Source organism: Lutjanus erythropterus, chromosome 5 (assembly GCF_056507025.1).
Source record: "Lutjanus erythropterus isolate fLutEry1 chromosome 5, fLutEry1.hap2, whole genome shotgun sequence".
Lineage (NCBI taxonomy): Eukaryota > Metazoa > Chordata > Actinopteri > Lutjaniformes > Lutjanidae > Lutjanus > Lutjanus erythropterus.
In genome coordinates this window covers 7834637-7978815 of record NC_139321.1, presented here as the reverse complement: position 1 = coordinate 7978815, position 144179 = coordinate 7834637, and the positions used below count along the sequence as shown (strand labels likewise).

The window sequence follows — 144179 nt, the reverse complement described above, 5'->3', positions numbered from 1 at the left end:
GTTGGCCACGGACATCTAGGTGCTTGTCTCTGCAATGCTATATACACCCAGACATAAAAAACTACATTGGGTACTCCACTAGAAGTGATGGCTCTACATCTGCAACCAGGTGTAAATAGCCACACTGGATATTTCAATGTGCAAATAGCATTGTTGGCTTGTGACACCTGGAGCTGATAGTATCTGTCTTATAAAACTGACCTTAACTAATGATTTGTGCTAACCCCAGGTAAATGTCACCAGGGGAATGGACCTCCTTCAGTGACAGCTGGATCTATGTGTGTGTCAAATGTCAGGAAAGGTACAAACGTGGGTATATGTGTATGCGTGTGCGTGTGTGCGTGTGTGTGTGTGTGTGCTCTGTCAGACAGTGACCTCCTGCAGCCCTGAGCTGAAAGTGCATCCTCAGCAGAACGGCAGGAATGGCGTGAGAAGCCGAGTCTGCAGAATGCTCATAGTTTACACACACATACGGGCTCAAGATTTAGAGCATTAAATAACACACACACACACACACACACACACACACACACACACACACACACACACACACACACACAAACACACACACTCTGAGGCAGACACATGCCTGCCTGCGTACACACACCCAATACATATAGACACTGTTTTACACTTTCTCAGCAACATTTATCTCTGCTTTATTTCAGGTGATAAAGCCCCCTGATATAACTCAAAGGGGCAGACAGTGAGACAGCATGTAAATGCAGCTATGAAAATGAAAACTGGGCTTCTGCAGAATTTCAACTGCCCCCAAAAGAATCGAGGTGCTCTGCCGCAAGGAGATATATAACTGCTGCTCCTCTTAGTCAGCCGCTGCCAGCTTGGTTATGCAAAATGCATGCAAATGGGCCTAGTTATTGGAGGCTCTTAAAAAAAAGAGTGCTAATTGAGTATTAACACTTTCGAAAACTGTTGTTGACTCATCGTTTTGACTTTGATTATGGCAAAATGTAATGATGCATATGGCAAATGCAGACACATCAGTGAGAATTGGCCCCGTGGTTCAACATGACTGTTTTAATGCATATTAAGTTATATTGTCTAAGCAGGACAATTAAGGTCAACGCATTTTTGGGTTGGACTTGACAACATGACTGACTTTAGATTGTCGCCATCTGCATGCGGCGCGTGAGGTTTGGGTGCAGGTGTCTCGAGGACTCAGTGTTTGTTTCCTGCAGCATATGTCACTTTGCCAACTGGAAAATGTAAAATCATGCAGCCGATGAGCTCATAAAATCCTGCTCCCACAGGTGTTCTATAAAGTTGTTGTTGCAGAGGCTGAGTGTTTTATACTGGAAGGTAACCTTCCATCAAGACACTAACAGTCCCGCTGAGATTCACAAGGACGAGGAGGTCACGAGAGGAGCCAATAAACGTTGTCTTATCTTCAGGTGAATGCTCAAATAAACTCTGCTCGGCTGCATAGATTTTGTGATTTCATGTGGCCGTGACCTGTCTGTTTACACCTTTAAAAACCGGTTCACCTGTCTGATTGGTTATAGGGTCTTATTTTAAACTACCCAATTATCTGAGCAGATTATGAGGGGTTTCGTAATATATCTGTCTTTCACTGTAACCTCTGGCAGCAGGATTTACTGAATCAACTACTCAGTCACATGATGACACAGAGCAATAAAGCTCATCAAGCCCATTTAACGCGCAGACCAGCAGGAGGTGCAACCAACCGAATCTGTCTTTTCCGTCTAACACCTTCTAACCTCGTGGCTGACCTGCTGTCTACATAATGAGAGAGGGATGAGGTAAGAGGACAGTTTAACAGCGGGAGACGGCCCTGTCATGTTTATGGTGACCGCATGACATCACCAGCCTTATTTAGATTAATTCAACACCATCGGTCACAATTATAGAGGAAGGAATTAAATGTGACACTCACCTTAAATCCTGATTTTAATTAAAGGTTGGAGAGTAAACTGAGTGGACCAGAGGGAAAGGAGGCTCCAGACAAGATGAAGGTTTAAACATTTGAAAATTTAGAGATGCAAATTGAAGCATGTCTGGGAATTGGAAATAACTAGACAGTAAGAATTTATATAAAAATATGAGATATCTTCAAACCCAGTAAAAAGACCAAAAACGAACCACACATACATACCTTACAGTAAATAACTCCTATCTTGACTTGTCTGTCTGTGGCACAACAACTGATTACAACATACAGTTTCATCTTCATTTTTCCCCAAACAGCTACAGGCATTGTAGTTTTTAGCAAATGATGCTTAAAGCCGAACCAATCAATATTTTTGAGTAACAAACCCACAGAGAATTATGACCCGACTCTGCAGTTCCCTCAGCTTTACGAGCGTTTCAGTGTCTTTAATCTCTGTTTTGGTTTAATGGGCCACAACTTTACTGTTTTGGTTCAGTCTGGCTGCTCTCATCAACCTTGTTTCCAGCTTCAGTCGACAGCTCAACAAATGAGCTAAAAAAAAAAATACACGACCGAGCGATATACGTGCCGTTGTGCCCTACATTTGAACACCTCCGACTATTCCATTATCAGAGATACTGTAATAGGATCTTATGTCACATTTGTGCAGTGGTCCCCCATGAAAAATAATTTCCCCCTCGTGTTGCAGGTAGTAAATTGTTTGCAAATTGTTTGCCAATATCAACTTTATAAGATGATAATGTGACGATGTTGTCTTTGCACTTGTTGCACTGGTATTAAGTGTCCAAAAAAATCAATAAAAGCAGGTATCAACAGGGGTAAATAGTGTTGTGTATACATTTTGTGCTCTAATTCTAACTCACTTAAAATTAACCTCAGTGCAGAGAATAAATAAGCTTTGGCTTCACAGGCAATACATGTTAATAGAATAAATTCATCATTGGTTTCAGTCTTTTAATGGGATTTGTTGACAGTAAGAAAAACAGTGCTGGCCTAATCCTTTAAATTGACTTTTTGTCCAGTGACATTGCATTCAAAGTTTGCATTCAAAGTTCAAATTCACAAACAAAGATGTCCTTGGTTCACTTTGAGAGTGCTGCCATTAAACCATTCAATTACCAAACACTAAAGTTTTAATGTTTCTCCTTCCTATGATAGGAAAATAGGCCCCCCCATAAATGGATATATGCTGCAGGAGGGATCCATCTCCTGCAGAAAATGGCCTCATATTCTTTAATTCATCTGTCACACTAATTGTCTACCAAGACAGCCAGGAGCATAATGCATCAAACAATGCTGTCCCGGCACAACATTAGTTTGGCAAATCCAACAGAGAAGGCAAAATAAAAGTCACAATTTACATTGATAGCAATATCAATTGTGTCCTTCACAAATTTTAAAGCTCATTTGCTAGAGATTACAGTTGCTGCACATGTTGTTTTATCACTGGGTTGTTAAGATGAAAAGTCTGAGGGAAAAAAAAGGAATGTGTTAGTGCCTCAATCATCAGTTTTAAAGTTTGAGAGCTCATTTAATATTGTCTGAAGACAAATGTGTTTGTGACCAAACTAGTTAAGCTTTTGCACAAGATGAAAACCCCACTTTTATTTTGAAGGTGGCCATTATATCACAAAACCTTGCATCAATTTTTTTGTCTCCCAAAAAGATCTAAGTGCCAAAATGATATGTTTTGTTTCTCTCGGCTGATGAGTCCTCCATCCGAGTGCTACTTTAGCATCTGCATTGTCCCGCATTACGCGGCGCGCAGACAGTGGCAGGCGTGCACGCAAACATTCACACACACAAATTGCATCCAGAAAATTACATCACTTCCCCGCCGTTGTCTGAAAATTACATCCGTCCCTCACCATTCCACCAATCACTCCCCAGGTCTCCCCCCCCCCCCCCCCCTCCTCTTTCCCTCTCTTTCGCCTTGCCTCACTATTTTAGGCTTTTCCCTCCACTTTAACTCGGCCCTAAATTGCCAGGCCTGAATTGCCCTATGAACAGCGTGGGGTGGACAGGCCGGCAGGAGGTGTGTGTGAATGCGTGAGTCTCTGTGTTATCACCATCTCTTTTCATTTTCCTCTCCAAGTGGTGCTGTCAGGAGCCAAACAAGATATCACTCTCCGCCCGCCCCCCGACAGGGAGTCACAACACAACATCGAGGAAATGGAATAAAAGAATAAAGACAAAGGTAAACAAAATGGTCGCCTTCCAGACTCCTGCACCTCTGCTGTACCCAACTAATCCCATGATTCTCTTTGTTCCTTAATCCCATCAGCCAGTGGGGCCCTGCGTGGCTCTCTGGGTGCAGATAATGGCACCATGCCGCGTGTCTTGATGAAGTTCAGGACCCTAATAAAGAGAATTCGTACGCATGTGTAAATGCAGGCGCGCTCGCACAAGAAAAACTGCCTCATGATCTCAGTATGATAGTGTGGAGCTTTAACCTTTCTCCGCATGACTCTGTAATCGTACATTTCCAATTTTGCCGGTATCGACATAAGAAACTCTCCCTCTCAGCTTGGTTTCACGCCGCGTCCCTTGAAATTGTGCCCAGCTCGGATAACTTGCCTGTTCTTTGTTTCAAGGTAACTTTGTAAATATGACAACCTCTGACTTTTAACGGTTGTGGTGTGTTTTTATGGCTTAAATAAACCAGCGGTCAAGGAGAGATGTGACCATCCCAGTGCCGACGCTGTGAATCAGTGTGTTTAGTCTTTCGTGTCATGTTGCAGCCTCACCCACGTGAATTAAAGGCACCACTGACTTGTGTTTTAATAACTCCATCAAACGTAAATCTAAAGTCACCTACCACACTACAGTGAGAAGTGAACCAGAGGCGGCGTTTCTACCCTTATAAAGCATGTCATTTTATTCAGTCTACACCCTTAGAAACAAGGGTTCCACAAGACTTCTCGAAGAGCTGTGGTTCTACCCAGAGCTGTTTGCTTCTGAAGAACCCGTCTTTGAAGAAAGGGTTTGCCAAGGGTTCTTTGTAAGACCCAAAAAACCTCTTTTGGAAGGAGTTCTTCAAGGATTTCAACAATCCTCAAAGTCAAAGTTTCATCAAATGTTCTTGTACCATAATGTAAAAGGGTTCTTTGTAGAACCCCCTGAGTATGTTTTACCTTTGGAATATAAAAAGGTTCTCAGTAGAACCCCCTGAGCATGTTCTAGATAAAGCCATTGGAATATACAAAAGTTCTCAGTAGAACCTTTGTAGTGGGTTCAAAATAAAACCACTGGAATACAAAGATGTTCTCAGAGGAACTCCCTGCATGTGTTCTAGATAAGCAAATATGAAAAGGCTCTCGGTAGAACTCCATGACTGTATAGTAGATAAAAACCTTTGGAATATAAAAAGGTTCTAAGTAGAAACTCACGAATGTGTTCTAGTTAAAACATTCGGAATACAAAAAGTTTCTCAGTAGAACACCCTGAGCATGTTCTAGATAAAACCACTGGAATATACAAAAGTACTCAGTAGAACCTTTGTAGTGGGTTCCAATTAAAACCACTGGAATCTAAAAATCTTCTCAGGGGAACCCCCTGAACATGTTCTAGATAATCCCATTGAAGTATGCAAAAGTTCTCAGTAGAACCTTTGTAGTGGGTTCCAATTAAAACCACTGGAATATAAAAACGTTCTAAGGGGAACCCCCTGATTGTGTTCTAGATGAAACCCTTGTAATATAAAAAGATTCTCAGCAGAATCACCTGGGTGGGTTCTTGTTGGCACCCTTACAAAGGGGAATGGGTCTAAAAAGAACACCCAGAGAGGATTTAGGGTGGAACCATTATCCCTTAGAAGGGTTCTCTGTAGAACCTCTCATAGGGGGTTATTGCTGAAACCTTTCACAAATGGTTCTAGGTATGACCCCTTTTTATGCTGGGTTCTGTGAAAAACTCTCTGAAAGGGTTCCAAGTGGTTCTACCAGAAAGCCTCTTTATCTGTGAGCGTGTGGCGTGTCAGGGTGAAGGAAGCAGGGTGATAAAAGTGTGTGATTCAGGCTCATCGCTGCGGCAGTCAAAGTTGTGAGAATCTGGGCTTGTAACAGCCTCCATTCAGCAACAGGGAAGGAGGCTAAACGAGGGCACAGTGATGCACAAGCTGATTCACAGAGCAAGTCTCGTCTCACTCGGGAGCCGACACAGAAAGAGAGAGAGTGCATTTTGAGTGAACAGGCATTGTCCAATACAAAAGGATATGCCTGCATTCATTGTTTTGATAAAGAATCGCATAAACTGGCAAGCTGGTGCATTTAATGAACGCACAGCCTCAGACAGACGCCGCTGTATTCTCCTCTGCCCTGTTCCGCGGAGCCGTAAAAGCCATTGCAAGTAAAGCATGATAGGTCTGTCACAGTGGCAGCAGTGTTGGCATGTGTATTTTAGGAACAATGGTTTTGGAGACCTGCAAGTGCTACCAGGAGGTTACAAAATCAGACGCTTTCTAGTGCCGCAAACAGCTTGAGTGGTGTAATTTCATGCTCAGAGTAAATAAAAACGTGTCTGAAATCAGCAACACCATCTACTAATGTTTCTGACTTGGCATCTCGCACACCATTTGCAGATGAGCAAACGGTCTCTATACAGCATCCCTAGAATAGTAAAAGCCATTGAACGAGCTCTTCTGCTCCACTCCGTGTTTATAGGCACACAAATAGTCTGGCGCTGGAGTGATCACATAAAAGTCGGGGGACATTTGCGATGACCTCGAGAGGCTTCTGGTCATGCATTGGAATATAAAGTCCTTTCATCCTCCTGGCTCTCTTGCAAACTTAACAAATATGCGCATACGCACACACACACACGCACCCAGACGTACGAGCGCGTGCCGTCCGAGGCAGCATCCATCTCTGTAGCTCAGCGTGCAGAGGTTACTTTAGGGGCAACCTGCTCATTACTCCAAGTGTTGTTAGCCAAAGTACACACGCACCAATTCATCAGCGCACACCAATTTGTCAGAGCCACTCACTTGTGCTTGTTAGCAGAGTACTTCAAATCTGAGAGTTTGTTAACTCTGCCAACGTGCTTTACATGCGTGTGCAAGCGTGTGAGTGTGCATGCATCCCTAGCCTGCCTGACTATGTGTAATTTATTGAATGTGAGGGGTAAAAAATCACCAAATCTGTCTGCCTGTGAGGGTGCACTTTACATCCACAGCCCGGTGCTTGTACCTTTGTCCATCTGTAATTCTGTCTGTCTCTGCCTGGCCATTTCCAGCAGCCCACCATCTCCCCGCAGCAGACGATGTGTGTGCGTACGTGCAGACTGCCTAATCTGTTGCTGCAGAGCTATGGCTGGGGGACTGCAGAGGATATCCTTTATCAGACTGATTAGAGAGGAGGAGAGGAGCGATGGACGGTGGGAGGGAGAAAAGAAGGATAGGAGGAGGGGAGGGGGGGCAGGGTGAGTAGAGCTTTCTCAGGTAAACACACCCCAGGCACTGTTCGATCCAAACATTTAAACACACGCGTGCTCAAAGCCGCAATCCAATTATTCACCGCGAAATGCTCCTTTCAACAAGCTCTAACCCCATTTAAGAGGTCTCCTCACCCAAAGGATCCTTTTTAATAAACAGAAGCAAACAAGTGTTGACCAAAAGGCAGCAAACCATTGCTCTGTGCTTTCTCTTTTAACTACTTAATTAATCAAGTACTTTGGCTATAATGACCCGAAGTTCATTCTTCAAAGTAACTATTTAGAAGTGAACGTGTAAAACAGAGGAGTAGCTTGGGAAGCTTAAAGAGAGACCTCGGGATATTGTAGCAAATAAACACTGCAGCTCGCTAGTCTTTTGTATAATGATGATACGGAGTATGAGGAAAATGTGCTTAAGCTGCCCAGGTACTCACCTACAATCTTAGAAACGGTTCCTTAAGGGTTCTTCTCAAAGCGGATTAAAAATCCTTTCCATCCAAAGTAGCACTTTGAAAGAAAGAGTTCTTCAAGGGTTGTTTAAATCCTGGAAGAACGCTTTTGTCAATGGGTTCTTGTACTGGGTGGGCTCTAGTTAAAACCCTTAAGGGCTCTCAGTAGAATCCCCTAGCTGGGTTCTAGATAAACCCCTAAGAATATCAAAAGGTTCTCAAGAGAACCCCTTGAGTGCATTCCACATAAAACCCTTGGAATACAAAGCAATTCTGTAGAGAACCCTTTGTATATAAAAAGATTCTCAGTCGAGCTCCTTTGGTGGGTTCTAAGGGATAAAACCTTTAGAATCTAAAAAGGTTCTTGGCAGAGTTCCCTGACCGGGTTCTAGATAAAACTCTTGGAATACAAAGTAGTTCTGGTAGAAAACCCTGGGCGGAAAAATAAAAGTGAAATATAGAGGGTTCTTGGTAGAACACTCTGGGTGAGTTCTAAGAAAAACTGAATGGGTTCTTGTTAAAATGCTTCAATTTTAAAAAGGTTCTTGGTAAAACCACCTGGGTGGGTTCTTGTTAGCACCTCTAGAAGGTGGAAAGGTTCTGGATAGAACCCCCAGACAGGGTTCTGAGTGGAACCATTACACCATAGAAGAGTTCTCTGTAGAACTTCTCATAGGCGCTTCTGAGCGAAACCTTTCATAAATGCTAAGATAGAGGCTAACTCTTTGTGTTGGTTCCTAGGTTGAACTCTGAAATGGTTCCAAGTGGAATTCTACAAGGAACCAAAAACGGTTCTCCTATCAGGACAATCCAAAGAACCCTTTATGGTACTGGTTAGCACCTTAATTATCTAAGATTTGACCAAACATATTAACACTGTATCTTCAGAAGTCACATTTCATGTGAGCATGTAGAACAATCCCCTTTTAAACGGCCTCTTTTTCATGTGAATAAACAGCGTCCGTTGAGATCACTGGAGGGAGAGTTTCCATCCAGTCTCTCATTTACATAAACACTTACTGTTCAATACACAGAGAGCAGGGGAAAGGCTAAATTAGATTGACTCTCATGTACCCATCCTATTAAACATTTATTAAACATAGTTAAAGCAGAGATGGGGTCATTGTAAGAAAACACGGTTAAAAAACCCATACACAGAAACTGGAATAGACGTTAAAAAAAAATAAAGAAATAAAGATTGCAAGTCTATTTTCGAAAAGTGGAGGGAATTTAATTCCACCGACCTCTGCTTGCATCACACTTGCTGATATGTTGACAAGCAGTAAATAGCAGTAGTGCTTAGACCTCTCCATTTTCCTCTCTGTGTTTTTTTTGTTCCTTTTATGCCCTTTGCTTGCCAACAGCTCTCCTGTAAACCATGAAGCCGGGGCCAGAGGCCAGTCATCATCTTGTCATTATCTGATGGGAGCACCGATAACTTCCCTACTGCTTCCTTGTTGAGGTGGGAAGGGTCAAGAAGTCGGCCTGTGTCAGGAATGGAGAGGAAACTGTAGAGCTCGAGCTGTGGTATATTGATGGCATTGACATATGTAGCAGACTGTGATTTGAATTCGCAAATCCTCATTATAGCCAGAGCCTGTCTGAAGACAGCATTATTAACATAGTGAGAGGCACGCATGCCCCCATGAATACTAAAGTCCTGTTTGCCTTCAGTGGAGGATTTGCTCCCAAATCGATTAGGAAAATATGTACTCTGCATCACTATGAGTTTGAGAACTTGGCATTATTGAAGTTAAGTCAGTGTTTTTCACCTACTCAGCACATTAGCAAAAATGTTAAACTCAAGGTTAACATATTCATATTGGCCATCCTTTTTGTTAGTCAATGATTTATCACCTTAATTTTTTTGATCAGTCTATTTTGATCTCGGACCTGTCAAAGATCACGATTTTACAGAGAATGATGATCTGGAAGTGACTTCCAGAATTTGAGTCAGCAAAGTTTTACTCATCACTGTCTAATTTACAAAAAAATATCATTATGCATGCACACGCACCCGTTCACACACACACACACACACACACACACACACACACACACACACGCCCCTGTGATCTCCTGCTTTGGCTTGCCCTTGCTCTTCTCACTGTTTGCAAACAGAGCTGCCCTGGAAGCCTCTGGCTGGCTTCTCCACCGCTAATCAGAGCTCCCACACACTGGCCTTTATAATGCTGCTGCCACGAACACAAGTGCAGTATCCAATATTAAAATAGACAATAACCTTTCTGAAAAGGTTTTATGCAGTCATGGTCAATATGTTAGGCCTGTGTGCCATCATTTTATATTGTATAGTTAAGTCTTTTATCCAGCTTCAATATGTGTGTTGAAGCACATACCTAGGTGATATATTTTGTGGAGGAAAAGGGAAAATAAAACCTCCACCGCTACACCAGTAATGCGACATTTAGGGAAATGTGTTTATTTGCCTTTTATAAGAAGTTTGTCATACCTGTCTAGTAAATATGAAGCTGCAGCCAGGAGACTATTAGCTTAGCCTAGCATAAAGACTGGAAATAGAGAGAAACAGCTAGCCTGGCTCTGTCCAAACTTAACAAAATCTACCTAACACATCTTAAAGCTATAATATGTCGCATTTCTGCATTAAAATGTATAAAAATGCAAGAAATATGTTATGTTAATATTTTGTTGAGTTGTGTACTTCACGTTATCCCAAATGTTTGCTACAATGTTCAAATGCAGAGCAATCTGTAATTTATTCAAGGTAATGGCCCATTTCTTGCTAGTCGTTGTTAGCTTGTTGCTATAACTTCCAGTAAAACACAGGATACATCTCGGTAGGTCTAACTGTGGGGACACAGTACTACAGGACACACCCACTACAAGACAGACAAGACATTACATGGGTAGGATTAGGCACAAAACTGACTTTGGGAGGTTTTGAACAAAAATATTTTTAGGAAAAGGTCATGGTTTCGGTTCAAATAAGTCCATTAATCCAAGTTATCTGCATTCAAGTTGTCTCATGGGGGTGTGTCATGTCATAAAGTGGGCGTGTCTTGTACAAGATGCAGATAGATCCTTCTTGATATGTCAGAGAGTGAAGAAGGAAGTAAAACTTTAACATTACCTCAAAAACATGATTTCTGCCTGAGACATGTCAGATGGATTTTCATCAACTATGGTGGTTGTTTAAAAGTGAAACAACTCCCATGATCCTGTGCCACTTCATGACATCATCAAACTAGCATCTTTTGTTATCATTATATATATATATATATATATATATATATATATATATATATTTTGATCCATGCAAAAACTTTCCATCACCATGAGCTCGCCAGGCAGTCAGACTTCATGAAATCACTACTCCTAGCAAAGAGATAGTCTCACACAAAACCCCTTCAAAGCTACAACTTGTTGTCTTTACACTTCAGGTTTTGGTGCAAATTCAACAAACAAGAGACAATGTGTTAGTGAGCTTTAGAGATGCTGCTAGGCAGATATTACACCTTGGGAAAGAGCCAAGCTAGCTGTTTCCCCTGTCTCCAGTGCTAAGCTAAGCTAACGTCTGCTCGCTCTAGCCTTATATTTTTAGCTCAGGCATGAGTGTGGTATTGATCTCCTCGTCTAAGTCTCAGCAAGAAAGCAGAGATGCATATTTTCCAAAATGCTGAACTGTCCTTTAAAGCGATGCCGTTATTGTAAACTATATTTCTATTGCTTGTATTTTTCTCAGTAGCTGATGTGCTGAGATTGTTCCAGGCAGCCATGACAAGAGTTAACCTAATACAAGAAAAAAACGTAACAATGTCAAGTATCAGTGTCAGTTCTTCAAAACTGATAAGAAATGTTTCTCTCTGGACTATTTTGCCCAATGAAAATCACACTGAAGGATACAGACATTGATTTCTGAATTGGCTGCTGTCTATAAAGCAACTGTGGCTCTCATGCTTTCTCGAGCACAAACTTCTGCTGTCTTGCTGTTGCCCACACATAAAACAGCTGGATGCAACAAGTCCAGGCAAGTGCTCTGGAGATTGTCAAAAGTCATTATGTGGAAATAGGACATTTCTAACTAGGGCAGCGGGCTGCGGGAAAGTGGCAGAATATAAGGTTAAGTAACACTTCATCAGCTAACTCTTGGAAAGCATTCGGCATCACAGACTGATGTGTGTACAGCAGTGTGAGACAATCCAAGGATACTATTTTCCTTTTTGTGTGCGTGTGTGTCTGTGAGTCAGTGTTTTCATGTGTGCAAGCTTGTAGGTCTCTGTATGATCTCTTGCCCTCTGGGCTGTAATTAATTAGAGTTGCAACAAGGCCTGATTAGGATTCCTCTGTGATTCACAACCTCTGCGACCTTTCCATCCAGCCTGCAGAACTGATCCCGACCTAATGCAATTGCTTCTATTGCAACATACTGAATGTCTGCGCTGCTTATTTAGCTACTTGTCAAACATGTACTGTACAACCTATGGGGATGTATGTACATGAGCCAGTCTGGGAATGAGGCCTGTTATTTAAAGGAGAAATGTGCAGTATATTTACCGTTTTAAATCATAAAATCACTATGATACGTCATAAGAGATGAAGGAAAATACCAGCTTCTCTGACGACAACGCTACAGCCAGCACATTCTCCTCTGAAATTTCTATTCCAGGCCAGAATAACAGCTTTTTTCAAATTAATTAGAGTTCAAATTAATGCCAAATGTTTGCCCAAGGAATAAGTGTCTGTTTATGAGTCAGAAAATATCATTAATGATCTTTTAGAAGAAATTCATGTTTATAACGGTTAAATTTAGCAATGCTGGCAGAGAGTAAGACAGGCAGTCAGTGAACTCCAACTCCAGAGTGTGTATTTTTGGCGCAGTGGGCTTTTATTTTTAGGACAGCGGGCTTGAAAGTATATTGACAGACAACTTACAGTTCTAAACACCTGATCAACTTACGATGTCGGACTCATCTTGTGCTCCTGTTCAGTGTTTCTGCAGAACAGCAGGCAACCTGCCTGAGCTTCGAGTGTGGAGAAGTGAAGGTAAACAACTCGCCTCAGCCATTGATTGTGTATCAAATAGGGATTTAACCTATTTAATACAGCGGTTATGGCTCCAATTCACTATTTTGACTGCAGTACTCATTTCTGAACCCTAGGGTCTTACATATTTCTCCTTTATTTAAAGAGCCAGGCAATGCCAATGATAAAAAAAAAGAAAAAATAAGCATGACTCATTCCTCCAGTGTTGCTATGGTTTAATAAGTACATGGTTTATTAATGTGATTCGGCAAAAAAACAGTAAATCCCTCTTTGCATTCTGCTGTGAAGCTGCCACTGGGGATATCTTGAACACCACAGCCTCTTGTCCTTGGCCACTAAGGATTACTTCCACTAGCCAGCTATTGAAATTGTTTCTTTTGATCTCACATTTCCAAATTAGGATTCTAATTCACACTATGAAAAATTAATTACCATTTTCTAGGTTTTCAAAGAGAATGGGTGTGATTAGATCCACACACGGTTGGCATTAAATATGTTAAACAGAGACTTTCTTTTCTTTCTCGGGGACATTTTTGTTGCTTGGTCAGGGTGCAGAGTGTTGAATTAGTGATGACCTTCATGGCGTGACTCCCTCAAAGAGGCTGTCTAGGAGTCAGAGGCCTCGGTTTAAGAGGGCACTCTGTCCTGCTAATACAAACGGCGCTTCAGCAATTATTCAACAATCCGGCTGAAGGAGTAGATTTGAACAGATTTGTAGAATCTCCAGTCGTGCTGTTACACTTCAGGTCTTATGTATAAAAATGCATACAGTGTTGTCAGGGAGGAAGGAGAACACAGCCATAGTATCTGTCATAATATTTTTTTTGCTCCTTAGAGAAGGAAGGATAAACTCAGCAGTCCATGTTACCCGCAGAATCCTAACATCTTCATATCATCCCGTTCTGACAGGGAGGGAAAGATACACATTTATAAAACAGAAGCAGACTTTGGTATACATCAGGGCTGCTAACATCCAGTGAAATGGTGGAGAAATTGTACAGCCTTTACGAGTAAACGTGATTCAAATAAGTTGGTTTAAAGGCTAATTGAACACCTGCTACCTTATGAACACAGTGCCACTGTCTTCATGGCCAGTGTCTTCCAAGGCTGCATGTGAATGGGAATAATTTCACAGTCCCACGCATGTTATTTGTAATTTGAGAGTTAAATAATTTATTCTCATCATTTTGACTTTATTCTCAAAATGCAAAATGCATAAAATATTCCCTCTCTCATTTTTTACCCCTATTTTTAATTCTTTTCTGTAGTTTTAGCATCTTCCAGCTCATTCTTTTGCTTTTATGCCCCCCAGCTTCTTTTAATTCCATCCGGTTGTAGTAGGTAGGTTTTGTGTTTTCAACAAAAAAGCTCTGACCAGCCCACTAACCATTACCTGCCCACCACAAAACGGGAAACAACACCAGCGACTCGCTGATGTTTGTTCAGCATTTAGCAGCTAAAGAGCTGGGTAATAACATCAGGAGTTGGAGGAGACCAAAATTCCAATGTTAATTAATTTCTGCAGGATTTAAAAAATTGTTCACCTCCACTGGTTGCACCAACTGTTGATTAATTCTAAAGTTTACTTCACCCACAGAATCCTAACACCTTTATATGATCCCTTTCTGACAGGGAGGGCATCAGAGCTGCTAACATCCAGTGACATAATGAAGAAAATGTGCAGCCTTTACAAGAAAACAAGATTCAGACAACTTGGTTTAAAGGCTTTAGAGGCATGGCCACTGTCTTCCATGGCTGCATTTTAAGGGCAATAATTTTAATGTTATTGAATGAGCTGTTGATTTAAGTCAAAATGTAAATAATAAAGTCAAATGTTCACTATTAGCCTTAGGCATAAAAAAAGTTTATCAATGTTGTCTCACTGGTATAATCAAGCTCGTTTCGAATCGTAGAAGGCAGTCTGGGTGTTTTCAACGAAAAATCCACCCCAAAATGGAAGATAAAGTGAGTGACTAGCTGAGCATCGTACAGCATGGAGCAACTAAAGAGATAAGTATTTCCCTCAGGAGTTGGAGGAGATCAAAACAGAGCTAAAAGGAGAGAGAATATTGATCTTCCATTCACCAGGAACTCTGAATTCTAATGTTACTCCATTTCTGCAGAATGTAAAATAGGCAGCTGCCACTGGTTGCACCCATTGTTCATTATTTCTAAATTTTACCCACAGTTTCAACTTTTTTTCAACTATACAAAAAATACAAAAAAACAAACTTTGCTTTTATAGCTCCACACTAGGTGGTTTCAACCCCTGCAACCACTACCTATCAACCACAAAACCCTTAAGGAGCCGAAGGAGGAGACCAAAACAGCCAAAAGAAGAGCGGTGTTAGACTTCCATCCACCAGGTGGACACACTCCAAATGAATTCTAATGTTATTTTTGCAGGATGTAAAAATAGGCAACTGCTACCTGTTGCAACAGTTATTAATTAATTCTAAACTTTACTTTACCCAGAAAATCCTAACATCTTCACATCATCTGAATCTGGCAGGGAGGAACAGACTTCTATAGATCAGAGCTGCTAACATCCAGCGAAAAACGAAGCCTTTACAAGTAAACATGATTCAAACAACTGAAAAACACTAATTGAACATCTTCTTCCTTATAAACACACAATTATGAAGACAGTGCACCTGTCTGCGTGCCCATGTCTTCCACGTTTGCATGTGAATGGGAATAATTTCACTGTTATTAATGGAGCTGTTAATTTAAGTGTTTTCTTTGATCTGAAAGTTTCATTCAGCTCAAGAGCTTTGATCAAGAGCATATGCCGTTACCCTTCACTGTATCCTTCAAACAACTACTCTTATTGTTCTTGCTAATTAATGATGTTTCATTCAGCATTTCATTTATATGACAAATTAAGTGCCTTTTCTATCTCAACTGATTGCCAAGTGTTTAACTTCTTTGTCTTTTTCAATAAGCGATATTAAGGTATGTAATTAATTTCTTTTGCTGGAAACACAATTGATTCATTAAAAAGAGAGGATTCTCCTTATCATTTTCCCAGAAGGTTTGCACCCACAATTTCCTGGTCTATAATTCAAGCATATAAACTGTTCAGTCGAGGCCAATCCCAATCAGGACACATTTAATGATAATGGTGGACTCTCATTATGCTATTCAAAGTTAGTTGACCTTACAAAATTGAAATGAAAGAAAATTAATTTTCATTGAAATTAACAATATGCTTAACAACCAATGGCAATTTAGCAAAGCTTGAAAGGTTTTCCGTCACCTCATGTGTGAATATTTAGAAGGCACAATAGATTTTCGTACACTGAAGTATTCGTTGGTTATTGTGGACGGTGAAGAAGCCTTGATTTGTCTGTGGAACAGCTTCGGTGAATAATGACACATTATTTTAGACATTCAAGTGAAATGAAATCTTTTTCCATGAAACTGCTCATTCTCCTGTGTGTTAAAGTACAACAGCTTGGAGCTTGGGGGTGGAGGTTTGGGAAAAGGAGAAAGAGGGAGATTATTTTATGTTTTCTGAAGCCATTACTGGACAATAGATATTGATTCCACCAAACATTGGAATACTCTGTGGTGACCCATTTATCTGTTAATCTGTCTGCGACCAGAGGTGGAGAGCCAAAGCGGACCAGAGCCAATACACCAAAGTCTACACAACATTTTATAAACTAATTAATCAATGCTGGGCCTTGGAAGAGGCCATGAAACCTGCAGGAGAACTGCAGAAGAGCAACACTGCCACCTACTGGCACTCTGCTCCAATTCATCAAAAAGTAAAGAGAGGCTTTGGCACCAACAGTGGCATTAAGATGAGGAAGCGGGCCTTGCCAAATGCTGTCATATTGTGTTTTCTGGTTAAAAGAGACGACCACTGATTCAGCTGTTGTGAAGCTGAGGGAGATGAGCATATGGCCACAGTAACTAATACTGGACTCGCCAGCAATGTTAATTATAATTCACAGATTTAATAGAGATGGAAAGTTTGGCTTGAGCGCTGTTCAAGGTTAGTGTATGATTTATGCAGGATACATGGATTAAACCCTGTTGTTGGTGCTGCTGGAATCAATTGCCGGCAACCTTTACAGCAATCTGTTTGTGGAATTAACAATTGGGCTGTTTCCCATGAAAATATATATATAAAACTGGTCTTATTCTGAACATACGGATATGTTTCAGACTTAAAGTTGAACAGTCTTCATTAGGCTGTTTCTAGATGCACTGCAACGCGTGCTCTCCTGGGCTATTCATGGCGTCATATGTGAAAAAAATAAAATAAAATCTACAAAATAATTGCAAAATCCATTTTACCCCTCAGAATATGTTTTACTTTGCCTCTGACCTTTTCAAGCCCAGTATATAAGAATGTATTGAAGCCACAAACTGAACTCACACCATTGATATAAATGTATCAGTGGTTTGCACAGTTGGAAAAAGATGAGAAAACATGAAAATGACCATGAAGCAAAGATATTACCTCAAATGAAGAAATAATTCATGTTTTACACGTATAATATATTGCTTTTGCTTGCCAAAAAGCCATTCACAGAGAAAGAAATGTACATATACAGAGAGGTCTAACTCCTTATTAGACCTATTATTAATTAACTGGTATAAAACTCTAATAGGATCAGCTCAAATAAACTTACTTGTGATTTGGAAAGTGTAGAACTAGACTGTAAAAAAGGTTGAGACAACTCAAAATTTCCATTCAGCTTACTGCAATAAATTTTGAATTTTGAGCTGCAGTAAGCTGTGAACTTTATTTGACATTAAAATTAAATTAAAAATATATAAGATGATTATTAACTTTCACTTTGAGTGAGTTTAGTCAATTTTTGAAACAATTTCCTGGGGTTCTAAAATCCAACATTATGTTAAGAGGAAAGGTAAATTATCTCAACAAGTTCCACTCAGCAAGCATTTTCTCAACTTTTTCATCTTAACAGTGTACTGTCAGCACCAATCAGATGTAGAAAATTACAAAAATCCTTTGTATTTAACATTTTTTTGCAGCTGGAGTCTCCAAAAGGAAGAAAATGTGTCACTGTTTTTGTTCTGAAACATGTCATTTGATGAAAATCATAAGCAGTACGCACTGAATTAAGGAAGGTCATGCACTATCAAACTGATTATAATGTTTTTTTTGAGCTGTTAGACAGGACCGCGATTCTCCGGGAGCCCAAACAGAACGTTTAGAGTCAGTCCACTCAGTATTCCTCAACATATTTCGAAGGACTATATAGCTTGAACTCCAAATAATGGAATGATTCAAAGAGGTCCACTTTCAAAGGTAAATACGTCAGACATTAAAAGCCTCTTTTGAAGTGAAATGAAACGGAATTTTAATGCAGCACCATCATCCACCACCTATTTCTGCAGCTTATTGCAGGATAAATTGATTAAAGATCAGTGGCAACTTTATGTGTACTTTGTGAGCCTCTCGAGGCTTGAGGGAACTTCAGCAAATGTCATGCATCTTTATCAACAATAATGATATGATTACCTCCAAATCCTCAAAGCATTTGTTGATGTTTACAGCGGTGTGTCATCATAACACTAACAAACCACAGAAATATTTTTAGTTTATCCTCAGTCCTGGCATAGGTTCATCTATCACTATCATAACACCCAGGCCTTTGGAAGGAGTTTATGTCCTGCAGCATCTGTAGCGATGATTAAATGGAAAGTCACTCTGTTAATTATATTAATCAAGGACACTTGTCTTATCAGCTCATATACATATACATGGCTTAAAATGTATACTCACTCAATATTGTTTATTCCACAGTCACAGCACTGTCATTTTTCCTGCAGGACTTTGCATTTTCTCCTTCTTTGTCATCCATCCAGGACATCAGTAGTTTTATATTAACAATGGTTTAAATGAATAGATGTGAAAGAGGCTGTTAATAGTGACGAACACACAAAGAATTATCAACCTTGGCTTTAAAAATTGGTTTATACAGAGGCGTATTGGCATGAGGGGAAAAAACAGTTTTTGGATTTTGAGAATGAAATAAAAAATCCAAGAATATAGTCAAACTTTCAGTGTTAGTCCCAGACATGAGAAATAAATTAGACAAGGGCATTTATTTTTTTCTACATTGGAGAAAAAGCAGAAATGTCAGGAATTAAGTTGAAACACCAATTTGAGAATAAAGTCAAAACTGTTTTTCAACTTTATTCTCAACCTTTCAATTTTAAATTGCAAATTTAAAAAACAATTTTTTTTTTGACCTCCCAACTTGTTTTATTTCCGTCTGACTGCTCGAGGTGGTTTCCAGCCAAAGCAGGAACCTGTTTTCAATGAAAAAGCTGCGACCAACTGACCAACCTGCTGTCTGCTGGAGACAAAGTGAGTGACTAACTGACCATCGTGCAGCAGGTAGCAGATAAAGAGCTGGGTATTTCTCTCAAGGTTTGGAGGAAACCAAAACAGAGCTAAAAGAAGAGTGAATGTTGGTCTTTCATTCACCAGGTGGATGCAAACACGACTCCAAACTGATGCTAATGTCACTCCATTTCTGCTGGATGTATAAAATACCACTGGTTGCACTGGCTGTCCATTAATTCTAAACTTTAGTAATATTACTATTTCTTAAAGGTCCAGTGTGTATGACTTATGGGGATTTATTGGCAGAATATGGCCAAAATGGAATATAGTATTCATAAGTGTGTTTTCACTAGTGTATAATCATCTGAAAATAAGAATTGTTACTTTTTTTTTTTGTTCCCATAGAATAAACTGTTTAGATGTACAGAGGATTTGGTGGGTCCTCTTCCACAGACAAACCAAACACTGGCTCTAAATATGGCCTTTCACATTTTGTGCAGGTTTTATGGCCGCCATAGTTTCTCCTACATGCTTGGAAGGGGAGGGTGAGACAATGTGTTTGCAATCTGCAAGCTCACTGCTGGATGCCACTAAATCCTACACACTGGTCCTTTAAACACAAACATTTTTCTATATAGGAAACTGAAACTTAGCTGTGATGCTACAGTCACTTCCTGTTTTATAGCGGATCGCCTAAGTTTAAGGTATACCTAACTAAGATATATCTAAACTTTTAATGGTGCAATCTGATTTAGTGAATCACTTTTAGCTAGTAAGAACTTAGAGGGGATTTTACACACAAACTCCATGATGGATTTACAAATAGCTGGCGCAAACCAGTTTAGAACTGAACAGACTTCACTGAGAGCTGAGCACTGCCTGCTGTGACAACAACTTTCCAACGTCTTCTGGCACATTCTTCTTGTAGTATAGCAATGGCAGTGCTTTATAGTAATCATCGCTTGCCTGTGGGTGAGACAGAAACCCCCAAGAATGATTCTAGCCAGATCTCCCGTGGCCAGTCCACCCCCTCCATTTCCTCTGGCTCGGGGCACTGGTGTGTAAGTGGTGTATAAATTTTTGTCTCATATCTTTGCCCAGCAGTGAGCTGAAGCTACTCTGACCAAAATACTTCATGGTCTCCCTCTGCTTTCCCACCGGCTGTGGACACTAAAAGTCTGGAAAGTGGCTTTGCAAATAGTTGCCTGACAATATTTCGCTGGAAAGCAGACCAGCAGCCAGTCACATGGTGGGTGTGCTGTATTTGTGTCTGCATGTAGTATGTGTGAACAAAGGTTAATTAGTGTTTTGCCAGCTTTGTTTAAGAGTGATTAGCACAAGTGAGTTTTTCTCATTGCCCCCTATATAATATTTGTCAAGAACAGTACATTGTGAGTGACATTGTGGGTAGGGAAGCAGGAAATTAACCACAGTTTTGCAGATAATTATCATTGCGCCCATTTGAACGTACACAAGGTTGAAAAAGCTAAGGATTCAGTTTCCAAACAGAATCTGACGCCACTGCCTGACACTTGCTCATGAGAATGAATTGAGACCTTGAGTGAAATTCCTCTCCTCCACACACCTGCACACAATGCTTCGACTTTAACTGCACACATATATATATGGAGGCACTGGTGCACTCAGGTTTTTATCAGTACATTGTTGGACTAAGTCAAAAAGTCAGGGCTGGCTGGGAATGAAATGAAGAAACACTGTAACCCAGGCCTCCCCTCCCCCCACAAAAAATAAACAAAATCAATTATATATGAGCGAACCTGTAGACTGCACAAATAGAACTACCAAACACAAAAAAGAAAATTCACTGCAACCAAACAACCAAAACAAACGACTTGCATTTAGGCCTGCAAGTTGTTGACACTTTTATAGGATATAGTGGAGTTTTAGTTGAGGTGGCTGAGTGCCTTGATAAACTCTGATTGAGGAGGGTGTCACTCCTGATCACATTCTTTCTTCTTTTCTAGCTGCTGAGTGCCACTCAGCTCAGGATGGTGTGCCTGAGCACTTGCCTACCTGCTGCAGGAGTGCATGTGGGGATATTAAGGTGTTAGGTAGAGCTGAACTTGTTTTTTTTTTTCTGCACCATTCTGGTATTTATTGTAATATATTATTGTTTTACACATATCTTCTTCTCCTGTGAATTGTGCAGCTGCTCAGTAGAAGATGGTAAAATAGTAGTAGGGGAGATTTGGGAGTGTTGTAACACTGGGTTAGTTGTAACCCTATCAGATCAGGAAAGTTCTGTGTGGATGTAATCGTAATTGTTCGATCCCATTTCCTTTTTGTGCTCATAGCATGTCGCAGGTAAGAAAGTAAAAGCAGTTTCTCTAGTTTAATTTGATGCGTTGCAATCATGCTACCGTCAAGCCCACATGCTAAAACAGCTATATAATTGCTGCTTAAGTTCATCTTAAATTAGCATGTTACCTCTCACTATTGCATCTATCCCCAGCTAGTGTTACAACTCACCCCAGTAGCAGGGTAAGTTGTAACAAGAAAAGTCTTTGTACATCCAAGTGAGTTTTATTTGTGTTATTTGCAGGGACCACATATAAAAGTTTGAGAGATCTTGCATTAACAGCCACTGAGCTACTGATGCTCAGCCCAGGGTGTCATGGTTTGGGCTTTTCTTCATCACTTCCTGTTTTATTTTGCCTTATTTTGTCCTCCTGTCTTTGTCTGTTTTTGCTGATTATTGTCACCTGTTCTTGATTGCTCTCACCTCAGTCTTGTCACCTGTGACGCTGCTTTGTTCTGTGGATGTTGGATTTATTGTTTGGTTTTACCTTGCTTTGCTCGAGGACTCTCCCTGCCTTACATTCAAGTGAGCTTTTCGTCTGGTTTTGTTTTTGTCCATTAAATATCACCAAACTGCTTCCATCTGCCTCCATCTTCTGCATTTGCGTTCAAACCTGTTAACTCTTGAATTGTGATATAGGGTTGGGTCGATGGACAAGACCATTGTGACAGTCATCAACCACTGAGCCGTCTACCATCGTAACACTGTCTGTATTTAAGGTCATGTGTCCCCTCAGAGTTACCATAGAGATGTTACCTAAGATCCATTTGTGACGTGGGAGGGAAAATAAAAAGATGTTGCTGCTGGTCACTGCACTACATCTCCATGTCCTTTTCTTCTTTTCTTTTTAGACTCAGCAACAATATCATTGTCCATCATCATGTTTCACTGTGGACATCGTCATATGTCAGTTTGGTAAACATCATCCAACCTTTGCTTAAATAAAAACTGTTACTATCATCCCTGTTCTCCACTAGTTTGCTTGTTTCCTGACGGCAAGGCTGCTTATATCAGTTCTCCTTCATGGCTGCTGATCGACTGTTCCCCAGACTTTTTGTACACAAAGTACTGTATGTGGAACTTTCTTCTCGTGACCCAGTTCAAAGAATGACCCACGTCTAAGGATAGAAGGTCTCGAATATTGTACAGATTGAAAATCCCTCGAAGGCAAACGTGTGATTTGTGATTTTGGGTGATATATATAAAACTGACCTTGCCTCTCACCCAATTTGAGCTGGGATAGACTCCAGCCACCTGGGATACTGAAAAAGGATAAGTGGGTATAGATGATGGATGGATTGATGGATGGATAAAAAATGTACTTGACTTGACTGGAGTGTGCACTGAACACAGCAACTGACACCATAAGTCAGGCACACAAAGTTAGTAAGTACGTTTTTTTGGGATATTATTGAATTTGAAGTTGTCAGGTGGCCAAAAACAGGATTCCAGAAGGATGTTTCTGTCCGTGTCTGTTTGCTGGATTTAAATTAGAAATAAAAACTCTATATGGCAAAAATATTGTATGTCAGCAAGACCAAAAAATAACTAATTCATCTAATGTAATAGTTCCATCATTAAACGTATGTAAGAACAAGAACATTGAAACAATAACAAAAGACGTAGACTTAAATTATGAAGTAGCATTAGATCATTACCTTCGCTTTTAATTAAACAGCAACCATAACTGATGAAATTATCTGACACGTCTCAGGCAGAAATCATGTTCACAGACAAGGTAAGTTATGTTTAGTCACTTCCTTCCTCACTCTTCTTATGTATCCCAGAAGTTTTAGCAACTAGCAGCTAGCTAGCAATGGCTAGCAGGAAATGTAACCTGCAACCTTTTCTATCAAAAGAGACAAAAATCTGAGATTTCTTCTTTTGGATATGTGCATCCATAGGTGACCTAGGGAGACATAAGCAGCAAAATTCAGAGGAAAAGGTGCTGAGCCATCGACGTGAGCAATGATGCATTTTAGTTAAAATGCATGTATAGTCTCTAATGTCAGTGAATGTTGCAGACAGCACCTTTAAATTCTGTCTTATCAGTGGGGAGAGGTTTCTACACTGATGCTTCATTTCATGAGTGTGTTTTCTTGTGTATCTTTACAATAATGTATCAAGAGGTAATTAAAGAATGTAAATACATTTAATGGATGTTGCTGAAGAAAATGCAGGCTATAAATGATTTTATGACAATCTTAAGGATTATCATTTAAAACATTGGCTCCATCACTCGCCTTGAGGCTATGTTTTTATCTGAGCGTGAACCAGAGGATGGATTTCTTGGGCTTTGCCTAAGAAAAATAGAGCTCCAAATACCGTGCACAGCCTGCATGATATAGAACAAAGAATAGTTTATGGTTATAAAAATTATAATCATTGACAGACAAATAAGTCACCCCTCTGGTCACTGAAGACAGTGGACAGTAGCTCCTGGCATTTTACAATAACGCTCATTCTTTTTACTGAGCATTTTCACAGATTAGTATCCCTAAAACATCATTTGTTTCAGACTTGATAGTTTCTGACAGTTCTACAAAATCAATATGATCGATACTTTCCTGAAAAACCTGTTACATGCAATCTGAGACAACTCAGACAAATTCTGAAAAAGATATGATAAGAATAACAGTTATATTATTTAAAGTATTTCAGTATTTTTCCTACTGCACTCACAAAAACACTGTTAAATAAACTTATTAAAGATTGGAAAGTCATCTTAAGATACATTTTGAGTAGAAACTGACATATTTAAATGTTTTTTTTAATATATATATATGCAACCTGCTGCAGTTATAATCACTTGGATGCCACAAACAATTATTAGCAAGTGAAGACTTAGTAATAATTGTCTTTTTAATGAATATTTTCTAAATCACTTCCTCAGCTATCATAATATGTATATTGCATTGACCAGTTCAGATTATATCGAACAACCAGTTTTTGCTGAACACAAGGCAAAATGAAAAGGTTCCTGTCTGAAGGAAATGTGCCAAATTCTCCAAAAAGCAGTGTCACAGGGGTATGCAGTTTGCAAAGTAGATCCCATATAGTCGACTCTACTTGTGACAAACAAGGATTTGATCTGCAACCACTGCTTCTGATTAAAGCTCATACATTTAGAGCGGTATTTTTTCACCACACAGCATAATGTTTAAGGCCTGGGCGACAGCAGCAAAACAAAATATTGGAAAGATTGGGGCGGATGTGAGATAAATTAAGCTTTAGATTTGGCACTGTACCAGAAACTGCTGCTTGTGCGTGTGTGTGGGCGAAGGTGGTTGTATTCTCTCGTCTTTGTGTGTAGTGGGGTGTAATGAATCGGATGCCATTTTGAGAGATGCTGTTTATGAGCATCTTGATTGACGTTGGAGGCGACAAGGGAATGTGGGGAATTAAGGAAAGAGTGTGAGCTACACTTAACAGAATGTGACAGGCGCAAAATGACGGGGTTTGGCCCGGGAATGAGGATGCCATGTTGTGCGCACCCGCACGCACACACACATAATCCTCACACGCAGACACTGAGAACACACACATACACACTCTGTCATGGAAAAGTGGGTACAAGCATGAGGGGACAATTTGATCTGTTCCACCAAACACAAATCAATGTCTATGTGGCTCTATTTTTGTGACACACACACACACACACACACACACACACACAGTCCCAATCAGTTGGGCTTTCTCAGACAGGGACAAAACAAAGTCATCTGAGCCTTCGAGTGGCTGTCCCAGCCTGGTTGTGACAGCCAGGATAGTTGCTATTAGACAGATTAACCTGAGGGATTTCTGTCCAACCCCTACTGCCGTGCAAGGACGCTGCATCCTCTGTCCCTTTACATATATTACTGTGATTGAAGGACACATGGCTCTGATAACTCAGTCACAAGCTCTTTGAACTTTATGCTTTTTTTTTCACACAGTTGCAATAGGAAGTAAAGAAGAAGAAGAAGAAAGAAAATACAGATGTTTTGTCAGATGTTATGTCAAATCTTTGATTTTTGATATCTTCAAAAGAGCACTACACCTGCACACTAGCTCAAGAAGAAATACCTGAAATCCTCAGTTCTTTATCAACTCTGTCACATAGTATGAGATCACTGCTTCAAAGAACGGTGAAGTGTGTCGGGATAAGGCTGCTTTACGCTCAAGCATTCATCTCTAATATGCTACATATACACAGGAACACTCAGCCAGTCACGATTAATCTACTAATGCTCGAGGTTAGGGGGCAAGGGATAATAGTTTATGTGCAGGACATCCCCACCTGGATATGCTAACTCCACTTAATCCCCCTCAACTCTGCATGTATTAACCTATACAACCAGCAGTGCACTAAGACCCTAAAATCATAACTCATCATCTCTGTAGCTTATTGTCAATATAGGCTTTGTACTGGAAGTTTATGTTGTTCTCTCTGTCAGCACGAGTGTAACTACTCGTATTAACAGGAGATAAAACATCAAATAACATATCTGCGCTCCAACGCGAGTTCTTTCACATTCTTTCACACACAAACAACTATTGTTTGGCGCATAGCAACCGCTGTGGTCGTCCAAGACGGAAGAAGAATTTCAGTGAAAAGCCTCCATCACTGCCTGAGTCTGTGGAAATAATGGCTACAGTTGTGAGGCATTCGATGTAAAAGAGGGTGTCTAAATAACAGCAGGAAAGCAAAAATGATTACAGGAGGATGTGAAGATACAAATATATTGACATATAGAGCTTATATGCAAGTAACACTGACTCATACAGACACACTGAGCAGGTGAAAGCAACACACAGGGCTTTCAAGCGACTTCAATGTAAACCCATCAGTGACATGTGACTCTTGTTTTGCAAGTCGCTGCAGCAGCAGGTGAGTTATGTAGGCTGATGTACTTATTGTACCCCCAAACTTCATTTGAGGTTTTCTGGCAGCGTAAAAGTGTACCTCGTGCTTCAGTATGACATGCCGAGGGGCGCTGACAAAATGTTAGGATGCAATGAGAATGAGTTGGAATATAATGTTATTCGTGTGGTGAATAAGCTGATCACATTTCAATCAGGAGAGATTTCATCCTACGGTGAACAAAATATGTTTAATTGAGCATGTGCACAATCAGGGTGAGAAAAATGGAAAGTTTTTGGCAGACCCCATCGTGACGTTATGATGTATAAGGGGGTAGTGAAGCTGCAAGGTAGTCTAGCTGGAGTCTAGACACTGGTGGCGGTGAAGAGATGACTGAGGATCAGGATGTTCTGAAGAGAGGACTTATGATGGGCTCAACCTGAGACCTGGATGTGAAGAACAGGGGGAGGACGGGGTGGAGGAGGGTCGCAGCGATTCCGCACTGAAATGACAGCTAACGGCAGCGGAGAGGAGAATGGATTTTAAAGTTTGTCGGCAATGGCATGATGAAGACAGGGGCAAAATCTGGTTGGTTAACTGAAAACGTAATCACCCATAATCAGCTGATTGAGAATAATCAAGAGAGAGAGTATATGAGCGAGAGAGTTATGAATAAATGAGGCATAAAGATAGTCTTCCTAATTGAACCTATGCCACGGTTCATTTGTTCAGCTACACAGATGAGCCAATTAGCCAGCTAGTTAGCCAAACTAATGAGCAAGTCGAGTCAAATTTTACTTATATATATAAAGCCCAAAATCACAAATCACAATTTGCCTCAGGGGTGGCTTTAAAACCTGTAACAGTGTACAACACCCTCCGTCCTTCACATTAAATCCTGTTAGCATGACAGAGCATCCTAGCGTGACAAAAAAAAAGAATTTGAAGTTACCTCAAAGTGCTTCTTCAAATTAGATGTAGAGTCTTTTGATGCAGAAAGCAGCTTGGTTGATGGCAATGAGAACTGACACGGCACCTTCTTGACCATGTGTGTAGGTAAAATGTTCGACGACAGGAATGCAGTCCTGACAGCATCCTGGCTGTGCATCTCCCCTCGCGCCGTGCATGGCAGGTGCACCACCGGCACAAATTGACCCTTCCAACTCCCTTTTGCTCTGTGCTCCAATTACAGATGAGCAAGCCTGGTACTTCTTTCAACTGTCTCCTCTTCCTGTAAAAATGAGATATAGTCAAATCTTTAGTTAGCTAATATTAGTGAAAGGCTAGCTCCCTAGATGGCTAATATTTGATGAAGATTAGCTAGCTAATTAGCCAGTGTAATGCTAACATTAATTAAATTAATTAGTATATGTCACTTTTACAGGTCCCCAGCAACATCTTTTAACCAGGTTCAAAATTTGGTTTTCTTTTCAACATACATGCATATCTAAGTACAGGAAACAGGAAAGGAGAAAGTTGACTGAGGTACCAAGTTTGCTCAACTGTTATTGGAACACAGAGCGAAAAGAGGTGGGACTTAAGGAAGGTCAATTGGTGCACATAAAAAAAAAATCTGTGCATGAGAAATGCATGCCTCATTCATTTCAGGGCAAATAAAACAACAACAAATAAAGTAATCCCATCAAGTAATCTAGTTTTAAGGACAGTAACTGACAGAATACAACTGCTCCCATAACTTGTATTGCGTTACTCCCCAGCCCTGCATACAGGTGGGCAAAAAAAAAAAGATGATGCAGAGAAGGTGAAGGAAGAGAAATAAGAAGAGCAGGAGGAGGAGGGAGGAGGAGAAAAGGGTGAAATGTAGCAGGGTGACAATGACAGATGAGAGCCAGAGCTGACAGAGCGCTCAGTGATGGCAGTTTATCAGCATCTGGTCTGCAGGGTCACTTCAGCTCCTGGACTCCCCCCCTCCACCTCTCATCTGTCTCCATCTCTCTCTCTCTCCCCCAGATCTCCTGACCCGACTTTCTCTCCCTCCCTCTCACTCACCGACTGACAGCTCTGACAGTACCGCCACAACCGCACACTTTGGTTCTTTCATTTCTCCCCACATAAACACACGGCGAGAACAGAGACACGTCCGCGCACCAATTAAGACGGAGAAATACCGCTAACAATGTAACAGAGGTTGTCAATAACCTCGGAGATAGATTAACCAACGACTTTATTGCTTTGGCATGAGCATATTTAAAATGGCAGCCTCCTTGTGTAGGAGCAGGGGATTTATGCTGACATCTGCCGTCTGATTGAATGTGATGGTTCGGGATGAAATAAAGCCTCGGTGAAAGGAAGAGGAGAAAGTCAGGGTAGGCCAGGCTCACACTGCATGTGTACGACACCTTAATTGCATCAATGATTATCCCTCCACATTACGCTTTCCCTGCTCATATTTATAGTTGTGTCCAATTTTCATTATGCTCTTCATTATGGGGCATAAATAACCTGCGTAAATGTGCCGGCACACCACGACACACCCCATAACATTGCCAAGTGATATCCATCTTGTCCCCCAGTGATCCGACATTACCTGGCTGAATTATGTCTATTAGCTGCACGTGGCCCCTCCCACTCCATCAGGACAGCAGTCCGCAGATGACAGCATTAACTTTTAAGACTTTATAGCATCTTCTTTACCCAACACATACCATTAATCCTCTTAATGGCCATCATGACCCCTTTCATCGTGTTTCATAAAATAAAAATATGAATAAAGCCCATTACAGTCTCTATTGTGGAGAGTCTCGGCAATAAATCAGAGCGGTTCTATTAGAAGGATTGCTTCTGTGACAAGTCAGGTTGGCCGCACTAAATCATCCGCGCTGTTTGCTTTATTAAAGCTCTTTTTTTGCCTGTTTTAATGCTTAAAGCAGTAATCTTTAACTTTTTCACACAGTTTGAGTCATATTTCAATCCCTTTTTGTCCTTTAGCCAGTTGTTAGCAACAGTGCTGCAGGCTTCTGAACTAATATTTACCCTCTGTCTCTCTCACTTTCTTAGATATTTTTTCTTGTTTACATCTGCTGCTACAGAATGTGTTGAATTCTGCAGGTGCTGAAAATGTTGAAATATATGGAGGCCGCCAAAGCGTATTATTTTCTAGTTGCTTTATGCTGTTGATTTCTGTGTGTGAGGCGGGGGCATAAATATGGACAGTGCAGGCGGTGCAGCTGCATTGGGGCCCATGGGGTGGAAGACTACAGTAATGTGTTGGACACCAACCCTGTATCCTTAAAATTATTTTTAAATTATATTGAATTATTTCATATTTATGTTGTTGTGAGAAAATATTTCCTACTTGGATTATGTTCACTGTAACAAGGGCACTTTGTTACTAGTGAGTGACAGCTTTTGCCTTGTAAATATTGCACAACTGGCTTTGTTAACAAACAGCTTAAAGGGATAGTTCACCCAAAAACGAAAATTCAGTCATTATCTATTCACCCTCGTGCTGATTAAAGGTCCAAAAGTACATAAATGGTAAATGTACCAGTCTTATTATGTCACACCATCATGATGATGACAAGTATGTTAAGCTGCTCTAATTAATGTTTTTTTTTTTTTTTATCAGGAGTGGATCTAATTACTGTGTGTAATGTTAAAGCTGTTGCTCATAGTGTAAAACCCACAAAGATTTTCCCCCTTAGCTGAACAAAATCTGTACAATTCTGTAATATCTTTAAACTCACTTGTCTGGTTCACTCTTGCTGCTATTGTTAATTGTTCAGCCGAAGTGGCCAACTTTTTTTGCTTTATTGAGAGAAAAAAACTTTCCTAAAAGAGTCATAACTGTAAGTTTTTTACTCATACATATTCATGTTATTTTTTTAAATAACAATGCTTTATGTTTGCCATCTGTCATGACTATAATGTTTACTGTTCACATGATTGACTTGTGTGGACTGTTAGGTTTAATATGTTTTCATTTTTCAATTGTATTTCTTAAATGCATGTATGTTTTTAAATGATAAATAAACAGATAAACAAAACACTGTATGGGAATTGACCAACACTAAAGTGCAGACAGATATAGTTAGAGACTAGCTGGTGAACATAGTGGATCATTTAACAGCTAATGAGACAGATAGTTTTGGTTGAGACTGAGACAGAGCCCAAAAAGAGAGTGAATACTGGACTTAAATTCCTCAGGTGAACACAAACACAACTGCAAATGAATTTTAATGTTGCTCATGTCTTCTCCATGTGTAAATAAGCCACCGTTTGCTAACACGTTCCACATACCAATTTTTCAAAGAGATGATATGTCAGTGTTGTGTTTACAACTTGTTGTGCTGCCCCCGCATGACCAAAATGAATAAATAAATAAACTGATGCAGGTGTAAAGCTTCAATGAAATGACCAACTACACATTTATTGCTTAAGTTTTTTTTAAGGCAGCTAGGGATGGACTTGTCGTAGATACTGACTGATGTTTATAACAGCGAATAATGCTGTGTGTCACGCCCACGGATGTATTTTAAGGAACTAAACAGTGTATGCAAAGAGTGCGCCCATTCAGTCTAATGAGAGTTGCTTGCCTGGTGCATTAGGTGAAAAAGTTATCTGGTTTCTGGGTTCTTGGTTATATGCGCAGTAGTGTTGTTTTTAAATAGCTTTTCTGGCTCATGTTTTACAAATATAAAAACTCCATGGATCAACAAGAGTCATGGCTGACCTTGTTTGCAGTTCGAGGAGTCCTGTCAACAGTTTTACAGACATGTCCTTAAAGGGACAAAATGCTTTTTGGACTGGTGGGGAAATTTTCAATACTGCAAGTGGGCACTGGGAAAAATTGTTGGCAAGGCGGAGCAGCAATGTGCTGTGTAGTTCTATAATAAGTCTACGGTCACGCCTTCCGCCATGCAGCTATGGCGTTTCATGGTTGTAATGCAAGGAAGGAGAGCAGCCCTATTAGCTGACTCTTCCCAGGCAGGGAGCCTCCAGTAGACGTGGCTGGACCAGAATCCAAACAGCCTCTGAAACCGACGGAGGCCAGTTTGTCGACAGGGAATATACAGCATGCCAGAGCAGGGCGGACGTGCCTTCGGCATCATAGGAAAAAATAATCACTGTTCAGCAAGAGAGACACTTTGTGGTGCGCTGCTTTTATGACTGTTTTCTGATGTTTTCACATCACTAGGCTGATAGTAACCAGCAGGTAGTCTCTAAGAAAACTAAACTATCAGTGGCTTCACAAGTGAGCAGCTGCACACCACGCAGCATCAACCACACGCCCACTCGCTCACTCCAAACACTGAGCCGCTCTATCCTCACGAGGATCACCCAGACTTAGGACTGAGGAGCTGGCAGGGTTTAAATGCAGACATTCGTGCTCACACATATAGCTCCTCCATGTAGTTTCTAGATAATTGCAGAATTGCAATGCATGTCTGAAAGGGCTAGCTAACCGCTACATACCATTACCTCAGTTTGCCCCAGGGTGCTGGGAGCAAGAACACCTCATTGGTAATATATTCCCTGCTAGTCTCAAAGGCTGTGCTCGTCCCAGTTACCGGTCATTTTCGTCGGGAGGCTGCTGAGCCCTGTTCTGTTGCCCGCCAACCACAGCTAACAGCAACAGTTAGTTACTTTAACAACAAGTAGGCTAAAGCTGTCTGCTCGTCAGGAAAACTCTAAGTAAATCATAGAAAAATGAAGCTGAGCAGCTGGAGAACTCCGGAGGGGAAACCAGGAAATATTTTCTCCCATAAAATATGACCCAGTTTCACCGAAATCAGTGAAAAGAGTTCTAAAGTTGTGCTTTTGTACAGTGAGTCTGCTCCAGCGAAGGGATGTATTTTGCTTCCATGCTTCGGCAACATCAGAAGCAAGAAAATGTTTCATTCGATGCAAATTTAGAAACAGCCCCGAGTGCAGGATGAATCGACAGTTTTTAATTGTTTTCCAGTAAAAGAGAAACTCTGAAATACTATTAAGAATACCCCAAAATGTGTACAAAAATACTTTTTTTCATTGTTGGGCCAGATACTGGCATATAGGTGATGTATAGGTCAGTACATATGTGATAAAAAACACTTTGATTTCGGTTTTGCAGGACTTGTAACTGAAGAGTTTTTGTTTGGAAAGGATACAAAAGGAAAGACTTTATCACTGTCTTTTCTGTTTTGTTGAAAACTTTTATTTCTGCAAACCAATGAGCTATTGGCTTAATCACCAGAGACTCATTTTAACTTCATCCAAAGGCATAACTGCCAAACTCCATTAGCCACGTCTCCGTTCTCTTATGTTTGCAGATGAAATAAAGACCGCGATGCAGAATCTGCATTCAGGAGGACTCGCATCCCGAGACAGCCATCTACTGGGCCAGGGCAAAGGCCAATCACACAGGGCGAACGTGTGTGTGTGTGTGTATAGCGGAAATATGGTGTGGATGGTCCAGATACTGTTGAATTATGGAGCAAGCCCTACCTGGAAAGAATGAAGTATTCTTGCGTGGTATCCAAAAAAAAACCCTCCAGACTCCTCTGTTTTCACCTTTTATCCATTTCCACCCAGCCTTCTGTTCCTTGAAATTCTTCTTTGTGGGGGCTCAGAGGGGAGTTCTCTGCTTTCACTTCAAAGAATTATCTTCTCCTCTCTTTTCTCTCTAACACTGGACGAAAATCTACTTCCATTAATGGGTAACAACCCTTCTGATTGAGCGTCACATATAGTTTGTTGCTCGGGCAATACAAACCAGTTTGCGCTAGGACACAGTAATGATAAATGGAATTATGCTTAACAAAAAAGCTATCACTGGCTGTGGTACAAAGGCCTTTCAGTAAATTCTCAATTTGAGGATCTAACACTGCCCTTGAATTGTTTAGGCACAACTGGGACGGGTGGAGGAATTAATTTCAGATATTACCAAACAGCGGGGTACACAGCTCCTCAGGCGCCACAGACAAAATCTTTCATCCCTGTTAAAAAAAATTGAATGGGGATTTAAGGAGAACACAGATAATTCAATCTTTATCTGCGGCAAGCCACAATGAAATGTTAAGTTTCCATGGGATCCTCTTACCTCAAAGGAGGACTTTGGAATGAAAGGACAACACATCTGAAGCATCTCCCTCCTGCTCTCGAGCAAAAAGACTAAAACACATGCGCCGACACACATACCGACACACAATTTTTCTCACACACACACACGACATAAAAGGTTCTCATCAACATATCAAAGCTGTTGTGGCTTCTGTTCAACATGCTATATGCGAACTCAGTCGTAACCAACAAGGCAACATGCAGCCCTTCCCGGCAACTACACACTTCTTCTATATATCGCTCTGACAGCTCCTGCAGATAGCAGACAGGTACAGATCGAGATAACTCTCGGATGTCAGGTATACATGCACGTACGCCCAAACTTGGACATGCTTGGCATTCCGCTCCATAACCAGCAGCACCTCTCTCGCGCTCGCATTTACACCGGCACGGAAAATTTTCAAGGAAGAGATAGCGCAGGAAGGAGTGAGATGAACAGCTCGAGCTGTGTAACGTCAACTCAAACTCCCCGAGATACCCAATGACGGCACATAGATACCTCTCCAGAAAAGCTCCACACTGTAGCATTAAAGTTGTCAACATGCATCCAATCCACCGGTTTGGAGACCCCTTACACTGAGTCAATATGCAATTTGAAGCAGGTTGGCAGAGAACATTGGATTGATTGATTCTGACCTTTTCACTGACAGTACCTGCTGTACACATTCTCCACGAAATAATGAAAAGTGTTGAAATCCCTCTATCTTTAGCTTTGGCCTCTTTTCTTCTCCCAAATAAGCGCCTGTTGTTAATCCCACTCATATGTCTGGCTGTAGGTCTGCTTTCTCGACTTTATCTCTAAGAGCAGGGGGAGACAGACTCAGGGGGTGATACCAGCCGTATCGATTTGTACAAACATGCACACACACACACATGCACACACACACACACACACATAAAGCTGTGCACAGCTTTGGTATAATCCTTAAAATTTAACTCCATCTATCCAACACCGTAACTACGAGGTGATTCGTGATAAAAGTGAAAACAATTTCTTATTATCAACATATATACACTCTGACATGATATAAACTAGCAATATTCGGCCATATAATGCTCTTATTTGGGAAGATACTGCTATTTTAGCCTTGCTAGCAGCGTGGCAGATGGGTGACAATGTCAGTCACTCTGTCGGCGCACCACTTAGGTTCAGATTAGGCCTGAGCGATAAAACGATACTACTACTTTGATAAAATGCTTAGATAGTTTTGGAGTTACACTTGAGACAACAGAGACAGCAGCAAAATGAGAGCAGATAAAAAAAGGACAAGTAAGCTTACGGTGTGGCAGTCTTTTGTGTTTTTTTTAAAGTAGAAGTATCAGAGGTCGAGGGGCTCAGACATCTGAAGGGAGCTTTGAATAGAGCTCCTTCGTGCCGGAAGGAGCCAGCCGAGGTGGAGGAGCTGGAAAGCGTTGTAGAGGAGAGGGATGTCGTGCTAAGCCTATGGCCACCGTGACCCAACGGCTGATAAGTGGAAGAACATGGACGGATGCATGGATCAATAACTATCTGAACAACATTGTGTGCAAACTGCAGAAAAAGCTTCCCGAACAAGTGCTGTAATACAACAAACTTATTTTATCACCTCTGCAGCTTCCACTTTTCAGAGTGCACAACATGTCATCAGCAACAAGCTACATGATCAATAATTAATATCTACTGATATGAAACTTCACTATCATGATCGACTTTTCAGTTATATCATCCAGGCCTTGTTTAGACTGAAATATTTCAACAACTATTTTATGGATTTCAATTGTATTTGGTACAGACATTAATGTCTTCAGTGGCCCTGAGAGCTCAGTGTACTGCAGCTTAAGAAAATACATGCAAATAGACAAAATACAAGCAAATTAAGAAGAAAAGCAAATTAATCTTCACCAATTTGTCAACACATGCACACTAGCATTCAGAAAAAAAGGGCTACAAAGTGAGAAAACACAACCAAATACAGAGACACTGTGATGAGCTGCAGACAACTACAGAAGCTGTTTCCACGGGACGCTACAAAGTGATGAACACGCTTGGACATGGCTGGGACACGCTTGTTGTCAAACCAAAAAAAAAAAAAATTTAGATTTTTGCTCATTTTCCAACACCGCTTACAGATAGCTGGCATCAATAACTTCATAAGTCACAAACCACGGCAACAACAAACATGTCCCAGCTTGGTTCATCACTTTGTAGTGTCACCTGGAAACATCTGTGCTACTTGCAAAGTTTCTGTTTTTGGTTGTGTTTTCACACTTTGCAGCATATCTTGTGCTGTCAAATTAGTGAGGATGTTTTCTCAGCGTGTTTGTCTTTTGTCTATTTGCATCGTTTTTTTTCTTTAGATGCAGTTGAGCTCACAAGGCCACCATACGTGTCCCCGTAAAGATGGATTATAATCATTTTGGTGATCCTTTCATTTTTCCTCTTGCTCCATAACCAGGTCACATGTCAACGCCTCTTCAGAGCACAAGCACCGGCACCAAATTGGGTCACCATGCCTAAAAGCTGCTGTGTCACATTTTGCTTGTCAAAACAAGAAACAAACAAACAAAAAAAAACCCTATGATTTTCTTTATTTCTGCAAAAAAGAGCAAACACTTCATCACAGATTAGTAATGACTGCACTAAGTAAATGACGTGTGCCGATTGTGCCTGTAGATCAAAGAGAATCAGTAACTTAAGTTTTTACTGTGAAAAGCTATGGTCCTAACATAAAATACCTGCTTTTAAAATGGAGATGGGTTTAACAATCTGTCCACTCAAAAGACCGCTGGCTGCAGAAGGTATTTGAGCTTTATTAATTCACATAAATTAAGCTGTACTGCCTTCTAATAATGAACCTTGTAAACAGCAAAAAGTAAGGTACAAAGTGAGGCTAAAACAGACCTGTTTTCTACTTCTCTCAGCTTGTAATAAAAGGTTGTGTAATAAGGACAAACAGCTATTATAATAGAGTATGTGGCTCCACTTCTGCACAATGACAGTAATATCACAGACAGACAACCAAAACAACAAAATACAGTCTTATTTCTTATATTTGTCACTTAAAAACTGTCAGATAGCAGAAATATATACCTCAAGATTCTTTGAGGTAGTTATTTGTCAGGTTTGTCCTTTCTATATAATCATTGATCAGCAACAACATAATTGTTTGCCTCACTGGCCACAGGATTCGGGCTCTGAGTAGCTCAAAAGCTATATGGTATTATTATTTTATGTAATTAAATTGGCAAAGACCTTGTTGCATTTTCCACCGGTCAAATTTGAGGGGCTGCTTTCACCCAGAAAAGGGACAGGGACATGACCCATTCCTAAAGACCCCAGGAGGGTTACAGGGGGTCTAAAATGTTTATATTCCAATGAGATGCTGAGAGTTAACTCATTTATGAAGTAGACTAAAATGTCCTATAGTATTTTGAGATAAGAGGAAATAAAAACAAGGATCAAACACATAAATTATTTATTAATAATGTATTTTATTTTTCCTTCTTCCTCTTTATTTTACTGTAAACCACGTCACGATGGTTTGTTATTTTTAAAAAGTGCGTCACACAGATCTGTTGTGAGCATGTTAGCATGCTGATATTAGCATTTAGCTCAAGACGCTGCAGTGAAGCCGCACTGATCCACTAGCATGGCTGTAATCCCTCAGCCTGAAGATGGATGTAACCATAAAACTGATTTCGCATGCTGTCAGCATCAACAAGACAAAGACTGTATCGCGTCAATCCCAAGCTGAAGTGAGTCAACGCCTCCTTCCAATGAGAAATGTAAGAGATCAAGCACATTTCAAGCCGATGCTGCTTCTCATTTGGGCATTGAAGGGTTATAATACCCAGGTGGGAGGGTCACACTACAAAGAGACACAACATTCTCCTCCCTTCAGATGTGTTGTGGGAAAAAAAATCTCCTCAGAGAGGAAGTGAGGCGCTCCAATATCAATCCATCAAACTAAAGGACGCCTCACGCAAACTAGAAAAATGCCAATTCCAAATTGAATTCTCTTGTCTCTCCCTCTCTCTCGCGCGCGCACGCACACACACGCGCCGAACTCAACTTGAAAAGGCCGGTCGCACGAGGGGTTTAAATAGAAATCTATTTTCTGGCCTGAAAATCAAACTGGCCATCATTCTGTCCTGCCTCACCTCACTCTTGGGGACTTGTCACATTTATAACATGTAGTCATTTTCTCAGCTGTCAAACCATGCTCTTACCAGCCTCTGTTCCCCAACTCAACCTGTCAACTTATAATTCTAATCTGCTCAAATGTCCACGCGTGAGTGTGCGTGCACGCGTGTGTGTGTGTACTATCAAGTACGGTCTTTTAAATAAAAGCTGTCTTTGGCATTACAAAGAGATTCCGATTATTCATTATTAATGTGCGTGCGTGTGTGTGATCTGTAAGGGTCCGGACAGAGGTGGCATAGCAAAGTAGGTCATGACAGAGGTTAGTACTGCATTAGCGGCTGTCATTGGCAGGACAGGAGAGTGCAGACACCAGGGCAGCCCTCTCTTTCTCACTCACAGTCACACTCGCACACACACACACACACACACACACACACGCTGACGCTCTTCTGAAAGCGTGGCGTTCTGTCATGGATCTGAGCCAGCAGGCCGTGGCACACATGGAGGGCAGTGTCTGGAACAGGCGGACGTGTCCAGTCTGTCTTTTGTGTGTATGCGCACACATGCATGAGACAACGTTTGCATATGACAGGGCTGCTTGACCTGCCAGAATCCAAACTGTTTGCCCTTGCCAAAAAAAGAAGAAGTTCTCGACTTTTTTTTTTTTTGACACTTTTTTGACGCTTTTTCTCTTTTTAGGCACGCACTTGATTTTTAATGGAAGTTGTTCAATATTCAAAGATTTGCTCAGTCTAAGCACAGATGAATCTTCGCGGAGCCTTTGTATCAGTATCCAGTTCTCAAAGTTGACTTATGGAAATCTGTCTCATTACTTCTGCCTTCCTGCGGTTCAAACCCTCACATAAAAACATAATGATCCAAGCTGTTTCTGTTGTCTGCTGTGTAAGTCAACGATTCTTTTTTTTTTTTTTTTGATGTTCTAAGTCTCTTCAGTTTCCTCAGAAAGTCGGGGATAATTATGGGAGTAAAAAGGCTCACTATCAGAGCAGATTAACAACATCTCACTAGGCTGAACTCCTCGCTCCCTTTTATCTCCTCAAACGCAGCAGAAGAGAAGACGAGTTACGCAACTCCCACCTTAGGGACCCAGCCGACTTTCCATCCAACTTCTGTCTGTCTCTGCATGTCTAGGGCGTCTGCTAGTCTTCTGCTATTTGATGTGTGTGTTTGAAGCAGCCATGTGACCGGGGAGAGAAGGATGTGCCTGTTGTTTGCAGCTCTCGACGCTTTGCGCCGTTCCCTCGAGGAACGAGTTTCAAAGCGTGGCAAAGTTGGACCTTTCCTGGTTCTGCATTTAACACCTCCTCAAATCGCAGTGCCAAAGTGCTGGATAGCTTTCTTCCCACCTCTCTCTTTTATCATTTCCTCCAAAGACCCTCCTTTCATTAGCGAGGTTTTGAAAGACCTGCCCTCCCTCTACTGTCATTTAGCTAAAACCTGTCATTTAAAGGAAACGAGCATCTGCTTCTGTTAATTTCTACAGTGCCCCAAAAGCCACTTTAATACACATGGACCCTTATGTGATGTTCTTTGTCTTGCTTATTAAACGGATATTTGATCATGCCAGCTTGATAATGTTATTATACATCAAAAATGCTAAAAAGTTACAAGACTTTTACTGTCAACTCATTAGAAACGGCTTTTATTCCCTATGTGGAGAATGAATGAAAAACAAGTTGAACTTTGGGTTAATTAGCTCTGGTGTCTTTGCATAAAATTACCACATACAGGATACAGTAAGAGGCCAGTCATTGAATCAGTCAGGAGCAGACAAAAACCGAACTCTCAGTTCTCAGTTCATCACAATGCAAATTTTATTTACTTATTTACTTGTGTCGAGTTGTTTTCGTCTCAAGGCCAGTCTCAAAACCACTTTTTAATGGTCTCAGAATTGACCGCATATTTACTCAGGTTTGTCTTATTCTCAGACTAAGAGGACTCAGGTAACGGTTTATTTGAAGGGGCGTATGACATTACACTGTCACTGAGTCTGTATGAATGTTAAATTGATTAAGGCTATTTAAAAAAAAAAACAACAGACTATCCAGGAGATGTCAAACCTTGTTTTCAAAAGTCGTAGCTTAGCTAATAATATTATGAATTAAACGCAGAATTTTTGGAGTTGATGATTTAAGTTTAAGGAGCGGATGATCTCACTTCCTTTGCTTTTCTGTTGAAAGTTGGACATGCGCAGTACCAATCTGCACTTCCCCCTATGCTAGCATAATAAGCGTCTAGCTGAGTGATGATGGTGATCATGATGACCATAGTCAATACCAACCACATATGACAATACATATAAGGTAATGTAATGTTAAAACATAAAGCTGAACAGTTTGATAATGTCAAGTTGTCATGTCAAAGACATCGCCAAGCTACGCTGTCTTGATTAATGACAAGATGTCATAATAAAGACAGCTCAATCAATGTCAACTTTGCATTTTAAATGACATAATTGAACAAATGACACTGAAGACTTGTTCATGTTCATAACAAGTTTGCGGTTATAACAGTCTTGTGCACATCCCTTCAAATAAAGTGTTACTGAGGATTCAAGACCACAACTGTGGGCATATCAGGAAATTGCCTGTGCATTGTCTGATTTATTATTTGTTAACACCATTAACCTGATTGGATGTAAAACTTCCTGATTCGAATGCAACCAATAGCTAGACTCATTTCTAAATTGAAAGTTTTGCTCCTGGCTGTCACCACTCTCCGCCCCTAATTCACCACACGCCAAAAAAGAGGAAGCTGTGTTTGTCTGGGAAAAGATGTCAAGCAAATTACAATTTACATTTAGAGTTTACTTACTTAAATCACAAAGAGTTCGTCTGTTAAACAGCATCCAAGAAAAAGTATGCAAATTATGCAATGCAACAGTTACTGAGACAGCTGGGACCGCGTCAAACTTTACCCAGCATTTTGAAGAGAAATGTAAAGAAATGTAAGCTAAGTATAAGTGATGCTAGCAAAGTTATGTTTTTGCTTGTGATAAACAAAGATGAGATGGGCCACATAAAACTATTTAGCTACTGTATATAGTTACGTTACATCAATGTTAGATAATGTCAGTGCAGACATAAAGGCTACACAGTGTGGTAGTGCCCCTTCACTTGGGTGAACAGAGCTGGAGACATGATGGGACTTGGATTTAACTCGGTCTCACCTTGTCTCGGTCTCAGTCTTGGTCTTGACAAGGGCTGGATATCGCCACTGATTTCCTGATACGATTTGATTCACGATTCAATTCAATTTGATTCATTATCGAGTCTTTCTGGGACATTTCAGTTATGATATCAGTTTTGCTTGACTTTGAGATACATTCTCAGAGAACTAATGCTGTATTTATAATATAATTTGTCTCATAAAACCTCTGTGATACATGTAAGTTAGCATTATATGATGCAGAATTTCAGCGTAACACATCTGGCCCTTTTCCACACACAGAGCTGGCCTTCTTCACAATAAAAGTCCTGTGTTGTTTCATTATTTTAACACTTATAAACACTTTAAACACTTATTATGAAGCAGCAGGGTTCATCAGCAGTAACTTAACGCAACTCCAACACAGATGAAAGTAAATATGAAATGGCCAAATAATGCAGATACCTGAAAGAAAAGAGAAACTACATTTCAAACCATAGAGATTCTGTTAGAAGCTACAGAAGTACTGAGAGCTGAACATAAAAACATCTTCCTCTCTGCTCTCCTGAACACACATGAGCTGAGTTCGAGGAGAAAGGAGGGTCATCATGGGATGGCCGCGGCCGGCGAGACGTCACCAGTTTGGCTTGGTACGACCAAAAGCACCGGTGGAAAAGACCCAATAAATATAGTGTTGTTATTTATCAACATTATGCCTCCTCTGTGATCTTCCTTTGTCTTACTCTGTGTGTATCTATGTACTGTTTTTAGCTTGGAGAAAAAGTCTATCAAGCTAGTAGCACAACACGCCAAAGCAGTCAAATTTGTGAAGTATGAGAATATTGCAACCTCAGTAACATATGCTTTCTGATCCACGGAGCCCAAATCACTGCAGCCGCAGTTGCTGCTCGCTGCAGGAACAAAAATAGGTGGCCCTCGGGGAAAACAGGCTACATTCCACCCTCATACATGGTAAAAATACAAGTAAACACCACTCTCTGAACTGGGTGGGGTTTTTTTTTCTTCTCTTTCTTGCTAGCTAGCTAATGTCAATCTGCTTGCAACAGAAACAAATCCCACACACAGGCCTCTTTTGGTGCTAGAGCTGCCAGAGGACAAGCACTGTAAGGACAAAAAACACAACAGCTTCACAGGCATATATTAAAAGATTGATCACAGATTGTATGAATTGTATCCGATTATTCAAATGAAGATTGATTTGAATCGGAAAATCTTTTATTTTTCAACCCAGCCCTAGTCTTGATTTAGTCTCAACCTCTTCAAAGTCTTGTTCTCAATTCAGGTGGCCTCGACTACAACGCTGCTTTTATTTTAAAAAGGCGTTTTCAGTCAAAATAATTATATCAGGATACACCATGTGAGATGCTTCATGTGTATTATTATATTTCTACTGTATGTAGAGTCTGCAACCCCGGCTGAATGTGTTGCCTCACCAGCTCATATCAGATGACAAATTAGAATTTATGACATCATTAAGGGTGTTGTAATCTCCATAAAATCATGTGGCTCAGCTCCCTGTGTCATCCATCAGAGGAAAGAAGTGTGGCGGCCCTTTGGACCAAGAACAACCAAACCGAAAACCGAAGCACTGATCAAACTTCTGCATCAAAACTCAAAAGCAACATGAAATCTTTATAAATAAGTCACATTATCCAGAAGTATATCGACTGGAGCCTTATTCACTTGAGCGTAACATTTAAACTGCTTTGGTGAGGCCCTGTGTCATATTTTGGAGCTGTTCATTTTATATCTGTAGTGTTTAGACTAGATTACAAATTCAGCTCAGTAGGAGGTCAGAATGCAAGTTTATTACATTTTCTTCTTTCAGAGGGTATGTACGCACCACTGTGAAATCAGAAAAATGATTTTCAAATATTTCTCCCAGAAAAACCCCTGCTGGCGTTGCTGCTAAAGATTATTTGTAAAAGATTTTGGTCATTATTGGACAGATTTCAATGAAAAATATGTAGAAAAGATACAAGGAGCGGCAAACATTACAGACAGATTGAGATATCACAGTGTGTGGTCGAGACATTGCATCCTTTAAATAAAGTTTCATGCACCAAAAGGTGAACAGTCCATGTGATCCTTGCCAGGAAGACCGGAAAAACACATCAGCATGCAAATATAGAATACCACAAATAATAATGTAACATGATCCAAGAGTTTGAGTTGATGTTAAGGCTATTAGAAGTGACAGCTCCATCAATATGAAGACTTTTTAGTTCTAAAAGTTCTTCGTGTTACAGAAAATTGCAGAAATATGTCTCATTTATTAAACTGCATTTGTATTTATTGACCACTGGATCTTTTTCAAGGTGAGCTGGTGAATGCATTTAAATTCAATGCCGCAACGACAGCTAAAAGGGGAACGTGACACATTTTTAGAAGCCACATTAGTTCTGCTCTGAGGACAGCTCAGCTGATACTCATGAACATGCACCTCTGTTTCCCGAAGCTAAAAGCCGGAGAAGTGACCCCAGAGAGTCTCGGAGAGATGTAATGTCTGCCGCAGCTGCATACCCAATGATCAGCAACTGAGTTTGTTCATTTTTGATGATGTTTGAGTTTTTACCCTCAAAGCAGCAAATTATGGTTTGTACGTGTTATAGAATATTATCGCAGTTCAGCTTCGTATTAGAGGGATAGTTAGGATATTTTGAAGTGTGGTTGCATGAGATGCTTATCAATAGTCAGTGGATGACCTCGATGGTTTTTGGCTCACCCTGAGTTTGGAGAAATAGAGAGGGGCACCAGCACAGAAGCTAAGCAAAGGCCCACTTAAGAGTTACACTACATTTAGAATATTTTCACTACTTAAGTTTGCAGGCAGGCAGCCTTTTCCTGCAGGAAATAACGATCTGTCCAAACCAGCCAAACTTCATGGGCCATTTTACCTCATGGAACACATTGTGTGTCTTTGGTGAATCCAAACACTCCAGTTAAGTCACACAATAACACAAACAAACAAACACATTGAGGCAGCAGCAGACCAGCACCTTCTGAGTTCTGTCAGGTAAAATTATCGATTTCATCTATGGAGTTTGGTTGGTTTAGAGAGAGTGATATTTGGCTTATATAACAGCGGCGTCCTGTAAGGGCCGTAACGGTGAAAATATTCTAAATATAGCGTACACTTAAACTGATACTGATTTTTTTTTTTTTTTTTAGGTGGACATTTTTTAAGTGGCTGACTCTGTCCACAGTAGTACATTGTTTTAATTCTGTCCTGGTGTCCCTTTCTGCTACTCAAAAATGGGAGTGTGCCGACTGTCACCTACTGTAGATGACAACGTTTTTCTTGGGGACCCAGTTTTTAAAAATGACAAATCATCATGACACAACTCACAACAGGCCATAGCAATAAATTCTGGGAGTTAATTCATGCATAAGTGAAAGATCCTGACTGTTTTTACTGCCATTTCTGCATCATCTTCTGTTATCTGGACACATTATTCAAAACAAGTTAAAACTTTATAAATGAGAAATAAATTCATTTAGTCTGAGTTAGCAGGTCATCTCATTACTTTTATTTCCTCTCATCAGGAAAACAATACAGGACATTTTATTTTAGGTTTTAGCTCTTATCAGTAGAAATAATACACACATTTTAAATGCTTTATAAAAGGTGTACTGCAGGTATAAATCTTAAATTTGCAGGATTACTTCCACTGTCTTTTATTTATTAGGGGACCCAAATAAAATCTTGTGTGACCCTCCTTTGGATCCCGACCCAGTCTTCGCTGTAGATAATACACTGACAGTCGAAAAGTGCACAACTCCACATGAAATAATCCAAAATATCCCTTTAAATGGGTCTACAAAACCAGAGTTTTCTTGTCTGGGGTTGAGTCCCAGATTTCACAAAGAGCAAATAAAATATGACATAATATTTCATATATCAGGGATCTGTAAATCAGTAGAAAAACATCAAGCTACCCCGAAACCACTGATTGCAGTTTATTTATATAAATATGTCCAGTAATACTGTCCTACCTTTCTAGTCTCCTGTATATGCAATATTTTATACTGTGGGTGTTCTGTTACATGGCATTTCATTACAGCAGCACTCCTGTCCATGGAGTAGTACCTATCAATTATAAATATTAAAAGTGAAATTAAACCACAGAGACAAAGAGGTGATAGTACAGAGCTGTGCCACGTCCTCAGGGCCTGACAATTGAGTCATCATTTGATATAAAATTATACAGTGTGTCACCTCTCATCTAAATTTGGCCCACCCTCAGATAATGTAGGCACACTGAAATTAAAAAGAACAGCTGCTGCACATGACAAAAGATGAGTCAAAACCTGTGCAATAAAACAAGGCTTGAACAGAAGACAGAAGTTGCCAAATCACTTTTTATCCCAATAATTGGGACACATTTATTTTACATTTTGTGTCGCAATAGCTTTTTATGAGTCAGATTTTTCTTTTTTTTAAATACTTCCTTTCTTATTCATTCAACAAAACATATAATATTAAAATTCGAACAATAGGACGTCAGTTCTGGATATTGTATGTCTTGTGTGTAGAATTGTGTAGCTTTACATCAGGTTGTCAAACTTAATTTCATTTCATCAGCATTATGGTTGCCCTCAAAGAGAAGTTTATAAATGTTAGCCTATATAAAACTTGTTACCATATGACATAATTATTGCCCCTTCATTTGCTTACCCATCTTTCAACATTGCCTTTCCTTTGTGCCAGTTTTTCTTTTCTTGGACATTTTTCTAGGCTGCTACTATTAACGTTACAAGCTACTCACCTAGTGTCATTGCTGGAAACAGCTAACATTGAGACTCTTTAGCGTCTGTATTGTGCAAATTAAAGTCTTTGCAAACACTCGCAAGCCACATGAAATCAGGTGCTGAGCTGAATTTGGCCTGCGAGCCTTGAGTTTGACACATACTTAATGTCTATCTGCTTAAATTTTTGTTATCTGTGTTGTTTCTTCAGGATCTGTAAATTGTCCATATTTCTTGTATTCTTAAAATATGTGTTAGTTACTCCACTGGATATATTTCTTCTACTATATCCAGACACTTTATTTGTCTTTTCTATACCATTTACTAGTAATTGCTTTCTTAATGTGCACCTAAAAGTCCGTACCAAAGTCTTAACCAAGGTTAATTTTTTTTATTTTTTTGAGACACTGTTTACATTTGGTTTAGTTGGCTTTGGTTTCAAATCGTAAAGATCCAACTGGACTTAAAACTTTACATGTCATCATCGCCTACATCTCCTGCTGCATCTCCCTGTAGTTGACATTGATTGGTTTTTAGATAGGGGTGTGTCTGATGTCAGCATGTATACTTTTCAGCAGGTAACCTGACTTCAGTGGACATTTATGAAGAGAGATGAATAAAGAGATTAACATCAGTGTCACCAGAATATTATTATTATGGCACTACTATCAGCAGTACCAAAGTGAAACAACAACTGAAAAGAGTTTTTAACACTTGACTCTCTATAAAGTCATCAGACCAGATGTCAGTTAAACATCTGGTCTCCACCCATCCCCGTGTGCTCCAGAGGCTCATTTTGTTTTGTTATGTTTCTGTCTTCTGGGTCTCATGATATCCCGTCATAATTTCCTGTAATTGCTCTGACAGTCCGAACCGTCCAAAAAATGATTTCTCACTAGAAACAAACCGAACCATGGTTCAGTTCGACCCAGACCGAGACCACATCTTTTTGCCGGAGTGTGAACTGTGGGAGGTTTCGCATCTATAGTTCTGTGTTGGATCAAACAGAAAAATCCGAAAGTCCGGATCAAACGAGGTAGCTGTGAAAATGCCCTGACAAGCAGCCAGTAAAACCTTGGCCAAATGCTTATCTTCTTAAAGTACAGATGTACGTCTGCTGGCTCCTACGTCCTCTGCTGTACCTGATTACCAAGGTACAGCAGAGGAGAGCAGAGACAAAAGAAGAACTTTATTTGTGTTTCCCTCTTTGCACAAAGCTGCATTTATTTGGAGTAACCATATTTAATTGTGACAAAACATACTCATATATCCCCTATCAATATTATGGCCATACAACACTTAGTACTGCTTTAGATAGTCCTACAAGTGGACAATTACACTGTCAAATCAATTTACCATGTTAAATGTTGCATTTGTTGAAGCTGGTTCAGTGTGTCAGACTCACCTGTCACTCGCCCCTCAGATGAAACAGCCTGACTGCTCTTGCACACATACCTCGACTGACGAGATCTCTTTTGGTCTTCCTAGCCCAGGGTTCTCCAACCTGAGGCTCCAGAGCCACATGCGGCTCTTCAGCTCCTCTCCAGTGGCTCCCAGTGACTATGGAAAAAAATGATATGGAAATGAATAAGATATCTTTGAAATATTTTTCATATTTCATTGTTGTAGGTCTATGAAAAAGTTAAGACAGCTCAAAATTTCAAGCCAGCATACATAATGCATAATACATCAGTTATGAGCCCAAGTCAAATTCTTCAGTTGTGAAAAAAAGTTTTACCAACTACTGATCTTTTGTTGAAATGATTTACTTTTCTTCTTTAGATAAATTTGAATTTTAGAAACCCCAAAATGTTGTATTTCAAAAATTATTACGTACACAATTTAATTTTAAGGCAACACAGTAGTAAAAAATCAAGTTCACAGTTAACTGTGATTAAATTTTGAAAAACAATTTTTTTTTAGTTTCTCTAACTTGAACTTTTACTATAAATTTATCTAAGGAAGAACAGTAAATTATGTCAACTAAAGGTCAGCCAAAGGTTTGTAAAAGTTTCAGTTGGGCACAAAACTCAAAAAATCTAGTGCAGTATGTTGTGCACCAAATTTCAAAAAAGTGTTAATATTTCATCAAGTAAAATATCAAAGACTGTGTCTATGGCTCGGTGTCTTTTCCTCTAAATTGTGATGGTGGGTCGTCTTCTTGAGTCTCCATAAGATATGGCTGCCAAAAAAAACTTTCAGGGAAAAGAGACCATTTAGTAGTTGTGGCTCCAGACAGACTGACCGCCCCCCCACCCCCCTTTCTTTTTGGCCAAAAAGGGCTTTTTCGATCATAAAGGTTACAGACCCCTGTCCTAGCCCTAACATTGCTGGATATTTCATACCCAAGAGTCTCTTTCATAACATCATAAACCATATCCGGTTCTAACTTGATTTTTAGGCAGCTTCAAAATACACGTTTCTGGTCACCAGCTAAATGACACATCACATATTATCTGTATGTACTGATATAAAACTACATTTAAAAAGTACAGAAATGACATGACACACTAATGCCCAATGAACCCAGGAAAGTGCAAACCTAATATGAGCTTGAACATTTATTTTTTGTGGTTTCTTTAGACACTCCATTAATCTTAATAATTTCAATTTCTACTTAATGATATTTCAAGTTTTAAGTCAGAATTGTTTTTTTCTGATTTGTAAGGGAGGCTGAAAACAAATAAATCTGTTCTCACGAGTCATTATACGTGCACACAGCTCCACCTTAAACACTCCACTAGTGGTCACCGTCAACCCTGGAAGTCCTTTAATCTACACTCTGTGATCAGAACATGGCATATGGTGTTTGTCCGTCAGCATGTGAACTGTGCCAGTCAGGCCAGCGCACAGCAGGGGCTGCGTTGGGTATCTCTCTGGGTGACTGCCCTTCTCAACTTTATCTCACCTCTGCCGTTGGTCCACACTCCAGTTAAATGACTTAGTGCCACTCAAGAACAGATCAACATGCTTACAGGTCAGGGTGTTAATGAGAGGACCTTAGCGTTTTCCGCTGAGCCTGACAAAGGCCAGGTGGAGGTTGGGAGTTATAAAGGGGAAAGGTAGCCAAGTGGAGATGTTCTCTGTACCTGTATAGTCCTGAAGGCCCAGGTCCTTTTCATCTGTAACTACCACCTGCTCTGCTGCACTGAGGCCTCAAACACAGGTAAGCAAGTTTCTCTGTATTCCCTCAAGACTTCAACTTTTACAATTTATGTGTGTAATAACCACAGATGAAAGTAAAGAGTAGCATGAGCAGGATCTATAATTCAACTAATCTACTGTGCCAAGGAGGCTGGCACACAGCCAAGAGGGATAGAGGAGTGGCGGGCCAGATAGAGCGCTCTGCCAATGTTGTAATGCCTGGCACAGGTGCATTGTTAAAGACACTGTTAAAATGATTCATTTTCAATCCAATAATCTGCAGTACACTATAAGATGTCCACAAAAGGTCTATATAGTTTCTAAATGACTGCTAAATATGTTTTTCACCTTGAAAATGGAGCTGAACTTCCAACCCAGGAGAATATCCATCACAAATGGGATCTGACTAATAACACTAATAACAATTCTGTGATCTTGGACTGATCATTCCCACTCTGGAGCACTATAGCTGCTAAAGCTGGACAGCAAGTTGGGGACTGACCTTGAGGATACACTTGGCAGCATCCAAAATGGTGATTTTGGGACACAGACATTCTTTCTGGCTTGTAATAGATGGTGCTTTGATAAAATAAGGCTCACCTGGGGATAAAAGGAAAGCAAAAGGCATCAAAATGAAATCAATTTTCCATTTACTTCAATAGGAGCTGTGTAGAAATCACTTTAAACATAACCTTGGATGGCTGATCTCTAAGATGCTGTTTGTAAATGTTGAAATGTCCAACATCAAAAAGATAACACCATTTTTTGGGGGGAGTTGATTTTAACTTTTAAAGGAGCAGTGTGTAGGATTTAGTGGCATCCAGTGGTGAGCTTGCAGGTTGCAAACACCTTGTGTCACTCGCTCATTCCAAGTGTGCAGGAGAGCCTGCAGTGGCCGCAAAACTTGTGCAGAACACAAAAGGCTGTATCTAGAGCCAGCGTTTGGTTTGTCTGTTCTGGGCTACAGTAGAAACATGGAACTGCAACATGGCAGCCTGCATGGATCCTCTCACTCTGTATCTAAACGGCTTATTCTAAGGTAACGAAAACACTACAGTTCTCATTTTCAGGCAGTCCATCCAGAAAGTTGCCATGTTGCAATCAGAACAAATAATGCAAATTAAGACAATTCTGAACGACCTTACAATCTTGTCCAATCACTGTAACTTTTCTGAAGATTTGACCAATCTTCATAGCTTTCCACGAGTTCCACCAGTCATAGCCAAAAGAACACAAGGTTTGTCATTGTTATTGAGATTTATCACTGCTCTGTGCATTTATACTTTTTAATTTTGTGCTTGCTGTTTTGACTGAGTTTTAGCACCAAAAAGATATTGCTTCTTTGTGTGTTTTTGTAATTTTCACTTGCTCCTACAATTTCGTTGCAAAAAATGTCTAAAAACATTGCAATATGAATCACAATTTTTTTTAGAAATCTGGTGTAAAATCAAGCCTTTCAGGCCACAACAATCCCCCAGAAAACCCTCTGAAATCCTGGAGGGACTGTTTCAGGTGATTAAACACAACTGAAAACATTCTTATGAATATTACACATTCTTGCTCTAAATCCCTGCAAATCTTACATGTCAGACCTTTAAACTATCCAAGTCTTGCAGGAATTTAGTATCATTACCACATCACCCCCAGCTTGAAAACCAGCAGGGTTATCAAGATGCAATTTCTGCACTCATCACTTTTTTTAATCTTTGGCTTTACCTGCTTAGGCTCACACTAATTTGGAAGATTCAGAGATTTGAGTCAAATATCATCCAATGACTTTTTCTGCAGACCTCGTTTCACTGCGGCTTTTCATCCCGGTCTTTGATTTCCAATGAAAGAATGAATTGTTCAGTCTTCTGCTCACTTCAAAGCCCTTATTTTGAGTGGAGGTATTGCTGCGTGCCTTCAGTGTTGTCTCTTAACCACTAAACTCCCAAGGCATGAAGCTCTCTGTTAGAATTTCACAGAAACATCACAAAACATCTATATCGAAAGCTCTTAAAAGAAAGTGGTCCTGTAATGCCTGAGTGTCATCAAGAAAGGTCTGATCAAATTTGAACATCACTTCATCCTTTGGATTTCAAGCGTCTGGCCTTGAGGTATTAAGTATTGATGGGTGGATTCAGTCTTGTTTGTTGTCTTTGAAACCTAGCATAATAAAAGTTTGATCAGATGTGTACTATTTTATGTGTGAGCTTTTCTTTCTGTGCTCAGTCCAAGAGGTCTCCCTCCTATGGCCAGGATACCATGGGCCACGGTGTCCATGCTGTTACTGCTGGTACTCTACTCTCCGGGGGTGTCCTCGGCCCCCGCCCAGCACCTGTGTGGCTCCCACCTGGTGGACGCTCTCTACTTTGTATGCGGAGAGCGGGGCTTTTTCTACAGTCCGAACCGACCCCACAAACGGGACCTGGAGCATCTGCTCGGTAAGGCCGCGCTGACTCTGTGAGCAGTCTTAACTTCTTGTGTTTGACTTGTGTAAAGTAAGCTCTAATTGTGCCCTTGATGGAGGAGGTTCAGAAAGGAACAGCATGATATTGCCCAGAGACTCTAGGCTGGCTTTGTGTCTCTGCAGTCCCTGCCTGACATGTTCAAAGTTCAGATTCAGTCTAATGAGAATGCCAATTTGTATCCAAGCTGGAGGAAGAATGTTTAGACGCAACATGCTGGAAACTTCCCTGAACTGTGTATTTGTCCAACCCATCATTAGTGTGCAAAACTCGTCTCCGGCCTGTTTTGGTTTCATATTGTTGCTTTCAACATCTATGATGTGACAAATCCAATAACTGCAAATTTCGTGAAATCCCTGAATTCCTCATTACATTATTCCCAGGGCGCATTATTTGGATCTCCCACCTCAAACAACCTATTGATGTCTTGAAGTTAACTTTAGAGGTGAAAGCTATGATATGCCTCTGTTGGAGCTCCGTCATATCTGCTCCTGTAGTAGAGACTAACAAGACTAAATGGATTGGGGAGATCAGATTACCTAGCCATTAAGTCTCCATTAAAGTGTGAACGGTCTAAATGGTAGTTTGAGGAACTGGAGGTTTTGCACAGCAGCGGCAGGACTTAACACGAGGCTATGGAAACTTTCTCCACTTCAAAGGGTTCCTGTCTAAAAGATCGAGGCAGGAGCAGCGGCTGTGGAGGGCTCTGTCCGGCCGCGATGAGCCCAAGGTGAAGAGAGGCATCGTGGAGCAGTGCTGCCACAAGCCGTGCAGCATTTACCACCTGGAGGGCTACTGCGACTGACTCGTCACTCCACGACCAGCACCACTCATAGCTTGTAAAAAGTCAATTTCTGGCCCAATACTAGCTGGCTATGTCTTATCAACCGAAGGAAATAAAGCTTCATGACCCATAACCCAGGGCTCCTCTCTGCAAAGATGTGAATTTGTGTTCTTTGTAGCTTCTATATAGTGTGGATGAAACATGGGTTGTAATAGCTTTTTGCTCCGCTCCAACATGTGGCTGCAGTCTTAGAGTGCTCTCTACTGGCTGAGGACGGACATGGCCAAGATGGTCCAAGCAAAAAAAAAAAAAAAAAAAAAAAAAAAAAAAAAAAAAGAAGGCTTTGTACATATGGGGAGTCAATAAATCACAGCAAAACTTTTGTGTAAGAAGAGTATTAAAACCTGTCTTTATTTACAAAGAATTTATAAAGAGCAATCCTACATGAAACACTAAGAGATAGTTCTACAACCCTAAGAACTGCTAAAGAAGTTATAGATACAATTCAAAGACACATTTAACAGTAAAAAGCATCTCACATTTTTATGATGATTAAGGCTTTCGTTCTCTGGATTGCATGTAACATCTATTTCCTCATTATTTTCACACACTGTACACACAACCTTCTCAATATTTCTTTTTAAAATCAAAACAGCTCCATGTAACAATCTGAATACAAAAGGCTGTTAAACATTAGCACGTGGGAATACAATCGGCATTTTTAAGAAGCATAAAAAGGTTGATAAGTATTAAAAACTATAAACATAGAAATTAAATTTGGCAGCCAATTAGATGTCACTTCTCGTCTGGTAGTGGGGCTCCATTACACATAATGATTTCCTGACAAAGCAAACAGGACAAATTAGGCCTCCACACAAATATCTCAGCAATTGCACAAGTTGAAAATCAACAAATACCATTTAACTGTTCTCATTACATATAAAAAGATCTAACAACTGCTTACATGCAGCTGTGTATACTCTGATTATCGTTGGTGGTGGACTTGTTTGATCATGTGAGCACAGCCTCCATCTTTTATTCGTTAGAAATGTGGCCTTTTCTTTTGTGCATTCATCTTGAAAACTGTTGGATAGTCGGTCTCATTACAACACACACAGCTGACCGCGAAAAGGCAAGAGGCCCTGTGTCACAATCTGCAGTAAAAACCTAGTTGAGACACATATTCCAAATGCACTGTACACATGTCCAACAAAAGCTCCTAAAACCTGAATAAAACCAGCATATCCCACAAATTCAGAATATTGTTATAGTCTGAATAATGGTAGAAAATTAGTGTGCATGTAAAGACAGACAGTTAGAGGTCAGTTTAGTGCTCACCTTCTTTAAGAGGTTCAGTCGTTTCAGTTTGCCTGTTCTCTTTGTCGTGTTGGAAAGCTTTGCTTGGATCAAACCTGCGGCGAGGAGCACCAGGGAGCTTTGACTTGAGCTGCTCCAGATCACTCTTCTGCCGGTTCACCTGGGACCGAAGCTTAGATACCTCCTACATGCACACACAGAGCCACAGAAAAAAAAAAAAGATGAAGAACAGACCCATGAGTTCGAGATAAAAATGTGTGATGTGAGTTTTGAAAAGCAGACACAGCTGCTCTTGTGTATCACCTGTTTTAGGCTGATATTCTCATCTTTCAGCTTCATCACATGTTTGATCTTCTGCTTCTGGTTCTGGTGGCCCAACAGGCGAGCGTAGGCATCGGCCAACTTGTTTAACTCCTCCTGGTTTGCTCCGTTTTCATTGAGTAGTGCATTTCGCTCCGCTGCGAACGCATTGAGCTGTTCCTGTGGGCACAAACATCAACATTGAGAGGGTTTTAACTCTCTTTAACTCTAATCCATTTATTTTAACCCAAACCTGCAGGAGATAATTGTTTTGGCCACTTAAAGGCGGCACAACAAGCTGTAAATACTGACAAAGCGTATTATGACCTCTGTATAGCAAACATGTCAGCAAGTAATTGCCTATTTACACATCCAGCGGACACGGAGCAACAACTTTAAGTTGCAGTTGCTGGGAAATACATCTCTTCAGCTCCTGGAGGGAAAAATCCAGCTCATCATTATGTTCACTAGCTAGCCGCTAACAGGTAACAGACAGTGGTTTTATTAGAGCTTTTATCTTTGGTGAAAACAGCTGTGGTCTGTGGCTGTAAACAAGATTGGGAAGGGAGAGACTGGATTGTAACAGTGAAGTTGCAGCCTATTAAAAAAAAACTAAACAGTGAGCTGAAAGACACTGAAATGCTTCTAGTATTACTGTTTTTCTTTAGGGAGTCTGGTTGCTGTGCAGAGAGCAACGTTTGGCTCACATAATGGTGACTTCCTGTTGGAAAAGGCTGTCTGACGGTGATGTACAGCAGAGCAGTAGCATACGCTTTTTGGGTGAACCTTTTCTTATAAATTATGTTTTGCTGATGCTGCGCATCCACAGCAGTTCATTTCTCAGCTTCCGTACTGGTGCTTCTCTGTGCTACAACAAACTCAGGGCGTGCTGACCTCCATCCTCTGCAGTCAATACCCTGTCTATCGATAAATACCCCAGACAACCCCGCTTCAAATAATCCACGCTATTGTGGAAGCGGAGCTGCAGAGTCGGTTGATAATTATCTCTGGTTGCATCACTAGAAGCAACACCTTTCTTTTTTCCTGCTGTTAATATTAAAATATTGATCAGTGCAGTTTTAATGAAAGATGATCTAGGCTTCTATCTTAAATGAGGTGGAAAAGACTCACCTGGAAGGGTCTGACTTTCACAAACAGCTCCTCATATTGTTTCCTCCAGTTTTCTGTTTCTGAACTTTGGGAGCTTAGAAAAAGGGAAAGAGTTGAAATGTGCAAATTGTAAAACAATACAAACCAACTCTAAATTGGACAAACACACAAAAAAAACCATCCTGCACACCTTTGCTCCTGTGCTTCAGTTATTTGTCTTTGAAGTTGCTGCCGCTGCTCCTCCATCTCCCACTGCAGCGTAACCTTTTCCTGACTCAGTACGTCTACCTGCTCCTGCAGAGCTCGTCTGTCTTGCCGTTCTTCCTGCAAATCGCGCTGCATGGCCTGCGTCTTCTCCTCCATGAGGTCTAATTGGGTGTGGAAGCTCAACGCCCCGTGCTGAACCTCATCCAAGCGAGACTGAAGCTGATTTCTGTCCCGCTCCGTCGTGTTTAGCTGGTTTTCTTTGAGTTCTATTTGAGACAGAAGGCTCCCGTTTTTCTCGGCTGCCCTCTCAAGCTCGGCCTGTAGTCTGAGCACCTCTGACCTGACCTGCTGGTGGTCTTTCCTTTCAACCTCCAATGCTTCCCTTTCTTCCCGAAGGGCTGTCTGAATTTTAACCCTCTGTTCTCTTTCTTGTTGGAGCTTTTCCACTATTTCCTCTTTTTCCTGGCTGACCCCCTCGAGCAGTTTCTGGGCTTTTTCCTTCTCATTTTGGAGCTGAGTTACACTCTGACCTCTCTGTTCCTCCAGGTGCCCCAGCGCCTCTTCCCTCTCCTTTGTCTGCAGCTGTAGCTCCTGCTGTAGCTGACTGATCAGGGCGGCGTGGCTCGCCTCCATGGCCTTCATCTCCTCATCTTTTTGTACGAGGCGAGTCTGCACCTCCAGCAACATTCTGTCAAGTCAAGGAAAAAGAGAATATAAAAAGGCGGAAAGTGACAGTTATTTCAAAACAGACAGAGTGAATTTGAAAGCATGCCTTGAATTCTCCTCCCTGGCTTTTGCTTCCGCTAACTGTCTCTCCTGGTGCTCCTCTAACCCCTCCTTCACTCTGTTGATCTCCTCCTCTTTCTGTTGCACCACTTTGTCCATCTCCTCCTTCATCTGCTGGGTCACTCTCTCCACCTCCGCTTCCAGTGTTTTCTGCCTCGCCTCTGCTGCCTTCAGAGCCTCTTTGGTGCTGAAAAGTAAGACAAGGAGTCTGTGAACCTTACGCTAAACGCCAACACGAATCAAACTGACACTCCACTCCGATACTTCAAGAAATGGTGACAGTCGAGCACTCACCTTTCCAGCTCTGTGACAATGTCTGCCATCTTGCTCAGTGACTTCGTATGTGCCTCTTTGAGTTCTCTCGTGGCTGCCAAATGCTCCTCTTTTAAAGCTGCCACATCACTGCTCTTCCTAAAAATCACAAGCACAAAGTCTTGATGTGTTAAAAGCAGGTTGACATTACTCCCCTGAAACACAGAACTGATACAAGCATTATTACAAGATCATTATTTTACATCTTTTTTTAAACTTTTTTTTGGTTTAGACTCTACAAAATTAAAAAGACTTGATCCTCGACTTGAGCCTTTTGACTTGAATATATTCAATACATTTCCCTTAAGCCCAAAGAACAAAAAGATTCGATTCATTTTCCTTCATTTTCTGAATCAACTGATATTAACGCTATCCATCCTCATCAAGTCAACACTAGGACTGAACACTTAATGGAAATTTTATCAAAACCACAATATGACCTACTGCAGATTTGAATTTGTAGGAGGCACAATATTTGTTAATGTCGAAATATGTGTCAAATTAGTCTAATTAATTTTCAAGATCAACTTTGTCTGAACCAATCCAACAGCATCCAATCAAGTTGCAGGAACTTTAGAACTAACATCATGTTACTGAGCTAAGTTGGATTAAATAATCAATCAAATATATCGAAGGTAATTTTGTTCATGTACAAAAACCATGGGCTGGTCAATAGAAAAACAACTGCATGCAAAACGTGCAGGTCAAAAATTCAAACTTTCAACTTCATCCAAAATTTAAGTTGCACAAAAAACTGTCAAGGCTCTATTTTTAAAATGGCATTACAATTTTGCTAATGCTAAACATTATCTGGTTCCTAGAGCCTCTGTTATGACAATTTGCTGTTTTGCTGGCTGGACAAAACTAGAGAAACTAGAGATTTGAAGGAGTCATTGTGAACTTTACAGCATTTCAGAGACTTAACAAGCAATCAGATATTTCAGAAAATGAATGACAGTGATTCCACAATGGAAAATATTTTAGCTGGAGCTCTAGCACATGAAAGATCGACATGCCTGCTATATTTTCTCTGCACTATTTTACCCTCTGACTCTCAACTGTCTAATAAAAAAAGAAGTCCCAACATGTTCCCCTCCAAGTGCCCTGGTTCCCCTCAGATTCCAAAGATGGGGTAGTGAGGTGACTTGCGAACTTGAAATTGACCAAAAACAGAAATAGACAGTGACCCGCCGTCAGTGTCAAACCTGTGATGTGCTGGAAACCTGTCAATTATTTTCTCTTCTTTATGCTCGGTGTTTGCTGGGACATGCTCCCAGCTGCTTGTGACTCTAAATAGTAACACACCGAGAGAGAAAATCCAAAAGTTTTTAAAAAGTGTTGCTTTGAAAGTGTAGAGAGCAGGATGTATTTAATGGACCAGAGTGTTGAATCCAATGGCATCTATGGCAGCGGTGAGCATGCAGATTGCAAACAGCTCACCTCACCCTCCCCTCCAAGTGTGTAGGAGAAACTACAGTCACTGCAAAAAAACCTTCTCTAGAGCCACTGTACTGGCTCTGGCAGTGAAACATGATGGCCTCTATGGAGGAGGACCTGCGCCCTCTGTAGATATAAATGTCTCATTCTATTCAGGTAACGAAAACACAACAACGATTTTTCATGCAATTACACACTACTGAAAATATGAATATTATGTTTAATTCCTGACATACTCTGACATTAATTCTTTGTAAATGTTACACAGTGGACCATTAGTGCAAGTATGGCTTTCAAACCATCTTAAAGGGACAGTTCACCCCAAAATCAAAATTACATATTTTCCCTCTATGGCAGACACCTCTACTGCCAATATCTCCAAAACTCTGTACCTCACACGAAAACAATCTGAATGGATGATTAGAACTAGAGCTAAGGGGCTTTCATTTTGGGGTAAACAGTCCCTCTAAAGCTCAAACAGCATCTGGAAAGCTTTCATTTCATGACACATTTCTGAGTGAAACAGGAAAGGAATAGCAATGGGGGGAATTTGATTAGAATTTTGGAAAGTGGGAAAAGTGGACGTACCGTGCAGTTGCTAGTTAGCTAACTAATGAATCTGAGCTCTGTGCTGCTGAAAGTCAAAGACCGATTGATGGATGGATGTCATGAAATTAGGGCTGAAGCATATGCAAAATAAAAAATATCATGTTGAGATTATTTTGCCATATACTGCAATATGGATATTTTAGTGGGAATTTTATTTTAACTGAAAAAAATATTTAAAAAGATGTGATTTGTGCTGGGGTCTGTAGAGAAGAGGATTTGTAGGCAGGAGCTTCTGTAGCACCACAATGCTTCACATGATTTGTTGAAATTGGCAGATTTCCTACGAAAGCACACGTCATCTTTTGTTCTACAGGAACAAAACATGATTGGATTTTTATATACAAATACAATAAAGTGGATTTTTTTTTGGCCTATATTGTTAAACAGATGCAATATATGGCTATGGATATGCTCTTAAAGAGCTAAAAAGGCATTTTTGATTTCATCTCAACTTTAATGCTTTTTCTGTCAATACTTCTGGTTGTTTGGGATTTGGATGCTCACTTGTCCAGCAGCGCCTTGGTATCACTCAGCTCTCCCTCCAGCTTGTTGTTTTCCTCCTGCAGCCTCTGGAGGGCCTCCTGACTCCTCTCCGCCGCCTCCTGCCTCGTCTTGTCTTGATCCTCCAGGAGAGCGAGCTCTCCCAGCACATCCTCCATCTCCTCCTTTAGCTGTCTCATCTTCTCGTCGGACTCCTCCCGCTCCTGCTCCACCAGCACAGACAGGGAATCCACGAGCGCCTGTGGAAAAGAGTCAGTTATGGCTTTGGGTGATTCTGCGCCAAATCTAAAAAGAGTGTGCTTTGTCAGAAAAAAAAAAGTTGGTATAACCTTTTCTCTCGTCAGTTCCTCAGTAAGAGCGGCGTGTTCTTGCTCGAGCTGAGTCTGTCTTTGTTTCTCATCTCTTTTAGCGTCCTTCAGCGAGACGAGCTCTGCTTTCAACTCCTCCACTCTCCTCAGCCCCTCCTCCTGAGTTCTACCTGAAAATACATACAAAAACAATACATGAATCACATATCCGTCAATTTATTTTTGCTATTTAAATTAACACTGTAACAGGCTCTCGGTGAACTCACTCCTCTCTTCCTCAGCGAACTGATATCTCTGTTCCAGATGTGCCACTCTCTCGTCCAGCTCCTTCTCCGTCCGTCTGAGCACCTCCCTCAGTCTTGCCAGCTCCGCCTCCTGCTGTCGAATTGTTGCGTGAGAGCCTTGAACTTCTTGGCTGGCCGAGTTCATTTGCTCCTCCATGTTGCTCGCTGACTTTTGTGATGACTTAAGCTCCAGCTCTTTGTTCTGCAACCTCTTTTCCACCTCCATTAGATCATCCTTTGATGCCTGCAGCTCCTGCTGGTATTTCTGCGCCTCTTCCTCTTTTTGCCTCAGCATGTCTTGAGTGCTTTCGAGCTCGGTAGTGCGCTGTTCTAGTTCAGTCTCTAGTCTCCTGTGGAAAAGCGACAAATGAGTGTCATGATATTCAGTCGAGATCTAACTAGTTTGAAGGAACCATTGTGAATTTTCTTACTTTGCTTTCTCCTCCCGAGAACCAGCAGCAGCGTTCTCTTGCGTCTTCTCTTGGAGCTTCAAGCGAAGATCCTAAAAAAAACACGAACAGGTCAAGCATGTCTTTCACAAAGTATTACTAGTAGATGTCCATATGAGTCGGATTTGTTTTTATGGGCTTAGTTTATACCTGGATCTCATCGTTAGCTGTGTCCAGGTATCCCTGCACGACTCGGATCTCTTCCCTCAGCTCCCGGATCACAGCTGGAAAATAACACATAATAATTAAAGCTGGTAGCATAAGGAAGGAAACTCACAAACGTACAAACACCATTACCTGTGTTTATTTGTACATCAAGAGCAATTATACAGACATACATGCATCTTAAAGAGATCGTTCAGTGGATTATTTTACGTGGGGTTGTATGAGGTATAACAGTCAGATCACAGCAGTGGGAGACCTGGGAGTTCTTTAAGGTTAGAAACTGTTGATTCGAAGAAAGTGATATTTGGCTTATATAACGGTGGTTTCCCACCAGAAAAGGCTGTCTGGCAGCAAAGTAAAGCTGTGAAATACTCTAAATTTAGCATTGCTGACCCTGTCCACAGCAGTTCATGCACTGACTCTGTGCTGGTGCCCCTCCCTGCTTCTACAAACTAGAGGCGTGTTGACTGCCATCTACTGTACTTAATACACCGACTATGGATAAGTACCTCATACAGCCCCACTTCAAATAATCCAAACTATCCCTCTGAAGTGCAAAAGACAGGCTGAGAAAACTGGCAAATAGCCCAGACATTATATTATCTGGAAGGTATGAGTAAACATGACTGAACGCATTTCAAGGAAAAAGCAGAACTCACCTTGCAGTCTTGCATTCTCATTCTCCAGCTCTTCATTCAGAGTTTTAGTCACTTTATGAAGGTCCTCTGTAAACAGTAAAAAAAAAAAAAAAAAGAAAGAAAGAAACACACAACAGCCCTGGTTACCTCATTGTTGCTGTTCATTCACTTTTATTGCTCTATACAACTGAGCCTATTCTCTCTGTGACTGTTAAATCTTACCCAAGTCTTTATTCTTGTCTTTTAGAGCTGTGACAGTAGCCTTGGCAGCTTGGAGATCAGCTTCCAGCACCTTTAGTGTGCCGTCAGTGTTAATCTGCAGGACCGTTAACTCCTGGACACACATACACATTAGCATCAACATCCACTGTGGCTGAGCAGCTGTGTTCATAAATTCTTAGTTGTGATTAAATGAATGAGTTTTACTAAATAATAAAGGAAGCACAGTTGTATATGAACACAAGTCTTACCTTGTTTTTAGCATCCAAAGTGTTCCTGGCCTCCATCAACTCCATTGTGAGAGAATTGATTCTTTTTTTTGTAGTGTCAGCTGAAACCTAAAAAGTATGTGTACTCAGTCACACTTTTCAAAGGTTGGCAGGGGTGTCACAATTCAATTTGACTTTCTGTGTTAAGGTCATGATTCGATTCAATTCAAACATAACAAGTCTCGAATTGTAAAGATCAACAGGCCATTGATTTTATGCCCTGAGAACTGTAATTTAAAGGGGTAGTTCACCCAAAAAAATGAAAATTCAGTCAATATCTACTCACCCTCTTACTGATTGAAGTTTAGTTTTTTAGTCCACAAAACTCTGCTGGAGTTTCACAGGAAAAAAAGCGTTGCAGAATCTCACAAACAATGGAAGTGAATGATGTTTTCAAACATAAGAAACAACTGGAAAGAAACTATACACTGCTTCCATACTGCTCACCTAATGAAATCCAAGTCTCCTAAAGCCCCAACATGCCTTTTGCACACAGTCGTACCACACACACCCAGTTCAGACGGTGTGTTTGTGCATGTAGCTCCAAGCTAAGGATCTACAGTGAAGATTCAGGCTAAAAACATGGTGTAAATGACACCTTTTGGTCAACTTGGCATGTTGAGGTTTTAGGAGATTTGGATTATGCAAGACGAGCAGTGTGGAGACGTTTTATGTTTTCATTCTTTTTTGTTTTTCCTGTTTGAAAACTGGTCACCATTCACTTCCGCTGTCTGGGAGATTCTGCAGCAGTTTTCCTGTGAAACTCCAGCAGTGTTTTGTGGACTACAAAACTAAAACTGACCTTCAATCAGCATGAGGGTGAGTAGATAATAACTGAATTTTCATTTTTTGGTGAACTATTCCTTTAAATTTTAAAATTCTTCTTTAAAAGGGATGGCCTATATGGTATTAATTCAGATATAACAAGTGGCAAGCTACTCTGTTGTTTTTGAAGTGTATTTTTTTTTCAGTCACACACCAGATGCCACAAGGAGGTGGGTGTGGAGAGAAAAGGAAACCTGGTAAAATCTCCAATTCTGCCTTTAATTTTGTTTGAAAATTAAAGCTCTTCTCGATTGATTTTCCATCTAAGACACATTTCATCCAGGCGTAATCAAGACAGAATTTCTAAATACTCTTAAAGCCTGAATATAAACATAAAAGAGAACCTTGTTTTTTAGGAACTCATTGATTTTCTTGAGCTCAGCCCGCTGCCTTTCAAGGGTGGTAACATTGGCAGTGAGACCCGTCTTCTCCCTGACTGCAGCCAGCAGCTTGGCCTCCACCTTCTTCAGCTCCTCCTCCAAGGCAAGCAGGCGACGGTCCTGCTCCCCTCGCTCCTGAACCAGGGACCTTATCTGGAAGGACACAAAGCTAAGGTTAGGACATTGACATCCCCAGTGATGGGAATCAGAGCTGAACGAGATATGATTTGCAGTACTAAAGAGATTTTTTACATTAATCTCATTTTCAGTGAAAAAATTTTTTTTATCACCTCCTGTGATTTGAAAATCTGAGTAGGCCATATTGCAATTTTGATCAGTTATTCAGCCCAAATCAGAATAATGACAACATGCACATCTATTGACTCCCCAGTTGCTCAGAAGGTACTAAAGGACCAAGCACTGATTACAGACAACTATCAATAAACCTATAGCACAAATGTTCCTTTGATAAGGTGTACCTCTTTCTCCAAGAGTTTCTGCTGCTTCTTTTCCAAGGTCATCCCATTCCTCTCTTTCTTTACACTTGACCCTTCAACCTAGGTTTTCACAAGACAAAAGGGGGTTAGTTTTATGTCAGGAGCAGCTGTGGAACTTGCAGATCTGTTAGCGAGGAGTGGCGGATTAACATCAGCTACATGCTGAAATTAAAGAAGACTTACAAGACCATCAACAGACATAGTCCTACGGACAGGCGACACTAGGACGCTTCTGGTGGGCGATGGTGGAGGCAGAGCGCCTGGAGAGAGATAATGATGAAAACGTTATGTTTTATATAGCTGTGTTTATTAGATTTCTTTCCTTGTTGCATTGTGCTTCTCACATTTACCCACCTGCTTTAACAGGTCTGAACCGATCAGACTTGTCGAAAGAAGCAGCGCCCTTCAGATCCCCTGGTTTAATCTCATAGGTCCCCGGTGGAGGGGCACAACCTTCGGCACAATAGCACAAGGTTACCCACGGTATTGATGCTACTTCTTTGTTAAGATGTCTAAATACATTAACCCACCTTAACTTTATACTGGTATATGCTAATTGATGAAATCCCAACAGAAGATCGTACTGCTAAAGTTTAACTTGTTAACGTTTGCTAAGAAAATAACGCTAACGTTACCTAGCTACATATGTCAGCTAACGTAAGCTACTTACCGTTGAATAACTTGTGTGGTGCTACTTCTGCTACTAGCTAGTATCGTTTGGATGTTACTTACCTTTGTGCTCGTTGAACCTTTTCAACGGGGCTCTTGAAAAAGACATTTTTAATCCAGTGTACGTGTCTAATTTGGAATTTTCAACCGTATCGATGAGGCAGCAGAGCAGCTCCCGACGGTGACAGACACACAACAACAAACGCTTCAGCGCTGAAATTTCAAAATAACGTCATGCGTGCGTTTACGTAGGCGTAGCCAATAGGCATCCAGTCTAGGGCGACGTCACGACAACATTCACGTAACCGCCTTCTAAACGGGCGTCTGTAGAAGGGAAACCCAGACCAGCGAAAACTCTCGCGAGAGGGATCATTTAGTCTTAAATGATTTTTGTCCAACCATAGCAAACTGTTTTCTGAACATAAACCTACTCATATTTTAATCACGGCGTGTCACACTATAAAACATAATCATTTTACACAAGGTGCACAATGAAGAAGCAACGCACAATACAAATCTCGCGAGAGTTTCTCAAATCCTTCTAAACTTGACCCTTCTGAAGAACAACAGGTTTAAATGTGTTTAAATTCCAGCAGTTAAGTATTCTAAATTATTTGTAGTAGTTATACTATCCATCTAGTAATATGTTTTATCATATGTCAAATTTTAATTATGAAGAATTATTGAAAACAGCCTGTTTGTGTTGGAATGTATAGAAAAAATAGGAGAGGAAACAAAAAAATGTATGCAGAGCTGTTTGGTCACATAGTTTTCATATTTCAAGTTATATTCTACTTACTGACTTCAGAAATGTGTGACAAGCTACCAACACATTTTATATTTTTTGGTTCAATTATGTTTAGTGATACATTACAATTCAAATGTTTAAAACATGTTCTACACTGCTGATGTCAATTTGAGAAAAATAATAAATCATTTCTTTATTTATTGGTCTAAATTTTGTCAGATCTTTAAAAAAAAATTAAGTCTGCCTTAAAAAAAACAACAGGTGCCATATATGTGTAATCAAAAATTGTAACTTTTCTTAAATTCTCCTCAACAAATATATCCAGCGATTTAAGTCGCATGCATGTAAGGGAAAGGGCCCAGGAGAACCTGAAAAAGCTTCAAGTCTGTCTACAAATTTAACAGAGAAGCACTTAAAGATAGAACCCGCTGAAAACCAACACCGTGAACACAGCTTCATTTTTTCAGTTAAACATTTTTTATTTCATGGAAATACAACATAATTTCAAATCCTTTGCAGGACCATTGTTGTACATTTTATATTCTTTTTCTCCATTTTTTTGTACTTCAAAACATGGTCACTTGTACAACAATATCATAAACAAAGCCTCATGTCACAAATGGAGCCATTGATGACAATAAATTACACTTGCCATGCTAAGGTTTTGAGATGATACATTGGTACCTTCATTTTTACTAGATTAACCTTTAAATGAACAATACGTCAGAGTTGAATAAATATGATAAAAAGACACTGGAGTTACAAAAGAAACTTTGTTCGTTCAAAACGGAGCAGAAAAAGATCACAGGGCTGTTTGGGGAGGGTTATGTCTTAATAATTCATTTGTTCTCATTCATATGAAAAAAATAGGGACAAATTTTGCATATTTTGATAACACTGCTAAATCTAAAGCAAAAGTCCAACAATAGTAAATACTGACTATATTTAGGAAACTGCCCTTTAATTATAACTGACATATTAGTTATGATTTTTTTTCCTGTATGTGCAGAGTATTTCATAGGTCTGCTCGACCAACATCATCCATTCACACTCAAACTGGTTAATCTAGTACAGCACTGTCTTTATACAACCTAGAGGTATTTTCTAATCTTGTTTCTTTTGTTTTGTTTTTTTTGTTCCCTTGAAAAAGCAAACACATTTACCCAGATGAAGATGTGTCTTTTCCAAAACTGTAAATAATAATCACTGTATTCATGTACAGAATATAAAAATCTTCCCAGCGGACAAAAAGAGAGAAAGAAAAAACAGTCGATGAGGTTTCCAGCCAGTTGTAGAGTAGGCAAGTATACCAAGGATGTGTAAATTAAAATATTCATAATTAAAAACAAGAACAATTACAACACTCAACACTTCACTTTTAGTTCAACAGTGAAATTTACAGTGGAACTGGTACCGAATAAAAATGTGCCAGGAAAGGAAGCAAGAAAACCAGATGCGAGGAGCGAGATAAATAAAAGCAAATCAAAAAACTGCGATGTACCTTCATTCCTTTGAAAGCAAGCAGGTGAGAGAAAACGAGGAAGAAGTACTCAAATGCATCGTGACAGACACTATGAATCGTGTACATGGCCAGACCAGATTATCATACACATGAGTGAAGAGTTTGATCACGATAAACAGGTTTGGGTCATAATAGAGGACACGCATAATTGTAGCACAGGGTGCCTGTGCTAGTACTGTTAGTAGCTGTAGTAGCACTTAGGAGCACCATGTTTCACTTAAAAGATCGTTATAGAACTTAAAACATTTGTTACTTGTTACGTTATTTAGTATTTTATTTAAACCTTGTTAGATTTACTAGTTGCACTTTATTTTACAGTCCACTAATAAGAGGCAACAAGCCGTACTTTGTACCAAATTAAACAAAAACTATCAATAATATGATCTTTAGAAGACATTAAACAATCTATACCTTAATTAGACACCATGTAGCCAATGGTACAGTAATAAAATGTAATAAGCTATACTTTTAACATATAACATGCTCTATATTAGGCAGTATTAGACTCTTAACTAGACCGTTATTACATTTTATTAGAGCTTAATTAAGAATAAATTGCAGCAGAACTGTACTGTAAACTAAAGTGTATTATTTCCCACTGTTAGCGGGTATTTAGGGACACATTACACTGTAGTTTACAGCACATTTCTGTTGTAATGTTAAGTACTGTAAGATCCTTATTAGACTTTCTTAGAGTGCAATTACAGACACATTATAACAGAATAATGTTGTAAACTTAAAAAGTCTAATTAGGGTCTAACAGTAATACACTTAAGTTTATTGACCAGTTTCGCTGTAATGTGTCCCCAATTACCTTGAGGGTCTAATAAAGAGCTTAATACAGTCTAATAAAGAACACATTATTTCTCATTTTTGTTTAATTTAATTTCCTATTATTGTACCATCAGGTGTATGGAGTCCAATAAGGGTATAGCTGTGTTTGTTTATGGACTAATAATGAAAGTATTATTTCTAGTCTTTGTCCAATTTAATACAAAGTATAGCTTGTAATGTCTTATTAGTGTACCGTAAAATAAGTGCAGCTAATTTATGCCTCAGCTCTTGATTGCAAATTCTCTGTTTGAAGTCCCAATGGCTCTGTGAGATTACAGGACAGGTTTTGGCATTTGTGTGAGCGGTCCGATCCACAGGTGTGCAGCAGAAGGAATAAGAGAAGGCATGCATGAGTCTGAGTGAGAGCCACACAGAGAGAGTAAAATTAAAAAAAAGAAAAAGGTGTGAATATACACTTCCACCTCTGGCCTGGTCCACTTCTGCGGGTTCGAGAATTCAAAGACAGACGGGTTTCAGACAGAGGAACAGTTTGAGAGGGTTTTGTCTTTGGATTCTTGAAGCCGGCGCGGAGCCATCGTGGTAACCTACACCTCTACGAGACCAGGGAGAGGCAGAAATTAGTATCACAGCTATGTGTGTTTGTGTGCACTATATACGTGAAGGGTCTATCTCAACAGGTGGTGGCCAGGGATTGGTGTATAGGGGGCTGGAAACAGCGAACGTGCTCCACAGTGGAACTGTCCGTCTCCACCGCCTTCATGTACTTGTTGAGGATGGCGAAGATCTCGTTGTTGAGGATCTGGTACTTCCTAATGCGGTCGGCCATCTTCTTCAAGGGCTGCCGAGGAAAACAGAACGGAAAATGAACAATTCGATTCATGCCGTCATCAGGCACACAACATAACAAAAAGCTCAGTCTCAGTGTTGGTGCAACACACAGCACAGCACAGAACAGAACAACAGCACAAGACAGTAACCTGTAAATAATAATAGAAATGTGTAGTGTAGTAGTATTGTCAATTGAGGTGGTGTTATAGTTGTTTAAGGCAGCTTAAGTCTATCAGATCAGACACAGTAAGGTGCAGTAATCCCTAAGTGACAGAGTGCAGTGCAGTGCTAATCAGTGTTAAGTCAGGTAACAGTGGAGTCACAGTGTATAAATAAATGATGTAATAATATAATGTAATATGGTAAAGTAGAGCAAAATATAATGATGTATTACAGATGCACATAATATAATGCAATACAATAATAAATAATAATAACAATTTAATATGATAATGATGATAATGCAATACAGAAATGCACTGTTGTGTTTATGCGTGTCAGTAAAAGTATACCCACCACATTTTTGATGATCTCGTCCTTGCCGTCCTGTCTTTGGACTTTGAGCAGGTGGTAGCAGAAGTCGAAGAGGTCGAAGCGACGCTGCTGTCCCAGCAGCACGATGATGGCGCAGCCGGCCCAGTTCAGCCCGTCGCCAAAGCACTGCCTGGAGGGCGAGGCGCGTTTTTACACGTCAGCAGTTGTTTCCAATAAATTGAGGCACAAGTCAGACTTCAGTGCACATTTTCATCGACTGCTTTTATGCAAACTTGTTCCAGAATATGTGACAAGATTACATAACTAATCATGAAACAATAAATCGTCTCATCTGAACCAAGTGTACCACATAGCAGTGGATCTCAAATCGGGGGGCTCCGAAAAGTTTACACATTCATTAATCTAAATGATCATGATACACAGATAAATTCCTTGATTTATTTTACAGAAGGCTTCATTATAGCCTGCATTTATTTTATGAATAGATTTTTAGCCATCAATTCTTATTTTGAAGTCCCAAGCTAGGACTAATAGTGTTCTTTTTTGTGTTTTTTTTATATTTTATATTATTTATATCTATATCTTTTATATTTTGTATTTTATATTTAATTTTATGTATGCACTAAGAGTGAAACAGACTTTCTTGATGATTATGTATGTTACAAGAATTGTGTGTTGACATGGTGCAAATATTTTTAATATGGTATAACATGTCTAAGACATTTCTCATGTCTTGTTGTAACTAAGTAGAAGCGTCAAAAATCATTCCAAGGGACACACATGAGGAGTCACATGTATATTTTCTATCTTATGAGGGGTCCTTGGCTAAGAACAAACTGAGAACTTCTGCCCTACAGTGTTTGCATCAGTTCCAATAGTGGGAAAAATGTATATGAGCCATAACTCCACTTTATTTTCCATTTCATTTGGCTGAACATTTTCCAGCTGTGGTTGTGCAGTAGAGCCGTGTCGTAAATGACAGCATGATGTGAATGTTTCGTCTGCAGCAGAGTGAGCAGAGCCACATACTGCAACATCAGGGTGCACTGAGAAAAGTTTGTTTCTTTTAAGCTTTGTCACATTTTCTGTTCCAACTTTTCTACCTCAGCCACGAGTCACTTTTGCAATATTTTTATGTTTTTCTTGCCAAAATCCTGGCGTTGCAACTGAATTAACAGATTAAGCATTCGAACAAACAAATCCCCTGCAGGAAAAAAGTCAGGGTAAAATATAACCTATTTATAGAGAGCATTTGCATTTATGATGGTTTTGGCAAACCAACATGCAATTTAAATTTGATATTTGATACAAGTTTGATATTTTAAGTTGAATTGCATGAACATTTTTGGTTGCATATGTGGTTGATGACACAAAAACATCTGTGCATATGCACTCCTACAGTACACACACACAAGCAGGTGCTACTTACTCTGCTGTGAACTCGTGTGTGCCCACAGGGATGCAGTAGACGAACTGCATGGCGCTCCACAGGCGGTGGAACTCCATGCACTCGTCGACATGCATCACGCCGTTGGTGGGCGGAGGCCCGCGCCACACCCCGTCGTGCAGGAAACTGCGGATGCGCGTCAGGATGACCTCGAACATGGAGAGGCCGCAGCACAGACGCTCTTTGGTCAGCAGGTCCCCCTCACGAGCAATGGCAATTTGCTGAAAAAAACAGTCAAATTACTTTATTATTAGGGAAAAAAAACTTTATAAATCATTTATTATTCATACAACATGCAGGAGAAACAACCCAAATCAACCCCAAATCAAAAATAATATATATTTTCTGGCCTGCAGTGCCATTATCCATCTACACTCTTTTGGTCTGTTAGTCTCTTTCACCGTAAAAGGAAACACTTCCATCATGAAACTACTCGCTGTCCCTGAACTGTCCATTTGAAGACAGAGCAGTGTTGAACTCACCTGCGGGGTTCCCAACCTCTCAATTAGAGGCACAAGGTGGAGAGGGGCGTACTTCGCTTCCAGCCTTTTCATCCTCACCTCCAGACGCTCTCCCTCTGTATAACACAAACACAAGCAGGGAGCTGTACATGCTGGACGACAGTAATTTGACCTTTTTTTTTACCCATCTGCCTTTAATTTACTGCCTGTAACCCTTTCTGAATACCTTTGATGTAGACTCTGGGCAGAATGTTCTGGAAGGGGGCGGCGTGAAGCAGGTCACACACTTCCTCCTGAGACTAAGATTCAAGAACAACACAGGAAAGAGTCATTTCAAGTCAAAGAACAACACCCACTTTGCTTTATGCACATCCGAACAGAGCATGCAGGTAGCCATGAGGTGATGCCGATTTCTTTTTTAATATATGAATTTTTATACTACTTTATACTATAGAGTATTATGAAAAAGTGGTTTAGATACTTGAAGTGGGGTTGTATGAAGTACTTATCTATAGTCAGTGTATGTTACTGAGATTAGAGGGTGGTGAAGCAAAGTCATGCTGTCGACAGGGTCAGAGGCAAAACGTATTTTAACCACCTCAAAACAGATCCACCTTAAAAAAAAAGAACCATTTCACCAATTTAGACCACAAGAGTTGTTGGTCTACTGAAGCCTTGATTGGTTAGTTTGTGTTATTATGTGACTCTTGTTTTAACGATCAGCTCGTCATCAAGCCTCTGCAGAAGCCTGATAACGACCTGATCATTTGAATCAGGTGCGTTGGAGCAGGGAAACATCTCAAAGCATGCAGGGCAGGGATTGGGACCAGGATTGGGAAACACTGTTTTAAGATACCAAAGTCACACAAGAACACAAAAACCTTGGCACTTCAGGCAGCGGTAGACCAGCGACTCCCGTGTCCTGCGAGGTAAAATGACTGTATTTGCAAAAAGAGTCTGGCTCAGCGAGATAGAGCAGTATTTGGCTTGCATAATGGCGATTTCCCATCAGAAGAAGTTGTCTGACGTCAAGGTAAAGTGGTTAAAGTATTCTCAATATAGCATACACTTAAACTGATATTGTGTTTTTAGGTGGACCTTTTTTTAAGTGGCTAAAATATGTTTAGTTAAGTGAATAGCTTCTATGCTGGTACTCATTTCTGCTTCTCCTAACTGTACCTCGTACAACCCAGTTTAAATAATCTGAACTATCCCTTGAATGATAGCTTTTACGGCACATTTTTAATGCATTAAAGTTAGACGAAAAGTGCCATGAGCTCAACACTGTGGGTGTATGCTGATGGATTATCTTCAGTTTATGCAGAGAAGGAGATCAGATAACTGAATGAGTCTGTGTGCATCATGAGGCTATGATGACAGGCCAATATTAGCAGGATTATAATTTGTCACAGCATCCGTTCTAATCTGGTTTAGCAGCCAGAGGTCAAGCTTACAACCATCTTAATAAACTCTCATCCCTCTGGCTAAAACGTGGTACATGGTATTTTAGCTACATGAAGTCGTGCTAGCAGAATTACTTGTGTTTAGCAAGGTGGTTGCCATGGTGATTGTTAGTCAAGACGACAAGCTATGAATCAAACTAAACGCAGAGAAGCGGCGTCTTGAAACCATCTCAAGATGAAAGGGTGCCGGATGGGATGAGAAAGAGAGCCATGCAATGGTAAGATAAAGCGCACACACACACACACACACTTCCAGGCAGTCCAAACCAACATACGCACAAACACCCTAAACACACACAGGTCAGTGCAATCGGACAGAAATGGTAGACAGAGTGACAGCTGGGTAGTGTCATGTAGACAGGCATCACAAGTGCCCAGAACCAGAAGAGAATATGGAGGAAGTAGTGCAGAGTTTAAGCACAGGACTGAACCAACAACCAACCAGGAATGTAACATCACCTCTTCCATGGAAGACAAGGACACAAGGATTTTAAAATACAGCAGCCAATGAATTTATTTAATTACTTATTCAATTGTCTTAATCAAATGTCTTCAAATATAAATAATTTATTGATGCTTTTGTGTCAGAAATTTTATTTATACTTAATTCCTTGTAAAAATAAAAAGACGCTAAAATTGACCCTTCCTAAGTCCCGCCCCTTTTTCCTCTGTGCTCCAATAACAGTTGTGCAAGCTTGGTGTTTCCTGTACTTACGTGTGCTAGACTTGTCTATGCTGAAAAGAAAACCAAATTAAGCTAACTAACCAGCTAACACCTGATGCAGATTAGCTAGCATTTTGTTAACATTAGCTATCAGATGTAACTATCCTGATAAAACTTGATGTAGATCAGCTGGTTCTGGGGTCTGCATCCTGCACTCCAGAACCGCATGCAGCTCTTCTGCTACTCTCCATGTGGCTTTGACAAAAATATTTATCATTGTTGAAGCCTGAAGTGTTTCTTACATCCTCCAAATGTGTAGCATATAGGCCTACGTGCATCATAACCTACATCTACAGTTCGGTGCCTTTTCCATTAAATTTTGGTATTAGCTAGTCTTAAATAACCCCTAAGCTAGCTATGGATGCTAAATCCAAAAAAAGAGAAGTCTCTGAGAAAAACAGATGATGTAATAGTTGTGGCTAGCTAGTTGGCTAGCATTTTGTTAACATTAGCTATTAGATGGAACTAGTTTAATAAAACTTGATGTAGATTAGCTAGCTAGTTGGCTAGTTTTCTTTAAACATTAGGTAACTAAAAATGCATGTTGCTTTTACAGGTCCCCCAGCAACATCTTTTAACCATTTGAAATTTTTGCTTTCTTTTCAGCATAGGCTGGCCTATCACCAGGAAACAGGAAAGAATAAAGTCGTCCGAGGTTCTAAAAGACGCGGAACGCAGAAAGGATCAGTTTTCTCAGCCTTTTTGCTTCCATGGCTGATTGGAGGTGAAACCGTGTGTGCCAAACTACCGGGGTGACAAAAGAAGAAACAGAAACACAGCAGCCCAAACCAACAAGATATAAAAAGAGAGAGAGAGAAAAAAGAACATATTCGGTCTATGTTATTTTGATACCAATGACAAGACCTAAATCCTTACCACCTGAGGTAGACGCCAGCGTGTAATGAAAAATAGAGTTGTATTTCAGAAAAAAAAAAACACATCAAAGATCAAACATACTTGGTGGCCTGATGGTTTCTGTCCGTGACATCTGATTTAGGATGGGAATCAACACCATGAATGGGACAGAAACCCTCAGGCCACCCAGGTTTTTGGTCACCCACACAATAACATGGCAGTCCAGAAAAGCTACTCATTAGTGGCCCCTGAGCACTGAGCATACTCAGGGACCACAGAGGGGATCAACAGCGGGAATGCTGGGAAATCAGTGGAATAAGGGGAGAAGAAAGCATCGAAATAAACACAAAATGTCAAAACTACAAAGATGGAGGAGGGAGGTAGGAACTAGAGATATAATAATATGACAGTCTGAAGGGAAATGGACACTAGTAAAGGAAATGTCTTACCAGAGCTTGCTCGATGAGCAGGCAGAAGAGGATGGCATTTCCCACCTCCCTTAAGCTCTGGAAGACATCCGTCTTCAGCTCAGCATACTCAATGATATCCTTGAGCTGATGGTGGAAGAACTCCAGGATACCTGGAATTGAGAAATAAAGAAAAGGTAGCGACAATACCTTCTTAAATCCACATTTCTGTTAGATAAACCCCGTAAAACGTAAAATAAAAGCATAAGAATCACTGATCCACCTTTTTGTTCCTACAGTTAATCATACAGCTGAGCAACACCCTCCTTGATAATGTATTGCTATCAGGAATGATGTCAGTGGGTCTGCCCGGTGGCCCTGACCCACATTTGGTCCGAGCATGAGGCCCTCACAGCAGAGGACGGGAGGATCATTAACTGCTGACAGTAAGATCACAGGCGGTAAGCCAGGTACAGAACTCAGGGTACAGAACATCAGTAATCTACAGATTACTAAGCCCTCCTCATAGGGATATCCCATCTGACTGGCCTCTAATCTGCACACAGAGCTCCGGCCAAAATGCACGGAGGAAGGTCAGGAAAGATGCAAAGTAAGCCGGTCGACGAGTAAAGCACTTTAACGGATTCCTGTCCTTATCTGAGATCATTTCATTTTTATTTCTGCATTGCATGATGACAATTGTTTTATTTACTATATTTCAACACATATTTTATTCAGCACTACATTATACCACCTATCGTTACCTTGATTTCCATTGCTGCAGAGTTGTTTTTTTCTCCCACTGTTTGCACATTTACACCCCTCCTAATTGTTTACAATACTGGCTGTTTGATTCTCGTTGATGAAGTGGTTTATATGCTGTCAGCATTTTCTTCCTCTGGTTGCAAATGTTTAACAGCTGCTCCATGTGAGAGCTTATTCCAGTAATGTTTCCAAGTCCTGACTGCACTCACAGAGGCAGCATGTGCACAAAACACTGGAGTGCTTAGCGAGGAGGAGGAGGAGGAGGAGGAGGAGGAGGGGCTGGTAATAAAATGGGAATGGAAGTGCATGGTATGCAACTAAATGTAACAGAAAAAATGCTGTTACTATTTATCTTATTGAAGTAGGGTTCAGTTTTTGGATTAATCTGTGAAAGCATTTCTGTGTATGTCTGTTTATGTGCTTACAATAAAATATGCCAAGACACCTTTAGTCCAACACGAGATGTGAAAGTAACTCGGACAATTATCAATTACTTTTGATTGTCTTTTATTTATAGTTTAAAAGAAAAAACAAGGGATTTCGATAAAAGGTATTAAGTGTCAGGTGTATTTTTTTTTTTTTTTGGCAAAATGGACTTGGAATTCGATTCCAGTGAATAATTTCTAATGAGAAACATTTATCTATCTTCAGTTCCAGACTGTTTTACAGAGGAGAACAGAGAACTAATAGATCTTCAAGTGTTCAAGTTTTGCTTAATGCTGCCATCAAGCAGGTGTAATCTTAGTGTCATCTTAGCTGAGCACGTTCGAGGGCTAATACTCACTAAGTAGCACAAAATACAGCAGACAGAATATCATTACTTTATAAACTATTGGACATACTGAAACTTTGACCTGATGATGGTGCCAGTCAGAGATGACCCTTATGGTGACATGAATGTCTGTAGCAAATTTCACATCAATCCATCCAACATTTGTTCACATATTTCTATCGAAACCACGTGCCAACCTCACAGTAGCACTAAAGTAAAAGTCAGGGCATCACTGCTAACCTTCTGCAAGTTGAAACTCAAGCACAGATGACAAAGCATTTGGTTTCATGTTTGTGAAGTTTTTTCCACTTATTATTGTAGGGACAGACAGTAAAAAATATCGTCAAGCGGACAGCTACAAGGAACTTGGATATTGTGTTGATTCTGGAGTCCCATACAGACAGAAGCTAGCAGTGTTTCCACCGACATAACCACAAAATATAGTGTCAAAAACAAAATCAACTTAAGGAAAATCTCCTTCTGCTTGTTTCTAACTGGCTAGCCTACTACTTGATGCAACTTTTCCTGGAAAAATGTAAACAGCTCTGCTAGTGTGCGCACTGTAAATCCTTTCATCTGATTTCCAGGACAAGCCGGCCTGTTGCCAGGCATTAAGGATAACACAGAAGTCGCACAGAAGCATCAGTATTAACTTGAGACTGTTTCATAACCAGTTAAAAACTTGTTTAAGTGAGCATTCTGTGTTATTTACTGAAGACAGGATGGTATGACATGTGCAACCACACAAATCCACTTAGAATTTCTTAGTAAAAACCAGTTTTGGTGTTCTAAATTCAAATTCTACTGATATAACCCCACATGCACTCTATTCACTGTCACAGCGGGGGCTATAAGCTCACCTGGGGAGCCGTACTCGTGGCGCGGTAGGCGGCAGATCTTGGGCATGACTTCTATCAGAGTTTTGACGTACTGCAGTATGGTGCCCTGTAGCTGCGGAGTGACAGAGTGAAGATAGACGGAGCGCAGCGGGCGGAGGAGAAGAGAGGGCACAAAAGAGGGAACAAAAATAATTCACTGTAAGAATGCAGCACGCCGAGGGTGGGTGGAAGCGTGTTTTTAGGGATGCAATGGAAAATGGAGATAAATACCAGGCTCTTGACAATCTTAAGCAGCTCCTCCATCACGACGGCAATGCCTTGGTAACCAAGGAGACGGCAGATGGTCTTGAAGTGAGGCGGGCCAACAAAGTTTCTGTAGGAGCTGTATATGTGGGAGTAGGCGATGTTCAGAGGCTGAGGAGGGAAAGAAACAGAGAAACAATGTTAATCTGCAACAGGAGGAGGACAGGTTTCCTTTGTACATGCTGCTACAAGATTTTAGGAAAATCTTCCCTGTTATATTAAATACAAGTCATTAGCGGCACATTACCTTGGACCCATACAGGTAGTAAGGCTGCACATTAGCTGGCTTGTCTCTTTGAGGCTCCTGGGTGAAAGGAATGGCTGTGCGTACAAAGCTGAAGAGAAAACCATGTTTAAAACCGACATTTAAAAAAAAAAAAAAACAGGAAGCACAGGCTATTAATAGATTTATCTCTACGAACACGCGACAGCAAACTGACCGGTTCGTGGATCCGTTGTAGCAGTAGTTGGGGAGGAAGTCAAAGTTGAGCTCCCAGAAGACGTGGAGCGTGATCCGTCCGTAGGGGGCGGAGACGTTGTGGTTGGCCTCGCGGAACATGGCGTCGAAGCTGTCCAGGGTCATGTGCTTGGACAGGAGCCGGTGGGTTAGTCTGTTGATCTCCAGCAGCCACTCCAACTCCTGTGTGAGAACAGTGATTGAAGATACGTGTACTTGGCTATTTCTTTGGTTATCATAATGGATGATGGAGGACATCGGCAAGTATTTAATTCCTTTGCATCTGACTGCTGTTGGGTTTCATCTTTAATGGTTATGGGATTCCTGGGTATCAGTGGGATGAGGCTGGGATAAATGGATAGGTTGTACTTGTAGTTTTGTTTATGTCTGTTTGTTGGCCGCAACTAACAATTATTAATTATTAATTATTAATCTGGTGATCGACCAACCGTCTATAAAATAAAATGTAAAAAAAAATGGCTTTTTTTGTTGATCCATTAGTCTGAAACTCAAGGGCTCTTCATTTATTGTCATAAATGACAAATAAAGGCAGCGAATCCCTATGTTTCAAAAGTAGGAGCCAGTAAATGTTTGACAGCTTTGCTTGAAAAATGACTGGACTGATTTATCAGTTACAATGACTGGCAATCAATCTTCTTGCTATCAAGTGATTGATTATTTGACTGCAGCTCAGCTGCCGTGGTTCATCATGTCAGGGTTAGAGGGTGTGGGTAGGCTGGGTAGAAAACAAGGAAAAAGGATGCAAAGAAACTGCTGCGTTATATTTTGCCTTATGTTATTTGTGTGACTGTGATGTTCCCTCTCTGAAGCTTATATAAATACTGATTGACTGATTACAAAAGAAGAAGAGAAAAGCTACATTTTATAAGTGTGTCCTGTTACGTTTTGGAGCGTGTCTCACTGGCGCGTGATCTTACCACTATGGAAGTGAGGTCCTCGCTCTCAAAGCGGCTGATGGCGTGGTCCAGAGACTTGTACATCGCTGCCGAGATCCTCTGGGTGATGAGGCGGTTCAGGTCAATGGAGCGACCTAACAGCTGCAAGACACAGGAGGAACAGTTAAGAAATATAGTACAACACACAGGGCTGAGGCGGTTCATTATTGATTACAGACATATATCGATTTGCATAATGTGCATCGCCACATAACAACAAACTGCTGCAGATAACAAACCTCACCCACAATGCGGTGCTCTGTGAGTGCTGCAAATTGGAAATGGCTTATCAAAGCAGTGCAACTGCTCTGCACGAACACTTGAAGTGAAAGCACCGGAGCAGTTTGTCAAGACGGCAACAGCAGCAAGACGGCACCGTCCTGTTTACTTTTTGTCCCCAACTGATATACGAGGATCACAAACACACAGAATGTGTTTCTGTTTATAGTAGTCACTTAATAGTCCTTCATTCTTCATCGCCACCATGCTAAAAGTAATTTTTGTACCGCTGCTGTTAACGTATGCATCATCTAACGTTGTTATTCTGCCGTTTTCTGTTTTCTGTTTACTTTAACAGCCACGTATGAGTGAAAAATGGCTTAAACTAATGCTGTTGTTACAGTCTGTAAATAATTTCACTTATTTCTCACATCCATGCAAAAATACATTTGCCAGTGATTATCTTAACTGCATGTGACTCCACTGAGAAAATAAAACCAATTCATAACCATTTCAATTTTTAAGTCAAGTACTTAAGTAAAAACACTGATTGTCCAGTTCAGGGAAAGAGTTGACACCATGATTAGTGATGAAATTAATATGCATCACAGCAATCCTTTCAAATTTGAGCTTGAGTATTTTTCTAATCGTGCATTTGATAAACAGGTTCTGTTAAACAGGATGGAAATTAGACTAATTTGAAAATATCAGCGTCAGCTTAAACTTTATTTGTCCCCAGAGGGCAATTGGTTATGCAGCAAGGAGCAAGTAAAACACATAAAAGTACGAGTGAACACATAAAAGAGAAAATACCGGGGAGAGGGGGCAGAAAATACAGTACAGTACAAATCAAGTAATAAAAAGAAGAATCTTCAGAACATGCAATGAATTAGTCTTTAGATTAATGGACTAATCAAAAAAAAAAATTAATCATTTAAAAAATAATCTGCAGCCTTTATAACACACATGTAGAGTAGAATGAGGCGTTCCAGAAAGGCTAAACTGATGGCTGTTAGTCTGTAGCCTAGATTTTGACATCCTGAATGAGCCCCAGAGGGCTGTTTTCTTATTTTCCAGTACCTGTACGTGTCTCTGTTTGAGCAGCGTCTCGTAGCGGTTCGATGGAGGGTACGGGATGATCACGCCGTAGTTTTTACACTCCGCTCTGAAGCGCTTGTCTAGGAGGACACTGTGGAACATATGGCATGTGATTAAGCGGATTAAGTTAGCAGGGACAGTGACAATATCTGCAAATAACTCTTATAAAACTTAAAAAAAGAAACAAAGTCACTTCTCCTACCTTCCAGCCATCGCTTTGTAGTAGGCAAATATCTGATCTGCTAACTTGTAGACAAACTGGTCGAAGCAGAGGTTTACCTAAAAATGAGAAAAACAGTATGAAAGGGCTGTTTTTTTAGAGCAACAGTGAAGAGAAGATCATTCGAATATTAACCTTACCTCAGCCTCGATTTCATCATAAAGGAACTGTTTCTTGAACTTAGTAAGAGCGTAGTAGCCACTGTCATTATACAGGTCTAGAGGATACAGCACATACCTGGAGGAGGGAGGATGGTCGTTATAATAACCCGTCAACATCCAAACACAATCAGAGTTTATCACTGGAAGTTTTGGCTTACTCCATCATGGAGGGCTCCTTGGTCTCCAGGATGTGGTCGGTGAGGATCCAGGGCATGGACATCTCGATGGGGAACTGGATTCTGCGACCCATGGTCAGCTCCAGGAAGAACTCTCTGAACCACAGCTGGGAAAGGTCACAGCACTGCTGCAGGGCCTCTGGACAGTGGAAGGACACAAGCAGGGAGCAGGAGAGGAATAAATTACTTCAAATGTCTACAGACCTGCAGGCATTACAATTCATTTTTAGATTGACATTTATGTTGGGGAAAAGACTGCTTCGTTTTCTTTCCAAACTCCCACTTTATCTCTCCCCAAAATGTTTTTAAATTTTGGAAAAAATCTTTGAAATGCAGAGGAAATAAAACCGCATCTTGTCCTGATGTATGTTTTTTTAAACTTGAACTGCTGTCCCTAAATAAAGAATTTAAAACAAGAGCGGCTTCAATACGATCTACTCACCGCTGAAGTTGAGCAGGTGTGTGAAGAAGAAGGATTGTTTGTGGAAGTCTTCGATGGCCACCACTATGGGTCCGTCCAGACTGCTGCGGAGAGTCTTCTTAGAGCCGCTCTTATCTGCTATCAATGACTCCAGCATGGTGCGCACCATGTACAGCTGCACAGGGAAGACAAGGGTAAAATGTTAAAAAGTAAGAAACCTGAGCATCACAGCAAGTTATTAGTAAGAATTTGCCACTACATTATTAAACATGACACCCAAGCATGTCGATTTCTGATTATGAAAATAGATCACACCAACAGGCGATTCAGAGTCCCTTCATTTCAATGCAACATCCTGTTGTCTGTTCTGTTGCTAAACCAAAATCAGTGTGCCGCAAACTGAGCTCTAAATCCAGAGGATATAATGTGTTCTGCACTGTATATCTGACTTGACTGTTTGTTGTGTTTTTGTAGGACTGTGGAAAATGTCATATGTGTACTATATATTTAATCTGTGTGTAATCTTTGAACATCTTTCGTTGTATCATATTGTAATATATTTTGCATATAGTATGAAGCCCTTAATGTAACAGTGATTTCTACCCTTCAGAATAAAAGCCTTGCTCAAAGAGGTCCAACATACGGACCATCATGAAGCCAGTGCAGTGAGTTTAGAGAGAAATAATTAACCAGCCCCCAAACTGTTTCAGTTTCATTCATTCTCTCGTCTGCTGATTCTCTATTCTGTCCTGGTGCCTGTAATTAGGGGAGTGTTGCCTGGTTACACCATTCACTATAACTCACTCTGCTCTCACACCACATGTCAAATAATCTCTCTAAAATAAAGTCTCTTTCGGCAATAATGAGTCTGAAGATGTCTGGAACATTAGATCTGCTCTAAAAGTAATTATTTATAGCCTAACCAGTTCAGAGGATTGCTGTCCGTACGGGAAAGTTTGTATTACATTATTTTGCTTCGGTCAGAAAGAGCATTTCAGCTTTTTTCCCCAAGGACTCTTGTTAGAGCCAATATAGGTAGGTTTTTTTGGGGATATGAAAAGTCATTTGGTCATTTTCAGTCCAGGCCAGTAGGTGGCACCAACATGGCTTTGGTACCTGTGAAGTAATGTAATGCACCTTTGCACTTGGTAGTTGTGTTTGAATCGTCCTCTTTTTAATATTACTACATACTGTTGCATGCAGCATGCATACATTTGGGACATACGACTCTGACATAAGACTGTGCCTTGAACATTGACCCTCTTCTTCCTATATCTGTTGCAGTTTATAGTCTGATATTTTAAGTAAAAAGAAAAAGTATACGATTTGGAATGCAGCTCATCTGTGAATGAGCTGTCACCTGTCTCTGCTCTCTCAGTGGCTCACTTGATATGGCATCTTCCTCTTCACAGAGGATTGTGGGGCAGAACAGCCAGAAAAGTATGCTGGCTTACATACTGCAAAAATACCACCAGATGCAGCATCACATCCTGGTATTTTTTGGCAAACTGCATTTGAATTACAATGAATTATACTAAATCTTTTTCTAGCATATATAACACTAAATATGCTATTATGAGTACCATAACTCACCTGTGTGCTGGAGGGTCCTACTGCCCTGCGGGGCACTTTGATGTCAAATCCACCTTTCGGGTCCTTCTCCCCCCTCAAACAGGGGTCATTTGGAGGTTCCCTTGCTCCCTCCCAGTCACAGACGGTCTTTCGAATGGCCTGAAGAACACTACAGACAAAGAAAACAGGATTATAGCAGCACTTTAGACCTTTAAGAGAACCATGACATTACGTTTCATGCACTTCTGATCAGATCATTGCTGTGCTTGTGTACCTAATGAGGACGTTCTTCTTCTTGCGCACAGCCTGGCGCAGAGGCTCTCTGAGGGTCATCTGGGCAAAGTCCTGCAGCGCGGCGTAGATGGTATTCCTGATGGCCTGGTTAAACACCGACTCCATTCGGCCCATCAGAACCTGCACAGTTCATTACACAGAACCACAATCATCATCAGCATCATCTGGGTCGCAAGGGCTACTGACATCAACCAAGCATTAAAGGAATCATTTCACATTCTGGGAAAAACATTTTCCTGCTTCCTTGCAGAGAGTTAGATGAGAGGTGCATTACCACCGTTACGCCTGTCCATTAGAGAGATGCACTAATCTACTTTTTTTCAGTTCCAGTCTGATTCTGATACCCGAGTTTTCTAAATTCAAAACCGGTACAGAGTGATGGCGTCCTCCGATCATGTACAGTGGAGTAGCTTGCTTGTAATGAGGTGGCAAGAACATTTCTTCAGCTGAAGTGTATCTTGAAATGTGCTTTGAGGCTTTGAGTCTGCTGCTTTCTGGCTTGCATTTCGTGCCTCTTGGTATTACATTTACCACACATTGAAATGTAAGACTAAGGAATCTGGATCGGTATGTGGATCTGTGACGTTAGTCTAATATCTGATGAGTGGATTCCATCAATATCGGCCTCCAATGCCGACATTCAATCGGATCCGTCCCATCCTTAGTATTGATCTCTTAATCTAATTCCCAGCAAGACAGTAAATACCTGTTTCCAAAAATGTCGACCAATTCACCCTTTCTAAACTCCACCCCTTTAAAAACCTTGATCACATTTCTCCTTTCCTGTTTTGTTTACTTAGATGTTCTCTGTTTAAAGCTCACCTACGTTTAAAAGAAACTGCAGGTAATTAAAAGATGTTGCTGGGGGATCTATAATAGGGACATATAGTCACATCCTAAGTTACCTAGTGTTAGCAAAATGCTAACTAACTAGCCAGCTAATCTTGGCCTACATCAATCATTAGCTAGCTTGTTACATCTGAGAGCTAATGTTAGCAAAACTCTAGCTAGCAAGCTAAATCAATGAATGGCAATCCTTTTGCTAACCTTAGCTAACTTAAGATGTGATTATATATATATGTGTGTATATACACATACATATATACTGATATAGCACATAGTTAGCCTAGTACATAGCAGAAATAAGTACAATACGCAGGGAAGGAGAATAATGACTGAGGTTTTTTGCTCTGTTATTGGAGCACAGGACATGAAGGGGTGGGATTTAGGGAGGGTCACTTCCTTTAAGGTTCAAAGTGGATGACATCAAATCCATTTGGTGAACAGTTTCTCATGTTTGATGTAAAATGTCCTGTAATCAGCTGTTGAGAACATCAATAAAAGAGCTGCTCAACACCTGTCGGGGTCAGCGGTGTTTTACCTGCAGCCCTTTGATCATGGCGATGACCTCCACCAGGGCAAATTTCTCTTCACTGGTATAATTGTATCGCGTGGCTCTTTCATACTCCTCCGCTGTGCCTGGACAGTCCTTGTTACAGAATTTATCCGTGGGATGGACCAGCTTCCATGAGTACTGGAAGAGACAAAGAGAGCTATAAATAGATCAAAGCTACACACAATCGATGGCTAAACCACTAACTTCTTCTTCATAACGAAACCCACACACACACACACACACACACACACACTGACTGCAGCACAAACGTTTTCCCTGCCCACGCGGAAAACGCAGCCAATCCCTCGCTTTTCACTCACAACTTCCATGACGTGCGTGCTCCACTTGGACAGCAGCTGCAGACCCCTCAGAGCGAGGTCGAACAGCTCTCTGTACTCCTCGTCTGACTTCTGGCTGTCCAGGCCAGAGCCCGTCACCACCTCGCTGTTGCTGTAGCGCGCCAGCTCTGAGATGAAACGGATGTGGTCCTCCCTGATCTGCACCATCTGCTCACACAGGTTGTACTGTGGCGAGATGCTGCTCTGGGTGCACGTCCACCTGAGCACAAAACGGAGAGGATGGAGGGTTGGGGGGAAGGGCGGGAGCAGATGGCGTGGTGGTCAAGAATCGCTGGCATTGCTTAGGGTTGACAGCTAGGTATACAGCCAGTTGGACAGGTCCACTTACTTGGACTTGTTCTCTTCGTAGTGAGCACTTGTCTCAATGTAGCGCGACAGCTCAATCTGCATGTCTCCAAACAGCGGCACCACTTGAAGCTGAAAAACACAACAAAAAAAATCAATCGCACTCGTTTCGTGCACACAAACTCTGGGTGAAAGAGATTCCGAAAAAGCCAAATCTTACTTTGAAGAACTTGTCAATCTTGCTCAGGTTGATCCTCTTTTTGGCATCTAGTTTGTAGATATTACTCACGTTCCCGTCCATCAGGTACAGACCGAAGCCCATCACCTGACCAACACAGAGAGGCGATTTGTTTCACATCCACACAGCAGAGTTATCCAGCTAAATATCAGACTGTCGTAGGCAGGCAGCAGGTAAAGATGTCAATATGCGTGTACCTTAAGCAGCATGTGTTTCTCACTGGGTGTCAAGTACATCTTGTTCTCATAATAGTCTACACAGATGTTGACAATGTCTGCCAAAAGTTCCTCGTAGCCAGGAATCACCTCCAACTGTTGGTGCAGGCACTACACGGAAACAGAGAGGGAACAACAGGTCACCTTCACATAAAGTCGGTTACAGACAGAAATGGTTCAGTGTAATTAGCATGTACGCTCGGCGTGTGTGTGTATGCATGTGTAGGAGTAAATGTACAGATATAAAAATTTGAATATAACTACGAAGCAGGAATCTCCGTCTGTCTTTATGTATGTAATTTGCTTATCTGGAGAACCGTTCATCCAATCGACTTCAAACTTGGCAGCTGTATTGCTGGGGGCCTGAGGTAGTGCACCCAGAAGACCCAGAAGTGCAGTAATGAATTCATCGATGACAGTGACGGCACCTCACGAAGGTGGCCGCACCCAGTCAAAGCATGATTTGTAGAACGAGCTGCGGCTGAAGAACCTCGCTCACAATCATCTCGTGTTTCAGACACAGCGTGTTGCTCTGTAAGCTCTGGAAATCCGAAATTGCTCATTGCGTCTTTACTTTTTGCCCCCACCCAGAGTCGAGTGTGAAGCGTTAAGAAGAGCGGTTCCACAGAAAGATGCACGGAGTAACACCAGCGGCCATTTCTGGAAAAGCACGTTTTGAGCAGGCACTGTGAGCGTATTTAACGTGCAGAAGCATATGTAGTGTCCAGTGTCATATGTCCGTCTTTTCCTTTTTCCCTTTCTTTTGCTATTATTGTTTATGTTTGCTTGTTTCATTTAAAATTTAGATAAAAAAATGTATTATTAGAAACTGTAAATTAGGAAGCTGCTAAATTAAGATGAAAATAATTTTGAAAAAAATAAGTATGACAAGAAAAAGAAAAAAGAAAGGGCTCATTGTACCTTGCATATAAACATATATATGGTATCAAAAGATAATCTTTTCATGGTTTGCGCAATAACATTATTTTTTATAGGGGAGGCTACTGAATAATCATTTTAGGCTACTGTCATCTCCTGCACTCCAACTACTGTCCTTTCTATAGGTTGTATTATTTTGTATTTTATAAACTAAACTAAACTAATGCAATCAGAAAACAGAGGAACTACATTGTTTCCATCCTCTCAGTTGGCCTTTTGTTCATTCTAAATAATTTTCAAAACTCAACTGGTTTCTGAAAAAAGTGCCTGTCATCGGACTGCGCTTGCTAACGTTTTAAAATGAGCTGACAGGTTTACAGTTTCACACATCTGGAGATGAAAGCAGCTTGTTCTGCAGGTCAGATGTTAATGCTCAGGTTAATAGCTAAATTGCTCCACAGACACTTTCAGACTGAACAGTCTGCCACGTCACCTTTGGAGAGCACAAATGTGAGTCATTCATCCGCTCAGCTTGTGTAGTAAGTCAGTTCCTGGAGTACAAAGTTAGAAGGCTGCTGTGTTTCTCTATTATTACAGACTCAACATTTGGCTTATTTTTTTCAATATACAGTAAAAAAAAACAGCCTTGAATCACCTTACAACTATGATACCATGTACAAAAAGTCTAGTTCATTCATAAAATCAATGTTCCATCCTCACACAGTAACACACTTTTACACCAGAGAGTCTAGAGTCTGCACACCAACCTGAGTGATCCTGTTGTGGTTCGCTAAAAACATGGAGAGGTTCTGGGACTCCTGGATGGACTGAGGGTCGGCCATCTTCCTCAAGAACTGAGCCGCCCTGGAGGCAGAGGAGGAGACGAACGTCAGCTTGGCTGCAACTAACACGCTCTACAATGGCTCTTTTATTTTACCATTCACTACCTCTTGTAGGCGGAGTGATCATTCTTAACGCTACACTTCATGTTCTTCAGCTCGTCCAGCACTGCAAACATGTTAATAAATTTGCCCAGAGTGAGCAGGTAGGCCTCAGACACGAAGTCCTTCCTTCTCTCAGCGTGACACAGACGCTTCACTTCACTACAGAAACGTTCGATGGCCTTCCGCTGCGAAAAAACAGAAAACAAAATGCATGTAAGGGATTGCTAATCCACAAGAATGCAAACTTTTCAGGCTCAGTTAATCATAAAATATTGATGATGCTGTCAGTCTTACCTGGAAGTACATGAACTTCATGAGTTTGGTCACTTCAGGTTCTAACACCTCCACCGTTTTCTCGTAGATCTCCACTCTGTTGGGCTGCTCGTTGCATTTCACCTAGAAAACACAAGAGGGCGCCATCATACAGCTTGACTGTGCAGCAGCAGCAGTACACAGTGTGTTAAACTCAGCTGGTTCTTGCAAAATTAATTTGCAGGTAAGCATAATTCAAAAAATACTTTTAGATAAATTGCTTTTCCCTCTCTTAGCACATTTTTCTAACCACCAAGTGTTCATATTTTCACATATGCATAAGGTATATTTGTTCAAAATGAGGAAATGGCATCATGTGCAATAAATCAGGTAAAACTGCAGACCTGTTGAGGTACACATTTGCAATTACAGTTCAAAGATATGCTGATCTCTGACTTATCTTGAATGCAGCTGTTCAAAATCAGTGAAATCACAGTAGAGACAAAACACTGAGAGCTTCTGATTCGGTTTGGTAAAAGAACAGCTACACATCATGTTAATAACCTCTGCCGTAGAAATATGGCTCCATGAGGTCTATCTGTGTTTTCATGAAGAGGGAACTTGCAGGTTAAATGTTCCAGTTAACAAACAACGTGATTTTTAAAGTCACAAACATTTATTTCAGAGAGATACTGCAGTTAAGATTGTTGTGATACTGAATCTATGCTTTGTTAAAGTCTCAGTCTGCTGAAGATCAGATCATGAAGGAAAGAGACAAGGATGCAATAAAAAGTAGGAGACACGGTATCATATTAAGCATAAGCAGAGCTTCCCAAAAGAACAGGCTGCCGGCTGACTACTTCATTAAGCTCATCCGGCTACTTTGTTGTATTAACTTTTGATTCTAACACAATAGATTTGATTAACAAGTTGTGGTTGAGTGTGAGTTCACATTTTACGATTTTTACGACAATACCAGCGTGATGATACAGAAATTGTGTCATTTGTTTTTATCGGTGCTGCAGCACAGTGGTTCACAGTGGTGTGCCATACGTTATTTGTGCAATGTACAACTAAACAAAAAGTTTTGAGAGAGTTTTTAATTTACTAGATCAATACTTTGTACACACTCATTTCCTAATACAGAGGCGAATTCTATACACTAAAAATAACTTCCTTGTTGCCGGATGGTGGGAATTAATAGTCTGACACATCAAAGGCCCTGACTGACACTTCTCTTTTCTAGTTTCAATGTTTCAAATGAATTATTGAATTCCTTTGTTACTAAATATTTAAAGAGTATCATTGTTGTTTGTCAAATTTTATTTGCTGTTAGTAAATAAAAATAAACATTTACAGCATGATAAGGGTGATAAGGTGTTATAGCAGCTATTTTGCACAGGTATGCCTTGAGATTTTGGCTTGTCCTTTGGTGTGCATTGGGCAATCTCACCACTGTAGTTTTCCACTTCGCAATGTCTTATAATGCTGCTGTAGTTTTTGCCATTCAACAGTTATGCAAACTAATACCAGATGCCCCAGAATGTGTTTTGAAAATAAATTGTGATGCAGAACTTCTGGCAGAAACATATATATGATCATGTTTATTTTTTTCCTCATCATGCATTTGATCCATGTTTTACAGTTTTGGTCCTGTCACTGCATGACTTTCTCCTGCTATGTGTGTAACAAAGTGAATGTTTGTTCCTAAATCATACCCGCGTATTGCCTATAAGCAAATATATGCAATAATTAAGATCAGTGTATATGATGGAATCTACACAATGCTCCTGATTCCACCAGCAGCGCCTCAGCACGTCCCAGAAGCGGTTATCTGCACCGCTCCACTTCAAATACACGCCAAGTCTAATTTTGACGGTTGCTGCATAAATTAGCACAGAGCAGATCGAATGGGCAGGAAGTCAGATGCAGAAAAGGCAGGGAGAATGTGGTTAATTTTCAAAATAAAAGACAGAAAAGGAACTATTTAACCACGTAGCCTGCTTATCTATGGTTGAACCACAAAGAGCAAGGAAAGAGGACCTAATCAACAAAATCTGAGCAAGTAAACATAATCAGGCAGGACAAAACACTCCGTACCGCGCTCAGTGGAATCAACCGGTTAGAACACACCAGAAGAAACCAAATATGGCTTTTATTGGCCAAATGTTTTTTCTCTGGGCAGGAAGGTCCTGGATTCCCTTACTGTAGCTGGCCGCTTTTTCCCCAACGGCTGACTCTCCATGTCCTTGTGGAAAGCAATGCATAAGTGTGTGCGTGTGTGTTTGTGTGTGTTACCTGGGGAATGGCTCTGGAGCAGCTTCTCCAGGTGTAAAGCATCACAGCATACTCATGCCCCTCCTCCAGCATCTCATTCTGCACAACGGGAGAAAACACAACAAAGACATTATTAATTCTTAATGCACAGTTAGAGCAAATATTCAGCTAACAAAAGCCTTGAGTGGATCCCTTAATTCCTTGTGTTTCTTTCTTGTTTAATATGTGTATACTACAAATGGAAATTTTGCAAAAACACTTAACAACTCAAAACATTATGAGGTGTAATGTATCTCAGACGGGTCATATATTCCAGCATGAATGGGGCTTGATAAATATTTTAGCAGCCGGGGAACATTTCCTCGATTCAGAAGTAGGTGAGACAGATTCCTCCATCACTCTGGCTACAGAGGAGTGTCCTCAAATAGACCAGCTTCAACCTCAATGGGACTTCCTGCTTAAATAAGGTTAAATAAAGCACTACTTCCCCTCTTTGCCAGTCAAATCACACTCTCCATTCATTCGCCATCAGGGGAAAGAGGTTTACTGGTCCATTGCCTGCCTGATTCACCAAAGTGTGAGGGAAGTGTGTGTCTATATGAGCGTGAGTGTGTGTATGTGTGTCCTGCCACAGGCCGAGCCAAATCCTAACAAAAGAGCCAAATGATAATCAATTCAGAAAAGACAAGGCTCTATTTATGGACGTGAGGCTGCTTCCCACAGTCGGCTTTGTGTTTACTGAAAGGGGGGACAGCAACTATTTAAGATGAACAACAAATAATTGATTCAGCCAATCAGATGTGAAAAACCAACACGATGGCATGTGTGTGTCTTAAAACTGGAGCACCGATCTCACCATGCTGGAGTGGACTGTGGCTTGCTCTATATAGCGGGCGATGCCGGTCACAAATGCATTCCTGTCTTCGAAGTTGGTGTCAAAATTAGCCTGCGGAAAGAGGGAGAAGGGAGTGAAAAAGTGTGAGCGACTGGGGTTTGCTGGTGGGTGGTGCGGGCAGTCTATGTGGGTTAGTACCTGGTACATGATAGAGGAGGGCGGGGGCTCGATGCATGGCTGCTGGTCCGGGAGGGGCAGCTCCTCCAGCAGGTCCACATTGGACAGGGCATCCTCCAGGGTCACGTGGGTCGTCATGGTAACAAGGCGTCACTCACACAACACCCCAGTCTGACAGAATTAGAAGAAGATATGAGACAAGGATCCAGAACATTAAAAGCAAAATGGGACTAAATGTGCATTCAGAGTACTGTATACTGTTTAAAGCATATAATAAAGAAAATTAATTAGTGAGCTAAAAGTAATGGGGAAATGGTTGAAACAGTTAGCTAAATAGTTAGCAAAAAGTAAAACAATTGAATTAGTTGGCTATATAATTCTAGATAAGGGTAATGCAGAAATGGTTGAATAACTTAGCAAAATAGTTAGCTAAAAGAAATGGGAAAGTGGTTGCAATTGTTAGCTAAGTTAATGGGGAAAAGATTACAGAAGTTGGCTAAATTGTTAGCTAAATGTAATGAGAAAATACCTGAAATTGTTAGCTAAGTAATTAGGGAAAATAGTTGACTATGTTAGCTAAATAGTTAGCTAAAAGTAATGCAAAATAGTTTAAGTTAATTGATGAGCTAAAAATAAAGAGAAAATGGTTAAAATATTTAGCTAAATAGATGGCTAAAAGTAGTGGTGAGAATGGCTGAATGAGTTAGCAATAGCTAAAAGTAGAACAAGTGAAAAAGACAGCTGACGGTAAACTGCATGTGGATGAAATAAAAGAAAATGAGTGAAATAATAATGTTAAAAGTCATGGGTAACTGAAATGTCAAGCTTCTTCAACGGGTCGTAGTAACAAAATCCGTGAACTAAAAAAATACGGTTAGATGCAGAACTAATAGATGAAATGGGAGGTGGGTGGCTTATCAGAAAAGCTCTAGCTATCAACATGATTTTTCTTTTCACAAATACACACAATATTCTCTTTGCATGTCTAGACTCCACTTCCTCTTTTGAGACCCTGTTTGAATGATCCTGTGCTGTATTTTTGTGCGTTCACTCTGCACCTGTATCCTCTCACATTTCACTATATGTCAATACCAGACTAAAGCTCAGAGGAAGTAAAGGGCAGAGGCCCCCTCACTGTTTCCGTTCTACCTTTTTATTTGACTAGAGGCATATTTGAAGCATATAATTCTTGAAATGCCAAGGCCTGGAAATCTCATTGATCTGAGAGAGGCGGAGAACGGTCTGGCAGTGAGTGACATCTGACAAAGACAGAATGTGCTATCCTGCAGAGACAGAGGACCCACTGGCAGATGCTTTTTCACAGAAGCTTTGGTTGAGCAGATATTTTATATTTCTATTAATCAGAATTATATGAACACAAAATGGGAATGCACCTCATGCACAATTCTTAAAAATCCACAGCTATCATGATTGTTCTCCCTTTGATCCATCCTCGAAATAAACAGCTACACCCCTTAAAACAGTGCGGTCATTGCCCTCTTCCTCGTTATAAAACACCAACCCAGCCAAAAGCAGCGTGTATGCACCCACCCATATATCATGTGCCTCTAAGAAATGTGTGTTTTACGTCTGACCTGGCAGACAGAGCTGACAGGGCCGATAATCAGCTTAATATTCACAGCCGGAGAGCGCACAACTAGAGCTGAGAGGGCCAGGGGCCAAACAGCAAAGAGAAAAGAGGCAGATAAAACTAAAAGGTGGCCGTCTCTCCGCTCTTTGCCATAGGTAGACAAAGAGCTTATGGATAAATGCAGGTCAAAGCAGCAGCATGTTGACAGCTGACTCAAAGTTTTCACTAAATGGCCCAGCCTCCTTACTATGCTCCACATAATAATAACAATATTGTCTCTGTAATAGTGATTAATCTTAGAGAAAATGTACCGAAACAAAGTGAAGCAAGCATGGATGCACATTTCTTAGAAGAGACAAAAAACGGACGCCTTCATTGTACATACACGTAGTTGTTGATTATGCCCACGTGCGCCTTGGTGTTCACAAACGGGGTGAGAAAGGAGGTGGGTGGAGTTTCCTGTCACATCGAACTGTCAGAGCTAACATGCACAAAAGGTTATATTTGCATGAGGTAAACCACCAGCCTCGAGGCCAAAATCAGACCAGCAGTATGGCTGAGTCTTCAAACTTGTAATGACTCTTCTGTGTAAAGACATTCACATATGGGTGGTAGTGATAAGGTAAATTAATCTAGAGTGAGATTTACTGGATTCTTACGTCAAATCTGTCTAATGCATGCAATGATAGGTGACATCATCTTCCATTGTAGGATGTAGCACCACTGATATGCTGGGAGTTGTAGTCCATTGCAGAAACCTTTTATTTCCACGCAATAAACTAAGTAACAAGGGAGATTTGACTTATTTTGATTTGGTGCAAGTTAAAAAATTTGTCTAAATAACTAAAAAACCTGCATAGGCCTGGGTTTCGTTCCTGAATGATACTTTTTCCGATACCAAATCCATTTTAACAAAAAGCAAATAACATCAAGAAAGTACGGTACAACTGCTCACTTTAAAGGATGAAGCTGTTTAGAGGAACCGTTTCTAACTCTGAGCACTTTACTCAACCTGGATAACTGAGCTAAAATGAAGAAATATAATAATTATGCAAAAAATATAACTGTCAAAACTCCTTAGGTGTCAAATTTCACTACCCTGCCCCGGACCTGCAGATTTGAAATTATACCGATGGACACTCACAAAGACTTAATGGTCCAAATGTACTGAAAGCGCCTGACGCCCACGTTCTGAGGAAGGTTTGTTAAACATTGATAGCAGTATGGGGGAAATGCCTTTGACACTGCTTAAAATGCTAGAATAAATCACAGTATGCACCGATCCCATAATCCCCTGGTACCTAGGATGGTGAGGTCAGGTTCTATGGATTTAATTCTCTGTATGTATTTCTTTAAGCTTAGCAGTCATTTCAAATCCATACTAGGTTAGCAGCATACAGCTGTTAAATAATTACCCACTGGTATCATATGGTATAAGTTCAGTTAGCGCTATCTTTTAAATGGATAAGCGTGCACCAAAAGTGTTATGAGGTTCGTCAGACTGCCTCGATGGCCCTACTCGGACCATGTTTCGATTTTGGCGTATTGAATGAAGTGTGTCAATTATCACTTAGTGGGTTTAGGCCTTTAGGCCCCTGCACTGCCGTTACCTTCTCATGTTGATGTTAAAAAAAAAAAAAAAGACGTTGTTTCCTGTATTCGTCTCACGTCTCTGTACCTCACAACCTGGATTCACACGTTCTCTGATTCTTTGAAGACCGTGTTGGTTATTTTTAACTGTTCAGCTTATAGAAAAGGAAACATGCAGCTTGCTACAAGGGATTCTGTCAGGCAGACAAACACGCTCAGTGCTGCTAAACTCCCATCTGTGCTTGGGAATACAGACACAGACTGAAGCCTGGGTTGGCTGAATAAACTTTCCCACCCTGTACCCGACTTTGTTCAACAGTTGGTGTGTGTGAGTGTGTGTGAGAGAGTGTGTGTGTGTGCATCGTTACAAAGCAAAGGGCCCCTTCATTCCCTTCTGGACACTTAGTAACCTAGCCGTAGGCCACACATGACAGCCCATAGACAACTATCTAGAAAGCCCATACATTAGCAGGATTCTTGGGAAAATTAACAAAGAACATCATTGACATGCATCGCAAAATTCCCCCGGCCAACCTGAGGTTATAATCAAACCTACTATACATCAACAGCTGGGGTCAGATCTCATGACAGCACAAAACCAAGGGTTCTGAGGAGGAAGTGCTCAAAATATTATGACTAAAAAGAAGAACAGCAATGAGACAGAGTAGGTAAAGTGCAAAAATAGCTAAAGGCAACATTAACACAGGTCATTTGTTGAAGAAAATCATGACCGGCGTGTGCTGCTGGGCGTTTGTGTAATACATCCTGCTTTAGAGAAAGACAGAGAGGGAGGGGAAACTGTGTCAACCACACACACAGGGTCACACCACTCAATGGGATCTACCCCCCCAAGGCTGGCTCTGTAATATAGTATATTCACCCTGACAATAAGAGGAGATCCGATCAGCGTAGCAAGCATTTGGACACATATGTGATCACATGATCATTTACAACACATTCACACCACACAGCAGTCATACGTGTGTTCCAGCAGCATCTGTGTGTTGACAGTGTGTCATCATGTGCAGGACGGCTGACTGCCTGACTGGTTGAGGTAATTCACAGGCTGATTGTCACTTCAGAGAGCGGCAACGCAAAACTGCTGTCGTCTCATGATTCCCATGATGTCATGCTCTCTCCTTTTAGACCAACAACAATGAGCATCACATGAATATGTAACACAAGCCCTGCTCACGTGACCAAGCTTGACAGGTAGAAGATAGTAAACAAAGGCCTAAACTAACATCACCAGCCTTTGAGGTAAGCTTTTTTTATGGGTCTGCATAAAGGAGAAGTTTCTCTTCTAAACACATACATGTTAGAAAATAGTTGCTGAAAACATGTAAAAAGACTGAGAACCATGTTGTACTGAATTGTGGAGTTAGAGCGTGTGAACTGTTGTTCACGATTTCTGTGTTCTGGGTTTTTTAGGCGAACCTGAAACATGGTTCGGTGACAGAGCCATGGTCCCCCGACACTAAATAAGCTGCACGAACGATACACGAATCACGCCGCCTCCCCATCCCCTCATCTTCCCTAACGGTCAGTTACGAACCATCAGCCCAGCAGGTCAGTTCAGTTAACTTCAGTTCCAACAACCCAACACAGAAGAAAAAAAAACATACCATCCTGTCACCGTCCTCTGGTTCTGGTGGCTAAAACATGTCTCAACACGTCCAATAAAGTTTCTAGACAGTGCCTCCATAATTCAGGTCATTCTCAGGTCGCCTTGGTGCCCCCTGTGTTTTTCAGAGCAGCAAAAACTCCTCATTTCTTTTTGTTTTTGACGCCTCATTTTATACACTTGTTTTTGGCAGGGTGATCAATAACCTATTTTTCTCTGGTGTGACAAACTAATTTATTATTACATTACACAAACTGTAATCAAAATGGTTTCATAGCCACATTTGCAGTCTGGAACTTGTGCAATTTAATAATACGTGACAATGCAAATGGTTTTTGTTCTCCATTGTTTGTCCATGTTGTTTACCACGACTTCCCTTTTCTTTGGCCTTTTGGTTAGGTGATTATTTTTCTCTACAGGCACTGTGCTTTCTGCCTATTTCTGTCTCTCAATCTGCTGAGCTTAAAAAAACCCAGCAACACTGTGAACAGCTGCTATTGGCTGCTCATGATCATGTCAGGTTTAGAGGTGATATCTATATTAATGCTCGTATGATATATAACCACAACGCCACTATACTGCTTTTACAACTAAACAGCTCTTTCCAATACCAATATCATCATCAGAAAAGTCCTCCGATCCTGCCTAAAATGCTGGTATTGCTGTCGACGAGCACTCGAGTATATGCACCGATTCGACACAGGGTCATTTATTCTGCTAACCCGAAAACAGGACCGTGATATCTCCCAGCAGTGTTCGTACACCTTTTTTTTGTTTCCCCAAAGAGCATGAACTGAACCAGGTATTAGCAATCATACCACATCCATACAGGGTTAGTGCTGTACAGCTGTTTAAAAATAATAACATATCTATACATTTCTTTTATACATTGGAACTCTATCGGTACACAAAGTTTAGGTATCGGAATCACTACTGGGAAGGAAAAAATTGTGTTGTAACGTCTCTAAAAACAACCATAATTCCAATAACTCAAGGTTATTTTCATTATCCTTTAAAAAACAGTCAGTTATTTATTTGACTTGATTAGTCATTCAGTCTATAAATTGTCACCAACTGTCTTCAGTTTGCAGTTATATAAAACAGAGAACTGAGCAAATCCTCTCATTTAGAAACCTGGCTGGAACTAGTGAATCTCTGGCAGGTTGGCTTGATTTGTGACTCAAAATATTCACTGATGATCAGAATAATCGGTAGCCATTCATTCATGATCTTTAAGCACCAGATATTACAGTGATACCACTGAGGGAAATCATCTCAAGACTTAGTGCCAGGAGCAACTAATCTAGACACCTCTTATATAAGACAGTTATTGAATATCTGTCCCGCCCTTTAAGAGGACTCCCTCCTGTGATGCTCTTTCTGAGGTTTTTTCATCCATTACAGGGTTTTGGGAGGGATCTTTTCCTCCATATCCAAATTGAGGGTGCGAGGAAAGCAGGTCATCGATTAGTTGTTAAGAAAATGAGGAAAAATGTCTATCAATGTTTCCCAAAGCTCAAGGTGACGTGCTCAGATGTCTTGTTTTGTCCACAACCTAAAGATATTCAGTTTACTTTCAGAGGATTAAAGAAACCAGAAAATATTCCCATTTAAGAAGCAAGAATCAGAGGATTTTGACTTTTTTCTTTACAAAAAACAAACAAACAAACAAAAAAAAAAAACAATTACTCAATTTTCCAAATAGTTGGTGATTAATTTAAAGGTCCAGTGTGTCGCAATTAGTGACATCTAGCAGTGAAGTTGCAACACAGCAGCCAACTCCCCTGCCAAGCGTGAAAGAGAGACTATGGTGGCCATGAAACTCACAAAAACCCAAAGTGCCCCATCTAGAGCCAGTGGTTAATTTGTCCACTCTGGGCTACTGTAGAAACATGGTGGTGGAACATGACAGACTGCATGACAGAGGACCGGCTCGCCATGCTGATGAAAACAGCTTGTAGAAAGGTAATGAAAACACAATTATTCTTATTTTGAGGTGATTATACACTAATGAAAACATACTTATGAATATTTAGAGATAAGCTCAAAATAATCCAATATCTGTAAAGAGGCCTGAAATTGCCATGGGTCATTCATTGGGCATCAGTGTCACATGACAGCTCCTCACTTCGATCAAAGTTTCACCACATCATGTTTTTCCTATTTGTAAATATTATGTTAAAAACCGTGAACTGAGAATAGTAAGTGCTTGTCAGATACACTCTGGAGACTCACATTCGAATGTGTTGAGTGGATATACTGGAATGAAACAGCAAATTAACCAGACAGTAACCAACATAAACCATATTCTGAACAAACACACTACAAACGTATTCCAAACCCTAACAAAATGTAATAAATTCTTAAAACTCTAAGCAATGCATCATGGGAAATTATGCAAACGAGAACAGCCGCACATGCGACCGTCACATGTTGGAATCCTACGGCGCCCCACAAAGGTTGAAGGACGCCTTTACACAAGTTACATTACACAAACTAAACAAGCTTTCCAGACAAATGACAAAACTTTTCACCACTAAACTGACATTCAGTTTCAGCCTCGCGTGACTGCATTAATAATAATTATTATAATTATAATAATTATAACCAAGAAATAAAGGGTACCGTTAGCGGTATACTACCATAACAGCAGAAATCCAAATTCAGATGTCGGAATCAGCTCAGACGTGTATCATGCGTCTTTGTGAATATTTCCTCCATATTATACCGATAAATCCCTGTAAGCTAAATGTTACACACTGGTCCTATGATAGTTAACAGATCTATCTATTGCAAAGCACTTTGAGAATTTATTTGTGTATGAAACAAATTAGACTTGACTAAAAAACTATATAATATTGTGAATATCATGTTGATTTCTCACAGTAGTATGGATCAGTATTAGCAGCAGCAGAGCACCCACAGGCTCATCATTACATCACTGCTGGCTGGTGAGGGGTTGGCATACAGATTTACAACTCAGTGAGTCTGCAACAGCAGCAGATCCCCTATGTGTATTGTAAGTTACTGGACGGATGGGTCATAATCTAACGCAGAGTTTGCCACAAAACCAAGCAGCCGTGTTTAGACATTTTTAGCGTGAATAGGAAGTAGGTGAACCGGTCATTTGTGCATCAGTAACAGGCCTGTTGATAACAGGCCGCCGTGGAAATAACGCCGTGGATCTGTGTGCTCTCATCCGCATGCCGTGCCCTGTCGGTCGGATGGGTCAAGGCGGCGACGTGGGGAGAGAAAGAAAAGCCTAAAACGTGATGAAAGAGACGCGAAATCGAGCCATCTGAAGCATCAAACTCCCTCCTCGTATCGTAGCGGACATCTCTCCGCTCTCCGTGCGCTGAAAACGCAGCTATCAGCTCGGAGAATCGTTCAGATCCATCTTCCATCAGCGTGCACTTGCTTACACAGGCAGCACCCTTCTCCTCACCCCACCCATCTCAGCGCGAGCTACGGTGCCGATGGAAAAGCTAACGGGGTTCCCATTCATGTGTCAGAATAATCCGCGACGAGAAAAAAAAAAAAAAAAAAAAAAAAAACGCCGGGGACGCTCGATCCCGCTCAGCAGAGAGGCCGATTTCTCCCACGATCCGCCTTTAACGGAAGGGTGAATAACGGGACAAGACGCACGGTGCGAGGAGGAAGAGAGGGGCAAAAAAAAAACAAAAAAAAACAGCTCTCCAGTCTCCAGCCATCATCACTAACCCAGCGCACATCACCACCACCACCACCACCAGCAGCAGCAGCAGCAGCAGCAGCAGCCCCGTTCATCTTTACTGCTGCGGCTCCATCCATCGCTTCCATCTAACACATACCTGTAAATTGCATGTCCGTCCGGCGGTACGCAGAGAGACGGGCGGACGGTGTCGCGGTCTGCGACGGAGGTCCGGTGTTTGCTGATCTTTTCCTTTTTTCTTTTTTTTTCTCCTCGTCTTCTCTGTGCCGATTGATGCTCTAGTTTCGCCCAGTACCTACCCAGTGCTAATCCACCCCACACAAAGAGCAGAAAATGGCTGCAAGTGCATTTTCTTAAAGGGACAGTCACACTGAAAGTGATGGGCGATGATGAGGGGCTCCCGACATGTTGATTCTCTTCATTTCAGCTTTGGTATATTTATTAAAACTTAACTGTACGGATAGAAACAATAAATCCCGTTTTTATATGATAAAGTAGGGGAGACCGGGGGCAATTGTAACATTTTGTTTAATATTCCCCTTGACATCTCACAGACTACTTAAAACACATTAGTCATGTTTTGATATTAGAAACCTAAAATGTGTGTGTGCACTTTACACAATTCACATATTTTAACTGATAAAAACAAGAACACTTAAATGATTTGTGTGGACTGTAAATTTATATTCCACTTTTAGATGTATGTTTTAAATGTAAGTATGTTTTTAAATGTGGACTTAAAGAGGACTAGCTTTGCTGTAGGGTACTGTTAATGGGGATCCTGACAAATAAACAAACATCATATTAAATTCAATGCAAGAGTGGTGCAGTTTCCCCCTTAGTGGGGGCAGTTGTAACACTGGAAAAAATATTGCCTTTCTTTTTAATCTATGTAGTTATTTTATTTATTATTTTAATTTTATTTGTTATTATTATTATTATTATTGTTATTTGTCTTGTTTTGTTGTCCCATTACACATATTATTATTACTGTTGTTATTGTTATTTATTTTAATATATTAGTTTTTCAGAACTGTACAGTTAGGTGTGCTAAAAACTGAAAAATGGAAATAAACTTTCAGTCATGACAAAAAAAAACCCCACTCTATCTCAAATAAAAGCACACATTGAAGTAATCACATTATTCCTGTATTATCTCTTTTTTGTGTATGGTTCATATTCTTTTAAATGTCAGGAATCATATATGTGCAAAGCAAACATCTGTTTCTATTTTTACAGAACACGTAGCAATTCTTTGCGTGGTAAGCAGTTTTTTTGTAATTATTTGAATTGAGTTAAAAGTGATTTTACATTTTAATTTAGTGAAATATAATCATTTTCTGACAGAAAATAATTTCAACATATGCAAACAAGGTTCTTACATTAGTGCATTGATCTTACAGCCATGATAAAATCTTGTACGCTAGCAGCAGCTATATTAGCATAGTGTGTTCATGTTCATTTTTAACCAATAATCTAGAGATAAAATTGATGTAAATTTAAATTCAGTCATGTAACCGACAGTCATGTAACCGACAGCAGAAGAAAAATACTCTAAATCCAAAAAATAACTTTCATACCTCAAAATCAGTTTTGTTGAAATCTTCTTCTGTGGTGGAATGATCCCACTTCTTTTCCACAGGCAGAGAAAGACTCACACTGAGCATGTGCAGATAAAGTGTCATCACTCCAGTTTGTTTCTGATTGGAGAAACGTACTGTGTTACAATTGCTTGCTGTTGCAATTGCCCCCAGTCTCCCCTACTATGCTTGCGTATGTAAGCAGGAGAAGAGGGGCTAAAGTGCCACTGGGATTATAGAGTATCTATGGCGCTGTTTTGTTTGCTTGTTATGTATGATTTTTAAAGACATAAGAGATGACACCATTTAAATTTAAACAAAAAAAACAATAATGTAATGATACAGGACAAAATGAAATAACAGTCATCTCAGACCCCCTGGTGGCAGGATGTCATTTGAACATAATATTGCCTCACTTGTCATTTTATTCTTTATTTATCCTAGTTTAAATTGTATGCAGTGCATATTTGATTTCTTTTAGAACAGTGTTTTGGATCATTTCAAATGAAAAATGGAAAATGATGTATAATGCATGATGATATTGTATGCATACTGACACGGTGATAGATATGTAGCTAGAAATGTTGATAACAAACGTAAGAAATATTATACACATCACAGATTTGCAGAAATGTACAACATTTCATCTTGGCAGCAGGGTTGGTGTTTGACAAAGTCTCTCTGGGTCAGAGAGAATTGTGTGACCTGTAGTTCCTTCTTTGGCCACTACACCTGCACAGCAAAACACCTGGCTTGGTTGACTTATAGCAGAAATGGATCATTTACTTGTTATGTTGTGATCCCACATCAGTTCCAGTAATAATAGTTTGTTATTAACATTTTTTACATTTCCAATCATGTGCAACCATATCTAAACTTAGAAGTAACTTTGAAGAATGTATTTAGCAAAACTGCGACCACGTGAAGCCTAACATATTGACCAGAATGTTCTTTCTATGGACACTTTCATAATATTTCTGTCGTGAAAACTTGTCACCATTGGAATTCATTGCACCTGACCTGAATCCAAGCTGGTTTTAGCTCCTGTTCTCCATACAGAAGCTTTATACAACCACCTTTGACTAATAGTCAAAAGAAATATTTTTTTGGTCAAGTTGTTCTTTAAACTTCAATTATTACATCCATTATTTACACTTTTTACACATTTATTATTACATTAATTTTGGACTGTAAATTTAAAGAAAACATATGACAAAAAAAGCACACATTTCACATGGATTCATTTAATTTACAGTGGATTAAACAAGATAATCATCTCACCTGTTTAATGTACAGAGTATATGAAACCTATATAAAAAATAAACCTGCGATGATCAGCAGTAGCTGCGTGAGTTAATGGACTGTGTGAGCCTGGATACAGTAGAAACAGATAAAGTGCAAAAAACAGGAATTTGTGTTTTGTCATCGCCTTAATGAAAAGAACTTCACTTACGTTTGAAAAACATTTGACGGGCAACTGGTCATAAATCAATAAATAAAATAAATATAGCTAGTTTTATAGTTGTCAACCTCAACTCTTCTCTTGGTTCACAGATCTGCGAGGGAGGCCAGCTCGTGCAGGAGGAGAGCGAAGGATGGACGATCTTCAGGTTTCTGAGAATCAGAATGTGAGGGGGGGTTTAAAAAAAAGCAGTATTACAGAGAGTCATTTTGCACGTCAGTGGTTCTTCTACTAGAAATAAGTGAAACTCCTGTCCCCACCTCCTTCCAGCACCACTCCATGAGCAGGTGGACAGCGTCTGGGGCCAAGCGGGGCTTCAGGAGCCTCAGGCCTGAGTTCAAAGACTCCACCACTTCAGCATTGGAGCGGTTTTCATAAGGAAGACGGCCCTCGTTGTACACCTCCCACATGAGCACACCTGAGCAGGGGTGAACACTCGTTAGAGGACGAACACAAAAAAGTTGGAAACATTTCTATTTGTAACGAGTGAGGATACTTTGTTTAAAAATTTGAGAGAGAAAAAAGTGTTACAACTGTCCCTGGTCTCCCCTACTTTATTTTTAATTAAGTCTAATTAAGTAATTTGTGTTTTAATGTAGGGAAATTGGAAATCGAGGCCACTTGTGAAGTTTTATTGACAGAAACTATGATAGTTGCTAAGCAACCATGATGCATCTCCATGTGTGCAACATAACAGAGGCAGTTTCTGTGGGGTCAGTGTGACCGCAAAAGGCTGAAATAAGTAAAAATTATCACATTTTCTTTTACTTTTCTGTAATTTATATATATAAAAAAAACATTTTAAATTAAAATACGGACAGTTAGGCAGCAGCAGTGTTGTATTTTTTAATTCAACAAAGTCACTGCAACATGACCTTCTTGGCTGTTCTAGTGTTAATCTTTTAAATAATGAGAACAAACCAAAATCACTGATTGTATCTCTGGTTAATCATATACATGTTTGTGTTTGTTGTTAGCTCTTTTTCATATTGGACTATCTTTGAATGATTATGATAAAATCTATACAGCACACGGTGCAGTAACTTACCAACAGTTTGTTATTTTTGTCTCAAAGTCCTGTTTAAAATACCAACACATCTAGCTGCTCATAACTTACTGTTAAGTATTACATTTTTGAAATATCCACACTTTTTGCACAAGACAAGTGTGTCCTGTTATCATCCAGCATCAACTGACACTATTCTAGTACGTCTCTGCTCTGTCAAAACAAACTTTATTTTGGTATAAATCAATTAATAGAAGTTGTAATTTAACATACTTATTTTTTACCATCTGTTGGATACAAGCAAGACACAACTTCTGAAAACAGGATCTTTTCCCAGGGAGCCGTCCATGCCAAGTTAATATGTTGCTGCCTGTTTAAAGTCCCGTTTGGGCGATGGTCCTAACAGCATTAACGTCTTGGAGATTACTGTAAATCCACTAGTTGGCATTACACCATGAAAATAGCTACCAATAGTTACACTCTTTGCAGAGGTGGGAAGAAACAAAGTATAAATACTTAAGTACTGTACAGTAGAGTTTTCAGATATGTGTACAGTCATAACACCTCTACTTCCTGTGTTTTAATACATATACCTGTACTCTCTACTTGTGACATTTTCAAAACAGATGATGCATTTGAGGGGAATTATGGATTATTTTCTTTCTGCATTGTTGCATGCGGCCTTCCCAACATCAAGACTGATTTCAAAACAAATGACTGAGACAATAACACAAAGAAAAGATGATTCCTTGGTCCACATCACACACAACAGACGTAACAACATGAAAAACGGCATAAAAGACGTAACTAGAAGAAACAGACAAAACAGGAAGACTTGAAATGTCCCTCAGAGGGCGGCTTTTTATGCCTATACTCTCAGACCCTTTATGCTTTTACTTTTACTTGAGTAAAGATGTTGGATCAATACTTCTGCTTTTACCAGAGTATTTTTTAATTGAGTATCTGTACTCCTAACCGAGTAAAGAATGTGAGTACTTTTGCCACCTCTGACTCTTACATGTACACATGTACACGTACAAATAAATGAATCAAATGTATTAAATTAAAGTGCTTTTAAGACTGAAGAGATTTTTTTCCTCAGAAATTACAAAAATGTGTCTTGAAATTGCTTCTGTAACGATGGGATTTTCATCACTTTTTTTGTTAAATTGCTTGTTATTAAATGTGTCCCTCAGTGAGTGGGTCAACGCAAGTGTTACCTATGATACTAATTAAGGTCCCATTCCATTTTGTTAAGCAGAGCCTTTCCTGTGAGTCAACATGCACAACAGCACCCTCACTCTAAATGGAACACAGCCTTAATTAGTATAATTGGTAACACATGGGTTTCCAGTTTAGCTCACTATGGTAGATCACTAGAGTCAATGAGAAACAGCTGATTCTGGTGTGTAGTCAACCAGTCAGGAAAACTCCTGCTGTTTTCCTGTGACAGCTATAGATGGAACATCAAAATTACACGAATTAAAGGAAGGATGCTGCATGACAACAAAGATAAGGAAAGTCACACGCACAGACCAAGTGAACGGCACACACACACTAACACACCGAATGACCAGATGTCCGACTTGCTGCTGAACTTGCAGTACTTGATGACCTCTGGGGCCGACCACTTGACGGGGAACTTGGAGCACTGGGAGCTCGTGTACTGATCATCAAGGACAAATCTGCAGCGCGGAAAACAGACACACATCAATACACAGCAGTTTAACTGTTGTACAAACATCATGAATATTGCAAAATTTGCAAAAGCTGCACACAAAATGTTGGTCAGTACAAAGATGTAGTGAAGAAGTTGCATGAACTTCTAAACTTAGATTAAATGAAATAAGTAGGTTAACTTGGCTAACTTTTTACCCTGCAAGCAAACAATGTAAAATTTTACTTTTCTAGCTAGCTAGCAAATTAAAATTTAGTTAACATTTTGGAAACAATATGTTTTTCTTTTGACTTTTTAACCAGCCAGCAACATTTTGTTGACCTTTAAACTCGCTAACAAAAAATTTACTTTTTAACTTTTGAACTAGCTAGTACACAATGTAACATTTTATCAACTTTTTAGCTGGTTAGCAAGTAACATTTAGTAAATGTTTTAGCTAGACAGCAAACAATATAATATTTTTTCTTGACTTTTTAGCCAGCTAGCAAACATTGTAACATTTTGTTAGCAAGCAAACATTTTGTTTCTTTGTTTCTTTTTTTACTTTTTAACTAGCTAGCAAACAATTTAATATTTAACTTTTTAGCTAGCTAGTATACAATACAACATCTTGTTAAGGAGTAGGAGGTTACCATTATTTTTACTCTTTTCTACTTGTTAGTTAATAGTTATGTCTCAATAACACTCAAAATTATTTTTTATTTATTATAATTTGTGTAAGCAAACATCTCCATAATGATTAAAATCTATTTATTTTCAGTTTACATCACTAAACTTAAATTCACAAAACTGATATTATTAGTTTTTAAGTGTGCAACAGAGCTTGGCTTAATTTTAAATCAGGATTTACACATTTAAAGCCTACTTTTGTTAAACTCTCATTAGAACTAATCTTAGACCAAATTAATCTTTGTTGGCACAATCAAGTCAACTGTGAAACACATACCTGGTCATTCCAAAGTCAGATACTTTCACCTCGTTGTTCTTTGAAACAAGACAGTTCCTGGCAGCCTGCAGAGGACAGAGGGACAGAGGATTAACCAGCGGAGCAGGGAGACAAAAGTGTATCAAAAGAAGCTCTCGTGTTGGTTTACCAGATCTCTGTGGATGAAGTTGGAGCTCTCCAGATAAGCCATCCCCTCACTGACATCCAGACACATCCCCAACATCACGTCCTGAGACAAACTGCCTTTCCTGGCTCGCAGGTAGTCAGACAGACAGCCGTTCTCCATGAACTCAAATAGCAGACACATGGGAGAACGCTGGGTGCACACACCGTACAGCTGAACCAGCTTACAATGAGACAATCTCCTGTGAAAACACGCACACACGCGCACACACACACACACACACACACACACACACACACACACACACACACACACACACACACACACACAAACCAAGTGGATTTTGGATCTTTTTGCCTGAACAATACGAGGCAACTTTATGAACTGCACTCACATCATGACTTTCGCCTCCTCTTTAAACTCCTCGTCCGACATGCACTCTTCTCTTATCGTCTTCACTGCCACCTTCGTCTCGTTCCACGTCCCCTCCAGCACCAGCCCAAACTGGCCGCTGCCTAGCTCCTGACCCAGGGTCAGCTCCTCGGGGTCCACCTCCCACTGATCTGAGGAGCAGCAAACAGGTGGAGAAAGATGAAATAACAACAAAGTCAGATAATTTTAAAGACAACAGCAAATGCGGGGCTTCCGCAGCGCTATCAACAGGTGTCCCCACAGACTCCAGGGGTAAATATTTTTATCTTATCTCACAGGTGCTTTATTCTGTCGTTCCAGTTTTTCACAACTTTGTCAGTGACTTTGTTCCTAATGACTTCATATCATTGTTATTTTAATTTTTGTTTTAAATGACCAGTGTGTAGGATTTAGTGGCATCTGGCAGTGAGGTCGCAAAAGCAACCCGCTGAATACCGCTTCCCTCACCCTCCCCTTCCGAGCCCATAGGACTACTTACAGTGGTCACGAAACTGGCGGAACCTCGGCCCCCAGAAAAGGCTCTTTTAGAACCAGTGTTTGGTTTGGTGACACAATGAAAATATACTTATGAATATTACATTCAATTTCTGCCATATTCTGTCAATAGATGCTGCTAAATCTTATGCACTAGTCTCTTAATTACTTTCCTAAAATAGTGATTGTTTTTTTTGTCATGACATTAAATACATATTAAGGTTATATCTAGGAAATATGCTGCCATTTTGCTATGATGGATGCCTCTTACAGTTGTTTATTCTTGGGTCTTTGTCTGTTAAATACGTTGGTAGAATGAGGCATTAAAGGGCGACTCCATCTCCGTTCTTTTCCTAGTTTTTCAAACAGAAACACCCACTGGTGCCCTTCTCCCCTGTCTCTCAGCTCAGGGACTTTATATGTAGCATCCTCATCATGCAGAAACCTACATCAGGTCTCATAGGAAACCATACATAAAGAACACTACTGGGAAGCTAAAGGATGATACGAAACATCCCCAAAAGAATGGATCCATGCCCTAATCATAATCAAAGAATTATGAAAGTCAGAATACACACTCAGCAATCCTGTGTGAGGACCACAAGAGGTCGGCAAAAACAAGTTTTGTGCTCCAGTTCAACCAGCTGAAGCATTTATAAACCGGTGCACCTTCTAACCTTTTAAGGGATCATCGATGTTCAGGGAGCAGCCTCCGCCCTGAGAGACAGGGCGCCTCAAGCGCGTTATCAGGCCTGCCAAACAAATAATAACACATTTATGAAACATCTCACCATGGCTTTCGTAAATGCTGTTTGTGTTACATGAGCTGCTTCATAAATAAATACTGTTGTGCCTGGAAAGCCAGAGGCGTACTTACCGGCAGCGTTGTGCTGATGGTAATGGATTAATTCAGGAATGGTGCTGAACAGGTACTTCTCTGCCAAGTAATATGTGGCCTCGCCTGTTTCTGTCTGTCTGATTTGGTAATGTTTCACCCGCGGATTCTTCTCCCCATTTGACCTGAAGGGAATAAAGAGATGCTTTTATGCAACAAATAACAGAAGTCAGTTTTATTGTACCGATACAACATGGGGCATATCAAGTTATTCTGCCAGTATCTAATGTTATACAAGTCCAATTTCATCGCATTTCATGCATCAGATGTAGCCTTGTTTGTAACAGTTAACAGTCAACAGTTTGCAGCCCAAACAGTGAGTTGGAGCCAAGGGCGGTATATTAAATAGATTCAAATCTATGGTGGAAGCAAGTTATTTCCCTTCGCCCCCTCCTCTCCTGACTCAGAGCACGGTCTGGTTGCCTGCAAGTTGCAGGGGCACTGAACCTACATGAGTGCAACACTATACTTCCACAATGGCAAGTGACAAGTCCTGCACTGTAAGTTGACCAGCTGCTACTCTGTCAACTGTCTGTCAATATAAATTTAAGCCCGTTATCTCGAAAACAAGGACCACTGCTCCAAAACATACACCCTCTGGAGTATGAGTTCAGTGACTGCCTGCCAGACTACATTAACATATTACTCAATGTAATAATGTTATAAGATCATTAATGATTATTTATGACTCATGAACAGACACTTACTCATTCAGTGAACATCTGGCATTAATTATGAAAACAAAAACGTTATAAGTGTTGTTAGGGAAGCAGGTATTTAACTTAGCCTGTTGCCTTAATCTCTGATGACATAACATGGTTGTTTTATAATTCAGAACAGTAAATATATTACATATTTCTCCTTTAAAAATGTCAGAAGGAAGTAAAAAAATTACCCTGGCGCTTTGGTGAAGACTGACACTGTGTAGACACCTGCCTGTCTTGAGTCACGCACCATGAATGCACCTTCTTTTCCCTACAAGCAGAGCGTTAAAACAAGACAAAATCATCCAACTCAAATTACACATCTGCAATATAAATTAGACATGTTTACCGACTGTTAAATCTGTTGCTAATAGCAAGACCAGGCCAGCAGGCATTTTATGTATTACATGATGGATCTCTGTTCTACCTCCCACTTGCAAAACTTAGCAATGCAGCTCACGGCAGGAAATTCAACATTGGAGGAAGCACTGTGGTTGTGAGACATTTTTCATGTCCCATGTCATGTCAGATTCTCGCTGTGTGCAGGTGCATTTGTGTGAATTTTGCAAATGCGAAAGGTCTCTGTGGCGGGCACATTCACTGCAAAAGTGCACTGCGTCATACAGGAGAACCATCCTACTAATTATCATCAGAATTATTATTTGATGCATTTTGTTATTCTGTCAGAACGCAGCTGGGTGCACAAACAAATGAAAATGGAATAATGTCTGGATCCTTAAACACTGCCGTTTTTTGTTTTTTTTTTACCTCTTTCATTAACAAATCCTCTGCTTCCGCTCTGGTGATGTTTTTGTTGTACCATCTGTGAGGAGACAAATTAACCACAAATGAACTAAATCTATAGAGGACAGAATGGATTTGCAGTCATGTTAACAATTAGAAGCACAGAGAGGAGAAATCAAATCCAAACTCACTCAAATCTCTCGAAGTTGTTGCCATATTTTACAGCTACATAAGTGCTGGGTACAAAGCCTGTGTCCCTGATGAAGGGCGGGAAAAAATATTCATTATTCATAGACCCATAATCATTCTTGCTGTTCATTCTTTTCAGTGAAAGCTGTCACATTTTCTGCGCCTCACCCGTTGTCATTCTGTACGGCCCACCAGTCGGTGTGGGAGCTGTTTATCAGGGTGCACTCCTGGTCTTTCTGAAGAGGCAGGTCATCGTCTCCGAGCGGCGTGTAGTCTTGCAGAGCGATGACCCTCTGTCCTGCATCATGTGGTTTCATCTGGCAGAGAGAAAAATGATTTGATTAAAAAAACAGGATGAGAAATATCACCGAGCCACATGGAATTCCAAAGTAACAAACTTAACAAACATTTTAGCAACATATTTTGTGAGGAGAGCTGTTATTGTGTAATACTTAATAAAAAAAAGAGCCTGTATTTGTGTTTTTGAACTAATTAAAGCTACCACAAAGAGTTTTTAACTGATTATGAAAGAGTCTCAATTTATTGCAGATGTTTCTATGTGACCTACATAATTTAACCACCAGCGAGAAGATCAACTTTTTCTTTCTCTATGTAGTCTTACTGCCCGCCAACGGGTCAGATTCTCTGTGAAATCAGATGAAACAAGCCTGTGTTTACATTTTCCCAGACAAAGTTAAAGTGAGAAGTATGTTAGCCAGCTAAACAAAAAAACAAAAAGCAAAAACAGAAGGAGATTTATGTTGAGACAGTTTTATTTTTGAAGTGATACTTTTTTGGTGATTACGCTGGAGAAACTACTGCTTTTGCCTCCAAAATCAACTAAATATGAGTTACTTGGAGTAGCTTTAAAATACATCATTTAACATGTAATTTTATTCTAAAATGAGACACATTTTTAAACTCAGGTTTCGAAAAAAACTAATCAAATACAAACAAGTAGTGTAAGGGTCCACCTCTGTGAGCAACATTTGTGTCGGCCATTTGTGACCAGCAGCTTGAAGATAAAAACTGCTTTGGTCTTTGGTTTAACTTTCCCCGAAGATAAATTTATTTAATCAAAATCTGCAGATATTCCTGCGAAGGCAAGCTGACTGAATACAATACAACAGCAGGAGAGATACATCTGCTCTAGAACCGGCATGTAATTCTTGCTAGAAACCACCCAGCATGCACCCTTGAATTTGCGGCCTCCACCTCCAGGATATCCTGATTGGCCACCTCAGATCTATGATGTGGGGAAGTAAGCAGCTCATCGTTTCAATTTGGGTCAAGCACCCAGGAAACTCTCCGGGCTTTGAAGCCAATTTGATGTAATGGCCAAATGTGTAATTACAAGTTACTTGACGCACATTTTCCTATAGACTTACATTGTGAAAGAAGCTGTAAAAGGGTAGATACATTTTTTTAGCATCACGCCCTCTATGAAATGTCTTGTTTTAATAATCAGAATTCGATCCATTTGGTCCAATAAAGATTCTAGAAGAGCCACAAGATTACATCGTTTTATTTTGTCAAGTTAGCAGAGGGATAAACATGAAGTTAGCATGTTCGTCTGGCGGAAGTTGGCCACTGTGGTCCATGTGTAGTATACATTCAGTGAGGTTATTTCTTTACAAGTGGCTTTTTTGGATTCATGCTGTGCTGGGCAACGTTTATTGTCCCCAACAGTGAATTCAGTTCTTGTTACACGTCCATGATGTAGGTGGGTTAAGGTCAGACCCATACTGAGGCTACTAAATGCCTAAAATGTGATCATATCAGTTTGTATAGAATGTATTCTTGTATTTTCAAATTACACTTTCTTTGTATTTTAATTAAATACATTTTCATACAAGTATTTTGTAATTTTTGATACATTTGTTGAGCAAGAATTTGTAATTTTTTAACAAGAGAGTTTTGTAATGTATTTGCGCCCATCTCTGATGCTACGGGACCCTAACTAGTATCACTGGTAACGCCTGTGTTTATCTCACTGTTTCATATCAACATGGCTACAGTGAAAAATCCCTTTTTTTTCAAACTCAGCAGAGACTTTATCAAGAGGTTATTTGACTTATATAATGTTACATAATGAGCATTTCATGTTTTATAACAACTGCCAAATTATCAGCAATAGAGGAAGTCAAGCAACATACAAGCAAGATAAGCAAGACAACAAACCGAGCTGCACGAGACACAGAATCATCTGTGCTCAAAGCGAAGCTGCAGCGCTTGAAAGAAAATGCATAATTATTAAATATGTCAAGGTGAGCAGTCTTGAATATGTTGCAAAAAAGTGAAACAGTCTGAAAAAGAATGACAACTTCTAGTCAAAGAAGTGACAGACAGTTATTTTGTCTATTCCCAGTTTAAAAAGTAATAACTGCCACGCCAATAATATTTAATGAAAACGTTATTTATGCTATAGAAAGTGGTTTACCTCTGGATCCGGGAGATGAGGAAGAGGCTTTTTAGAAGCTGTGGAGAAATCAGAAGAATGATATTGGAGAATGTTTTTAGGACATCTAAATGTATAAAATAGAAATGCAGACGTTATGTAACAACACAAGATCTAGATCAAGATTTGACATAATCACGTGTCTTTACTTTATCTTTACCGTAAATCATTTCATAACACTTGTATATTGAACACTTTACTTGTACGTGGATTTTATTTATGTTGTTGGTCATTAGTGTTTCCTGTATATATTTCAATTATATATATCCTTATTTTTTCACTAGTCCTGTCTACTAGGGCAGGGAAATATGTCTCATAAAGAATATGAGAATATGATCTATATCTATCATGTTATACACATTTCCTTGAAAATAACATTCCTGTAAATTCCCAAGTAGTGCAGACTTATGATGAGCTAACAGAATATGATGCACTGCTGACAATTAAACTACCTTAACAGCAGGGTGATATGGACTAAATCAAATATCACTATATTTTTGACCAAATGGACCTGGCGTCAGTGTTTTGCTTTCACAAAAATATTAAAACAAAGAGATTTTTTGATAAATAATCACCAGTAATGTGAAAAATTAGTAAGTAGGTAAAGTCAAATAATATAACAGCTAGAAAAGTGTGGTAAAATCAGAAAATTACATTACTGCCTTTAAAAGCAGAAAAAGACAACATTTAATCCCATATCACAATACAACAATATCCCAAATCTAAGACGATATCTTGTCTCATATCATGATATAGATATAATACTGATATATCATCCAGTCTTACTCCAGTCTACTCTTTACCTTTATTTATTCAGCTTTATTCTGCTTTAAGATCAGTCAAATACGTTAATGTTTACGCTGTGAACATACTTGCCCAATAAAACAGAATCTGATTTATGTGATATTTTTTCTGTCTATGTAGCTACATTTTTATAAGAAAATGTAAATCAGATACACAAATAAGTGTTAAAAAATACACATGAAACAAAGAGAAGAGAATAAGTAGTACAAACCATAACCCACTGGGTCATACACATGACAACCTGCCGCCAGTTTCTCTGTTTGTTGGCAACATCGCCATTTTCCATCCATCCAGAAGTTTGGGTGGTATTTTGCAACCAAATTGTTGTGTTTTGTCTCTAAATCAGACAAAACAGAAACAATATAGTTTGAGACACCAAGCTTATGAATTTGTATTGGGGTTCAGAACAATCTGCCATCGTCCGAAGCATGATATTTTTAAGTAGCTCACCCTCTTTGAGAGCTCTGACCCATCTCTGACGGCAATCGTTGTCTGGGGCAAAAATGTAGAGGTAATGGTTGTCATGAAAAACCTGCAGAGACATTTGCATTTGAGAAAATCCGACTTTTGTTCTCGTGTTACAATAATATAATAATGCACCTTTAAAAACAGAGTTTACAAAGTGATTTGACAGACAAAGTAAAAGAGGATACCAAATAAAACACAGTAAAAGAAATAAGAATAGTAAAACTAGAAAAACATGACACTAAGAATAAGTTAAAATGAAGAGGGAAGAGATTACAGAGACATAACATGATGTTGTCAAGTCAGTCTAAATAATACAGGAATGGATGTCAACATCGACGTCACATAAAAGCAAGTCTATAAAAAAGGGTTTTAAGAAGTGATTTAAAAGATGTCACTGAATCTGCAAGCCTTATCTCCTCGGGAAGGTCATTCCAAAGTCATATAGGTCATGTTTTGCCATACATACTGGGTGTTTTTAAGTGTGTGTTCTTTTTGAGCTCACCTGAAACGGGTACTTGTAGCTGCATGGTATGGGTACGTCAGAACACACAGTCTCCACACACTTGATTCTGTGCAGCTCGATGCAACCTTTCACCATGGGCTTTTTCTGAAATAACATCATCTTTACTTCATGTGTATTTACAAAGATGTGATTCAAACTGTAGCTGGTTATCAGGAGGTTAAATGTACAGACCCTTCCTCCAGATTGTTTCATTTATAATTCAAAGCCAGTGCATACATTGACATGACAAAGCGCACACTTACCCCTGGACGGCGTTCAGAATACTTCAGCTCTTGTGTGTCCAACACAAAAAACCTCTCCTTGTAGTTAGATGGCGACGTCCTTTTCTTCTGTTGAGATTTTTTAATCATAGTTGCTTTTAAAATCACCCTGGGGAACATTGTGACAGCTCTGAGCAACACCGAGAGAAACACTGGTGGCTTTTGGTTTCACGGTGAGACACTGAGCACCTCGCAGTGACAGAGGGGTAAAAAAAATCTAGTGGATGACTTGATAGAAGCTGTAGAGCTTCCGGCATGAAGTTTTTCACTCGGTAAACCACATCCTTACGGCAAGAAATGAGTACACACCCTGCACTCTCTCTCTCTCTCTCATGCACACACACTGTACATACACTCATGCTCTCTCTCTCTCTCTCTCCCTCTGTCATGCACACACATTGTACATACACTCACATGCTCTCTCTCTCTCTCCCTCTGTCATGCACACACATTGTACATACACTCACATGCTCTCTCTCTCTCTCTCTCTCTCTCTCTCTCTCTCTCTCTCTCATGCACACACACTGTACATACACTCACATGCACTTTCACTGACGATGTTGCAATAAGTCAGCGTGCAGACAGTGCAGTTGTAGGTGGGTGATTTTTTAATTTCTGTACACTTTTGAACAATTTTCCATCAAAACATGGACCTTGAAGATGACATTTGTGAAAATGTAAAGACAGAGAGTGTTAATTTAACAAAAGAAACACACACTGAACAATTAAAACAACTTAAAAACAAATTTACTTAACTGTTTTGTATTAAAACTGAGGTTTCAGGCAATCCATGGCAATTTTGCATGTGTTGCTGCCATAGTGAAGATTTTCCCTATAATTTACTTGTTGCTTTTTTGTTAAGCCTCGCTGTCAACATCTGTCACTGCTATTATTCAGTGCTTGCGAAATGCTTTCAGCTTGCTTGTTCTTTCACATCTCTCTCTTGACAGTCACAGACAAATAGAGACATATTCTATTTGTGCCGGGATTGTCTGGGCTTGAAAAAACAATTTTGATTATAGCTTGAAGGAACAACAGAGTTAGTACCCATGACGGGGGAAAGTCATGTGGAGTTAAAGAGCAGAATTTTAGCAAGTTAGAGAGAAAAAAACCCTGAAACAATTCATCCTCACAAAACACAAGAAAGATTGAGATGGATGCCACAGCACCACCATCAGGAAAACTGCTCCTACAATTTGGTGCGCATTTCATTTTTGGATGAGGACTACCATCTGGTGTCAATTAGTTTTCAAAGGTGCTTTACTGTCAAAAGGTATAGGTAGAAAATGTCACAAAAGAAGGGACGAGGATAAAAAATAAGTTTATATATTCTTATTTGTTTGTTTGTTTTAACTGTTTAAGTTTTTATCTCAAATATAGTTATTGACTTCTATTATGGGATTCTGTAGATCCAGAAATGTAAATATATTTTGTTCAGTTTGAGCATTTAAAAAGAAAAGAGATTGCGGTGTGGGAAATGTGTGAGACTGTGCGAATGTGTGTGTGGTTGCAAATGTGCATGTGTGGTGTTAACATTTCACAAGAACAACGACAAGATAATGCAGAAAGATAAATGCAAGCGGAAAAGACCACCAATATGTGAACGTATCTGACTTCTGTAGTGACAAATGTAAAGAATACGAACTTATAAAAGTGTGTCCACATGCGATCGGTTTTAAAGTCAGAAACAGAATAATTACTTGTTCAGGTTAAAAACACAACATCTTGGTTGATATTTAATCAACAAACAATAAAATTGTGTTTTAAAGTTTTAACTTAGTTTTGAAGATTTGACAGAATCCATATGATGGACTTCATACTGAATCATTCTGTGCTGTACTTACATTTTGGTAAAAATTTAAAGCACATGTGACTGACTTTAAAATTTAAAACAATAAACTCTGAGGTGAACTGACAATGGCCTTCCTGTACTTACACAGTGTTTGGGACCAGGACTGTCGTTCAAAAGAGAAATTTGTCTCTTAATAGTCAAGTTTAGAAATGTTAGAAAGGTTTTTCTTAGTTAGTTTCATTAGATTCCTTATTCAATAAATGGCTCCACCAGAAAAAAACAAGGTCAAATGGTGTGCAATTACTGCTGTTTCTAGACATTTAAATTTTTAAATTTTAATTGGTTCAGTTCTTAATGGTGAATAATTGATTAATGATTAGTCATTCGTATCCTTGCTGCAGTGTTTAGTTTATAGTCCATATGTCCTGGTTTTCATCAATCTGTTTACAATCAGATCACCTTATTGGCTCCAAAAATGCAGATGAAAGGTTTATTAATTCAACTTGTACTCAGTACTCAATTATGATTTTGAAAGTAACTAAGGCGATTATATGGTGTCATGAATACTTTAGTATAAGTAAATGTACAGACTTGAAAATCTACTCATAGAAGTACAAGTACCCCAAAAAAAACTACTTAATTACAGTAACTGTGAGTATTTGTAATTAGTTAATTCTACCCCTGACTCAACGTTTTCAGTTCAATACACTGTATGCATTATAAGTACAACGGAAGTGTACCTTTTTACACTGAAACTCTGTCTCTATCACCACTTAGATTTCATTTTCTTAAGAATGAAGCTAGCCTTGGTCGGATATTATCCAATCGGCACGATCAAAAATTGTCACGAGGATAGTTCAGCCAATGGAAATGGCACAAAGAAGTACGTCACATCAGTGTGTGGAAGCAGCTAAGCTAGCCATGAGCTAGCGTCTAATGTCCGATTAGCTAGATTCTACCTCTGCTACATTTCATCTCTAAAGTCAACCTTCAGCAACCGAGAAGTCAATTAAGAGGTTTGTATAAATATAAGTGGTGTTTTTCGTTTTGGTATTTTGTAAGTTAACGTTAGTTTTTAGTACCGACGTAACTAGTTAGCAGAGGTTAGCAGCAACACTGCTAGCCCCACATTAGCCACATAGCTAGCTCGTTAGCTACGTTCGCCTCTAAAACACTCACGTCTGTGTGTACACTTAAGAATTGTAGAATAAAAGCTTTAGATGGTGATTGAAAATATCGGTCCATCATCATTATCGAGCTAAACTTGTTGTTACATTAGATTTCATTCGTATTGAAAACAAGCAGGCTAACTTTGTCCCTTCATACCTTACATGGGGGAGATGTTGCCGTTGATGTGTATTGAAACAGCTAAACGGTGCCTCGATTATCCACGAAACCACAGATATCGACTAAATGAACCAACTTAAATGCTTGAACATAAGTATTGCATTTAACAATATTCATGAGATAACGTTAGGAGTACAAAGCTGAGTCACGTATTTCAACCGTGTAAGTAAAGTGATTTTTCTCTACAACATTTAAGTGACAAATATTGTACTTTTTACTCCATGTTTTGTGACAGCTGTTGTTACAGGTTACTTTACAGATTAACACTGGCGCATATAAAACTTAATTAAAGCTCACTGAACACGTTGCTGTCAACGAAAATATTCAAGAGTTAACATCAAGTTAACCACTGGATCAATCACAATAATAAAGCTTACATTATTCTTACATTACTGCATTAGTACGTTTTTAAGATGTTATCTGTCAACACTCTGAAAGTGGCCATTCTTAGTAATGAGGACTCTCAAGACATACATTTCTCTGTACTTACTTGACTTAAAGCACATGACTGTTACCCAACCTGCCTGCTTGTGTAACATTCTTCTTTTGCACATGTAACATTTTAAATCTAGGATTTGTGCTTGACAGTATTGCTGTCTAGGAATGCAAATAAATTTGGGGCCTATGACAGATTATATCAAATCATTTAATAGGCCAAAGTATATTTGTGAAGTTGATATACTGTAGTAAAGACTAAGGCTGCACAATTAATCACGGTTGGACTGAAATTGCAATATGGCCAAATGCAATTTTTAAATTGCAGAACCAGAATCATTTAGCAATTTTTTGAAAAAAGAAAAATGTATGAGAAAACAGCATTGTAAAGAGCTACTGTGCTGTTGCATAGATAACCTGGCTTTTTGTCAGTGAACATGTAATTTGTAATGCATAACTGATCATTTCCACTAATCGTATTGCACATCAGTTTCAGTCAAAATAATTGCAATATGCCTGTTCTTACCAAATTGTGTAGCCCTACCAAAGACAAGATTTTTCTCACTACATCTGAGCATTTCTTACTCTCAGGTGTCCATAAAATGCAGGTTATCTGACCTCCGTTTTAAAATACAAAAATGTGAAATTATTGGTTCTTATTTTTATCAATATCTGTCATGAGAAGCAGGAAATTCTCCTATTGGCTGAAAAATTTCATATGGTGTAACCCTTTTACTATCGTTATCTAAAAGATTTTAACACTTCTGTTACTGTTTTCTGTTACATGATAACTTACTACTGTGTATGCTACTGTTAAAATTGTACCAAGACAACCTTGCACGGTGTTTTAACTCAACCACAAATGTAACTTATGCCTTATATTAAATAGGAAGAACCTGTTTTGTATTGTTTGGAAAGGAAAACAGACTAATTGGCGTTTTTGTCGCTGTTTAGGTCGGCATCATGGGTGAACCACAGCAGGTTAGTGCCCTGCCTCCTCCGCCTATGCAGTACATCAAAGAGTACACAGATGAAAACATCCGCAAGGGTCTGGCTCCTAAGCCACCTCCACCCATCAGAGACAGCTACATGATGTTTGGGAACCAGTTCCAGTGCGACGACCTCATCATCCGGCCACTGGAGAGCCAAGGCATCGAGAGGCTCCATCCTATGCAGTTTGACCACAAACGTGAGCTTAAGAAGCTCAACATGTCCATTCTCGTCAACTTCCTGGACCTGCTGGACATCCTCATCAAGAGCCCGGGCAGCATAAAGCGCGAAGAGAAGCTGGAGGATTTAAAGCTTCTGTTTGTTCACTTTCACCACCTGGTAAATGAATACAGGCCACATCAAGCCAGGGAGACGCTGAGGGTGATGATGGAGGTGCAGAAGAGACAGAGACTGGAGACAGCCGAGAGGTTCCAGAAACATCTGGAGAGGGTGGTGGAGATGATCCAGGGGTGCCTCGCCTCCTTACCTGATGACTTACCACAGATGGAGGGTCCTGATGTTGCTGGTGATGGGACGAGGAGTGCGTCAGGAGTAGCTGCTGCTGGTTGTTCCTCTGGGCAGGCCCCCAGGATGAAAACTGAACCAATGGATGTAGAGGAAGCAGGTGCCAGCTGCATGGCAGCAGGTCAGCAGGACAAGAGCATCCCTACTTCAAAGAGGGACAAAATATGGGACAAAGATGCTGCCATGTGCAGTATTATTGATGAAATTGCTTAATATTTCTTTTAAGTAGTTGTATTTCTTTTTTGTACACCTAAACTGTTTGTTTTTTGTATGCTGTACTTAGATAAAGTATGAAGATGTTTGCTGTGTTTTCACTGGGCCTGAAGTCCAATCAGGAGTTGAGAGGTGTTTTATTTAAAAGCTATCTTGTAGATATTATCAGCTCCCTTGAAGATATTTGAAGAATGTATATATTACACAGATCAACTGGGGTGCCAACTTTCATTTTTTGTAATAAAACCAATAAAGAACATTGTCTCAATGACACTGTAGTGAAGCAATGTTTTTAAAATCACTACATCAAATCATTTCTTGTATTTGAATCCATTATTCTGTTATGTTCACAAGGCATTGTGTCACTGTGACTTGCATACTGTGTAATCTGGTGAGAATGGTCACAGAAAGGTCAGTATGTATAGACTCTAGTTACATAGTCACTCCTCCCTCGCTCAAGCCGTTTTACTTTAGGTTTTCGAGGAAGCACTACACAATATAACCTGTGATTTGTTTCCTTGTTGGTGAACCAGTTTCTTGAAGCAGCAGCACTTGTTTAATTATGTAAACTACCAAATCTCAAAATGTCCTTATTGCAAAACAGCCAAATCTTTAGGGGGTAAATTTCAATATCGAAATTACATTTGCAAGTTGTGTGCATTTTCCTTAATGGATAGTTGAACATGTTAATCAACAGTTGATTCATCATTTATAATTTATAAGATACAAAATGCATGTCTTCCTCAATTTAGGTTTTATTTAAACACTTCTTGCAGCACATTGGTTATCTGAAACAATTCATGAAGCACAAACAAGTCAAAACAAATAAAATAATAAGGCTCTTGCTTGAAATGCCTTCTTCTGTCCACCTGTCCTTATTCAACAAATGCCTCTGATGGTTGTGCCAAACAAAAAAATGTTAAATTGGGTGCAATTGTAGACTAGCAAGGCAGCCCAAATTAAACCGAGAAAACCTGCATAAGTGGTACACAAAATATACTAATGAGTAAACTGATTAATCATTAACATCACTCATTGAAATATATCTGTTAATCTAGTAAATGAATATATATAGCAGAAATAATGTGTTAGTGTTGAATTAAACCAAGGTTTGCAAGTAAAACCTGTTCCAGCACCTTGTGTAACAGGCCCCTGGGAAGACTGTAAGACAGATTTGTCACTTGTTTCTTTGTGTACACACTAATTTAAAGCTGCATATAGCAGCACGGTTTAATAATAATGTGAATATAAGAAGTGCTGCAGGCTCCGGCCTCATTTAACTGAACCAGAATAGCTTCTGTGGGACAAGTTCCATTTGACGAGCACTGACTTGTGTAACAGATGTAAAGAGATTTTGTTGCTGATCTGCAGCATTGTCCTGCAATGCCTAAAAAAAACAACACAAAGCTGCAATTTGCACATTCATTGACACATTTTAAGCTTTTTTTTTTTTACGATTATAAAACGTACATTTACACGTGGCACAGTTTTTTAGGGCATGTAAATAACAAATGAGGATGGGATGAATGTAACTGGGTTTATGTCATGATCCTGCCACCCCGCCCCCTGCCTGTTATTATTATCCTCTGCTGGGATTCCCTGCTCTGTGACAGGGTGGTTTCCATTCACTGACTTCTTCACTTAAAATATTATTTCTCCGGTGACTAAACAAGCGAGACAATCATTTCGTTTCCCCGCAGGTGTTTTAATCACACCGTATAAAAAAAACCAAGAAGTTTTGTCGCAGGAATTCTGTTATGAAACTCGGCATCCTTGGGTTTCACAACAGGGCGGAAAGCCACCGTTTCATCCAATCAGGTTGCACGCTGCTGCGTCACGTGGTCTTTATTTATGTAATGTAATGGTGTTACACAGTAACCCAGCTTTGTGGCCGCGGAGCCGTCATTTCAGGGGTTAAAAGCGGACACGGACAACTTAAGAGGAGGAATATTAATGTGGAAATATTCCGGTGCGGTCCGTGTCGGGGTTCATGGAGTTTGGAGCGGCGGGGAAAGCGTCGCATTGAACTGGAGGCTGAGTTTGTCTTTTTTTTCTTTTTTTTTAATTCAACCAAAAGGGAAGACGCTATGTGTCCCAAACCAAAGAGTAAGTTAGGGCAAAAAATGGGTAATGTCAATGGATAAATTTTACACGAAAGGGACGTTTTTTGAGGGGCAGTAAGCCTATCTTGGAGAGAAACCGGTCGGCGGGAGCAGATGTGATCAAAGGGGAGACATTTACTGTATCGCCAGCTGTCAGCGTGTTATTTAAATGGTCCACCCTCTCCGTCCGCAGTGCTTTGACGTGAAAAAGCAGCATTTTTCCCCGTGGGACGCCGTCGTGGTGACATAACCCGTCCAACCATGGACCTGCTGGACTGTCCGCTGTGTCTCTTCCTGATGTGCGAGCCGGTGACCATGTCGTGCGGTCACACGTTCTGCCGGAGGTGCGTCGGGGGTTACCTCCCGTCCAAATGCCCGGCGTGCAAAGAGAGGTTAAAACAAAGGGAGGTGAAAGGCATGAAGAACAACGTCCTGCTCATCAGCGTGGTGGAAAAGTGCTGCCCCGAGGAGACCAAGATGAAGTGCCACATACTGGAGAAGCTCAAAGCCAGCGACTTCACGGAAGCTTTACGCATCGCCAATGAGGGGCTAGACTTAGGTAAGACACCAGTGCGGCTGCAGACACAACACAGACAAGTTTGCTTGGTGGACACTGTGCTCCAGTGCAGCACAGTTACCTAATGATCTCGCTTCAGGAAGGAGACGGGCAGTTTGGAGTCACTTTTACGCACTGCTCACGGTTTTTTTTGGCTGATGCACAGTAATAGTGCAGCTCTCCAGAACAAAATGTGCACTGCAGCACACAGCTGCAATGATTAATTCAGCACCTGATTAGTTGTCAAACAATAATAGGGATGCTCGATAAATGCCGATAAGCGATCTGTCGATATTGACCTATCACATCTATATTGGTATAAATCTATCAGTGTAAAGGCTGATAAATATCCACTATAATAATATCTGATTTGACATATTATGTCAAAGTATTTCATTTGGATTCTTAGGCAAATGCTCTATAAAATCCAAAGTATATTTGTGAAATTTAATGTAGGGCTGCAACTAATGATTATTGACATTACCAATTGGTCCATCTGTTATTTCTTGATGGATCAATGAGTTGTTTCATCCATAAAATATCAGAAAATTGTGAAAAATGTTGATAACTGTGTCCCAAACCCCAAGATAATGCCCTCAAATGTTGTACAAAATCATGCAGGACCAAAGAAACTTAAGAAATATTTACATTTGAGAAGATGAAATCTATTATAGAAACAGTTGGTGATCAATTTAATGATTGATTAATTGCTGCAGGTCTAGTTTTTTGTTGTACTTTACTGGTAAAACCAGATGAACATCCAAAGAGTCAGGAGTGTTCTGAACTTTTGTTGTAAAAGTGATGTCAGTAAGATTTGGTTCAGCTGGAGCGATGGAATATTAAATTATCAATCTGTGTTTGCTACAGTTAAGCTTTTCTTACTCTCAGGTGTCCATAAGCAACAGGTAATATCAACTTTATATTAAAACACAAAAATGTGACTTTATATCTTTACTGGCTGAAAAAAGCCATGTTGTGCATCCCTAGAAAAAAATGTCCAAATTCTCTTATTTCAGCTTATTAAACATGAATATTTTCTGGTTTCTTTGCTCCTCTATGACAGTACAGGGAATATCTTTTGAGTTGTGGACAAAACAAGACATCTGAGGATGTCATCTTGGGCTCTGGGAAATCAAGAAAACAATCAACAGATTTATCAACAGTGAAAATAATCGTTAGATGCTGTCCAACTGAAGTGAGATACAGGAGGTGTAATGACAGAGAGGAAACTTGCCATCTCAAACTTGTATCATGAGATGCATTATATCTACCTTGTAAGGCTGTTGATGACCTGAATGTATAACTGGGTCAGCAAACAGTCTCCAGATGCTCCTTCCTGGATAGCGCAGTCTTGTTTTTCCTGTGTGTTTGCATATTGAACCATTCAGGCAAAGCATTTAAATGAAAGTTATGTGCTGCACAAGAAAGTTAATCTGCATTAGTCTGGTGTAACATTTACCCTCCTGTCTATGTCAGTCATTCACAGTATATCAAGTGGCGTGAGCAGCTATAACAGCTGTTGTTTAGGTAAAAAATTGACCACTGGCTGAGGCCATTTCTGCCTTTAGAGCAAGCTCTCTGTGCATTTCTGTTGCCTAACCACAGATTGAAAAGCTAGGGAATAGTTAAGAGGATGTGGAGTAATATTTTCACAGCTAATGCCGTCGATTCCTAGAAACACCCTTGCAAACGGACCTATTACCTTATCTGTACACTCACTGATCCTCTGCACTTGCCTTTGCATGTGCAATTGACCTTCTTTTCTGCATGCAGGAGTGAGGAAGTAAAAAAAGGGCCAACTTCTGCCCTAGATGAGTTTTTCTAGTCAGTAGGCGTACTCGGGATCGTAGGAGTGTTTGTGCTGAAGTGAATCAGCATACCGTTGAATTAACCTACATGTTTGCCATCTATTGCCAATCCAATTAAATAATGCTGCTTCCCTCGCTGTTGTGTAATGATTACTGGCAGATTCGTGCACGCCAGTTTTTCTTCTTTCACTGGAGATTTCAGGTCGTGCCTTGGCAGCTTTATTTATTATTTTAATATGTGGGCATTGTCAAGCACAGTGTCTGCAATTAAAGCTTTTCTACTGTCAATAAACATGACTGGAGCAACAGGCTTAGGTGAATCTTTAACACTGAATCTTTGAGCCTTGAATGCACACGTGCATGCATTGGCGTAGCAGGTGGATTAAAGCAATTCTTTCACTTGAAACAACAGAAAAAAAATCTTGGTTATTTAAGTAGGTTAAAACATTAAAGTTAAATCTTATATGTAACCAGTATTGTAGTGGGAAGTGATCAGAGGTGGGAACTACACGTAACTATACATATTTTGTTCCTGGACAGGTTTCTGTACTTATCTTGAGTTTTTATTTTTATGGCAATTTTTGACTTTTGCTCCCTAAATTGTAACACAAATATCAGCACTTTCTGCTTCTTAAATGGTCAAAACAGGCTTGTTACTTTAGTTTTACTCAAGACTCATTTCAACTTAAGTGGACGGGACAGTAACATAGAAAAGACGATTCCCTGGTGTGTCCATTAGTGCTTATCACAAACGACGGATGTAACAAGACAAAAACGATGTAACCACATGAAAAACAATTTAAAGGTTATGACAAGACATAAGATGAAAAAGATGTTACAAAACAAAAAACAACACAAGATAAATGTGACATAATAAGGTGAAAAATTACGTAAAAAAGACAAAAAAAAGGATGAAAAAGACTTAACAAGATGACAACCAATATAAAACATATAATGAAAAAAAAAACTACAAACAAGATGAAAAAGGCATTTGACAAAAACAACATCAAATTATGTAACAAGACTTGAAAGATGAAACCGACAGAGAGGAAGACTTGGCCATGGAGAAGGGGTGAAATTTACTTAATTTTGCACAGACACAGCCCTTAGAAGTGTTCTTATACTTTTACACTTCAGAGCCTCTACTTTTTCACTTTTATCCAAGTAAAAAAGTTGAATCAGTACTTCTACTTATAGCAGGGTCGTGTCTGTACTTCTGCTGTACTTGACTAAAGAACGTGTGCACTTTTGACACCTTTGAAAGGGATTGCATGTTGAAAGTTTCTGTTTCCTACTATCTTTAGTCCCAGATGACCTGAGTTTGAAGGTGTACAGAGCCGAAGCTAACTGGGGAATGATGCGTTTCTCTGATGCTCTGACGGACCTCGACTACCTCTGCTGCCTTCGTCCAAACTGGACCGAGGTGAGAGACCTGTTTACTGTTGACAGTGTTGGCGTAAAAATGCATCGCATCCCGCTTTTATTGTGTCCTTTTCTGCACAGCAGGAACAAATCTGTTGAAATCATCCGATAACAATACCAAATTTAGAGCTGCCATTTCACTTCAGTTCACCTCTGTCCTGAATTTAACCCAACACACGCTCCCTTTGTTTGGTTTTATAACATGCATGTAACTGCACACACACGTAACCACAAAGGAAAGGTGCTGTTTTTAATTACTCTTTTTATATTTTACCTTAGCGTGCAAAGCTGACCCCTTTAGGGCAATTTTCTCTGGTTTTATTATGTTATGTCATTCACAGAGTTATGCAAACAGCTACTTATATCATTTAATCACTTTGTGCCAGTGGGTAGCTCACTGTTACAACATAAAAGTCTTCTGTATATAATCTTTTATATTGTGTCATTTTATTTTTAGAATGTGTTATATCACTTATAAATTTGACTATTGAACTATTTAGCTGCCAGCGATGCATGATGCAAATGAAAATCAGTGCATGTGTAGGATAAAGTGTTATAACAACATACTTAAGATAAACAGTGAGTAGAATTTTTTTATTCTCTGCAGTGAGACACTTTAGATGTGCCGTCCGCTTACACAGGCAACGGTGTGCTGATTTTACTCTTCTGTTGCAGGGCTTCTTTCGTAAAGGGAATGTACTGCTGGAAATGGGTCAGCAGACAGAAGCTCTCGTCCAGTTCCACCGTTGCCTAAATCTACAGCCTGACTTTGCTCCTGCAAAGAGCCAGATCAAGAAGGTTGGTTTGTCTTACTGACCACTCATCAGAGGGTCGTTTGATGCTAAGGTACACTGAAAATTGAATTAGAAGATGCAGACTGTAAAATGAAAAAGGCAAGCATAGCATAGTACAAAATAATATGCTTGCATATTGTTTTATTTCGTCTGTCTGTAAAAATAGCAGCACAGCGAGCTGCAGACTGAAGTAATAAGTTTACTGGAAAGACTTTGTGGATTTAAAGCTACAATATAAAGAGACTTCCCTCTAGCAGCGTTTCCAAAACTTAGGGTCGGGACCCAAAATAGGTCACAGGCCCCTTTTCATCAGGTCACCATGTGAATTAAAAAGAAGAAGAATTAAAATAAGAGAAGAGTTAACCTTAGATTCTTTGTGCTGTTTACCCCTTCACTCCCGATCGTGTGCATCATATTGAAACGACAATAAAGAGAAGAGTTTGTAAGCTTCACCAGAGCCTCTCAAAAAGCAGAGGAGAGGAAGGCCTCAGTGTGGCTGCATGTGGGGAGGTGCTTAGCAATCAGAGCTTAAAAATGAACAAACTGCACAGACATCTCCAAACGAAGCTTTCTCAGCATTGGAGCAAGTCAAAAGAACTTTGCTTATTCAAAGAACAGACAGTGTTTTGACAGCAGATGAGTAAGTCAGTCATGTGTTTGTATAGCATTTGAATTTTTTGTTGCATGTAATTTAGTTGTTGACTGGTGTGTTGCTATGTAGCTAAAATTACATGTCAGTGTTAGCAGCGATTGCTGACGCTTGAATGAACATTTCTACATTCAGTCCCCAACTCATGGGCTTGTCCCCAGTGTGGAAAGTTTAGGTCCAGTGGAGACACCAAATTTGTCTTTTAGGTCTCAAGCTGAAAAGGTCAAGGAAAAGCTGCCCTGTGGCATTATAAACAGACCTGCACACATCACATACAGATCTTTGAAGTGTGATTTATTATATGTTACATCCCGGTTCATATGATCATGATCGTCTGCTCTGATTAACGATTGTTTCCAGTATGTGTCGGTGCAATATAGGTTTTCTATTTCAGTTTAGTTTTAGTTTGTATGGATTTTTTTTTTTTTTTTGCAGAGATTTTAGTTTACAGTGCTGGTAAGACCTTTATGTGACTCATTTGATTCAAATGGCAGATCCTGGAGGCAGAGGGTATGACAGTGCCAGACGAGGTGTCCTGCATCCTGCAAGTGGTATCTGAGTACCTGAAGGAGCCCTGCCCCATTACCAGCCTCAGTGGCTCCCAGGGTCCAACTCACCCTGAGGGCCTCAAACATCCACGTGGAGAAGAGGGAGAGGGAAAAGGGAGGAGGGAGGCACACCAGGTGAGGATAATGTTTAATGTTTTAAAGGGATAGTTTAGATTTTTTTTGAGGTGGGGTTGTATGAGGCACTTATCTAAGGTCAGTGTCGTGTATAACCTACGGTAGATGGCGGTCGACGCGCCCCAGTTTGGAGAAGCAGTGGAAAAACCAGTTTAGGAAGCTAAAGCTAACTGCTTTGGACAGGGTCAGCAGCAAAACATTTTGACCACCTAAAAAAGGCACACCCCAAAAATCAATCCATTTCAGTGCACGCTCCGTTCAGAATATTTCCACTGCTTTGCTTTGTCATCAGACACCTTATTCTGACAGCGAAACCGCCATTATATAATCCAAATACAAGGCTCTCTCCAAAGCTACCACTCTACTTTGGCAAAAACAATCATTTTGCCCTGCAGAACACGAGAGTTGCTCTGCTACAGTTGCCGCATTAAGTTTGTTTGTTTGTGTTTTTGTGTGACTTTGGCGAATCCAAACTAACCCTTTAAAACACAAAAAGTCACAGAGTTACACAAACAAACCAACAGATCGAGACAAGCAACTCCCGTGTTCTGCGAGGTAAAATAACTAATTTCGCCTCTGGAGTTTGATTGATTTGGAGACAGCAATATTTGGATTATATAACTTGGATTTCTTGTTGAAAAAGGCTGACTGAAGGCAAAGTAAAGTGATAAAAAATACTGTAAAAATAGCTTACAGTTAAGCTGTTTTTTCTTTCTTTTTTAGGTGGGGCTTTTTTAAGTAGCTAAAATGCATTTTTTTGCTAACCCCATCCACAGCAGTACCATGCAGATACTGTTCTGAACCTCATAAAAAATCAGAACCATCCCTTTAATGCTGGGGCTGTGGGAGGTGTTTGAATGCAAATGACTGATCAGACTGTCTCCAGGGCTCCAAGGTGAAGCATGACTCGGGCACTGAGTGCTGCCTCAGCCTCTGCCAAGCTGTCTCTTTCCTGCCTGCTGCTGAAGAGGACGAGGAGATGATGACGAGGAAGGAAGATGGGCGTGGCAGGGGTACGTACGCATCCTCGTTGTCCTCATCGTGAATCATATCTGTCACTGTCACTACAAACAGCTTTACCATAGCACCCACCAGATGGTTTGGAAATTGCATAATAACGGCAGTGTCTTCAGCGGGGCATCCTAGAGCTGAAAAGTGACTGTCTTCTTGTCTCCTCTCTCTCCCTCCCGCAGGTGAAAGTCGGCACTGCAGAGAGAAAACTCTGGCTGTTCTCACTGTGTCAGACTTCGAGTGCCCTCTCTGCATTAGGTCAGTGTGCTGCAGCTCTAATCAAGAATGCATTGCAGCCTGTACCTTGTCAGCTGCAGAGTCATATAACAGGGCGATTCTATTCTCGATCTCCTCGCTCTGGTTAATGTTTAGCTCGCACGCAGCATGTACACAAACACTCACCAGACGTACAAGAACTGCACAACCACATATAGCGTGAATATCCTTCCTCAGCTAGATGGTTTTTAAAAAAACACTCATGTATTTTCTCTGTCTTCTAAAGGTTATTTTTTGAGCCAGTCACTACCCCCTGTGGTCACACCTTCTGTAAAAACTGCATAGAGAGGAGTCTGGACCACAACCTCCGCTGTCCACTCTGCAAACAGCCACTACAAGAGGTAACACCGTTTTTAAAACTAATGGAAAAAGAGGGTGTTAGATTTAGTTTTTAGCTCACAAAGGTCTCCGCTTTCAAAGCCGCTTGATTTTTAACACGAGGAGCGCCATAGGCGGTCATTTTGAATGTTTGGATTCCAAACTTTTTAATCTCTCATGAAAAATACCCAATTAAAATGTGTATTTATTAATATGCATGCTATCATATATTGTAAACTGTATTCTGATTACATCTATTCACCTTCCCAGATCCCATTTTATTTTAATCTAGAGTCACTGTTAATGAAAAACAAATATTTTATAAGCGTATAATCCTTTTATTTTGGACAAAAAGGCTATTGGGTAAACACGTCCAAAAGACCAAACTGACCCTCACAGAAAATAATCATAGCCTACAGGAAAAGGAGCTGATCTAAAACATAAACTACATAAAACAGACTTTATCGTTTTTACATTTTTTAAAAATTGTGCAAACATTTAAACAAACATTGCTATTTGTAATAATTAAGGGTAGATTGTGTCAAAATTGAGAGCTTTAATAAAAAAAATTCAGCTGAGAAAAAAGTGTTACAACTGTTTAACTCTCCCTGCTTCCTCAAGTTCTTAAATTATTCTACTGATTAGAACAATGTAATCTAATAATTTGTATTTTAATGCAAGTTAAAGGATTGTGAAGTCTTTTGCCTTTTCTGTAATTTATATAAAAACATTTTAAATGAAAATACAATTTCAGGAAAAGTTAAGCACCAGCAGCACTCTATTTTTTAATTCAAGTTATTGCACATATACTTTTGCATATGGATGAAAATAACCATCACGGCAATTCTAGTGTTAATGCTTTGTTATTATCACTGAATGGCCACAATAACATCACGTTTAGCTCAGGCGGGATGAGATGCAGCACTCCTCTGCTTTAGCTTTGTGACAGTTTGACAGTTTCTAACTGACTTTTCACACCTGCTAACAAAGTCATTAAGGTTACAGGACAAGAGAACTTTCTGGCTCCTCAGTCCTGTTTTGCTCACAATAAATTATCCAGTCTGTGATAAATAAGCTGCTTTATCAGCTGTGTGTACACAATAATAAAATACTAAATTAATAAATCTTAATTTCATGTCCCAAATGCAGCTGTTAAAAACTGCAAAGTACAGATTATGACGGTCTAATTTTTTTCTTTGTTGCAATACAATGAATTGTTGTAGTGTAACATATTAATGGTCTTGTGTATCATCGCTTGTAAGCATCATAATGTCGCTGTAACAGCTGATTGTTCTTCCCCTTCTTTTTTCAGTACTTTAAAAACAGGAAGTACAACCCGACCATTCTGCTTCAGGACATCATGACCCGACTTTTCCCCTCACAGCTGGCTGAGAGGAAACAGGTCCACGATGCTGAGATGGCTGAACTGTCCAAGTAGGCAACTGCCTCGCACTATCTGCATTCGTTTTAGCAACTCAGTTTGCACCTTATTCTTTCAATTCTCTCTCTTATTTCCTTTTTTTTTTTTCTCCTTGTCTCAATCTTCTTTTCTGTCTCTTTCACTGTAGTCTTACAAAGGATATCCCCATATTTGTTTGCACGGTGGCCTACCCCGGAGTTCCCTGCCCTCTGCACATCTTTGAGCCTCGATATCGGCTGATGATGCGCCGCTGCATGGAGACTGGCACCAAGAAGTTTGGAATGTGCAGCTATGAGCATGGGAAGGGGTATGCAATTGACTTTTTCCCCAATCATCAAAAGCAAAATAGTGGATTAGAGTCTATTTTAATGTGCTTAGTTAAGTGGTATAAGAATACAGCTGGTTTAGAACCAACCAGGTGAGGTTAAGGCTGTTTACACAGGTCTTAACAGTTATTTTGACCAGGCTACCCAGGCACGTAGCGACCGTGTTTGACATTTCTCTAAATGTGAAGCTCACAGCAGGCTAGGTGGAGCCTGATGGGAATGACGGCGACGCAGCACAAGCAGGCAGCACAGTGGGCAAAGTTTAAATCAGTCATAAGTGACCCTGAGTGGGTGGCAAATAGCAGCATGGTCACCAATCTGGTGCAAAATCTGCAGAGTATTTTCATCCCCTACCAGATATTTTTTCTCAGTCCCACTGAATGTTTGCATGGTGTTGAATTCACCAGTATGATTGTTATAGACCCAGTTATCTAAAATAATATTAAAATATGAAAATGATGTGTAAAATAATGATTCTTCAGCTCATATTATTGCTTATGCAGGTTTAGTTCCCTCTTACATCATAACATTTACACCATGAGCATAACATATTTCATATGAAGAGTTTACATAAAAAATTAAAAATTATTACTTTAATTTTATCAGTCATTGAATGGGAGGTAGCGCTCTGTATCCAGACATATCCCTAGACAGTTTCTAAACTGTATTTCAAAATTTGAAATTCTTTTATGTATGATTTTTGCTTCAAATTAGACACAGCTTGTATTCTTTCTTTTGTAATATAAGAAAAAGTATACATATAAAAGGTCTGAATAACTTTTTGGTTTAAAGGTGAAGTAGATTTCTTTGCACTACAACGATATATAAAACCATTCTGTAAATTTTTTTGACAAATACAGCAAAAGTCACATTAAAGCCCTATTTGCACAGGACTAGTATTACCAGGGGACATCATGTGATTTAGAAATTACCCCCCTACATCTAAGTGAAACCTATATTTTACTCTTTTCCCCCGGATATGACGTCAAGGTTCTTGCGTAACATCGATGTTTCCGAAGCAGAGCACCTGTTCTTCAGCAGCCACATTAATAATGCATCTAGAGTTGTTTTGCCCACTTTTTGTATGTGTTACAGGCATAAATACACATTTGCAGCTCATTTAGTTGGAGTAACAGATGCTTTGTGGCTGCACTCGAATACGACAACCTTTTGTTGCTGCTAACAGTCATCATCACTCATTTTAAACGTCAAATAAGCCGATCTCACCGCACAGCTGTTGACAGCTGTTCAACATATTATGAGCTGCAATCAAATTAAATACTTGTTCCGTCGTCTGACAACAGAAAACAGATGTTCAAAAAATTACGGCGCCAAATCACAATGATGTTGATTCACATGAGACTAATATTATCACAGGACCTCTGTGTTTGGTGAAATATAGTCGCAGTGGAATTTATACTTTAAAAGTGAAAGACGCTGAAGGTTTGCACAGTATTAACGTCACAGATGACCTCCATAATTATTTTAAATTACTCGAGGTCCCCAGGTTGTACCAGCCCTGTGCAAATAGAGCTTAAGATTTGACTCGAGGTGTGTAAATCTAAGACTCTCATGGTGTTACTTCATGATCCTGCAGGTTTGCAGACTACGGCTGCATGTTGGAGATCCTCACTCTGGAGCTGCTGCCTGATGGACGGTCGTATGTGGACACGGTGGGTGGCAGCAGATTCAGGGTGCTGAAGAGAGGTCTGAGAGACGGATACCACACGGCTGACATAGAGTACCTGGAGGACCTAAAGGTCGGAGACACAGAGATCACAAACATAAGCAACACTGAAAATATCCAAACAGCTTGATCGCTGGACCTCTTTTGTCTCTTTTGACATTTTTCTTGTCCGTGTGTCCTCTCTCAGGTTGATGGCAGTGAGTTGGAGCTTTTGCAGCATCTCCACGACAGCGTGTACCAGCAGGCTCAGGACTGGTATCAGCGCCTTGGCAGCCGTATCCGCGAGCAGATCAACAGACAGTACGGCACCATGCCAGAGAAGGAGGAAAACATTCAGGTTGGGACCTCAGCACAAATGTTTTCTAAGTCTCACACTTAATAAGAACTGATTTCTCGAAGAACTTGGAGCCTAACTTAAAGGGTCATGCATTACACGGTTTCATAACTCTGGTGTTAAACCAGCAAGTTTTTGTGTACTGGTTTAAGAAAAAATTACAAAAGTATGCCTATATCAGCATTTTATTCATTCCCATAAAAGAGACTGTTATTTTATTTATTATTTAATATATATATATATTAAAAAAAACAGCTTCATCCTGCTTTAGAAAATAACACAGTTAACTGCCCAGTATGTAAACTGTCACTATGGGTTTTTCTCACATTAAAATGATAACAAAAGATTTCTAAACAACCACAATAGCTGATGAAAATCAATCTGACGTGACTCATAAGTCAAGCAGAAACTGTGTTCATGGACGTGGTAATATTAAAGTTATATTTACTTTATGTTTAGTTGCATGTGTTGACTTCCTTCCTCACTCACTGACATATCCTATGTTGTCTCATGAACTTAAAGTAATTAGAAACTAGCCAGGTACCTACCTTGAATAGATTAAGTTTGTCTCTGGTTTGACTATTGCTCAAAACATTTGGGATGATGTGAGGACACACCTAAACAAAATAAATAACATATGTGAAGCATTTTTAGACATTTTATCGTGGAAATGTTACACAGTGAAGCTCTAAAACAACCGAGAGCTAGTAGAACAATGGCCAAACATCAGGGAGAAGAATACGCTGAATTTGTCCAAAAAAAGAAGTGTATTATGTGTGATAATACAAACAGAACATTGTTTAAAAAGTTCCCCAAAATATAAAAATTAAGCTATCCAGTCAAAAGTCATCCACATTGCTTGTTTTACACAAACTTCCTGTAGTTATTGCTTCACATTTTAGTTACTTGTACAGTTTATCAGTTGCACTGCAGTGTTATTGTGTTATATTGAATATAATGTGAAATATTAATTAAATACATCACTTAGTCAGGAGTCATCAGTTCACTCACTGATAGAAAAGGGATATTTTAAGGAAAAGGTTAGGAGCCACTGTTTTAGTCCACATCCTAAAAATCATGTATTCTAAACATTCCTGCAAACCAAAGTCTGAAAAATGAACTTGCAGAGTTTTCAAACCAGCTTTTGATAATTAATTATTCAGAGGTGATCATGTATGTTTGTCTTTTTAAATTCAGTTATTGTTTTGCTAATACTGTGGAGACTTTTCCAATCTAACTGCACTCAGAGCCCCATCACTGCACACCCATAATATTGACTTTAACAGCAATAAAAACAGACATTATGTTCATACTGTTTTGGTAGGATGAGTGGAAAACATTGGCTGGTTGGAGGGCGAGAACGACATGATGGAGAAATTCAAAATATTACAGCATGTTTGAAAAAAAGGGGCAGTAATGTCAAGTGAAAACAAGGTTGCATGTTTCTATTCTAATCCTTCTTAACTGTCTTCTAGGCCTCGTCCAACGGTCCGGCCTGGTGCTGGTGGCTGCTCTCTGTCCTCCAGCTGGACCCGTCCTATCAAACCACTGTCCTGTCCCTGACCTCACTCAAAGACCGCTTGGGACACCTCCGTCTTGTCCTCGAGTACTTCTCTCAGAGCTAGACCCCACGGCACGGTGGCGCCGTGGCCACAAACAGCTCGAGACACACACGCAAACGAATGGAGTGAAATCAAAGCATGTCCTCACACCACAGAGGTTGGCTGGGATTTGGACTCTGAATCGTGGAGGGAACTGTCTTAAAAAAATCACAGCTCAAGGCCAAATCATCTGGTCAATAGCAGAAAGATAGTGATTTTATTACTAAACTCAGTTCAGGCGAACAGAATTGGGGTTTTTGCTGTTTTGGTTTGGCAAATGTTTTCTTTTTCTTTCACCAGTTTGTTCCCCGGGAATTTCAGAACACACTATGTACTTACTGTTAAAGTAAGACCAAAGATGCTTCTTATTTAGGTCCGTCAAAAGTGGTAAATTATTAGTTGTGCAGAAACTAAGTCAGTTTGTTTTCCTAAATAATATTACTGAAAACAGGCACAAGGTGTCACTGTTTCCTCTATAAACATGAAGAACATGTAACAGCATCAGCCAAGCTAGTACAGTATATTGTACTGCCATGAGTTGCCTATTCAAATCAGACTCTTTGCATTAATATAGCTAAGAATAAGCATTAATAGCTATGCACATCAGAGGATTACAGTTCATGTGTTGCAGATTGGGGAAAAAACCCTGAAAGGCACTACTTGCAATGCTTATGTTTTAGTTGCATCTATTGGCCTTAGCAGCCATGGAGCATGGCTCGTTTTATACTATTGAATAATCTTAAAGAAGATCCCTATTTAGTATGAGTAAATATTGCAATAATAATTTATAGTGTCACGTGAAATGGCAGCAGCTGGAGGATCTTTTTTTTTTAATGAATGGGAGCTGCTGATGTTTCTGCTGTTTGTTATCATCTGGTGGAGAAAAAATGTCTTCTGTGAAATGATGTGTGTGAGGGAGGCGGAGGCGTTGCTTTGTACTGCAGTATGAACCTGTGTGATTATGTATGTTGATGGATGCAGCACTGTATGTGTGGGTGCCAGCTGTAAATACGGAGTCATTCTCGTCACTCGCCGTCTTCATAGGCTGATTTTGTTTCTTTGGTTTTTTTTTTTAATTACACATGGCATGGTGTGGTCACGTCTGCTCCTTCGAGGTGCAGCGAAGCGTCCGTCCCAGGCGACGGTGTGTAACATCACTTGGGCAGGGATTGGCTGCAGAGTAATTAAGGGTCTAGGGTCTAAGTAGGGCTGTGTACCCCTGCGGTGCCTCTGTGTAGGCCTTATCACCTCCGTCTGGCCCCTTCTACCACCAGTCATGGTGCCTTTGAGTGCCTGGGCCAGCTCACCAGGACACCTGCAAGTCTTAGTCTCTACACCACATCTTAGGGGATGGACTGTATGATTTAATTCACCATTGATTTTTATTGATATAGTGCTACATTCCATGGAATGTCAAAGCTGCAGTGTTGCTTGTAGTTAATTTACTAACAAATACGGGCTTGACTGGGTGAAACATACAAGTTTTGTTTTTCTACTTTGATAAATGTGCCATAGATATTTCTATGCTCTGTGTTTTATGAGAATAGTTAGCTCAGTAGTCACTGTGTTTCTGTTTGTCCACATCATGCACTCTGAAGTTAGTCTTCAACACTCATGCCTTTTGTATGGTGCACACTGAACTACTATCTCCCCACGGCCAACATATCACTTCAAATAGTGAGAATTAGTCCAGCAAACACTCTTCTAGATGCAGTGTGTGTGATCTGGAAGCCCTGGTAGTGTGATATCTTGTAGAAGTAAAGCTGTGTTGTGAAGCTTAGAATTAAAGGAGTCGTGATGCGCACAAAAAAGTCCCGCTAAAGGGCGAACCAGTGGACGGACTGACGGATACTGGGGCAGCAATGGTTGCCTGATAAACAGGCACCAAACTTGAGGGAAGGAAAGACTTGTTTTTACAATTTCTTAAAATGAGTTAATCGACCTCGCTTAACAATGTGATGTTTTTTGAAACCATCTGGGATTGAGATTAAAGTCAAAGGCAAGATTTTGTGCCAGTTATCACAACATGTCTTCAAAGCTTGTGGTGTTGATTTCACTGACAGATTGTATGCATCAGAAAGGTCAGTTTGTTGCTATCAGACATGTAACAAAAAGGGACTCTTGAAGAATTTCTGAATGACCTGCCTCTTGAGGGGATACTTTGGATTATTTGAACTTGGTTCATATGAGGTACTTTTCAATAGTCAGTGTATCATCTGCAGTAGCTGCCGGCCGACACTGTATTTGCACTGCTTTACTTTTCTGTCAGACGGCCTTTTCTGATGGAAGACCACTGTTTAATAAGCCAAACATCGCTCTCACCAAACCATCCATCCATCTTCAACCACTTATCTGAAATCAGGTCGCAGAGGTAACAGTCACAGCAGGGGACCCCAGACATCCCTTTGACCACCCTCCTGAGAAAAGTCGAGAACAAGACCCAGAGATACTTGAACTGCCTCAACAAACCAACAAAACTCCATAAGCAAAATCAGCAGTTTAACCTCACAGAATATAGGAGTGGTAAGACTCCTGCTGCCTCAATCTGCTAGCTTGTTACTGTTATTGTGAGACTTTGGTGAACTTGAACTATCCTTTTAAAACACTTACAACACAAACAAACTAACAGATGGAGGGAGCAGCAGACCCACATTTGCTGTTTGCTGCAATGTAAAATAACCGATTCTGCCTCTGGAGTTTGGTTGGTTGGAGAGAGTGATGTTTAGCTTGTATTACAGCAGCTTCCCCTCAGAAAAGGTAAAGTAAAGCAGTGAAAATTTCCTCAATGTAGTGTACTAAGTGGCTAAAATAACTTTTGTTGCTGATCCCATCCACAGCAGTTAATTGCTTAACTTCTGTCCTGGTGCCCCTCTGCTTCTCCAAACTGGGGGCCTGCTGACTGGGATCTACTGTAGTTAATACACCGACTATCCTCATACAACCCCACATCAAAAAAATCCAAACCTTCCCTTTAATAAACCTTTGTGGTAGACACATAGTCCATGGCCACTGAGGTGAATTTGACACCCCTGTCCTGCTTCTTCTGAGAGTATTATTTTTTTGCACGGTGAAATCACTTGTCTTGTTTTGTTTTCTGATGCCCTACTGCAGTATCTCACATGTTTCTCTTTTTGTCAAATCATGCATTCTTCTGTATCACTTTTATTACTTAAAAACGCCGCCTTTCATTAAATAACATGCAGAATGAAGTATGTCGATCACAGCAATCAGTCTCATATTAGTTTACTCTGTTTAAAATAGATGATAATCTCTGCACCAGTGTGTGATTAACTTCATGATTACATGAATATATCTGGAAAAATAAATTATTGCACCCCTGTATTTTTAAGGTATAATTTGCCTATAATTATTTAATAGGTTCAACTTTGGTGCTGCTAATGCATTGCAGCAATTATAATTTTTCATCTGATTTAGATTGCAGCTCTTGCCCCTGCAAAACCCTGGCAGAATGATGTCCATTAGCTGTAGTTGTGGGATAATTGAGCTATCAGAAAATGTCCTCTAGCACAGTTAAAACAATTCGCACTGAATCCACATTGTCTCAAGCGCAGAACACGGAGCATAATGAGTGACCCGTTCTTGGCAGCGACTCCCTCGTGAGAACGAGTCTTACACTTGTGTACTCGGGGAAAGGCTGTGAAAGGCGGCATGGTGGCTTCGTGTTCTTGCTAAGTGCTGCAGCTTGCAGGAAACGTTGGCTGATGTGGTCGGATGGTCAGTGGTCTGTGGGCTGTCTGAACTACACACTTTCGTTGTTATTCTGTGCACTCATTGCTCATATACCTTGCTGTTAGTAACAAGTACATTTAAACCCACTGAAACTAAAGCCATTTCTGTCCCACTAATTTGTATGCATTCCTCCACCTCCAAGCCAAGAGCAGAAAAAGGTCTTGATCTGATTATTGTTTATTTGCTTGCCCCCAGATGACTTTTTAAATGTTATTATAAATAAAGCTTTTCAAAGCAAATTCTGCATTCTTTTCATTTAACACGCTTGTTCTGTGTCTGAGTGATTTGAATGTTACGCCACCAATTTCTTTTGGTCATTAAGGTGACATTACAAGCCAAATGGAAGTGGCAGGATCTGTTGCAATCCACAGCATGACAGAAATTGGTAGAGAGGAGGGGTGATGGGACTGAAACGTGCCTCACATACCGATAGCGAGACACTCTGGCATGGAAACAGTTATAATTACTGAGAGAAGTGTGAAGTGCTGCAGCTGCGGCAGAGAGGAAAGAAGCCTTGGGTTTGCTCTTGTGGTTAGACATTAAAATTAGAGTAGATAGAATGGATAGCGCAAGTGAATGTCCAGTTGGATGATATTTTAAGTTTAGATGAGAACTTTGACTGCCACAGAGACACTGCATGGGATATGATTACCTGTTAAAGTAATTTAAGCGGCCATAGTAAGCCTTTTTTATGTATGCACGTATGTAAAAGGTCTGCAAAGTTGCAAAGATTAAAGTCAGTTTTCAGTCAGTCAGGAGTCACACACGCCTACAGAAAACACTCCTGAACTGCCTAAAATGCCTCATTTGTTCTTCCTTTTGCTCTGTTACTTTGTGACATCACAATGTAACAAATTATCATAATGTGCAGCTAGTCTGTAGCAGAATTTGGAAAGAGTCTGGGGCCTTAAAGGTGCAATATATATATATATGGGGGGCAGTATTTTGCCAGTAAGTAACTGTAGCTGCTGTTAACATGGCCACAACAGGACCAAACACAGTCTTCGAGACTGATGGAGACTCTACAGAGACTCACTATTATGAGGTAGAAAGTGGTACTGAGCCGGGACGGGCCGGGGCTAACTTGTTAGCTGGTGCTAACTTCAGTAGAGATCTCTTTAACGTAACATCCAAACTGTTATTTCTTCACAGTCTGTTCAGAATTTTAGTTGAATGTTTAAATAAAATTCTTAGGTATTTCTCCTCTAGAGAGACAAGAGCTAAAACTGCATGTTTTAAACAGGATGAATAGAGGAGGTGCTGCAGCTATGGCCAGTGGAGGAAAAATCTATTCTAATCCTTTCTATTTATTTTTTTGAACATGAACAGATGTAAATTTATTCTCATAGAAACCCATAACAAAAGAACATGAGCATGACACGGCCAGTTTAATGATGACGTTTGTTATGTTCAGTCATGGCCTGCATATCTGAAATATTATTTTTCTGATGTATACACTGGAAAAAAAAAAGTTAAGAAAACTCATAATTTCAGTTTAATAATAATTATTTCAATTTAAGTTTGAATCAAACTCAGAAGCTTATGTTTTGAAATAAACAAATAAAAGTTGCCAACCTATAGTGTTTTCTTGAGATAATTAAGGCACAAGCACTGACCTCTGATGTGATGACCCTATCGTAATGCAAGGAATTATTTTTCTTCTTTTTCTGCTAAATGAACTTTTTTAAGGGACTAAACACGCTCATAAACTCACAAAACTTGCCACACACATTGGATGTGGTGAAAATGTACGTCCAATAGGGTTTTTTGGTGCATGTTGCATCTACACACACATGTATCACTCTTAGAGGTACAAAAGAGCCTGTTGGAAGGAAGTTGGCCATTTTTAATTTTGCGGTGATTTCCAGACCTATTTTTAACAAACCCCTCCTACGGAATCAATCAGATCAACTTCAAAATCGGTGCATGTGATCTAGACTACTTTGTGATCAAAAGTAATTGAAAGACTGAGCTATCATCAAAGGATGCAGCTGCAGCATGGCGTGGAAATTTGGTATTTTGCCGTGAATCAGGAAGCCACTGTAACCTCTGTGCACATTGTCCAATCTGCCCCAAACTTCACGTTTGATAAGAGTCCCGGCCTGAAGACACACCCATGACAATATTCAGTCACAGTCATAGCGACACCTAGTGGCAACTATAAATTACATGTTTTCAAATGTGGTCAGAAAAGCCTGAAGACTTTAATAATGCTGTATTGTGAAGTTTGGGACATTACATTAAGTGGGTTTTTATTTTCAGACGCATTTTTATCCCCAGGATTCTCAGGTCCAACAACAGCATGAGAAAAATCTGATCATATTGTGATTACACACCTTTATCTTTGGCTTCCTTCTGCAGGCGACAGGAGGCGAGCTCACCGAAAGACACTAAAATACAACAGAAGAAAATAGCAGTTAGCAAACACACGCTCTAAAATTGGCTAATACACTTGATACCTTCACCCTCCCATCATGCAGTCCTGAATTTGCAGCCTCCCACTTTCAATATATTCTGATTGGCCACTTCAGATTTATGATGTGGAAAATCAGAAGAGCTCATCTTTTCAAGGGGGGTTGTGAGGTCAGACCAGTGTTGAGGTCACCTAAAATGAGGTAATATCACCTTGTATAAAATGTACTTTGGTATTTTCAAATGACTTTCATGACGTTATTTTGTTGTATTTTATTTAAATACTTTTGATGAGCAAGTGTCAGTAGAGTGTGTGGCCCATACTGAGGCTGTGAATCCTCAGCAGTGGCCGTGGGTTCAATTCCTTGCTGCATGTCCACTCTGTCCCACTATCTTTCCCTTTCCTGTCCTCACTTCAGCTGCCCTGTTAGATAAAAGCCCCGCTCTACCAACTGAGCCACCAGCACCCCGTCAGATACTGTTTGATGTATTTGTTGCCATCTGTGTGTTAAAACAACTGAAACCTGGCCAGAGATCTCTAATTAACTTTGTTGGGAAAGTGACTTACTCCTAATCTAAAGTGAACACAACTGAAACTTAAGCGTAAGCTGCCCATTACATGAATGTGTGCATGACTGCATGTGTGCATTGTCTGCAGCTTTTTGCATATTCATGACTGTATGCTGAAAGATCTCTGTGATTCAGATATCTTGAAAAACCCTGAAAAACATTTTTTTTATGCCTCTATGTCCATGACAGCTGTGGCATTATGTTTTAAGGTCATCGATGCGAGGGACTGAGCAGGCTGGCATGAGTAGTCACAGGTGGACTTTCCAAAAAATAAAAAGATTCAATTTATTTTTTGTAAAAAAAAAGAATTAGTACATGAAGTTCTGGGACCATAAAAGAGGTCAAGAACTTAACTCAGTAGAACTGAATAAACTGAATTAACCTAACAAAGACATGGAGGGGAGATATATGATGGCTGATCAGACCATTACTGAGACAAAGAGGGTAACAAAAAGACAAACACTAACAACTAGACTACAAACGAAACAAAACAAGACAGTTTATACTTATTAGTATAAACAATATAATAAGCAACCAAAATCAAAACACAAAAAAATGTAACTACTGCAAAGGGGCCCTCTTACCAGACCTTTTATACTTCTACTCCACTGCATCCCAGAGGCAAATAATGTACTTTTAAAAACTGAAAAAGGCTGTTTTCTGACATATAGAAATATGTGTTTCTCAAAGGATAATGATGCTACACACATATGATGATCTTAAAGAGGATGATGCACTGCTGCAGATTAAACAAGCAAACAGTGACCTATAAAGTAGTTAAAATGAACTCAACCTTAAACATCAGTAAATTATCAGACATAATAACATTGACAGGGAACATCTATCTACAAGATGACTACTTTTAAAGGGATAGTTCACCCAAAAAAAAAAAAAAATTCAGTCATTATCTTCTCGCCCTCATGTTGACTGAAGGCCGGGTTTAGTTTTTCAGTCCACAAAACACTGCTGAAGGAAAACTGTTGCAGAATCTCTTAAATGATGTAAGTGAATGGTGGCCAGTTTTCAAACAGAAAAACTGCTGGTAACACATTGATTTATCACTCTGTAGAAGTGGTGTTTATGTCTTTAATAAGAGTGCTAAATGTTGTGATGACCACAGACACATATGCTAACAGCCATTCACACCCTCACCTCATTATTTTACTTCACTATTACATTTGCTTTTAGCCTCACACTGTTTAAATGGAATGCACACATTCTCACACTGTAGGGTAAAACAAGCACTCCTCTGTTACATTGTGTATTTCTTTGTCTTTGACTTACTGTGATTGTTGGGGGAGGTTCCCTTCCTGGAGAAGCAGAGAAGGTGTGTCTGAAGGCTGAGGAACCTGGAGGATCAGACCAAACCATGTGCTGCCAAGTCAGAGGGGGGGGGGGGGGAGATTCAGCTGTAGTCAGTTTTTTCCCTTGTACTAGTTGTAGTTAGTGTCCATCTTGTTTCCCCCTTGTGTGTTATTTGGTTTGGCCAAGCCACTATGTATGTTCACTGCTGGCTTCATAACAGTGTGTTGCTGCACCTTCCTTGACCACAGAGGGAACTGCATCATGAATCATGGGATCACAAATAAGTTCAAGCTTTAATTAATTGGATTAAATATTTTTCAGTGTTAATGTTATAGGTGACAAATGGAGATTAATCCCCTTTTTACTTGTCATCATCGCCCTCCCAAAATGTCAGCACCTCATCATTTTTTCCTCAACTCTGAATCACAGAGGTCCTTCTGCGTACATCATAATGTCCACAAAAATCATTAGGTTGATCAGTCCAGTAGTATTAGTGGTTAGCTGCAGACAAGGTGTAGGTCAAGTGATCATGCACGCACACACACACGCACACACACACACACACACACACACACACACACACACACACACACACACACACACACACACACACACACAATCACTCTGCAGGTCAAAGAAGCCTCCTCTTGCTGCAGCTGTATTTATTAAATGCCTTAAAATATATATGTTTTATCTGTCCAGTGAGTTGTGGGCCTTTTGTTGGTAGTAATTTTATTTGATAATTAATGCTTTTATGAATGTTTGTTTACTAACTGGCCCCTGGCCATCTGTCATTTTGTAAAAGTGGCCCCCAGGCAAAGCAAATTGAGTGTCCCTTGCCAATTGCATTGTAGCTGGAAGCTGAAAAGATGTAAATGTGTTTGTCACTCTTTTTGGTTTGTTAATAAGCACCACACTTTACTTCAGACACAAATAAAATCGAACAACAGTCTGCAGCCATGCTTGCAGCTCTGCTCTGGGCAAAGTGGTGCTTTGAGCTAAATGGTAATGGTTTAATGTTTACCATGTTCACCAGAGCTGGGACTAAGTCACCGATGTGCAAGTCAATGTGAGTCTCACATGGTAACCTTCAAGTCTCAAGCAAGTTCCAAGTTAGTGTGGTGTGAATTAAGCAAGTCAAGTCGAGTCCCTGCTATAAGTCGAGTCTTTGCTCAGGTTAAACAGGACACAAGTCAGTTCGTACAAAATTCTGATGACCCCCCTCAGTTTCTACATTTAAATCACTTAAAACCTCGAGTTTTCATTGAAGGTCATGCCAGTAGCGTCAAATTTCGACGTTTCGCCCTCATACAGGAAGTTGTTGTAACTTGGGGATCATGGTCAAATCTTCAAATTTGGTCAGTGCAATCTCAAGACCTTCAGGATGCTAAATTGTGAAGCTTTTTTAAATTTTGTTGAACAGCGTGTGTGTTGCGTGACACTGAATTTCTGTTTCACCATGAAACAGGAAGTTACTGCGTGTTAATTATACATTTTCTCAACAGGAAATGACAGATTCAGATTAAATCAAACTAAATTATCTACTTTGGTGCACTCTTCTTAGTTTTTTGACCAGATCAATCTCAGATCTGGTCAAAAAAGCCTTGAGACCTTGATGATATCTTATGGCGTGTCCGTGGCATGACATTGAATTTCAATGTTTCACTGTGAAACAGGAAGTTGTCCGTTGTCGATGATCTTGCAACAACAGAATGGCTGCCATTTCCCTGAAGTTCATGGGATGCGAGTGCTTTTTTTCTTTATATAAACTTGATTTCTCTAGTTTAGACCTTCTCCCAAAACAGTTTAAGTCAAAGAGAATAATAGGTAATAAATTTATATTTTCAATTGCATTCAAACACCCACAGCTCACAGCTGAAATTATGAGTTTTAAAATTTAGTTTGTTTTTTTCAATCCAGACCAAGGAAGTTACAGTGAAGTACCATCGTCACTACAGCACAATCAAAAAAAAAAGTGAACAAACCTTTCCATAGATAAAAACAATACATTACAAACACTGCAATGAATAAATGCTCCACCAGGGGTCAGTCTGTATCTGTGGAAGGACAGCAGAGTGCCACACAGATGGAATCATACTTTATAAACAAGCAGAAATGTCATGAGAGTGTGGCTTTTCCATTTCATAAAGGCTACAAATGAGCATGTCAGTGTCACAAATGGGGTCAAAAGTGAGATTCTGGCTGGCAGGAAGAACCAATCATACGAAACAAGCTGGGAGGAAGTAGTTATTTCCCACTGCAGCTGAAAAGAACACAAATTAGCAAAAGTAAAAGAGGATGCGGCGGTGTAGGTGTGCGTGCCATGAGCCGCGCTCCTCTGTGCACGAGGAGAGGAAGAAAAAAAAACAGCGTAGCAGAAGTGAGGCACGTGTTTCCTGCCAACATCCTCTGCATAGGAAGCAGGCAGATGAAAAGAGGTTTCACTGGCTTCAGCGGGGTTCTGTAATGCAGCTCAGCGTCTACATCAAAGCCCATTACATTTGAAGAATGCCACAGCTTTTCTGTACTAAATTGATCCATCGGCTTGCGCTGACTCCCTGCTTGTGTATGACTGAGTAAGGATGACAGGCGTTTTGTAGGAGTTATCGCAAAGGGGGAACCGGCTGTGGCTGCGTGCGTGTGTGTGTGTGTGTTTGTGTGTTGTGTGTGTGTTCTTGTATTTCTGCTGTTAAGAGGACCAAGCTTGCTCACAGGCATAGAAGGACGAAGAAAATCCCTCGCAGAGAGGATATTTTGGTTAGTTTTAGAGTTTTAGGATCAGGATTAAAGTTGGAATTTATGTTAGGTAAGGGTCAAGGTGAGGAGCACAACGGGGAGAATCAGAATTAAGATGAGCGCTCCAGCCGTGAAAAGCACAATCATACAAATGAGCGTTTGTATCTTTAACAATTATCCTTTATAATTGCGGTACGACTCACCGGGGTCTCGACTAAAATAGACCATCCTGGTCTCTGCGCAATATAGAACAGCAAGAGGGCCACAGAGAGCAACAGCGGATGAATGCAGCTCTGTTGTCATAGGAACAAAACGCAGCCGGGTAAAGCTCAATGTCAAGAGTGGGATTATCAATTAGGAAATTGAGAAACTTTGTCTTTGAAGTGAAAAGCATTTTGTTTACCGTACAGCATGAAAGACAACGCACGGGGAGCTAATTCCTGCAGATACGAGTGTGGTGAATTGAAGCAGAGTGAGAGGGAGATAGTGAGGAAGAGCTCAAGTTACCAAATCTGTGTGTGTGTGTAAGTTTCTGCGGTGCTCAATGCCCTTCTTCTTTGGAGGATTGGACTTTTTCTCAGTGTGTGCATGTGTGTGTGTGTGTGTGTGTGTTCTCCCGTGGGTTTGAAGCTGATAAACCTTGCTTGTTTCTGTCTTTGTATAATCCCCTTGAGTGTCAACACGATGATAAACCCATGAGTGCGCTCTCGTGTGACAGTGCCTCCGAGAGTCAAGGTAAACATATTGGCCACCTGCCTCTGCGAGCACCGTGGGACACATCATAAATACTCTGATATAAAGAATCACAGACAAGAAATGAAAGAGAAAGATAAAGAGACCCAGGCAGGATGGGGCACTGTCTGTGTCGCAGGATTAGACTCTTTCTTTTCTTCTTCTGAAAGCTCTCC

The 144179-nt window shown here is 40.1% G+C and overlaps 6 protein-coding genes across 8 annotated transcripts; 3 read left to right on the top strand and 3 right to left on the bottom strand.

Moving 5' to 3' along the window:
- The first annotated feature begins 48516 nt into the window (after positions 1-48516).
- Positions 48517-52148, top strand: insb (preproinsulin b). The gene is made up of 3 exons (XM_084718675.1): positions 48517-48617; positions 50810-51021; positions 51705-52148. Exons 2-3 carry the CDS (start codon positions 50829-50831, stop codon positions 51848-51850), a joined length of 339 nt encoding a protein of 112 aa, XP_084574801.1. The 5' UTR covers positions 48517-48617; positions 50810-50828; the 3' UTR covers positions 51851-52148.
- A 60-nt stretch (positions 52149-52208) lies between these two features.
- On the bottom strand, positions 52209-63331 carry hmmr (hyaluronan-mediated motility receptor (RHAMM)). Its single transcript, XM_084718676.1, has 20 exons — positions 63175-63331; positions 62797-62895; positions 62626-62702; positions 62425-62502; positions 61910-62098; positions 60723-60809; positions 60475-60586; positions 60274-60339; positions 59600-59673; positions 59432-59502; positions 58983-59350; positions 58738-58886; positions 58412-58647; positions 55844-55960; positions 55536-55736; positions 54747-55451; positions 54578-54650; positions 53450-53626; positions 53168-53330; positions 52209-52669 (listed from the first exon to the last, which is right to left on the bottom strand). Exons 1-20 carry the CDS (start codon positions 63218-63220, stop codon positions 52653-52655), a joined length of 3105 nt encoding a protein of 1034 aa, XP_084574802.1. The 5' UTR covers positions 63221-63331; the 3' UTR covers positions 52209-52652.
- Positions 63332-66145: 2814 nt separating this feature from the next.
- cyfip2 (cytoplasmic FMR1 interacting protein 2) lies at positions 66146-97974 on the bottom strand. Its single transcript, XM_084718674.1, has 30 exons — positions 97602-97974; positions 88988-89137; positions 88811-88900; positions 87976-88053; positions 85720-85821; positions 85429-85610; positions 85249-85345; positions 83585-83713; positions 83370-83474; positions 83193-83281; positions 82826-83063; positions 82491-82643; positions 81090-81229; positions 80837-80984; positions 79265-79418; positions 78805-78961; positions 78626-78722; positions 78468-78544; positions 78248-78356; positions 76931-77050; positions 75976-76175; positions 75783-75870; positions 75503-75646; positions 75254-75344; positions 72899-73029; positions 69634-69706; positions 69429-69523; positions 68929-69167; positions 67521-67668; positions 66146-67014 (listed from the first exon to the last, which is right to left on the bottom strand). The coding sequence occupies exons 2-30, from the start codon at positions 89102-89104 to the stop codon at positions 66847-66849; spliced, it is 3759 nt and encodes a 1252-aa protein (XP_084574800.1). The 5' UTR covers positions 89105-89137; positions 97602-97974; the 3' UTR covers positions 66146-66846.
- A 2307-nt stretch (positions 97975-100281) lies between these two features.
- itk (IL2 inducible T cell kinase) lies at positions 100282-112380 on the bottom strand. Its single transcript, XM_084718673.1, has 17 exons — positions 112192-112380; positions 111929-112033; positions 111409-111490; positions 111170-111295; positions 110137-110174; positions 107865-108013; positions 107699-107764; positions 107532-107586; positions 106955-107034; positions 106042-106184; positions 105842-105916; positions 104653-104821; positions 104283-104499; positions 104135-104199; positions 103077-103195; positions 100765-100922; positions 100282-100656 (listed from the first exon to the last, which is right to left on the bottom strand). Exons 1-17 carry the CDS (start codon positions 112327-112329, stop codon positions 100591-100593), a joined length of 1851 nt encoding a protein of 616 aa, XP_084574799.1. The 5' UTR covers positions 112330-112380; the 3' UTR covers positions 100282-100590.
- Positions 112381-114863: 2483 nt separating this feature from the next.
- On the top strand, positions 114864-117782 carry med7 (mediator complex subunit 7). The gene is made up of 2 exons (XM_084718672.1): positions 114864-115017; positions 116738-117782. Exon 2 carries the CDS (start codon positions 116747-116749, stop codon positions 117509-117511), a length of 765 nt encoding a protein of 254 aa, XP_084574798.1. The 5' UTR covers positions 114864-115017; positions 116738-116746; the 3' UTR covers positions 117512-117782.
- Positions 117783-119279: 1497 nt separating this feature from the next.
- Positions 119280-132938, top strand: lonrf4 (LON peptidase N-terminal domain and ring finger 4). Of its 3 annotated transcripts, XM_084718670.1 has the most exons (13): positions 119283-119617; positions 119807-120172; positions 123282-123400; positions 124075-124197; positions 125337-125525; positions 126412-126538; positions 126719-126794; positions 127039-127153; positions 128443-128564; positions 128699-128857; positions 130474-130636; positions 130751-130900; positions 132373-132938. In XM_084718670.1, exons 2-13 carry the CDS (start codon positions 119875-119877, stop codon positions 132520-132522), a joined length of 1791 nt encoding a protein of 596 aa, XP_084574796.1. In that variant the 5' UTR covers positions 119283-119617; positions 119807-119874; the 3' UTR covers positions 132523-132938. The 3 variants fall into 3 exon arrangements, with proteins under 3 accessions (XP_084574797.1, XP_084574796.1, XP_084574794.1); XM_084718668.1 differs by having other exon boundaries at positions 119283-120172; XM_084718671.1 differs by lacking the exon at positions 125337-125525 and having other exon boundaries at positions 119280-120172.
- The last annotated feature ends 11241 nt before the right edge of the window (positions 132939-144179 follow it).

Bases quoted from the DNA above. Each gene is read 5' to 3' on its own strand.
- insb (XM_084718675.1), top strand. From the start codon at position 50,829: ATGGCCAGGATACCATGGGCCACGGTGTCCATGCTGTTACTGCTGGTA. The intron at 51,022-51,704 runs GTAAGGCCGCGC...TCCACTTCAAAG, and splicing joins GGACCTGGAGCATCTGCTCG to GGTTCCTGTCTAAAAGATCG.
- hmmr (XM_084718676.1), bottom strand. From the start codon at position 63,220: ATGTCTTTTTCAAGAGCCCCGTTGAAAAGGTTCAACGAGCACAAAG. The intron at 62,703-62,796 runs GTGGGTAAATGT...ATCTCTCTCCAG, and splicing joins GTTCAGACCTGTTAAAGCAG to GCGCTCTGCCTCCACCATCG. The intron at 55,961-58,411 runs GTGAGCATCCAA...TGTGATTTTTAG, and splicing joins ACCAAGGCGCTGCTGGACAA to GAAGAGCAGTGATGTGGCAG.
- cyfip2 (XM_084718674.1), bottom strand. From the start codon at position 89,104: ATGACGACCCACGTGACCCTGGAGGATGCCCTGTCCAATGTGGACCTG. The intron at 82,644-82,825 runs GTGAGTGAAAAG...TGTCTCTTCCAG, and splicing joins GCACGCACGTCATGGAAGTT to TACTCATGGAAGCTGGTCCA. The intron at 75,345-75,502 runs GTATTTATCTCC...GTCACTCCGCAG, and splicing joins TTAAGATTGTCAAGAGCCTG to CTACAGGGCACCATACTGCA.
- itk (XM_084718673.1), bottom strand. From the start codon at position 112,329: ATGTTCCCCAGGGTGATTTTAAAAGCAACTATGATTAAAAAATCTCAA. The intron at 107,765-107,864 runs GTGAGGCGCAGA...GCCCTTCATCAG, and splicing joins GCCGTACAGAATGACAACGG to GGACACAGGCTTTGTACCCA. The intron at 107,035-107,531 runs GTAAAAAAAAAA...CTCTGCTTGTAG, and splicing joins AGGATTTGTTAATGAAAGAG to GGAAAAGAAGGTGCATTCAT.
- med7 (XM_084718672.1), top strand. From the start codon at position 116,747: ATGGGTGAACCACAGCAGGTTAGTGCCCTGCCTCCTCCGCCTATGCAG.
- lonrf4 (XM_084718670.1), top strand. From the start codon at position 119,875: ATGGACCTGCTGGACTGTCCGCTGTGTCTCTTCCTGATGTGCGAGCCG. The intron at 124,198-125,336 runs GTTGGTTTGTCT...TTCAAATGGCAG, and splicing joins CAAAGAGCCAGATCAAGAAG to ATCCTGGAGGCAGAGGGTAT. The intron at 125,526-126,411 runs GTGAGGATAATG...GACTGTCTCCAG, and splicing joins GGAGGAGGGAGGCACACCAG to GGCTCCAAGGTGAAGCATGA.